We start from the raw sequence: 112242 nt of genomic DNA on the forward strand, positions 1-112242 counted from the left end.
GCAGCAGCTGTGTGTGAACTGAGGCAGGATCTGCGTCTCAGAATTTCACTTAAAACTAGCACCACAATACGTAATTACGCAGAACAGAGCTACCTCTGACTCTTACTGCTGGACATGTGAATCATGACCTTTTCAAGCAAATTATCAGAAAATCACTAGAGAATATATTGATGTCATTTTTCTAAGATCAGCTTTGGAAGGATGTTAGCACCTGGAAAATCAGTGACATTTCAAGGAAAAACTTCGATGGATGTTTAGAAAATATTAATTTTAATGGAGAGGACATTGTTGATTTGGCCAAGAGGCAGCAACCACAGATCCTGGTCAGGGTGAGAGTCACGTGGGGACGGGTAGGGGGGGCCTGGGCTCTGCTGGGGATGGGCCCCATCAGGTCACCCCAGAGGCAAACACAGAACAAAGCAGATGTAACTCACAGTTGTTTTCCTGAGAGATGAAGAAACATGTTTTTGATTAAAATATAAACGTTAGACAGGATCTGGAGTGGCATTGCCAGCGGGCAGGCGCTTTACCACCGTTAGAGATCCCTCTCTGTCTGTGTGGCTCTGTCCCCATGATGCCACCCACTGGCCGGGCCACTTTCTTGCGGTCAGTCACCTTGCAAATGCCCTCCCGCCCACTGTTGGTGCAGGCGGGCCAATCACCTGTCTCCACTTTGCATTTCTCACTTGACAGTAAATATGTCCTGGAGACCACAGCACATGGGTAAGTGGTGACGTTCCTCAGCCTTTTCGTAGCTGCATAGGCTCCCATGGACACCACCCTCCTTCCTGTGTTTGCAAGGTGCGCCTCACAGTCCGATGCTTTCCTTCCTTGAATGTGTTTCCCCCCTCAACTCTCCTAGTGCAGGAGGCCCAGGAGCAGGTCCTGTGCATGCTGGCCCAGAGCGCCTGTCACATGTATTCTGCACACAGGATTTGGGCACAGGTGACCAGGAGCAGGGGGGTCAGCCTCCCTCCGGAGGGTTCTGGTGGAGCTGGGGCTGGCTGGCTGGCTGCTGCGTTGGGTGTCTGTTAGGTGGCAACAGGACCCTCACCTGTTGGGGACAGAAAGCCTTCTCTCCCTCCTCTTGGTCTTAGCTTTGCTGTCACCTTGGGGGAGCTCAAGGGAAACTCTTAGCAGTCAGTATGCTGTGACCCTCTGATGCCCACTTCTCTGTTTAATAACCTACTTTATTACAGTTTCAGGGTGGGTGGAGAGTAGGAGGTGTGGGAACTCCTGCTCGTCCTCTGCCCTGAGGTGAAGGCACTGCCGTCGGGGTAGCCCTCGTTTGCGGGCCCCGGATTCGGGAAGGGCACCCTGTGCTTGACCACCTTTGGGTGCACGGTGGGGCTCTGGGAGTTCTGTCGCCCCTGTGAAGCTGGAAGTAAACTTTCTCTCCGCAGTGCGTTCTCCTGGAGAGTGGCTGGGCCGTGCGTGGTGCAGGGTGTCGTCAGCTCTGAAGGAGCTGGTGATCCAGCAGCACGCTCAGGGCCACTGCTTGGAACTTTGGGCTCTGGGGACACTGGTGCCGCCCCTTCCTGCTGCCTCCCGCCCTTTTTGCACAGGAAGTGCCTTCTTTCTGGTGTGCAGGGAGGGCTGTCAGACCGTAAATGCTGGAAAGCAAAGGCCATGTTCAAGGCTGGGTTCGTGTGTGTCCACATTAAAATTAGTCAAAAGTAAACTGAAAATTCAGTTCCTCAGCCACATTCCAAGGATTTGATCATCACCCGTGGCTGGCAGTACCTCGGAGGACAGCAGACAGAACATTTCCACTGGCCCCGAGACTCCATTAATTTTACGTTAAATGACAAAGATGTGCCTTGTTTTCAGCACTGATTTGTCCATTTTTGCTGTGAGATAAACTTCCTAATGCGACCTTCTCTCTCTTTGTTCTAATCTTGAGGAGTATGTGACCTGCCATATACAGTCTCCTTCCAGAATATCTTGCCAAGAGTCCACATGAAAGGTGACCAGGGTGGGGATGCACATCTGTGTGGCCAGAGGACTCATGGCCAATTTTGTTTGCGTTTAGGGCCTGCTCATTGGGGTAATTAGTAATTTAATATAGTTAAGTGAGTATGAATCATTTAAGTACTCAGGGCTGAAATGGTGTCTTGGATGTGCGTCAGAAAAGCTTGGGGAGGGGGAGAGGGTACAGCTCAGTGTTAGAGCGCATGCCTAGCCTGCACAAGGTCCTGGCTTCAGTCCCCAGTATCTCCATTAAAATAAATAAACCTAATTACCCCCCAACCCAGAATTGCTTAGGGGCAGGGATGTTGAGCATCTGTCCAACAAGAGTGGCAGGAGCTCGTGATCCCTGCAGCAGATGGGCACAGAGGGTTCACTGTCCTAAGCTCTGCTTTTGATTACTTTGGATTTTTCAATATATTGTTGGATTTGCATTTCTCTAATAACTAGTGAAATTGAGCATCCTTTCATATGCAGTTTAAAAAACAGTGACGATAGCAAATACTGGTGATGAAATAGGAAAGAACAAAGCTGAGTCCACCTTAGATTTGTTCCTTTTCCTTTAACCCTGTGCCCTGTTCTCCAGGCTTGGTCTTGCCAGCTGTGCTCCTTTTGTGAGACAATGTTGCCTGTAGCCTGAAATAGACAGGAGAGCCTGTTCTCAAGGCTCTGACCTTTAAGGATGGTAACACTTCTGCACTCCTATAAAAGTAACAAGCTGCAGAAGAGAAAATAACATTAGTTTTGTTGGAGGTTTTGCAGGAGCACCATGGCCTGACCCATGTGGACAGCTGCAGAAACAAACAATTCCTACAGCAAGAAGTTTGCAACAGCCAACCACACCCCCACCCTTTTTTGTTGTTGTTGTTGTATACAAGGAGCTTGTACTTTGACTGGGGGAGGATGGTTCTCCAAGAAATTAGTCTGCCACCCTCTAGGTCTGCCAGCTTTCCAAATAAAGTCACTACTCTTTGCCCCAACACCTTGTCTTTCGATTTATTGGCCTGTCATGCAGCGAGCAGAGTTTGGGACTCGGTAACAGTTTCAGATGTACAGCAAAGTGATTCAGTTACACATACAAATACATATATACTTCTCTTCAGATTTTTTCCCATTATATGTCATTACAAGAAGCTGAATATAGGTCCCTGTGCTCTACAGTAGGACCTTGTTGTTTGTATTTTATGTAGAGTCATGTGTATCTGTTAATCCCAAACTCCTAATTTATTCCTCCCCGCCCTGTGCCCTTTGGGAGCCATGTTTTGTTTTCTGTGTGCAGGAAGCATTTTTAGAAGCAGATTCCAGTGAGTTATAGGTGACGTACATTTAAAATCCTGGTAGATACTGCCAAATGGCTCTTCAAAAAAGACCGTACAACTTTACACACCCACCAACAGCAGTTGGTAAGAGTGTCTTGCCAACACTATACATTGTCAACCTTTTCCAGTTTGGACAATCTGAGAGGTCAGATTCTCACAGTTGCTTTAATTTGCCATCCTTTCATTAGGATTGAGGTTGGGAATCTCTCTGCCTCCCCCTCCCAGAACACAAACACATCCTCACTCACTGGAAAATACACATACAGAAAAAACAAATTTCTACTGTACAGCACAGGGAACTATATTCAACATTTTGTAGTAACCTATAATGAAAAAAACATGAAAAGGAATATACGTATGTACATGTATGACTGAAACACTAGGCTGTGCACCAGAAACTGACAACACTGTAAACTGGTTATACTTCAATTACAATTTTTTGATAAAAAAAAGAAAATACACATACAGAAAGGTGCACAAAGCTTTATTTTATGTGTGTGTATCTATTAATGAATAGATGCAAAGCAAACACTTGAGCAAGGTCAAGAAACAACATGGAATGTGACCAGCTCCCCAAAGCACACCCTGCCCCCAAGCTCCCCTCTGACCACAGCCCCTCCCTCCCACAGAGGTAACTGCTATCTTGTGATGAGAATTTCATGCTTTTCTTTATGGTTTTATCATCTGAATATGTACACCCAAATCATACAGTCTACTTTGGTCTATATTTGAATTTTCTATGGATGGAATCATATTACACACGTCCTTTGGGGCTGGACTTCTTTTGCCTCATGTTCTGTTTGTGAGATTCATGCCCTGTTGCATGGTGATCAGGTGTCATTTCACATGATTAAAAATCATTTCAAATTCTCTATACTGGGGGCTGGGGGTCTTCTCTCAGAGTCTCTCTCTCCCCCTTGAATGTTTCACCGGTATTATAAAATCTCCCCACGCTTCTAGGGAGAAAGGTCAAGAAGGTGGGAAGAGGTTTGGGAACTGGGAAGAAGCTGAGGCTCAGAGAAGCCACACAGCCAGCAGGCGCCAGCCCAGATTCACATCCACGACTGACACCAGAGTCCAGGCTCACTGCCCCATCCCAAGGAGATGAAGCAGCTCCACACAGACCAAGGGCGTCCAGGGCGACCCGGGCTCCGTACAGGGCGCACCTAGACAGCGAGGGCTGTAGCGATGCAGAATAGAGTTCATGGAAGGCTTCCTGGAGGGGGCAGCAGTTGACCTTTGCTCTGACCCTTCTTCCTCCCCAAGGCCCAGGGTGGGGGGCTCCAGATGCTCCCACCTCTGGGCACTGTCTTCTTGGAAATGACTTGTCTGCCTGGCCCCAGGTGGGTCCTAAGACAGGTTAGAAGGTGGAGGCCATGGGCCTGTGTTGGGTTCCTGGGAACCCCGTGGTGACTTACCCTCTGCCCTCCCCTTGCAGACACAGCCCTGGACTGTGACCTGAACTGTGAAGTCAAGCAGGACAGGGGCTTTGTGGACAAGGCAGGGGATCTCTGGCTGGGCCCAGAACGGGGGATGGAGCTTGGAGCTGCTCCAGGCTGGGTTAAGAGGGATGAGGCCCCTCAGGTGTCCCCCTGCCTCCCGGCTGATGCCGAGGTTGGGGGGGCCAAAGAGGAACCAGGCATGCCTGGGGGTCTTCCACTGGGAGAAAAATCCCCAAGAATTTTCAAGCACACAGGTGCCCAAACCTTCCTTTGAAGGGAAGAGTCCTTCTGGATTTTCAGTCTAGACTGGGGGTCGGCAAACACTTTCTCCAAGAGCAAGCTAGTGACTATTTGAGGCTTTGGAGCCATGCTGTCTCCGCTGCAGGTACTTGGTTCTGCCACTGTGGGATGAGAGCTGCAGGCAACACGGAAACAAAGGGATGTGACAGTGTCCCAATAAAACTTCACTTAGAAAAACAGGCAGTGGCTGAGCCAAATGTGGCCCTTGGCCAGTAGTATGTCAAGCCCCTAAACTTGGTGAAAAGGGAAATCTACCAAGGATGAAACTAAGAGCTTTGGGCTGGACTGTGGTGGCACTTAATGCACTGGGAGCTCAGAGAAGAAGGTCAAGATGGGCTTGTGAGCAAGAAGGACTTACTTAAGTCCACTTGAGCTGGGCTCCAGAGCGATGCCAGAAGGACAACATTCCAGGTGCGGGGACGGCAGGGGCCAACACCTGGAGGGAGGAATGGATCTTACAGTCAGGAAGCTGCCTAGGGAAAGAGGATGCTGGCTGGAGACATAACACGGACATCCATGAAAGACAGCCATGTAGTTAGACTTGACGGTGTGGGCACTAGGGAGCCATTTCCATTTCTTGAGCAGGAGTGGACCTGTCCTCAGAGGGTGGGGTGAAGATGAAGAGATGGGGTTTGGAGGCTGGCCAGGGGGACACGGGGGAGGGAGGTGCTGGTCTGTTCTGGGACCCCACCACCAGCTCTGCTTTGCCATTGGCAGCGGCAGTGGGTCTGGGGGCCTGGTGGGTAAAGCCATCCTGATGGTGAGCTGTGACAGGCACAATCTAAACTGTGATGACCAGGACAACTATGTCCACCATGTGCACTGCCTGCAAGGTGAGGGGGCAACGGGGCAGCTCATGTCCCTGGTTTCCAGGGTCACTGCTCAGCTATTCTGCAGAGATTCTGACCCACGCAAGCGGCTCTGAAGGCAGAGCTCGGGGCCAGAGTTTCAGCTCCTGATACCGTTATGTTCCTTCAAACCGGCCTCAGGCTGGCAGCTGGCCCTCCCCCACACCCCCAGTGCCAGCGGGCACACACATCAGGCAGAGCTCTGGACATGAGCCAACTCCCCTTTCTCACCCACTAGGGGAGTGGAGATGCCGACACGACTTAAGCACCTACCGTGAGCCGGGCCCTTTCCCAGAATTCTCTAATCCCCAAGCCGGAGGGCAGCATTTCCCCACTTCAGAGACGAGGATGCTGAGGCCCCTGGAAGCACTCAGCTAGTCTGCAGCAGATCCAAGCTTTCCTATTCCAACACCAAATCTGGCCTTCTCCCCGGGTGCTCTAAGTTCCTTGGCCCTAAGGATGACAGGGATCAAGGAGGGTGGTCAGAGGGTTCCCCAGTTCCCCTCCCCCCACTTTTGGTCAAGAAGCAGGTTATCGCCTGAGGCCCACAGCACTGCTGCGGCTTGAAACGGGGGGCTAATAACTGCAGGATTTAGGGGCTCCCGGGACTGAGGAGTGTGTGGCCCCTACAAGATCCTGAACCTTCTGGCTGAGATGAGGACATCAGAGCCAGAGAGCAAAGGGACCCACGCCAGAGGGGAATGTCCATGTAGAGGGCTGGGGGTCAAAGGGCTTTGATGCATCTGCCTGGAGCTGTTTTCTCACCACCCGCATCTTCAGCCTCACCTTTGGCAGATTTTGGGTGCCTGCTGCGGGCCAGGCACCGTGCCAGGCGTCCCACATGGTTCTGTCTTTCATCCTCATAGCCTGTAATCAGTCCTAGGGAACTGTTATCATCCCCAATCTACAGCTGAGGAAACTGAGGCCCAGCGAGAACAGTAGCTCTTCCAGGGATGTCCTCACCTGGTGGATTCTGAATCCCAGCCCAGGCTGCCTGACTCCTGAGCTCTGCACTAACTCCCTCTACTAACAGGAACTGGGAGTTCTTGGGCAGTTCCTATGGGATCTGTCTTTTACGTGGATTGTTTCAAAGCTGCACGACCACCCTCTGAGGTAGGGACCTGTGTGGTCCCCGTTTTGCAGGTGAGGAAACTGAGGCAGCTCAGAAAGGTGAAGGGCCTTGGCCAAGGTCACAGAACCCACATTTCCTGGGCTCAGGTTGAGGCTTATCTGAATCGCAGCTTGAAGAGAGAATCCCTAAAGCCTGCCCTGTCCAAACCCCTCATCTTACGGCTGGTGAAATGGAGACCCAAAGGGGAGCGGAGGCTCACCCAGACCCCACAGTGGTCATTGGCAGCAATGGGACGCAGGTCTCCACGGAGTCCCTTACATAGAGTTCCCATTTTACAGATGGGCCAATTGAGGCATGGAAAAATAAATGGCACAGAGAAGGCTAAAGGAAGAGCCAGGGTGGTAAACCCAACTTTAGCACACAGAGATTCGAGGTCTCCTCCCCTCCCTGCCAGATCCCCCAAGACCTGTTTGGGGGCTGGGCTCTTGGCTTCAGCCAGCTTGACCCTGGGCCCGTCTCTCTACAAGTTCAGATTTTCTGCCATTCCAGCCCTGAGCCCCTGCCCCTGGCCTGTGCGGTGCTCTACCTCACCTGCGTTGGGAAGCTGGGGGGTCTCGGCCAAGGGCGGTGTGAAATTGGTGCAGGGTTAAATATAGACCAAAGGAACAAATAGAGAACCAGGACCTAGACCCAGGCTCATGTGATTATCAGGTGACAATGAACTTGAAGCCCCACCTAACACCATACTCAAAAATAAATTTCTCTAGTGGTTCCCAGTGGGGGGAGGGAGGGAGGCAATGTAGGGGGAGGAGGTTAAGACGTACAAACTATTAGGTATAACATAAGCTTCAAGGATGTACAAAGAACTCTGTCTTGGCAATGGTTTGAGCATAAACTCACAACATGGCCCGGTCTCTGTGGCAAGCGCTGAGCACTGTGTTTTCAACGTGTGTTGCTGCTTTAAATGTGTACCTGTGTTCTACCAAGGAGCAGTGAAGGGGACCATGCCTCAGCCTGGGGTGCTGTCACAGTGACTCTTGGCCCAGAGCAGCGGGACCAGATGGAGGTGCCTCCCAGGTCTCCACCCCACCGTGGGATTCTAAGCCCTGAGCCTGAGCCCCAGTCAGCATCCCTGACAAGGCAGGAGGCAGAATGTTCAAAGCAGTGCTGTGTAAAATGCTTTAGACATAAACCAAGTTGAGAGCAAAGGCCCCTTGCTGACTCCATCGAAAGAGGGGCTCAGACCCTCTCCTAGCCCATCAGATAAGGTGTGGGACTCCAAGCACCACAGGTCCCCAGCCTGGGCTCTCAGATGAAGTGCTGGCTTCTGAAAGCTGGCCACAGAAATCAGAAAATCAGAGGGCCACAAAGACCCAGGCCTCCCCAGTCCTGGCCCCACTTGTTTTCGGTTTCTCCAGCTACTGCCTCCACAAGCCTTACTTTTGGCCTGGACGTAGAACACAGGATTGGTCCACAACCCATTGCCAGAGAGAGAGGTGGCCTGGATCCGGGCCGTGTAGCTCCCCTGGTGAGCCGGCTCAGCTTGGCCCCTGCACACTTCCTGTGCTCCTGTCTGGACACACATCCCCGCTGATCCTGGGGAAATAAAACACGTGTCAGTTTCCCACAAACATGTGAGGACCAGGCAACTTCCCACCTAACAGTGACCCCGATTTGCAGTAAAGGGGGAAAAGCCAAGCCTTACACCGTGGCAGCCCTCTAACTCAGCACACCTAAGTTAACCAAACGTCATTTTTTTAATCAAAAAGAGTTCCAGAAAGACTAAATCATTAAGCCGAATGTAATACAGACTGAAAAATCATTTTCTGCAACACAGGAGTGCCTTGAGGGCGAGAATAAGCCAGCTCCTGGCACACTCAGAATCCCTCAAGGAGCGAGGAACAGGTAGAAGGCTCTAATTCTCACGGACTTGCCTCCTTACTTTATTGTTTAAGGTCCTAATCTTGCCAGGAGGTGCTCCGTGTCACAGCCTAACTTCCGCTGTCGCCTGTGACGGAAACGCACCTGGACACGGGCCACTGCCCCGTCTCACCTCGAGTGTGGTCCACGTTTTATCTCATAGATTAGAATCGCTCCACAGGGATTCCCAGGTTCTGGCCACTTTAAAAAGATGGAGCTCTCAGACCTTGGCTCCCAGGTCACCGGTCCAGGAACGTCATCTGCTTCCTCTGTGCAACAACTGAAACAAGTGATAAAGCTGGATTCTGGTCCCCAGGGAGGGACAAAGAAACCCCGGGCTAACCTAAGAGTACCCCCTACACGCAGCACGCAGGACTGCGGACAGCCGCCGCGTCAACGCCTCCTGACTGGCCGCGTGCCCAAAGCCAAGCAGCATCGAAACGGTGCTGAGAGCAGGAGCAGCCGCCCCCGGCCGCCAGGCCGGGACACGGGCCCTCGCACTCCGCTCCGCACACGGCAGATGTGATTCCTGTGCAGGCACGAAGGACCGTCCATGAGCCCGCCTGCAGGAAGCTGCTGGGAAGCTGGTCCATCAGCCACTCCTCCAGCTGCCAGTGAGGCTGGGGTGCTGGCTCCCTTGCTTTTGCTGCTTAAACCAGGACTCCAAGTGGTGAGCAGAAGTCACTGCAAGTTCCAGCTGCGAAAGGCTCTGAGACATCAGCTGGGCTGCGTCTCCCCTGGGAGGGGAGGAGACGGAGGCCAGGGAGGCTGGCAACTCCACACAGGTGCTAGAGCCGTGCCCAGGAGGCCCCACTCCCAGGCTGCAGTCACTCTGTGCTCTGCATACCTGCCAACTCCACAGGGAAGCGGACGGGGCAGTTACCCATCCTTAAAGGTGGGTGGGTGGCTGGCTGAGCCACAGGCAGCTTCTAACTTACAAGGGGAAGGTGAAGACCAAACAAGGAGGACCAAAGGCTGCTCCAGGAGCTGACCTGGAGGATTGCTCTGATCATGCTAATCGAGACAGCTAACTGGGGACTCCGCTGCATCTCTGAGAACTCAGCAGGGACCCCGCAAACCCGCTGCGCACAAATGAGGGTAAGGGGCCGTGGGAATGTACAACGTGAACCAACCAGAAGGGAAAGAACTGACCCTGACTCGAGCTCCCTGCTCTTGGGTTCTCCGCGTGGAGAGAATGGGAGCGGGGAGAGGTGTCACCGTGAAAGAACGCTACCCCTCGGGCTGCTGGGCCACCAGGCTGCCTGCAGATGATCACCTGTTCTTTAATAAACATGACTGAGACTAAGGTGTCGGCCTCCATGTCTGTAACCCATGACCTTCTCCCCTTGATTGTAAGTGAGTTGGGAATGGTGCGAGCTGGATCACGCCATACCTGCAGGCACGGTTCTCTCAAAGACAAAGTTGGAGGCGCTGCAGCCCAGCTTCTCAGCCTCGTGGTTACAGCTGTGGGTATTGATGCGGTACAAAACGAAAGGCCAGAAGTTAGAGATTACAGTTCTCTCCTTGTACACTCTGCTTTCGAAGAAACAGTACTACGTCTCAAGCTCTTCCGGGTCTGCAGTGTTGTAGGTGTCCACCACCGCGGTGTTCCTGTTTCAGCTGGATATGGTGGTGCTGGCAGCCTGCATGGCTCCCTCTGCTTCCTTTTGGGTCTTTAAGGAAGAGAGAAACTTGGCTTATACGTGAGGGCCTCCCCCTCTTGTCTCTTCTATGACTTAGGTTAGAGTAAGAGAAAGAAAAGAAAAATCTTAACCTTGGAATAAAAGGAGCTATTCAGGTGCGTTGGATGAGAACCAACAAATAACACAGGGATTCCCTTCCTCGTTTTTTACTATGCTTTCTCTGCACTGCAAACCTCAGACTCGCCACGCACACTGCCTCCCGGCTGGCAGTGGTTTCTCAGTGGTTGCCGGAGGCAAACTAACGCCCCAGCCCCTGGCTCAGCAGCACCATGGCTGCTGCATCAGAATGTCAGCGCCATCTGCTGCACAGACCGATGGTGTGGGGTGCAGGCCCAGGGAGGTGGGCAGAGGGGGCTCATAGGCCTGTGGTGGTGGCTTTTCTGACCCCCTGCGACTGGGGAATAAAAGCAAGATGCCAGCAGCCAGCACTCACTTGGACCTCCAGGCCCCTCCTCCTCTGAGAGGGGTCTGTCTATGTTTGTCACAGCCCTGGAGGTCTTTTCCAGCCTGGCTCTGCCTCCCGCTCCGCGATGACCACCTGTGGCCTCCCCAAGGCCCTGCCCATGACAGGGGCAGCATCCCTGCCATGGGTCTCAGTAGGGCTTAGAAGGACAGGACAGAAAAGGGACTGCCTGGAATCACCAGGGCAAGAACATCTATACCCCAGATGCAGGTGAGGCGCCCAGGAAGCTGGGGCGTGGCTCTTCCAACGGCCGCTTCTGTGAGAGATGGCTCCCCCAGGAAACCTTAAAGCAGGCTCCTAGTGCTTACAGGGCCCAACAGAGACAGATCGTGAGGGTAATGAGCACCCAAAACTGGCCACGGGCCCCACTGTATCCGCCTTCCTGATGCTGGGGAAGGAAAGGCTGGAAAACGAGGCTGAGAGCTCCCCATCCTCACACTCGACAAACCAGCCTACCTTCCTGGAAGGGGAGGGCACAGGGAACCACACTTGTTGCTAGGAAGACCTTTTTTGACACCCACCAGAACAAATTTCCTGCCATCTCTTCAAAACCAACACAACACCCACTCGGGTCTACAAGTAGGAAGTTGCTTGGGTTTAACTCACCGCAAAATACTACTGGGTCAAAACCCCTCCCAGGGCCCAATCCCATTTACCTGGGATGACACCATGAGCTCACTCAGCAGTCTATTTACAAACACCACACTCCCAGAGGCTGCAGAGCCGTTGACAGGGGATGGGGAGGGAGGCCACACAGGACACCGCCAGGAAGGCAGGGGGCAGGCAGAATGCTGCATCCCCCATTCTCTGTAAGCAGCCTCGCCTCCCAACAGTGTGACTGACCAGTGGCAAACATCACCCCCAGCTTTCCCCACTCCCACCCACCGGACAGCTTACTCCGAGCGGAAAACCTTTTTGACTCTTCAACATCTGTTGACATTTCAGTCACTTAAGCCAAACCACCTGACTTAAGATACAAAGGCAGCGATCAGCGACAGCTATTCCCCCAGACACGGACGCGGGAGAGCAGCTCATGAGCCCCAGCTGCTGGCCTGCTTCAGGACACACGGGGCACGTCAGACAGCGCGTAACACACTAAACCTGACTTGACGGGCTTTAAGCTCCCAGACAAACTGTACTTAGAATGAACTGAAGGAAATAAAAATTGTCTTTGGACAATCTGGTTGTGAAACAGAAAACCTCCCTTTATGATTTTTTCAGTCATTCTGTTACCTGAACGCTCCTTCTACCTGAATTCTGTCGGAAACTGTGCGGACATCAGATGCAAGCCTCAGTAGGAGTCTTGAAAAACACACACATGAGGTTCTTATCAACTGCGGCACCTCACCATGGGCAAGCCACAGTATTACATCTGTCCTATGGGAAGAGACCAGGAAGTGGGACTAGATTTCAGAGAGAGGCCGCCAGCCCCGCAGGGTGGACACACGCACTGAGCAGGGGAACCCGGCACAGAGGAAACCTATCCTGAAATCAACATGAACATGAGGCATTCATAGTACCTGTGTCACCCACAGCTCTGCCCTCGCACCACCGGATCTTGTGGTCCACATCTGATGAGAAAACAGGCACTGCCTTGTAACCATAAGCAGAAAGGCACAGGGCTTTTTAGCAAAACCTTTCCAGAGCCCGGACTCACAACCTGAACCTCGGGCAGGTCGGGGGGACAAGACAGCAACATAACCAGCCGCCTCTGATGCAGAATAAACGGACCGCTCCTGCCCAGCCTGCCTGGGACACTCAAAACACATCCTCTTCTGTGCCCACAGGAAGTAACACCGGCCGAGCCTCCACTGGCATGGGGAGATGGACGGTGTTGAGAACCGATGCCGGGAAGGGAAAGAGCCCTGGAGTGTGGGAAAGGAGGGCCAAGCCCCAGGTGGATCATTAATGAATTCAGATGGTGGACAAGCCCCTGAACCTGGGCTCTAGTTTTGAAACATCTCTGAGCTCTTTTCCAGCCCTCAAACTTTCTGACTCTCAGAACCACACGTGACATACAGATATCTGGACTAACACATGAGCCACAGCCCTACCATCCCTCAGTGAACAGATGTCACCGGCGGGCTGCGCGGGGCTGGAGGGTCCGCGGTTTTACCTGTGGGGGAGGAGGGCGTGGGCAGAAGGGGGCTGAGCGACAAGAGCTTCATTCTGCAGAGGAAATAGTGCCTCTGGTTCTAAAAGGTCTTCATTTCCTGTTTTAATGATTTTTCAAAGCAAGATGTCTATCTTTGACTATTAAACAAATATCAGGAGGGTCACTTGACAGAAAAGAAAAAAATCTCTTTCAAAACCATTCGTTGCTCCAACCTCGGCTAGCGTTTAAGGGCAGAGCAACTGCAGACTAAGCAGAAGCTCGGGGCCACCGGTGCCCCCCGGGTCGGGGGCTGGAAGATGAGGGATCCCTGGAAAGCAGGCGGGCAGCGGGCTGGCAGATGGGGTGCCGTGGGGGGTTGGGGACACGGGCTCATAGAGACAAGGCTGGTATGAAATCCTGCTCCTCTGCCCAGATTTCAGGCATGAGGTTGTTTCAAAACTCTGCTCGATAATCTTTCAGGAAGAAAACGGAGCCAGCGGCCACCACTCCGTTTCCATCTCCTTCCCCAGACACCAATCACAAAGTCTCCCTGCTGAATGTCCCTCCACCTTTCTTTTTTTCCCACTAATTTTTGTTGCAGTAAAATAAAGTTTAAAAAAAAAACTAACAAAATTTGGTCATTTTAACTTCTTTTAGGTGCATAATTCACTGTCACTGATTATTCGTAATGCTGTGCAACCATCACCACCATTTCCAAAATGTTTCATCCCTCCAAACAGAAGTCCTACACACAGTAAGGAATAACTCCCGTGTCCCCTCCCCTAGCCCCGGTAACCACTAACTCACTTCCTGTTGCTATGAACTTGCCTGTTCTAGTTTCATGTCCATGGAATCATACGATACCTGGCTGCTTCGACTCGGCATGTTCTCAAGTTTCATCCAGGCTTCAGAATCTCGTTCCTTTTCTTGGTTAAATAATATTCCAGTGCCCAGAAAGGCCACACTTGTTCACCCGCTCAGCTGCTGGAGGACACGTGGGTTGCTCCCAGCTTTGGGTGGTCTGAATAATGCTGCCCTGCACATGGACCTCCCTCTGCAGCGGAGCAGACAGACGCTTGGGGCAGGGGCCGCTTGCTTTTAAAGGCTGTCTTTCATGCTGCTTCCGAAACCTGCTTGTCCAGGGTGCCCATGGCACCTGGCTATGCTTTGAAGTGGGGCTCCTTTCAAAACTGATTCTGATTTTTCTCACCCGGCTCCCTTCCTCCTCAGCCAGGCTGAGAGGCCACAGGAGGGGTGGGAAAGGCCTAAATCCTGGCTCCTCTGCTCACGGGTTTCTGCAAGTGTGGCCCAGTGGTTTCTGCTCTCTGAGCCCTTGGGCTCTCTGCACTGGGCTGAGGGTCAGCTGCACCTGTCACCTGTCACACAGCCAGCCTGCACCCCACCCCACCCCAGGGCAGGCTTCAGGCTCTGAGCCCCTTCCTTTGTGCAGAAATCCTACCCAGCCATGCCCACAGCCTCTATTTTGTCCCTCCTCCACGGCCACTGGGGCTCACCTTGAGGCTGCTGACCTACAAAGACCAGGGTGGTGAGACAGCACCAGACCCCGCCTGGAGTCATCCTCAGAGGGCAGGTACTGGGCATGAAGACGGCGTTGTGCAGGGAATTCTTGAAGATCTTGCAGCCCTCGGCCTCCTCTTTCTCGGCTTGCTTCTCAGCCTTGGTTTTGGGACAAGTGCAGCACAGCCCTTTCTCGCCACCACAGTTTGGTCTTGAGATTCTCCATCACCTCCTCGCCATTGATGATGCCATCGGCCTACTTCCTGATGGGGATTTTGTCTGCTTGGAAAAGAGGAGCCCAAGGAGAGCCAGGTTGCACAGGCTGGTGGGGAAAAGGAGGGGCTGTCTGCACTGGTAATCGCCACCGCTGCTGGGTCCCCGCCGAGGGCTGGCCTGCTCCCGGGAACAGGGACACGCGGAGCTGGGGCTGGGAGCTCACCTTTGGGGCAGCAGTTGTGCCGTGAAGGCAGCTGTCCTGAGGCAGGTGCCACCACTGCACGATGTAGGAACTCAGGCTGCTGCTGGGCAGAGAGGGCGGGTTCCACTTCACCATCAGCTGAGAGGAGGAGTTTGATGCTGAGAGAACATCCAGGGGAATGGAAGGACCTGGAAAGGGGAACACAGGGCATTTCAGAAAAGGGTCTTCCCGGCTGTCAGGTATGGGATGCAAACCCACGAGAAGCCAGAAGTTTGACCCAGACAGGAAAACAGCGGTGAACCCTGAAACACACAATGAACACTGAACTTTGTTTTGAGGTCTTATTAACCCCCCTTTACAATATCTGTTCTCACGTTACCTCTGTGGTAACGAACATCACTGAGCTGCAAATGGAACAAGGTGGTGGGGGCTCGGCCAGGGGTGGAAAGGCAGGCTTAGACACTACAGTTAATTCAAACACCGGCTTTTCCTCATGTATGACAACTGCCATCCTCCAAAACACTTAACTCCAGCAGTTTTAGCAAAAGGTAAAACTGACTGACTTGTATTTCATCTGAGATTTAGGAGTTTAAAGTATTAAAGCCAACATTCCAGTCCCAAAGGGTCAGCTGTCTAGAAACTGTAATGTAAAATTTCACACCACAGCTCTCATTTCCCCATCGTCTCCAAGTAGCCTATGTTAACTGACTGCGCAAATTCGATTGTAAGCAGCTCCCTCAGTCTTTGAAGGGCCCACATCCTGTCACTGGCAGCTGAAATTAGTGGACAGAGAGGGTCAGAGGATGAGCACGGTTCCCTCGGAGCAGGACAGACCTGGAAGCACACGTGCCGTTACCTAAGGCGCTCAGCTGCGCACAGGCCGCCAGAGATGCCGCCAGGCAGGGGATGGTGCTTCTGTTCGAGGCAAGGTTGAGCTGGAAGTCCGACAGACATGTCACCAAGTCCACCGATGGACAGGAGAGGACGCAGAGATTGGAAAGGAGGTCTTTAGGGCCTGAAGAAGGAGCATTATGCTGTACACCAAAAACTGACACAACATTGTAAACCGACTACACTTCAATAAAAATATACATATACAAAAAAAAAAAAAAAAGAAAAAGAAAAAGCACAATAAACGTCCCCCCGGTGGAGCAGGCGAAGGCTCCCTGACAAGGAGTCTCGCTCAGCCCAACCAACAAGGGGTGGACCCGTAGTCAGAGAGGGGTCCAGGGGCCTGTCACTGTCAAGGTCACATAGGTACGTTCTGTACACTGACATTTTACCTGAAAGTCAAACGGGTTAAGGAAGGCAACCAGCAAGAGCAGTGGAACACTGGGCGGGGAGGGGGGCTGACACCCTGGCCGCTGGACAGCGGAGGCGGCTCACTGCGGCTCGGACCCTCGCCGTGGTGGGGCCCTGGGCAGCGCTGGCTCCCCACACAACAGGAGAAGGCGGCCCGCGAGGCACTCGGTGAAAATGACGTGTGTCCACCCTGCGGGGTCAGCAAGCCCTGGCGGCTGGAGGCCGGGCCCCTCCTTACCCGTGGCCAGTGTGATGGGGTAGACGGTGAAGCGCCAGCCCCACCCGTTCACAGACCCATCGCTGATGAACGTCCACTTCAGCTCGTCCCCTGGGATGCGCAGCTCGCTGGACCAGTTGGACCACTCCTAGCCTGGGAGAGCGAACAACACTGGTGTGGGGTTCGCCCACCATCAGATCAACATCGACTTCTTTAGACCCAGAGTCATTTGCGCCCTGTCTGGAGCACAGCTGGCTCCTCCAGCCCACTCCTCACATGCGTTCACACTGTGCCCTCAACACACCCTGCGCCAAAAAGTGGGGAAGCAGGGAGCAGGCAGGCAACGCCCCAAGGGAGATACTCACATGCACCCATGATGCTGTGTGAGGGGCCTGCAGAGCCAGCCTCTGCCCACAGCCAGGTCAGGGGCCACGGGGAGGCTTCCTGGGGAAGGTCTGACATGACAGTGGTTCCCATGCAATGGATGAGAAAGCCCCAGCCTTTCCCAAAGAGGGTGCAAGTATGCAAAGGCCTGGGCACAGGGGCAGCTCAGCATGGAAGAGCCACCTTCAGGAGGATGGCGCAGCCCAGCCAGAGCCTGGGGAGCAGACAGACAGGGCTGCAGTGCGCCACCCCAACCAGGCTTCTACTTAGAAGGGCCACCAGGCAGCGGGCTGGGAGTGGCTCGGAAGGGATCCGGCTGGAAGCAGAGACACCAGGCACATCTCCCAACATGACTAAAACCACATTGACATTTGTCGAAATGCCGGAAAGAAAGCCATGCTCATCTGTGACCACATCCTTCATCCGAAGTAATGTCTTGCGAGGAAAATTTCACTGGGACACAGCCAGGCCAATCATTTATATTCAGGCTGCGGCTGCCTCTGCTACAAAGGCAGAGGGGCGCAGTTATGCCAGGAAACATTAGCAGACACTTGCTCCAGATGAAGGATAAAAATAGTCTGAAGAGATCGCACGCACATACAAATACCTGCACTGATGATTCTAAAAAGCCCCGTGAGAGAGCATTTAATAAGACCCGGTACAGAGGGACTCAACCCCTGCTCAGCCACGGGGAGCCTGTCAGCAGAGCAGGGAGAGGCCCGCAGGTGACCGCTCCCGTCTACCCCAGCGCTCTGTCCTCCCCACGCACAGAGCGCACACTCCGTGTGGAGCCCATGCCCTCACAGCATCAATTAAAAAACAAATCCCCTTAAGAAGCTCTGTAGCACGAGCCTGGCCCTCCCACACTCTTTCCAGCACCATCTCCACTGTCTGGGTAAGGCCGGCCTCCTGGACGGCCTGTGCCCCCAACAAGGACCTGCTCTCACACCGGTCACCCAGGAGTCCCACCCATCAGTGGTGAGTGAGGTACTAACATCCGTTGGATAATGATCTTACTGAAAGTACTGGCAGATAAAATCTGCTGTATTTTGTGGGTAATCACGTATTGTCCCTTCCTGAAATCTCACGTGAGAATGAAGTGGTAACACTCTGTTCAGTAATGGTCACTCTTCTGTTCTACAAAGGCACCTCAACCTCCCCTCCCACCTGACCGCATGGAGACGATCCGGTTGACGCCATCCATGACTGTGAGAGGGTCGTGGCGCCGGTCTGTTGAGCCCTGCCGGCCAGACTCCACCCTGAGGCCTTCTGCGCCTGGAAGACAAATGAACAGGAAGCACAAAGTGACTGCTCCCAACCAGCACACCACAGGCAAGGCCCAAAGTCATGACATACCGCACAGAAGCAGTGAGACTAAAACGCTGCCTGACAGCTAATGCAGAGTAGAAAGTCAGGAAGAACGAACCTCAAAAAATAAGAACTGAAGATTGACTCCGGCTCCCCCCAGCCCTGCCTCCCACAGAAGAGCCCCCGTGATGAGCACACCGGAAGACACTTGCACTGGGCCAGCTGGTCTGGGGGCCTCACTTCTGGGCAAGTTCTCATGCGGCAGCCCCAGCTGCAAGACCAAGTTCTATATCCTGCCCCCTCCATCTAAAGAGCTACGTGAGATCACACCCCTCAAGCATTTAGCATTAGGTCGAGTCTTCTGAGGGACAAGTTAGGCTACAAAAGCATCAATGAAGGGCCAGATCTGAGTTATGGTGGAGGGAAGAAGTTGGCAAATCCTCTCCCCACAAAACTATAAAACCATTCAGAATTGTAAGACACAGTGATTCCAGGGCTTGTCAAATCAATTAAGGGCAAACAACAAACTGAGAAACATTGCTGCACTCGGGCAGGGACAGGGGAGCCTGTGGTGTTCCCGCCTGGGGCTGGTCTCCACGAGCTGGAGCACAGCCCGGCCAGGACGGGCCCTGCCTCCAGGGGCGCTCGCTGGTGCAGAGCAGGGGCAGAGATCCTGGGAGTCAGAGGGCGCCAAGGGCAACAGAGAACATAAAGGAGAGCCTGCCTCACTGCTGGCCTGAGGAGTAGTGGGACTAGGCGAGTTTAGACCTGAGAACTAGCCAGGGATCTAACAGGAAGATCCTGGAAGTCAGGGAGCAGAGAAGGGCTCACTGAGGACATCGTGGCGGCCCGGGTGACCTGGGGCACATGAACTCAGGAAAGCGGGAAGTCGGGTACACACACAGGAAAACTGCTAGAATACTGACTTCCATGCACTCCCTGCCCCACCCACACAGAGATCCATCCACAGAAGGGAAAACTCAGCAGGCTTGGGCGCTATGCCAAGCAGATATGGAGCAAATCCTAGAGGTCAGGCTAGAAAACAAAAATGAAAATAGCAAAGTGAAGCCATGACATCAGTAGCTATGGGACATCGGTAGGGAGATTTCAAAGAGTCATTCCAGGCATGTTACAAAACAGTCAAAGAATTGTAGCAACATTTACAAATTAAAAAAAAAATAAAGGTCAGAGTCCACATGACACAACACAATCTAAAATGTCTAGTTTTCAATAAAAAATTGTGAGCTACACAAAAACACTGGGAAGTGTGAGCCGTACGCAGGAAGACAATCAGCGAACAGAAACTAACTCTGAGGGGCCAGGTGCTGGGTCTAGCGGACAACAACCTAACAGCAGCTGTGATAAATGCGTTCCAAGGGTTTGAGGAAACCAGAGAAAACATGATAGCCAAGGAAAATATGGTAACAATGATTTAATGAAAAGAAACACAAAAAGGAAGTTTTGAGGGTGGAAAGTACAATGACCAAAATGAACAATTCACCAGCTGGACAAAACAGCAGCTCTGAAATGGCAGAAAAAAAGAACCATACAACTTGAAGACTATACAACTTCTATTATTCTCTATCTGGAGAACAGGAGAAAAAAGACTGAGTAAAAATAAACAAAGTCTCAAATACCTGGGAGACAACATTAAATATACAAACATACGCATAATGGGAATTCTGCACCTCCCCCACAAAAAAAAAAGAGGGAAGAGAAAAAAGGGGCAGAAAAAGTACCTGAACAGATACAGGCCCAAACCCCAAATTGGATGAAAAACATTAATCGACAGCTCCAAGAACTAACAAACCCCAAGTAGGATAAACACAGAGATCCACACCCCAGACACATTAGACTGAAGCTGTTGAAAACCAAAGACAAGGGGAAAATCATGAAAGCCACAAGAGGGAAAAAGACACAAAATGCGATTATGACATCTCCTGAGAAACAATGAATGCGGGAAACCAGTGGGGGTGACAAATTTAAAGTGATAAGAGGAAAAAAGTTCTATCAACTAAGAATACTATATCCAGCAAAACTATCCTTCAAAAATGAAGGCAAAATAAAAACACCCCCAAATACACACATACTAAGAGATGTAAATCCAACCACGTCTACACTTACATTAAGTGTGAATGGCCTAGGCATCTCAACCAGAAGACAAACTCTAGCAGTTGGATTAAAGAAAGCAAGATCTAACTAAAAGGTGCATAACAAGAGACAAACTTTAGACTCAAAGACATAAAAGGTTGGGAGTAAAAGGATGGAAAAAGATCTACCAGGAAAACAGGAACCATTAAGAGAGCTGGAGTGGCTACACTAACATTACACAAAACAGACTCAAGAAATGTTAGTAGAGACAAAGAGAAACATTTCACAGTGAAAAATGGGTCAAACATCAGGAACATAAAACAATTACAAAGATATGCACACCTAATAACAAAGACCCAAAACACGTGAAGGAAAAATTGACAGAAATGTCAAAAGGAGACAAATCCACAATGACAGCTGGGATCTCAAAACCCAACTTGCAACAGGTGATAGAACAAGTAGACAGAAATCAGTAAAGATCCAGACGATTTCAACAAGACCACCTACCACCTTGACCTCACAGACGTTTACAGAACACCCTCCTGTGCACCTCTTCATCTGGCTATTCGTCTGTATCCTTTTTCATATACTTTACAATAAGCTAGTAATCAGCTGCCTTTTCCTTCCTGATCTAAGATTGCTTCATTGCTCTACCACCTGCTTTTACCTCCCCCTTCTTTTCTTGCCATAGATTTGAGTCTAGCCTGTCTTCAGTATCAACAGCCAGCACACATTCCTCTCCATTCATGGTACTGGCCATGGCAGACATGTGGGAAGGGGGTGCTGAGGAAGAGAATGAGGGACACTCCACCAGGGCGACCATGCCGGCTGGCATCAGGTCCCCAACCACGGCGTCTCTGTCAGGAGAGAGAGCCAGGCCTGGGAAGCTGCCCTTCACCACCGCGGGGCAGCAGGGTCGGGGCAGGACAAGCACTCACCACAGCACTCACTTTTATAGAATAAGTATGAAAGAGTTTTATTTTAAAAAAATGTTATTACTACGTAGCCCCTCGCTAAAAGCTAAAATATTCAGTCCTGATATTATTTATTGAATGACCAAAGTGATGACAGGAGAGAAACTGCCAACATAAAAATCCAAGCAGAGGGAAGGGACCAGGTGGAGCCCAGTGGTCTCTGTGGGCACAGGAGGCAGAGCTCAGAGCCGGGGAGCCTGACGTGGCCCAAGCTCACAGGACACGGGAAGAGAGAGTTGCCCAGAGAGCACCCTGGAAATGTGCAGGTGCCCCCTCACCCAGCTGAGGTGCAGCAGAAGCTGATGGGCGCCTGCATGAGAGGGCACTGCCCAGAGCCAAAGAAAGAACTGCAGGGAAGGACTGTGCTGGGCGCGCCAGCTGGGAGGGCACAGAGGGCCCGGCACGGTGCCTGCTCCCGTCAGCCAGGTGGGAAGACCTCACCGTTCACCAGGCACTGAGCAGAATACCCAGTGGTGCAGAACAACTAGCCCCAGACTGACATCAGGCCTGAATCCACTTAACAAATCCAAAGCCAAGACCCAAAAGGATCAAAGCACTTCAGAGTAACTTAGTTATATCTAAGCTCAAGAAAGTTTATAGACATACAAAGATCTCCAGGAACATTCAGAGTAAAATTTACAATGCACAGCATCTAACTACAAGTTACCAGGTAGGCAGGAAGGCAGCAAAGTATCTGTGATTCAGAAATAAGGAAAATCAATAAATCTAAACAATCCAGAACTGACACATATCTTACAATCAGCAGGCAAGTTAAAACACTTATTATATCTGTATTACATATGTTCAAGAAGAGAACCAGAGACATGGAATATAGAACACCCAAATCAAATTTCTAGAGGAGGATGGGGGTGACGGGTATAACTTAGTGGTAGAATGCATGCTTAAAATGCATGAGGTCCCAGGCTGAATTCTCAGGACCTCCATTGAAAAAATAAATAAATAAATAAATAAATAACAATTTAAAATAGTAATTTTTGACTAAACTTCAATAAAAACAAAGAGTTAATAGGTGACTGAATTTTAACTCTTAAAAAAAAAATCTCTAGAGAGGAAGCTACAATGTCTGAGACCAAAATAGTTTGGTAACATTAACAGCATATTAGAAAATGAAGAAAAGACTAGTTTATTTGAAGATGTGGCATAGAAACTATCCAAAATGAAATACAGAAAAAAAAGTTAAAAAATGAACAAAGCGTCAGTTATCTGTGGGATAACTTCAAGAGACCTAATATACATGAAACTAGACCTCCCAAAAGAGAGGAGAGAGAAAGGTACAGGAAAAAATTTTTTGAAGAAATGATGACTGAAAAATTTCCGAATTTGATAAAAATTATAAACCCAAAGATCCAAGAAGCATAATGAACTACAGGTACACAAACCATAAAGGTAAAAACCAGGAAAATCAAGAGAAAATCTGAAAAGTCATCTGAGATAAAAGACATGTTAGGTACAGAAGAGCAAAGATAAGAATGTCAGCAAATTCTCAATGAAAACAATGTCAACTCCAAATTTTATACCCAGCTAAAGGATACTGTGAACACAGAGCAAAATAATGACTCATTCAGATATAAAAAGCTGAAAGGATGCACCCCAGATCTGAACTACAACACATAATAAGGGAAGTCCTTCAATGAGAAGGAAAATGATGCCAGATGGAAGCAGGGTCTCCACAGAGGAATGAAGAACACCAGAAAAGGTAACCACATGAGCAAATGCAGAGACATTCTTTTCTTAACCTAATGTGCAAAAAAATACTATCAAGTTTACAACATACACAGAAATGTATAACAACAACAGCACAAAGAAATAGAAATATACTAGTGTGTGACTCGTTTACTTTACGTGAATATCACTAGGATAAGTCACATGCGCGTGATACACATTCTAAAGCAGTCAATAAAATAACACAAGTTAGAGCTCAAAGAAAACAAAGAAGAAAAAATAAAATCATAAAAAACAACTAATTCAAAGGAAGGCAGAAAAAGAAAGAGAACAATGAACAGCTAGAAGTAATAAAAAACAAATAGGGGCATACTGATAGAGACAAATAGGTTAAAAGTAAAAGAATGGAAAAGATACACAATAGTTCGCCATGGTATATGGAAGACCATGGCTTAAATACTATACAGCATTGATCAAAAGAAATGTTATTGTATCACATGATTTATATTAATATCAGACAAATATGATTTTAAAGCAAAAATTTTAAAGCAAAAATTTCAAAGCAAAGGGATAAAGAGAGTAATTGGTCAAGCAGTCAACTAATTAAGAAAAGTAACTGTCTACTTAGAAAAGTAGGAAGATCCTGAGCCAATGACCTAAGCGTCTTAGACAAAAAGAACTAATACACATCAGAGCAGAGATCAGTGAGACAGAAAACAGAAAAACAATGGAGAAAATCAAGGAAACCATAAGCTTGTCCTTTGAAAAAACTTAATAAAAAAACTGAATAAAAAAGAAAATACAGTATACCAAAACTGGAGACATGTAGCTAAAGCAGTTGTGAGAGGGAAATTCGTAGCACTGAAAGTTTACATTAGAAAAAAGGTCTCAAATCAATTATCTAAACTCTCATGTCAAAAAACTAGAAAAAGAATAGAAAATAAACAAAAAGCAAGGATAAAGATGAGACTATAAACCAATAAACTGAAAACAGATAAATAACAGAGAAAAATCAAAGAAACAAAAAGCAGCAAAACCAACTGGGGTCTGTTCAAAATATGGAAGACCAACTCAAGATGCTGTACACGAATATCCATAGCAGGTTTTATCTGTGATAGCCAAAAACTAGAAATAATCCAAATGTCCTTAAAAACAACAATTCTGTTTCTACACACTAGCAAGGAGCAACCTGAATATTTCTAGATTATAGCAAAGAATAAAACAAAATTTTAACACATATCTTACAATCAGCAGGCAAATTAAAACACTTATTATATCTGTATTACATATGTTCAAGACGAGAACCAGAGACATGGAATATAGAATACCCAAATAATTTATAACAGAAGCAATAAGAAATACTTAGGAATAAATATAACAAAAGATATGCAAGACCTGTGCACTGACACCGCAAAACACTGCTGAGAAATAGTAAAGATTTCAACAAACGGGGAGAAGTACTACATTCATGGGTTGGAAGATGCAATACTGTGAAGCTGTCCCAAACCGATCTACATTCAATGCAATCAAAATACCAAGTAGGCTACTTTGTAAAACTTGACAAGCTGATTCTAAAAGTTACATGGAAAATGCTAAGGGCCTAGAATGCCCAAAACATATTTTAAAAAGAACAAAGCTAAAGAATTAGCAACGCCCAAATTCAATCTTTAATCAAGCTGCAGTAATCAAGACCCTGTGGTATTGGCACCAAAACACAAAAATAAATCCATGAAACAGAACCGAGAATCCAGAAATAGATCCACACATACACAAAAACTGATTTTTGACAAAAGTGCACATTCTTTCAATAGAGAAGCAACGGTCTTTGTCAACAAGTGCAACTGAAACCACCGAGTATCCCTGCACCAAAAATAAATAAAATCCAACCCATTCCTCACACCATGTATGAAATGTAGCTCAAGTGCAAGCATACACCTAAATATCAAAAACTATAGAACTTTCACAGGAAAACACAGGAAAAGAATCTTAATGATCTTGAGTTAGGCGAAGGTTGTTTAGACACAACATCCAAAGTATGATCCATAAAAGATAAAAATGGATCAATTGGACTTTATCAAAATTGACATTTCTGCCCTTTAAAATTTACCTCAGAGAATGAAAAGACAAGCCACACTGGGAGAAAAAATGTGCAAATCATGTCTGATGAAAGACTTGTACTCAGAATACATAAAGAATGTTCAAAACTCAATAATAAAAAAACAAACAACCTAGGTTTAAATACAGGCAAAAGATATGAACAGACACTTCAACAGAAAACATATTTGGATGGTAAATAAGCAAGACGCTCAGCTTCATAAGTCATTAGGGAAACGCAAGGTAAAACCACAGTGAGACACCACTACACACCCACAAGAATGGCTACTAAAGACTGGCCATACCACGTACAGACAGAAATACGGAGCAGCTTTGGAGCAAGCCCTTTGCAAATCAGTTTGTAGGTCTCTTAAGAAGGTAAACATGCACCTCCCATGTGATCCAGGCATTCCTCTCCTAGGCCCTTACCCTAGAGGAGTGCAGGTGCGTGTCCCTGTGAGGCCTGTGCACAAACGTTCCCAGCCATTTTGTTTGTACAGCCCCCAAACTGGAAACAACCTGAGAGTCCGTCAACTGGCAAATGGAGGAACAGACCGCAGCGCACCCATAAATAAAATACTATTCAACAATTGAAAAGAATGAAATTTTGATGCAACGTGGATGAATCTCAAAATAATTATGGTGAGTGAAAAAAAGTGAGATTAAGAAAAGAGTACACACTATAATTTCATTTATGTAAAACTCTAAGAAGGCCAGCTGATCTACAGTGACAGGAAGGCAGTCAGTGGCTGTGGGATGCAGGGATGGGCCATGAGGCTGCACAAGGAAGCTCGACGTGGTGTGTGTGTTTGTTCATTATCCTGACCGTGTGCTGCTCTCACAGGTGCACACGTGTCACAGCTGGTGGCAATGACACTTTCAATACATGCGGCTTATTGCGTGTTGATTACACCTGAATAGAGCTGCTGAAAACACCACGCGACCCAGCACGGTGCCTACACTAAGTGCTTATTATAAAGCCTCCCCTGCTGGCCAAAGTGCACAGCATGGCCAGAGCCGGCCTGATCATAACACAAGAACCTGCATTCTAGCTCCTTCTCGAGTTTTCACCCCAGCAGGAATCCCAGCACAGCGCACCCTGACGAGTCTGCGGCTTTGGCTCAGCGTGCAGCCCACACAGCGCTAAAGCCTCTGACCCGGGAGTGCTGTTAAACGTTCTATCTGTGACACCGGTGCAGCGTACAGAAGGGTCTCGTATAAAACACAGATCTGTGTTACCTAAATAGGAAGCACCTAAGGGGTCCCTCGCAGTCTGGAAGAGGACGGGCTCGTGGACAGAGGGTGTTGCCACATTGACCGTCGTCCGTGCCACGCTGTGCGAAGACCCACAGGCCACTCGTGTGATCTTCTGGCCTTCTAAGCCTTGTGTGAGTGTGGCCTTTCTATTAACCATGGTTGTACCACTGCCCTGTCGCCCATGGTCACTGTCACGCCAAGCATATACCTGTTGGGGGAGGGGCAGAATTTTTCAACATTTCAGAAAATTTTCTTTATTTCAAAATTCTTGCCAATGACTACAGATGAGTTTTTACTTAATATTAACCCACTGAACTCATTCATCTATTTCGTTCTGTTACAGGAAGCAGGAAGGTTTTCCTCTTCAACTAAATGCAGTAACATTTTTTCCTTTATTTTGCAAAGAAAAATGATCAAAAATAATATGCTCACTTTTCAAGTAATGCACTTCTTGGCTTTACAGAATTAGAAAGTATATTCATTTTTAATTCATTCTGATTGAAGCACAGTGTGCTGATTCATTGTCAGAAATGAATTTAAGAATATGTCACCCACAAGCCTGTCTGCCTACAGCCTCCCATGGCAGAAGAATGAGGAACATTTGTCAAGGATAACTTTACTTCTGAAATTAAGTACATATATATATCTCCCCATAAGACACTCGAGTGGGACCTGTGTCAGTCAACACCTCCTTCCCGGGTGCCTCACTCACGCTGGCCCCTGGGCAGGTGTACACAGGAACACAATGGACCAAGCCCCCCCTCCTGGTTCAAGGACCAGGACTCATCTCCTTTCCTCACAAGCTGCACTTCTGAAACAACAAAGACTTGCCAAGATCTCGCTTACCTGCCCTGCATCAGTGACCGCCAGGCAGTGCAGGGCCCCGAAGGCCACGTGCACAATCTTCTTTCCGCTCAGCCCTTCCACCACCTGTGGCTTCCTCACGGGCACGTCAGAGCCACGGCCCGGCCTGAAGGAATCCCCCTTCCCCCTGCAAGGAGGTCAACAGATTTTAATTGATGGCTGCGGTCTGGCGACGGCCCACCAGAAGACACTCATTGCCACGGTGCTGGAGCAGCTCACTGACATCACACACAATACCCAAGGTCTTTGAAATCACGGTACAAAATAGGATACCATTCATTGAAATTAGTTCATTCATTCTGCTAGCAAGATCCTGAATGTGTGTTTTACAATATTGAAGCTCCTGGTGGAGGTTTCACACAGGTTGAAAACATGACGTCCAGCCTCAAATGGCTCTTAAAACACCTCTCTGCTCTAATTCTTTCTCAACCTGCTTCTGGCTCAAGACACTTAAGCTAAGGCCATTACACTGTCCTCGGTCAGCTGAAAAGTCCACTCCTTTCTGATTTAATAAAATCACCCTTCACTCAAAACACACCTGAACTCTTCCAGGGATCAAAGAAATCAGAAATCTGTTTCCCACCCATTTGACCACTAGGCTTCTTGCACAGCAAGAAAGCAGGAAGACCCATTACACACACCTCACCTAAACAAGACAAGCTAAATTTTTCGTGTTCTTACATAAATGACCCAGTTGTAATGGGAAATGTCTTCTGATAATATTGCTGCTAATCCCAACGCGACATAAATAAAAGGACAGAGACGCTTACCATGCCTTTCAAACACCAATACCACCATCCCTTCCATACAGCTGAGGGTGATGGATGCTGCATGAGCTGGAGGTCCCTCTTCCTGACAGGACTGCGTTTCCGTGACCAAGTGTGTTTGGAGGACTTAAAAAATCCAAATGTCCCACCCCCAACCTGAAACAAAACAAAAACAAAACAAAACTGGGAAGAAAAAAAAAGGAAAAACAAACAGGGGGAAAAAAAAACACCCTCTTGGGGCCCTTTATGCAAATTATATGCAGTGCCTTTTATTTTAAAATTAGTTGGCAAATGATCAACACCAACATCGGAACAGTAACTTTTGTGGAATAGAAAGATAAAAAAACCCCACTGGCAGGTTAAAATGAGGGAGGCAAAAAGAGGACACCTCTGAGCTATCCATGAAGATGGGTTTGGACATGGCTCTTTTAAAAACTTCATTGTCCCTTTGCAATCTTTCCAAGTTAAAAAAAAAAAAAAGTCAGCTTTGCCCTCTTGTAGCGGTTCAGTGTGTTAATCTCCTGATTCAAGCAGCTTTGCATTTTATTTTTTGGAAAAAAAAAACACCACTTCTATAAAAACACACAAGAAACAAACTCAAGTTTCAATTTAGTCATGAGCTAGCTACAGGACTCTGTTGCACACAAACTCCTGTCATGGGGGACTGTTCTCTGTCAGCCCCTTACCTCACTGTCCGATGTCCTTCAGTCAGGTAATGTGCAGGACCTGTATTAGCAGGAAACTGGTACACTGGATGTCCAGCTATGCCAGTCTCTTGGCGGGGATTGGAGTAGATGGTTAAATTAACGTCCATAGCTCCATTCTGTTCGAAGTCCAAGGTATTAGCAGCCACTGGGCGGTTCTGCTAGGTCTGACTGCCTTGATTGCCAGTAGAGGAGGAAGATGTGGAGGAAGAAGTAGTTGAGGAGGACAGGGATGTCATGGAGTGGTGACAATGGCCAACCTCCATAGAATCCTGGGTAGAGGAGCTATTTGTTGGAGAACTGTAGACCTTTGGCCTGGTCCGGTTACCCAAGGTTTGTTGTCCATGGTGGTGGTGGTGGTGATGGTGCTGGGAACTGTTTCCATGGTGATGATGCAATGCATTCTGTTGAGGGGCTACATGAAAGGCTGTTCCTTGAACGGGATGAGTTTCAACAGTGACTTGTGTGGGAGCTTCAGTGCCTGACCAACCAAGGGGAGCAGGAAATTGCTGACGCACCTGTAAGAACAGATTTTAAGAGGATTTATTCAGAGTACCGTTGCCAAGTTTCAATCTTCAATGAAAAGCTACAACACTAGCATTTACATTAATTAGAGGATTTTGAAACTTTAATGTGTTAGATAGTTCTGTAACACAAACTTCCAAATATGTTCAAGAGTGAAAAACATTTTACTATGAAATCTTCAGCAAGTTATACCCATAAACAGGCTCATATATTTTACTGGCCACCTTCTTTCCTTGGGAGCACTGCTTATGCCAGGCGTCAGCAAACATTTTCTGGAAAGGCCCATAGCGTAAATATTTCTGATGGGTCCCAAAGGAATTCTTCACTGTCCCCCTAAAGCCCCTCCCCCTCCATCTTTCCTGTTTTGATAAAAGCCCTACTACTCATCCAGCTGCACGACCATCCCTCCATTCAGACAGCCAGCGAGCACTACTGAAGCCACCTCCAAGCCAGAGCCCAGTCCGGCCTCTCTTCTCCATCTCCAAAACCTGACCCTAGATGAGGCCACTACCAATCTCTTGCCCAGACTAATACAACAGCCTCCTAAGTCAATCAACTCCCGTCTTCCATCCTTGCCTTTTTCCAAACCACTCGCCAAAGAATAGGAAGAATAATTCTTTTTTAAAAGCACAAATCCAAGTTAGGCAAGAAAAGGAAATAAAAGGCATCCAAATTGGAAATGAAGAAGTAAAATGGTCACTATTTGCAGATGACATGATATTATAAAGACTCCATCAAAAACCTGTTAGAACTAATAAATGAATTCAGTAAGGTTGTGGGGTACAAAATCAATAACAGAAATCTGCTGCATTTCTGTACACTACTAAGGAAATACCAAACAGAGAAATAAAGAACACAATCCCATTTACAATGGCATCAAAAAGAATAAAATACCTAGAAATAAATTTAACCAAGGAAGTGAAAGACCTGTATATTGAAAACAAGACACTAATAAAAGAAATAGAAGACAAAATAAGTGGAAAGATAGTTCATGCTCGCAGATGGCAAGAATCAATGTTGTTAAAATGTCCAAACCGCCCAAAGCAATCTACAGATTGAGTGCAATCCCTATGGCAAAATTCCAGTGGTCTTTTTCAAAAAAATAGAGAACAAATAATTCTAAAATTTGTAATCCACAAAAAAACCACTGAATAGCCAGAGCAATCTTGAGAAAGAACAACAAAGATGGAAGCATCATGCTCTGTGATTTCAAACTATAATACAGAGCTATAGGCACTAAAACAGTAGAGTATAGCATAAAAACAGACACACAGATCAATGGAACAGAACAGAGAACCGAGAAATAAACCCACGCATATATGGTCAATTAACTGATGACAAAGGAACCAAGAATATACAATGAAGAAAGGACAGTCTCTTCAACAAGCTGTGTTGCGAAAACTAGATAGCCATACAAAAGAATGAAACTCAACCACTATCTGGTACCAAACCCCAAAATTAACTCAAAATGGATTAAAGACTTGAACCTAAGACCTGAAATCATAAAACTCTCAGAAGAAAACATAGGTGGTAAGCTCTTTGACACAGGTCTTAGTGATGATGTTTTGAATCTGACACCAAAGCGAAAGCAACAATAGCGAAAATAAACAAATGGGACTACATCATACTAAAACACTACTGCACAGCAAAGGAACCAACAAGATGAAAAGGCAACCTACTGCCTCAGAGAAAACATTTGTAAATCGTGTCTCTGATAAGGGGCCGTATCCAAAATATATAAAGAGCTCTTAAAACTCAACTGCAAAAACCCAAACAATCCAATTAAAAAATGAGCAGATCTTAACAGACGTTTCAAAGAAGACACACAGATGGCCAACAGGTACAAGAACAGATGTTCAACGCCATCAATTATCAGGCAAATGCAAATCGAAACCATGACAGATATCCTCTCGCACCTGCTAGAATGGCTATTATCAAAAAGACAACAAATAACAAATGTTGGCAAGGATGTGGAGAAAAGGGAATCCCACTGTTGGTGGAATATTAACTGGGGCAGCCACTGTGGAAAATAGTATGGGGGTTCATCAAAAAATTAAAAACAAAATGACCATATCCAGCAACCCTCCTTTTAGGTATTTATCTGAAGAAAACAAAAATACTATCTTCAAAAGATACATGTACCCCCATGTTCACTACAGCATTATTTACAATAGCAAAAACATGGAAACAACCTAAGTGTCCACCAACGAATGAATGGATAAACAGAACAATCCCAAACCCATGTGCAACCTGCACAATCTGTACAATGCTCATCTCTCCAACCTTTCCCTCCAGCCACCTGGGCTCCAACTGTACAGGGTCTTCCTTCTATTCCTCCACCTGGTCAGAATCTTTCAAATCCCTCAGGATATTTGTCCTTACTGTTCCCTTCTGCCTACAATGCTCTGATTTCTAATTTCTGCTTGGATGCTTCTTCCACACCCTTTCAGTTTCAGAGTCTCCCCTCACCGCCACGGCTAATGCTGCCCCAACTTCTGCAGCAGAGGCTACTAGCTGTCCTCAAAAAACATATTCTTCTTCCTGAGCACATGACTGCACTCCATATACTAGCCTCCCCTGTACAAGACATGGCCATGTGACTGTTTTAGTCAAAGGAATATGAATGAAAGTCCCTATGTCATGGCCAGATCTGGCCCTTAAAATACCTCCCAGGTCCTTCGCCTGCTGGAGGCAGCAGACAACCAGGCCCTCGGGGATGGGCAGTCACAGGATGGTAGGGGAGAGCCACACCACTAACCTGAATACCCATGCAGGACTATTACATAAAAAAGAGTACTTTTATTCCTTTAGCTACCATATTTTGGGGGTCTACTGATCTGCTATCAGTTGGGCCTACTTGAATTAATATAGTCCACCCAAAAAACAGCTATTCTCTATTACATTAGGTTTTGTTTATTTACTGTGTCACTGTAAGCGCTAGGAAGGCAAAGACTGTGTCTTTAGCACCAGTAGCTAGCACGGATCATTAAGTATTTACTCAATGAAGGTGGTCTCAGAATCAAAATTTCAGAAATACTATTGAAAATAATCCAGTAGAAAAACAGAAAGTTCTCAGAAAACACTAATGGTTTTTAAATTATGAAGCTACTCACAGGGAAATATATACATGATCTTGGGGTGGCTCACAGTGAAAGAGAACGTAACAATGAATGCATATATACATAACTGAAAAATCGTGCTCTACACTGGAACTTGACGCAACATTGTAAAATGACTATATCTCAATTAAAAAAAAGTTAAAATAATTAATGAAGCTACTCAAAATTCATGCATAAGAAGAAATGAACAAAATATAACTATACTCTGTCCAGCACCACTTTTCATTTCAGACTTCGCCAAAGGTGATCGCACTGACTGTGTCTCCGAACTCTGTTACTGGGAAGCTAAACTGATAAAACTACATGGAGGGCAACTTGGCAACAACAAAATGACAAACCACATTATTCTTTGACCCAGCAATTTCACATCCAGGAATTTTTATCACAGACAAACTGCATGTGTGGATGATCTATATATAGGGTTATTTATTATGGCATTATTTGTGATAGTTAAAAAGACTGAAATAAGCTAATATGAGCTACTGATACGACTTACAGAATATCTAAACAATGGAATACTGTGACTTAAAAAAACAAGAAGAATGAAAAAGCTCTCTATGTAATGATACAGAAAGATCCATATATATATACATACATAAAAATTTTTTAAATATATGTGTAACATGTTAAAATAGAAAACCAGGTGTGAAACAGTGTGCATGGTACGCTGCCGTCTGTGTACAAACGTTAGGTGAAGAATATGTATTTGTATTTGCTTGCATGTGTATAAAATATCTCAAAAAGGATACATAAAGCTAGTAACATTAATTTAGAAATTGGGTGGCTAGAGGACATAGAAGGGAAGACTGTTCACTGAATCCTCTTTTATGTTTACTTTTAAACCATGTGAATGTATCAAGTATTCAAATATTAGATAAGAAAAGAGCTGACGCAAATAAGGCACAACACTGACATCTGTTACACACACGGGGGGGGGGGGGGGGCGCAGGTGGCTTGCGCTATGCCCAGGATGGTTTTGTGTGTTTGCAGCATTTACTATATTTAGAGGGAGAAAGGGAAGAAGGAAGGAAGGTTGTTCTAAAGAATCAGGGAAAGCCTGGCAGTGATATTTAAGACCTGCAGGATACACAGTAGTTACCAAGGCAAGGCCAGAGGAAAGGAGCACTCCAGGCTGATCTGCAGACGACGGGAGAAACGTGAGTGAGAACACACGTTTTATATTTTTTATTCCAAAAAGTGAAGAGCATCCAGTAAGACCAGAGAGGAGGATGAGCGGCCTGCGGAGGGGCTGGACCACCGGAGCCACGGTAACCTCCCTAAGGAGTCTAAACTCTTTTTCAGTACGAGAGAAGGCCAAGAACTGGCTGAAAGCAGGGGCAAGAGCTGGATCAGACTGCTTGACCGAACACTGACTCGGCTGCAGAGAAGAGAATGGGATAGACTGGTGAATGAAACTGGATGGTGGAGGACCAGTCAGAATAGTCTTTCTAATCAGATAAACTAGAGATGGTTGTCGCAAGGGGGTGAAGTGAGGTGGGGAGAATAAAAACACACACAGGCTATTCAGAACGCACGCTCTCCACCCTCTGATTTGCTGTAGGCGTGAGGGAGAGAGGAGTCCGGATTAACTCCCCAGGCGCCAGGTGTACGACCTGAGCAAAAGGGTGAGTTCAGGGCCATTTGCACCAAGAACAGGTAAGGGCAGGAGGGCGGCGGTGGACGTGGAAATGACGGCAGCAGTTCACGGGCCGCATCTGGAGTGTCATGTTGTGGAGCCTTTCAAAGCGATACTGACAGTAAATGATTAGAAGTAAAGGCATGAGGCTCAGGAGTGACATGTAGGGCAGCAATAAAGATGGAAGTGATGTGCCTCAGGACGGTTGCTGCGGTCACTGGCTGGAGCTGTGAGGTGACCAGGAAGTGTGTCAGGTGAGGGAGAGGGGCACAGGGTGGGAGCAAGAGGAGAATCCAGAAAGGAGACGGCGGGGGCGGGACGGGGTGGGACAAGGGACAAGTAAGACGGAGGAGAGTGCTTCGAAGAGCCAGTGTTGTCAATGTGAGCGAGGAACAGAGCGAAGTGACCGTGTGCCGTCTGGACACCTCGTGACCACCACTGGTGACCCTGCACGAGCAGCTCTTGGAGCCGGGAGGCAGCCCAGCTGGGGCGAGCTGAGGAGCTGGTAAGGGGGACAAGACAGAGCCCACAGGAAGCAGAAATGTGGGGCGAGAAAGACATGGGCCAGGGCAAGGTTTTGCTTCCGACGGGAGACCTGGGGACGAGCAGGGGCTGCAGACAAGGAGAGACATGGACAGGACAAACGGAGGCTGGTGACACACAGTGAGGAGTCCCTTTTGTAAGGCTGTTCCTTACACAGTGATGAGTGAGAGAGAACAGAGGAGGCAAGACCAAAGGTTTCTGAGAGGAGAAGAAGGGTTTGAAACCATTATTAAAGAGAATGGGAGAGAGATGATGGCTGGAGAACCAGGAAAGCTTGCCCAGGAAGGCCGGTGACTGTGAGCAGACAGCTGCACATGCAGATTTCTGCACCAGGGACAAGGGCTGGTGTTCATCAACTTCAGTTTTATTTCACTCATCAAATAATATACTGGCCTCTTGTTATAAAACACCGCTATGCAGTACTCAGCATGAATTAACTTATTATTTTACAAACGGTATTTAATGAATATTTTTACTACCACCATCTGCTTCACCCCTTAAAAAATTTACTTAACTAGATCCTCTTTAACAGCTTTAAAAAACAAAAAACCTCCAAAACAAAAAACGAAACAAAACAACATGGAGGTGAAAATCAAACCACAATTCAGAATCAGATTCTGATTCAGAATCTAGGCCTGTCCGTGATCAAAGGCCACGGGAGGCAGAGAGTGCAGTAATTAAGATGAGCCTCAGGAAGTTACTTAACCCATGAAGTCTCAGTTCCCAACGTAACATGAAAATCCACACTGTGTGAGGCTCAAAATGCTGCCGCAGTAAATGAATAAACATGGAAAAAACACTTGAAGCAATGGCTGGTATGCGCTTAATAAATGTTAGCTATTTCTAAACAAGGATGCGCATCTTCAGTCAGAAATAAATTAGAATACCTTATAAACGAGGAAGGTACGGCTCTGCAGAGTAAATGACACAATCATTCAGAAGTCACCTGGTGCCCTGTGCTGCCCCCACCCCCACCCCGGGCACGGCAGTCATGGGGTGAAGGGCGGCGCCAGGGCCCACCTGCGGGCTGTGCGTCTCGCAGTCCATGGCCTGGACAGCGGCGGTGAAGTGCCTGCCGCTGTGCCGCTGCTGCTGCGTCGGGTCCGACCTGGCTCTCCCACTGCTGCTCGTCCCCGACAATCCACCTGAAGTATCACAGCGCAACACACCTTGTGAGTTGAAAGTTAATTCTGTCCAAGTACATATCCTGCAACTGTAACATTAAAACTGGAACTGTGTCACCAAAAAAATTTCTGTTAACGCGAAAGTATACCAGGAAGGCATCCAATTCTCTGTGGCCTTTCACATCAACCACTGAACTAAAATATAACCGAGTTTGGTTACATCGGGAAAACTCAAGCATGTAGACCAAGTATTTCTATTTTAAAAACAATTTAAAATTTTGATTTTGTTCCCAAGCAGCATTTACTGACACATATAACTAAGTGTTGGAGCTTTAGGGGAGGTGACTTTTTTTTTTACTAGCCACAAAGAACAGATTTAGGGCAAATAGTTCTCCCCTACCCATTAACAAACCTTAAAAACACTTTAAAATAACCCCCACTTTGTAAAGAAAAGGGTAAACACATCAAAGCCTAATTAATCTCAAAAGAACCGACCTGAGCTTGAAGACGTACTAGAGGTGGTGCCCGAAGACTGCGACTGCTCCACGGTGGGGCTTGTGGACACGCTATTACTCGTGTTTGTATCTTCATCAGCTGTCTTCTTGAAAAAACTGTGCTGCAGGGCATAGTAAGGTTGAATTCGAGCTTTGGGGTCATAATCAAGCATCCTTAAAATGAGGTCTTTGGACTTCAAGCAGTCAGCTATGTATGACCCGATTCCCCAGCACGACGCCCACCAGGTCCTCCTGTTTCTGCTCCAAGAATATTATGAAGTTTACGGGTTCCCGGTGGTTTACACTCCTAAAAAGAAAGATGAAAAGACTTCCTTTAAATTTGATGGAATATGCAAAAGCCTACATAACATCAAATATGTTTACCTGTATGATATGTTGAGGCCTTTATTAAAAAGAATGCTTTATAGTTAGAGCCTCTGTATTTTCACACATTACTATTCTGAATGCACTGTAGTTCGGAGAAATTCAAAATAATTTTGAGACCAAAAACGACTATAAAGATCATCTAGCCCAGGGATCAGCAAACTACGTCCTGGCCCAGATTCTGTTTTTATACAGCTTCAGCTATGAACGGTTTTTTCATTTTTAAAGACTGTGAAAAACAAAGCCAAGTAACAATACGTAACAGAAGCCCACGAAGCCTAAAGCTTTACAACGGGGTCCTGTGCAAAGGCAGCGTGCCAGCCTCTGCCCCAGCCCGGGGTGGGGGGGGAGGCGAACCTCTTTTCTGCCCGACGCACCTGTGAACTCAGGTGTACTTCCTCAGTAACCGCGGCTCATTAAAGCTGTGGGGATCACTCCTAATAAAGAATCCCAGGTCTAACTCTCCCCGCTCCTATTCAGATAAGTTGAAAGCAAATTATTTATGCCTCCCTTTAGAAAATATGTTTAATAATAAATTGTCTTAACATGCACTGAGATTTTCTGGAAACTCATTTTTCAACAAATAACAATATAACCTTTAAAATCCCTAAGACTACTGAATTTACTCAGAATAGTATCAGTGGAGTTTTGTTTCTAAGAAGAATGTAGAAATTTGCAAGAGACCATAGCTCTTACTCTAAAAATCAAGAACAAGCCAGACAGGCAAACCACAAAATCACTGCTTTTTAAAAACCCATCAGAGAGCTAAGGACTAAAGAAACCACAGTTAACTAAATTCTAGAAAATGAAAAGCCTTTCCTAGGAGAGAAGAGACTTACGGTGGGAGAAGAGCAAACGCCACAGATCTGATGAAGGAGAACCTAGCCCAACTCCAAACCAACTTCTAACAGCTACGTGTGGCTAGGCTGAAGAGTGGGACAGGCAGAGACCCGGAGAGGATCCCCCAGGGCTCTGCAAAGCTGGGGCCGGAGCAGCCGGATGGGCACAGATGGCCCTGAAGCACAAGAAGTTAGGAATGGGCTGCTGGCTGGTCAACACGTATAAAAGATCGATCCAGTCTCCACAAACACTGCTTAAAACCTATGAAGACAGCGGAGAATAGAATCTAAGTCAAACAAACAAAACAAACAAAGCCCAGATTCAGCTAAACTACAAAAGAAATTGACTCAGTCTCTTCACACCCGTGGCCTGGAGAGTGAGAGGCACGCCTCTTTCTACAGGGAACCAGGATTCACCTCCACCTCAACTGTTCTTAAAGACACCAAGTCCAGCACACATTAAAAACAATTCCAGACATAAGAAACAAAAACTGGGTCCACAATCAAGTGAAAAAAACTGTAGAAAACCCACATAAATACATGACCCAAATGTTGAAACTGGCAGAAAGGCATTTAAAACCATGATAAGAAGAATTTAGTTCAAAAGGCAGATAACGTGTGTGGACAGTTGGGGAGTTTCAGAAGAGAAAATTAAAACTATTAAAAAAAAAAAGGTAAATAAAAATGTGAAAATTTCAGAACTAAAAAATACAGTATCAGAAATGAAGAATTCATTTAATGATTTTTAACAGCAGACTGGGTTCAGCAGAAGAAAAACAGAACTAGAAGACAGAGCAAAAAGAATCATCCAATACCCCCCACAACTAAACAAACAAAAATTAACCAAACCAACACACAAAAGGAAAACAAAAGGAGTAAACCGAACAGAGACCTCTGAGATAATACTGAGCACCATACATTTAATTGGAGAATTAGAAGAGAGAGTGAAACAGAACAAACATTTGAAAAGATAATGTCTGAGCTTTAATTTAAAAAAAAAAACTGATGAAAGAGATCAACGCACAGATCTAACAAACTTAGCAAAGTCCATGGAAAATAACTGTAAAGAAAACTATACAGAAGGACCTAATAGTCAGTTGCTGAAAACTCAAACATTAAAAAAAGAAAAGAAAAGAAAAACCTGCCAGGAAGAAGAGAAATATTTTATAAAGAGAACAAAGCTTAGAAAAACCAATGACTTCTCTTTAGAAATAATGTAATACAGAAAAAAACATCATTAACATCTTTAAACAATGTTATACCATCATCTCTTTTGCCAAAATGTAAGCCTAGAATTCTACATCCATTGAAATTTCCGTATCTATGGACAGTACTTTCCCCCAAATAAAAGTGAATAAACATATTTTCAGGCAAACAACTGGTGAGACAATTAATCAACAGAAGTTATTCATTGTAACACAAAAAGTTAAAGGAAGTTCTTCAGGCTGAAGGAACATAATACCAGAAGGGAATCAGGAACCGCAGAAAGAAATGAAGAACTAACTATATGGGTCAAAAGAAAGAACTTCTTATTATCTTTATTTTTCATGTCTTTTTAAATCTCCTTAAAAAGTTCTTTTTAACTTAAGCAGCTGATGTGTTGTGAGGATTATGACAAGCGCTACACGATGATAAGCGTGGAAGGGTCATATAGCAGCACACGATTATTACATGGTTTATCAAGTGATCTTGATAACAACACAACCTGTTAAGGTCAACTGACAAGTCAAAATGCACATAATAAGCAACATTAAAAATTACACAAAGAGGAATAGCTAAAAAGGCAGTAAGAGAAGATGAAATAAAATATGAAAAAGTACTCCACTCAAAAAAGAAGTCAGGAAAGAAGGAACAGGGAACAAAGAACAGGGAAGAAGAACAGAACACAAATAAGAGAACAGTCTAAAATCCAAACCTGTGAAATACTAAATGGGCCAAATATTCATTGTGAAAGAAAGATACTGATTGGGTTAGAAGGCATGACTCCACTACATGTTGTAGACAAGTCATACTTTATATAGAAAAGTATGAACAGGTTTAAAGTAAAGGGTAGAAAATATATACTATGAAAATGTTAAGAATTAGAAAGCTGGTACAGCTGCAGTAGTATCAGACAGAGTAGACTTAAAGACAAACCATCAGTAGAGATAGAGAGAAACACTTCATGGGGATAAAAGACTGAATTTATCACTAAGTCCTAATAATACTAAACAGATATACCTATTAAGAGAGCTTCAAAAAACAAACAGCAACTAAGATAAGATTAAGTCAAATCCAGAATTATTACTGAAGATTATGCACTCCTCTCAGTTATTGATACAACAAATATACAAAGATGCAAAGGATGTAAAGAAAAATATCAAACAACCTGACCTATACTGACATTTATAGACCACTACACCAAACAAATGTAAGTGTACATGAAACACACACCAAAACAGATTACATGCTATGTATAAAACAAGTCTCAATGGATTGTAAAGGAGTAAAATCATGTTTTCTGACCACAATGATACTCTATTAGAAATCAGTAAAAATAAGTTATCTTTAAAAATCATCGGACTTTTGAAATTACATAACATTCTAAATAATCAGCCAATAAAGAAATCACAAGAGAAATTAGAAACATTTCAAAATAAATGAGTTAAAACATAACATATCAAAAACTGTACGATGCAGCTAAAGCAGGGCTTAGAGGGAAATCTATACCATGAAAAGCTACAGAAAAAGAAGAAAGTTTTTCCACACTCAGAAGCTTGAAAAAACCAAAGTCAGTCTAAAGTAAGGAGAAAAAAGGAAATAACAGAGGGAAAATCAATGGGAAAGAAGTTAGACTAAGAGTATGAGAAAAATCGAAAGCCAGTACTTTGAAAAGATTAATAAACTCACAAGTCTGATAAACCCCAAGCAAGACTAATAGAGAAAAAAGGAAAGAAAACACAAATGACCAATATCAGGAATAAAAGACAGACTATCACTACCAGATCCTCCAGAAATTAAAGAGACAATTACAAAGTATTATGGGTAATTTTATAACAAACCCAACAACCTAGATGAGAAGGACAAGTTTCTTGAAATACGTAGCTACCCAAGTTGACTCAGAAGTAGCTATATATTTACAAAATATGTCAACTACAATCAATAAAGAACATCCCAGGCTGTGCTAAGTTCCACTAACTCCGTTAAACCTTTACAAAAGAAGTAACGCCTGTTTTATACAAATTCTTTCAGAAAAACCAGGAACGAATACTTCCCAATAGTTTTGAGACCAGCATGATCCTAAAATCAAAATGTAATGAAAATATTACAAAATTTTAGACAAAAATCCACTTAACTACAAAGAAACTAGTCTCCTATCAACAGACCAGCAAACTGAACCCAGCAACATGTAACACGATAGTATACCAAAAGTAAGTGTGGCTTACCACAACACAACCTGAATTATTACAAAAATTAATTAATGTACTTCACCACAAAACAGAAGAAAAATCATGACCAGTAGTAGAGTGCATGCTTAGCACATACAAGGTCCTGGGTTCCGTCCCCAGTACTTCCATTATAACCAAGCAAACAGCTTTCAAATCATGTCTACAGATACATGAAAGGCCATGTGACACCTTTCAAAACCCATTCATGATTTAAAAAAACAAATTAAAAAACACCTCTCAAAATATCAAACATAAAAAAAATCACTCCTTCAACTTGATAGAGGGCTATGAAAAATACACAACTAATGTCACTGATGTTGAATGACTTTTCTTTAAGGCTCAGTACATGGAAAAATGTCTGTTCTCATCATTACTATTCAATATATGGAGATCCTAAGTCAGTATAACAAAATAAAAAGAAATAAAGGCATACAGATTAAGAGAATGAAACTGTTCATTCACGAGGACTTAATTATTTAACAAAAGTCTGCAGAATCCCAAAAACAAACAAACAAAAACCCTAGAACAGGTGAATTTGGCAAGGTGTTAAGACACGAAGTCAATATACATAAATCTACTGTATTTCTACATATTAGCAATGAAAAATTAGAAATGGTATTTTAAAAATAATGACATTTAAAATACCCCTCAAAATTTAAAACTTAGAAATAAATTGAACAAATTTAGAGCCAGACTTCTGCACTAAATGCTACAAAATGCTAAGAGAAATTTAAGACCTAAATAAATGGATAAACCATGTTCATAGATTAGAAGAATAACTACTGTTAAGATGTCCATTCTCCTGAATGGAATCTCAGTGCAATCCTAATGAAACTTCCAGCAGGACTTTATATACAAATTTATAAGCTGATCCTAAACTTTACTATGTAAATAGAAAGGACCTAGAGGGGGAAAACCCCAACAATTTTGAAACAGATGAGAAGAGCTGGTGGGCTTATACCACTTGAATTAGAGACTTACCACAGAGCCACAGTAATCAGCAATGTGGCCCTGGTTCAAGGACAGACAGACCAATGAAACAGCAAAGTCCAAATAAAGATCCCCACACAAAAGATTGATTGCTTTTGGATAAATGTGCCAAATCAGATCAACAACTTAGTGCTAAGCATGTGAGCAAAATGAACTTCAACTCTTATATCCCCATCCCATACTCAAAAATGAATTCAAGATAGACCATGAACTCTGACCGTAAAAGCTAGAATCAAAACGAACGACCTTCAAAGGAGAGTCTCTTCACAAACTTGAGGAAGGTAAAGATTGTTCATAAAAAAGAGTTGACAAATTTTATTTTGTCAACATTAACATTTTCTGTTAATCAAAAACTACAACTAAGCAAATAAATGGGCAACTCACAGTCTGGGAAAAAATACTTGTCACATATATGTGACAAAGGCTTATATCCATTATATGTTAAAAAAAACCTCCTACAACTCAATAATTAAACATTCCTATAACAAACAGGCCAAAGACTGGACAGACTGTCACAAAAGAAGATATATGAATGGCTAATGAGCACAAGAAAAAGTGTCAACATTATTAGTTGCGAGGCAATGCAAATGAAAACTGATATATACCAATTAGAATGGCTAAAATAAAAAAAAACAAACAACCACATCAAATGGTGAGGATGTCATACAACTGAAGACTCACATGCAGGGGGGATAAGATGATAAGACTTTGGGGGACTATTTGGTATTTTCTTGTGAAGGTGAACACACATATACCCTAATGACCTGGTCACTCTGCTTCTAAGTAGTGACCCCAGAGGAATAAAAACATGTGCACAAAAGATTTATAAAAAATGTTCCCAGCAGCCTTATTTGTAATAGTCCTAAACTGGAAACAACCCAGCCAACCACTGAGAGGTAAATACAGATAAATTACGGTATTTCCATTCAGAGAAATACTATGATGCAATTAAAAGGAATAACCTCTTAGACACACAACAATATGGATGAATCTTCAAAAACAATGTCTGTTAAGTGAACAAAACAAAATAATAAATACTATAGATTCCATTGACATGAATTTTGCTTAAGAAATAGTTAAAACTAACTTATAATTACAGAAATCAGAGAGAGGGTGGGATGACAGAAAAGGGTCACAAGAGAACTTCTGAGGTGGCGGAAATAGTTTTTTAAGTAGTGGATACACTGCTGTATATAAGTTAAAACTCAACAAAGTGAACATTTAAAATAATGCGTATCTTACTGTATATAAATTATACTTCAATAAAACAGCATAATTTCCAGTCTTAATTCTTCATCCTCCTTCCCCACCAAAGGAAAAAAATACATAGTAAATATGAATTTCATTACTAGGAAGCAAAAATGGGCTCTTGAAACATAAAATGAGAAATTAGGAGTAAAAATAAAATCACTAAGGAAATAAACCACACAAACATACCCGCTGACAGTGCATGCACTTCTATTTATACTTACGGTTAGAACCCCTAGTGCATCCGTCACAACGTAATCGTTTGGTTATGGATTTGATTTTTTTGTTGTTAAAAATTTATTTCTGTTTAGAGAGAAATAATTATTTTACACTTTTAAAAATTAATTTTCTTAAGTCAGTTGCTAATTGCAGCTCAGGAAAATCTCATAAAATCTATAATTAGTATGTATTAAATGTAGGTTAAGATACTTTCAATTTTAAGAAGGGAAAAGATCTATCTACTCTTTTTTGAAATGCCCCCCAAAATAATTTAAAATAATAATTATTATAGCCCAGTTTTGGAGAAATGATAGGTTACAGCCCATAGTTAACTGTGGTTTTTCTAAAGCAGAGATTAGGGAAATGGAATGAGATGAATGTTTCATTTAGAAAAAGGGAAAAGCTAGCAGAAGTAGGCAAAAAACTTCAAATTGGAGAAAGAAGCAGAAGCCTGTATCACAGAGAGATAAACACATTAAAGAGGCCTCATATCCTCCACGCTAATTAAAATCAACTGGTAGGAGCTACTCTGAACGCTGGTGAAGCTAAGGAGGAGTCCCAGGCTGTGCTCTGGTTCAGTGGGAAAAGGGGCCATGACTGATAAGCTATGTGGACAAAGGCCAAAGGGCTCAGGATGTCTGCTTGGCATTTTCCATCCTTTCTTTATGTGGAGCAGGTATCATTTAGCTGCCGGATATTGCACTGCCTGAAACTTTAGACAATGAGGCAGAATGCAGTAAGTTACAAATCAGCTGTGAAAGATACAACTACATTTCTTTTTAATATTCTAAAAAAAATTGGTATTAAAAGTTAAGACTGCATAGCTGAAGGTGAAGTACAGCAAACAACATCACCTTCAGTTCACTGGAAATGACCCCTGGTGGCAGCATCGCTGAAATGCAAGGGCAAAATAAAAACTAGCGAAAATGCAACCTCTTAAGTGCTAAAAATGCAGAACTACAGTCACAGGGTGTCTGGTATACATATCACACACAATCATGTATTTATAGGTTATATCCATCTTATACTAGAAACAAACTAGATTACAAAACACACGATTATTTTCAGATACATAAAACAAGGAGGTAAATCAAGATGTAAAATTGTCATCATTTACTCCTTTAAACTGACACAGTTTTGGTATCTGAAAATTACTAAAACAAACCTGACATTTTAAAAGCCTCACTTCCAAAGATTTTGGAGATGTGAGACTCCTGCTATCCATGCCATCAAGCTGGGAATCTGAAATCTATCAAAGGACCATCCAGTCAGATCATATTCTTGTCACAAACGGCTTGAGTCAAAAATCCTTCTCTCTCATCTCAACTTAAAAAAATAAAAGCCATTTACTGCAATTGTGAGTTCTACTGTTCACAGCTGCACTACTGTGAACTGTGACTTCACTATACACCCAAACTATAAGACACAAAGGCCAAATCTACTGATTCTACCATTGAAACAAGGAAGGGTGATTTGATCAGCTGCCTCAAAAGGCAGAGACATACAGGTTTTTTTTCATTTTTTCAGTTTTATTAGGTAGAACTGTTACAATATGCACATAAACAACATATTGCATGTGGATACATATACACTATATACTGCACATTTAAAAAAAAAATATATATATATATATATACTGACATATAGTTTTCAAAATGAAGCCTTAAAGAGAACCCTGAGGATTAACCAAACACTGGTCTGTAACAGATAGTTTAGGTCAAACTATAAAAAATATATATACTTAAGTTACCAATGGAACCAATTAACTGTAACACTAATTTCAAGTAAAAAGTGTGCTTAAAGACAGTTCAGTAAAAAGAAATAAAGGCTCAAAAAAAAATTCCCTGTTTTACCCATTTTCCATCTTTGGTCTTCTTTAAGTTTCAAGTGCCATCTGGCAACTTCTCGAAGAACTTTCTTGCTTTTGGTGCTTGGTCAAGGATATGAGCAGGTGGAATACCCAGAACTTCCACTGTTTTATTCATCTGAGCTACCTGTGTTCAAAATAAAAACAAAAGCCCTGTCATTTCTACTGTAGTACATCCTACTTCTGCTCATCAATTCATTCATTCATTCATAAATTATAAATGCGGTGAGGGAGCAGGCGCACTTCAGGCCTGGCACAGGACGAGTGCAAGGGCCTGGCAGGGCCTGCGGCTAGACCAGACAGGAGGCCGTGTGCGGGGGCCGGTGGGAGAGAGGGAACGGGAGCAGAGGGAGCAAGGGACCTTCGAGCTGCTCAAAGGGCTTTGGCTTTTACCGTGAGTGCAGTGGAAGCCTCTGAAGTTTCAGGCAATCTCAGTATTGTTTAAGCCCATGGAAAAGGTACTATTACAGGGTGATGTTATTTATTATTAAAAGAAAAACAAATATACTCTATGGTAGTTACTGCCAAACAGGAGCTCACTAGCCACAGTGAAGTGACTTAAAAGGAAGGCAGAAGGGACAGGTTCCTGACACTATTGACAGCTGTATAACCCAGGACAAGTCATTACATTTCATTAGTCTTTCTTGTCTCATGTGTAAATGAGTGGACTGGTCATGATCTGCAACTTTTAATTTTTCTTTAAAAAACAAAGAAACACCAAAAAAAAAAAAAAAAACCCACAACCCAGAACCCCACAAGTGAATAGTTTGAAAAACCAATGAAGGCCCAGTTCCTCTGACTGTGAGGGAGCTTGGCCTCTCCCTCCCTTGCCCTCCCACCCCTCCCAGGCACTGCTTCTGACCTGCAACAATCTTCTAAGAACACAGACTGAAAGCCTGGGGACTAGAAGAATCACATTAGTCTGTAGCTCTAACTAGGTTCTCTAGTCCTAATTTGCCCTAAATTATTGAGATCAAATATCCATCAACCCTCCCTACTGGTCATCATTTACTTTAACTCCAAATCATACCCCCAAAATTTACAGTGACGTTCACACTGTTTTTAGGGTGGCCCTCAATTCTTCAATATCATCTTTTTCTGTTATTATACTTATTAACATTTCAGATTATTGGTTTGAAACTATGCTACAATTGAAAGTATCTGGGACACCATTGACATTTTACCATCAAGAGTAGCTTCTGCCACTATCAATATAATTTTTTATTCCCCGGGGACTGATATAGAAGTCACCCTTACACCTGGCCCCCTAGTGGTTCATTTTGAAAATACATGTATAATCCTTTCTTCCATTAGTCCCGGACCTACTCATTTCTCTGTAAATGATAAATAATAAAACACCATGACAGAAGTTAGTATGGAGCTATGTATGTAAGGTTTGAATTAGCACCGTGTAACCTCTACATCTTCCAGGGGTCACCTGATCAAATGCATCTTAGTCCCAGTCTGCTCTGCACAGCCTCCAACATTCCAATATCCAATACCCTTTCCACTGTTCCCTCAGGACCTCATTTTGTCAGCAGCAAATTTTCCAATGTCACATTCTCTTTGCATTTTTTCCTTTCTTTTTCTGACTGAAACCTGAGGACATGTAGTCCTCTTGGGTGGCTCTATTCATTTGTTGCCGTATCTACACCATTTCTCTTCTTCCGCCTCAAAAGCCTGTCCATGTTCATCGATGGCTATACCGTGGACCATTCTCTCTCGAGCTCTGTTTCTTTCTCCCAAGGTTCCTTTCAAGCATCTCCTCTCCTCTTAGATCCTGTCCATCCCCAGGCTTGTGTCCCTTTCTCTAACACTGTTGTCATCATTCTTCATGACGTCAGTATCTATCTTGCAAATCCACCCATCTTGGTTGCTTAAATCCTTTGACAATTATTTTATGATTTTTTCCCCTCCTCCCCCCAATTTTGGTCCATTTCCCATGGTCATGTCTATTAATCCATCATGACCCGTAATTACATGCCCTGTAACACCTTGATTTAAACGTTTACACTCTCTGATCATCACTTCATGTACTTCAAGCTCACTCAATCACATACACTAATATTGAAATTATGTATATTTTTCTACCACCAACAGGTACCTCTAATTATCTGATGGAACTTCCTCTCCTCTACTCATCACCCTCAGCAGGTCCCCATTTACCTTTTTACAAAGCATACCTGTATATTCATTTTCAAATTCTGTATTTCCCTTATTTCATGTTCTTGACCTGAAAATACCAAACGAGTTTAATCCTGCATCTAACCAGGTAAACCGGTTCCCATTTCCATACAAACCTGATGTGGCATCTCAAAATTCATATATTCCGAACTAATGGTTGATTTTTGCTTGGTTTTTTGTTTTTGGTGGTGGTGGTTTTTGTTTTTTTGTTCGTTTGCTTGTTTGTTTGTTTGTTTTTGGTGGGGGAGGTAATTAGGTTTGTTTATTTATTTTTAGAGGAGGTACTCAGGATGGAACCCAGGACTTTGTGTATGCTAAGCATTCGCTCTACCACTTGAGCTATACCTCCCCTGTGGTTGATTTTTAATCCCAGAATTAAACTTGCTTTTCTGTCAGTGTTCTTTATTTGATCCATGGTTTCTTTCATTTCTTTGTCTTTCAGCCTTCTTCTGGTATATCAGTAAATCTTTTAAGTTCCTCATAAATATGTATCATGCATATGAACATTTTTATCATTACAAAGTTGACTCTTTTGTTAAAACTACCAAAATTTCTCATCTGGAAATCTCATTAGCCTCCCATGTTCCTTCCCTGCTTTGACTCCCCATTCAAGTGTACGTAGAATGGCGAGTGAATGTCTCATTGAGAAAGCGAGTGTCTGGGCAGTGGTTTGAGTGAGGTGACCGGACACACCACTATCTCGAGTGTCCACAGCAGAGGGAGCACCCAATGCCAAATCCCTGGTCTATTCAGATCCTACTAATGAGGCTGGTGTTAACAGGTCAGGAGAAGACAAGGGGAAGCAGTGAGGATGGACAGGAAACTGGAGCTGGGGGCAGTTACTGACCATGAATGCCATTCTCAGGTCATTGACTTTTACCTTAAGGTGAATAGGAAGCATAGCAGTGTTGCTGGCAAGTGGGTGAGTTATTTTGCTTATACTTTAAAGTGATGCTTTGGCTGCCGTGTTGGAGAACAACTGTAGAGAAGGACAGACAGATGCGAAGAGCTCAGTTAAGAGCTAATGCAGTGATCTGGGCAGGAGAAGATAGCGATTCAAAGCAGGATGGGAGAGGGGACGTGTAAGAAGTGGCTAGATTCTGGATAGAGCTTTAAGGTGGACTTGATAGGATATTCCCTTATACTGGTTTGAGTTAAAAAGAGTATAATTAATGACTCTATAGTTTTCAGCTGAGCAATTAAAAGGCAGAATTGCCATCATTTGAATGGTGAGAGCTACAGATAAAGCAGAACTGAAATGTTTTTTCTTCCTTATCATCTCTTTCCTACACAAGAGACTGTATTTGTTTTAAAATCATGTTACTCCCCTGCCACTCTCCCTCACTGGGTTCCTGTAACATTTAAATAAAATCTAAACTACTTTAAATGCATATCGTACTGGCTGTATTTTGTCTCTGCCTTTCCCTCCACCATTACCTTCTACTACGATGCCTCTGATTACTCACTTTCTGCCCCTGTGGTCTACAAGAAGGTTCTTGAATACCTTAAGCATCTACTTCAAATCCCTGTAGGTGTTGGTTTTCTATCTATGGAACATTTTAACCAGAAATTATGGTTAATGTTTGGTACTCAATGTTCATTTCACTTAGAGTTTTACTCAAATATCATCTCCTCAAAGGTGTATTTCCAGTTGTGTTTAATAAACATTCCAAAAATAGCTCTTCTCAACTACTCTCTCTACTTTAACCTGTCCTTATTTTTTAAATTTTATTGCCCTTATCACAGTCTATCATTATGTTTTATGCATTTATGATTTTCTGTGCCACAGTCTAAGCACACAGTAAGCCAGAGACATTTCGGTTTCAATATTTTTAACACTGACTTTCTGTCTCCTGGGATTGAAGTCTATCATGCGCATTGAATGGCCAAAATCCAGAGCCTTGGTCTAATAAACTTATTTTAAGGTTTGAAGAACCTATGAAACATGACGCTTCTTGTCTTGCGATCTGGATAGTGACTCAGTTGTCCAGTTTATGCCAAAAAGATAAATTGATGAAATGAGTGATCTATTGTTATACATTTGTCTGTGCCCATAAGAGTCTCAGTCTGAGCATCCAGCAGTATTGCAAAGCTTCTGTTTTTAAGAATGTTTTTATTTACTTCAAACGCTTTTTCTAAGAAGTGGAACACGACAGTGTTGAAATTGATACACGTAACCCTGCATCAGAATCTTTGTTTATACATGATGAATCCAAAGATGACAAAAGTAAACACAATGCTCTATTTGAGACAAAAATTACAACTTACTTATAATAGAATGGTTCAGGTCCCAGAAAAAAGAATGTACCAAGAACCTCCTCCAAGTCCTCAAACAAGTGATAAGAATATTTCAAGATTACAGAATCAGAGAAAACAATTTTGAGTTACTTTACAACTATCTCCTTTCAATTTCCAGGAATAGTACTGAGTTTGAAAGAGCTATTTTAGCAGCTGGACACTTTTAAGCAAGAATATACTAAGTATCCAAAAGGGACCCTGTCTTTGCTGCATACTGTCTTTGAAGCAAGCTTGTTCAAAAAATCAAATAATATTTAATTTTCAAGTTTCTTTGTTTTGTTCTATGTTTTATGGTTACTTCATTAGTTAATGCAGTGCCTCAATAATTTTCTACCAGTCAGTTGTTATAATAGCACTACACATTGTTTTATTTTATGAAATTTATGATTTCCTTGATATTTTGAAAAAATGCCTATTCTAACAACTTGTATTTGAAATATATTAAATATTTACATTCACTGATTTTTTATTTCATTTTATGAATTCTCTACACTTAAAAAATAAGCAGCTGCAATTAATGGCAGGATTTCTGTGTTACTGAAGGATTTACCACAATGCCAGTGATGCCGTTTTGCTCTGGTGTTGCTGACACTATTCTGCTTTGCTGGATGCTGTGTCCCCAACATGGCCTGACACTTCTCATTAAAATGAGTAGCATGTATTCCATTGGTAATTGAACAAAGGAACAAAGTTTGGGGTACTCTGTCCAAGAAAGAGAGTAAAGCCTATTGTCCAGTAAGTATTGGCCTAACTGACAAAAATGCAACCTAATAATGGAGATGCATTTAAGGCAGTTATAGGAAATCATCTTGAGAAAAAAAAAATAGGGGGAGAAGATAAAGTTGTTTTCTTTCTTTTCTCCTAGCTTTTCCACTGAGATATTTTATTTTCATTGTCTATCTTTTCTTCCTTTTTTGTGTATCTTTGCAATTCCTCTCTACTTTTCCATATATTATCTCCCTTTTTATCACTGAAAATAATACCTTAAACCTATTCATTAAAATCATTTACATCCCACTTACCCTCTAGTCTCCCCAAAATATTTTTGTTTCCTAATACTTATGAAGGGGAAAAACCCACAAAGGGACCAGCAAGACCTCCCAGGCAGGGCCATTGCCTTCCCATTTTTGTGCTTCTGTAAAGCAGCTTGCTTCTAGGAAGATGAAACTTACCCCTAAAATTCCATTTGTTCTCAGTAGCTCACTCCTGATTGGCCCATTTCTAACACCTCATTTGCATATGGTACAAACTTAATCGAAAGCTAAAACCCTATAAAAGCCTGTGTAAACCTACAAATGGGGTCCAGAACTTGGAGTGTTAACTCCTTTGGGCCCGCAGGTGAAATAAACCTGAGTACTCCAACCCTCCAAGTGTTGCTTGGTCTCTCAACTATCCATTGGATATTCTAGAAAAATAACGATATGAAATGGGTTTCTTATTTCTCTCCTCATAATTAAAGCAACTGCCTTCTTTGACCAAAATGGTTGGTGGAAACCTTGTGTGACTAAAATGAGTTAGGTCTTAGCCTCTCTCAACAGAGCAATTTCTGCAGACTTTTCTGACTTTGTCAGCTAGGTAAGCATTTGTAAGTTAGTATGAGGAACAGTGGGACAATGACCAGAAGAGAGTGGCTACGTTATCAGTACACAATGACTAAGTGAGGGTGGGTCAGAATAAGTCTGCTTAGGTATTCTCCCTCTCTTTTGCCACAAAGGATCAACTCAGTTTTGAATTTAGGACAGAAGGGATAAAAATGAGTTAGAATAAAATGGATACAATTTGAAGGGGTTAGATTCTCTGGAGGAAAGAGAGGACAACTTAGATAACTATAGTTAAAATACGGAAAGAGTTTCAAAAGGAGAGCAAAGACATTACATGTACACAACCAGACTTCAGTTACAAACCATACTTTTCAATTAAACAGTTAATTTTAAACTTCAAAGGAAATAGTGACTCAAGTTACAGCAATCTAGAATGTTTCAATGGAAGAACTATTTTAAAGTGGAGTTAAAAATAAAGAGATGGGGATCTGCTTTGACCTCCAGGCTGTATACGTGACTCTTACTATAAATTTCTGCTGGGCTGATGGTAATTTGCCCATGAAGCTGTCATTGGCAAACTCTGGGAAAAAAGCAACTACCAGTGCTTCCTGTCCACTTTCATTTGCTTTATGTTTCTCTTGAAATACACCTAATTTTTATTTTCTGTCATCTCTCACTAAAAGATAAACCACATGAGGGAAAGGGATTTGTTCATCAAAATACGCACCTACCTGGAAGAATAACTATCTACAGCAGGAGCTCAAGGGTTATTTCTTGAAGAATTTAGTGGATAAATTAGCAATGACATGGTGAAGAAAGCTGAGTATCTGGGAGAATAGATTGAGCTGGTCTAACACTTGAATGATAGCAGCTCTAGAAAGAGTAAAAAGAACACATGGAGGAGAAGCAATAATTAATCAAATTGTAGAATATTTCTCTGAGCTGGAGAAAGGGCCTGCGTATTAACTCTCTAGCTAGATTGATCAAGCTAGATTGATGCATAGAGAAATAGGTGTCAAACTTCAAGACAGAAGTGACAGTTTACTTACAAAGGAAAAGTAATCAAAGTCTGCTGTAATCCACCTGCACCCACCTGGGCTCTCCCTTCCCCCCAGACCCCTCTCTCAGGCCAAATGCATCTGTCCAACCACTGTGTCCCCTTCTCACCTTGAGACTGACAGGTCCCTCACAGGACTGTGATCCTGCCACTCCCCACACCCCAGGAGGCAGCCCCGCCTTCCCTTGTTGCTGAGCCTAGACACCTGGGGTTTTGGGTGTCACACCCCCACTTTCCTTGTGCCATGGTGACTGTCAGCTCTTCCTCCCAAAATGCCAGGTGGTGTTTTGCAGAAATTGACAACCAATCTAAAATTGATGTGGAAAAGGCAAGGGGCTCAGAATAGATCAAGGAATCCTGAAAAAGAAGAACAAATTTGGAGGTATGGAAAGCCAGGTGGAACCCCATAGTTGGTATAAAGATACTTTAAGCTGAAGATACCTGAGATTTAGATGCAGAAAAAAGCCTTCTTGGAGCTCCCCTTATTTGAACACAAGCAGAAATTTCTGAGGAATGACTACAGCTATCAATTACCACGTCAGAGTGGCTTCTATTCCCAGGAGAGAGACCAAGAGTCAACCTACCATAAATCCCTTTGGTGGGATGTTTTAGGGCCCAGAAGAAGAGAAAAAGATCACTCATCCATGTACAGACACAGATTACGTGTGAAGACATAATAACATGGGTACAGGTCCATGTAGACAACAGATTATGCTTCCATCAAGCCATCAGCCACTTCAGCAGCCCCTTCCCAAAGGTGCACCCTGAGGGGAATTTAGGGTTTAAAAAAATAAGAAAAGCCAAGATACTGACCCTAGACAGTTTAGGTGCACATCAAAGGAATAATTTCAATGAGCCCAGATTATTGAATCTTCCCATACACAGACAAACACTAAAATCCTTAACCTGAAGTGTATGTTTTTCATTATTAGCAATAATATTGTAATGTCTGAATTCTTTTTTTTCAACAAAAACTCTTATATAACCTGGCTCCTCCCTTACCTCTTTGGAACAGTTCCTCAGAGCTACACGAGGAGCTGTTTCCAGGCTACAGTCCTCAGCCACATCCCCAAATAAAACGTAATTCTCAACTTTTAGGTTGTGCTTTTTTTCATTAGACATCTACAAGTGTGAAAGTATCAAATGGGGCCTGGGAGCCCCTTTCCAATACTTCCCAAACATGGTTCATAGAGCACACAAATGGAGAAGTATCGGCATCTGGACCATAATCAGTTTTCATTAACAGTAAGAAGTGAGCTGCACACACCTTTCCAGAGCTACATCTCCCTGAGCCAGCATCCCGGCCCCTATCGTACTTCTGTATTGCCCTGTTCCTTGTGCTCACATTCCAGAGCTAGTACAAGTCAGAGAAAGAGAGCAGTACTGAGTCATTCACACTTTTTTTTAATTGAAGGATAGTCCGTTTACAATGCTGTGTCAATCTCTGGTGCACAGCATAACAGTTCATTCATACATATACATACATATATTCCTTTGCATATTCTTTTCCTTTCTTACTACAGGATATTGAATATAGTACCCTGTGCTTTACAGTAGAACCTTATTGTTTTTTTGTCTATATAGCAGTTAGTATCTGCAAGTCTCAAACTCCCAATTTATCCCTTTCCACTCCCTTTCCCCGCTTCATTTCTATGAGTTTGTTTTCTACATCTGTATCTGTTTCTGTTTTGTAAATATGTTCATTTGTCTTTTTAAAAAATGTTCCACATATACGTGACATCATAGGGTATTTTTCTTTCTCTTTCTGGCTTACTTCACTTAAAATTATAGTCTCCAGGTCCGTCCATGTTGCTGCAAGTGGCATTGTTGCATTTTTTTTAATGGCTGAGAAGTATCCCATTGTATGAATACACCACAACTTCTTTAACCAGCCATCTGTTGATGGACATTTAGGCTGTTTCCATATCTTGGCTACTGTAAATAGTGCTGCTATGAACATTGGGGTGCAGGTGTCTTTTCAAATTAAAGTTCCCTCTGGATATATGCCCAGGAGTTGTTCACACTTTTATTGGTGCCTGTAATGCCTGGGCCTGTGTTAGGCAACAGGCAGCCAGAGTCAAATGTTAGATAATTTGTACGATAAAAGGGCAGATAATTTATACGATAAAGTAGACTATTGCTGCTACTTAACATTCTCTTCCCAAGTCTAAGGTGACTCAAAGGTAAATAAGGAAACAATTGAATGCTTTGGGAATGGAAGCAGAGAGCAAAACAGTATCTTTCTGTTGCTGTCTCTTCTTATGGCAAAAATTTTCACTTTAAAGATGAGGAAATTGAAGCCAGAGAGAAGAAAATCTGCATGTAAGGTCCAAAGCAGTGCCTTGAAATCTCTGATACAGCCAGCATGAGACTGGCCCATTACCATCAGCAACTAGAAAAGTGACCAAGCATATGAAGCAAGTGTTTTCAGAAACTGCACATCAGGTAGAAAGCACTGTGATCCTTGAGAAAAGAGATATAAAATGGTCCTGCTTGATGGTTTAAATAGGCCCACAAGTTCCTTGATCATTTCTTCAAGAGGGAGAGCCTAATTCCTCTACCTTTGAGTGTGGGCTGAATTTGGAGTTTTTCATTTAACAAAAAGTCATGTGACATAGCCAGAAACAGAAAGAAAAATGCTATATGATATTGCTTATATGTGAAATCTTAAAAAAAAAAAAAAAGGACACAAATGAACTTAATGACAAAACATTAACAGACTCACAGACATAGAGAACAAACTTATGATTACCAGGGGGTAAGCGGGGTGGGAAGGGATAAATCAGGAGTTCAAAATTTGCACTTCTTGGGGAGTGATGGAAACGTTAGCTATCTTTATTGTGGTGGTGGTTTCACGGGTGCACACATCTATCAAAATTCATCAGATTGTACACTTGAAATATGTGTAGTTTGCTGTACAGGAACCATACCACAGGCAAGGTGTTAAAAACGAAAACTAAAAATTTTAAAGCATGGGGTGTGTGGAACTCTGGAGAACAGGTATAAAGCACAGGCTATTCCTCCTTGCTGTCTCTCGCGGTTCAGACTCTGGGCGGTGCCTGGAGCCACACTCAAGCAAACACACGCAGGGAACCAGGAGGAACTGCCCTCCACCAGCAATAATGTACCAGGCAAAGGAGTAACACTCACCTTAGAGGCAGATCCTCCAGGACCAGACGGTAATGATGATGACTTGGCTGCAACCTCATGAGAGGTCATGAATCAGAACCACCAGCTAACCCCCTCCCAGATACTGAACCCACAGAAACTGTGGGAGAACGTAAGTGTTTCTAAGTTAACAAACTGCATGGTAATTTGTTAAGCGGCATTACATAATTCATACAGGTTTTGTTACGTATAGCAGTGGGTTGTCATAACAAAACCTAAAATGTGGGAGTAGCTTTGGTATCAGGCAGCGGGAGAAAGGGAAAAGAATTTCAGAAGTGTCAGTGAAAGCTTGACTCGGTGTGAACGTTCTATCAATAGAAGTCCATATTTTGAGGAGGCTGTTGGTGAGGACTTAAAGGGTAGAATCAAAAAATCTGACTACAAACTAGAGGAAAGAGGGTCTTTGTTATGTCGTGTCAGAAAGTTTAGTAAAAGTGTTCCTACAGTAATGTGGAAAATTCAAAATGAGCCCAAGCATTGGGTGAACTAGTTAAGATTTCCAGAAAGTCCTGAGTGTCTCCTGGCTGCTTCTTCCTTGCTGCTTAAACTAAATGGCAAAAAGGAGAGAGAGACAGCTAAAAGGACTATTAAACAAAAAGGGGCCAGGACTTGGGCAATTCCCTGTCTCTCCAGATAACATAAAATGCTAAAATTTAGAAACGGACTATAGGCACTTCTCGCTGAGAACCATCCTGTAAGAGAGCCCTCCTGGGAACGAATTGAGTTCACAGGCTGACACGCCACTGCAGAACTCGGGGTCAGCGCTGGCCAAGCCCCGGGTGGCTGTGGCTCCTTATTCATGTCAAAGCTGTCTGTGAATGCCCCGAATTTTACCCTCCAATTTGTTCCTCTAATTATACAGAATCCCATGAGGATGCTTGTGAGGATTATCCCACTCTGTATGAAAATGTTCAGGACTTTTTCAATCATCTTACAAACCATTTCATAGGTTTGGAAACTGAAACTGAATGGTTTGCAGACACTGTGAATGGCTGTGTTACAACAGATGATGTTTTGCAAGAACATGGAGAAGCCATGTATCAACAGGCCATGCCATGTCTATCTCAAATCCTCTTACATGGGACCTAGCAATTGGCAACTTTCAGAGAGTGGCAGTTTCCACTAATTCCTACTTTAAAGATACCAGAATTATTATGAAGTTAAGAAACAAGATGCAAAAAAAATGAAGTGACTTGAAAATGATTCCATGCATTTTTACTCTTATTGGAAGAAATTTATCTTAACCTGGAGATCAAGGGAACAAATGAACCAGGTTATGACAGCAGGTCCTCTTCAGGAGATGCTGGATGCCCTTTTTTCTAACCCTCTGGACAACAACTTAATTTGTGCAGTACTGTTACTGAAGTTGACAGGGTCACCTTGGAAGATACTGGAAGGAAAAAGGAAAGATTGGTATCCAAGAAATTATTTAAAGAATTGAAAGTGTCATCCTAGATGCAAATGGCCACAGAGATGTAAATCAGATGCTCAAGAATCTTGTAGAACTCTGCTCAGGAAACTGGGGTAGAACCCATGCAACCTCAATAGAGAAGCAGCACCTGAAGGTGAGACTATTTTATGAATGAACCAAAATCCTACACATCTGATGGCATTCTTTTCCCTGCAGTTGATTCAGATTATCAAGGGAAATATTGAGAATTACTTAAAAGAGAAGACTTTTTTTTTCCAGATTAAAAAGAAAATGGAACAGATTTATCAGGGGCTGGTGATCCACACTTGGATGATATTGATGAGATGGACTCAGAGATCAAAGAGACTTATGAAAAGTTTGGTTTGGCATCAGAGCATAAGCAAAAACAGTGAAGATGAAATTCAGCTTATCTGTTTAGCTTATGGTGATTTAACAGAATACAGGAAAGCAAGAAAATGTGTTACTCTTATACCAAGTTAAGGATGTTGAGTTATGTTGCTAATGTACATGATTTTAATTTTGTTTAACTGTATCTCCCAAAATAACCTTTATTACCTCCCCCTGGAAAAAAAAGGATTCTAAACAAAGATAAAATGCAGGGCATGGTCAGGGAAACATATGAGAGTGGAAAGTCCTTTGCTAAGACAGCAGAAATATCAAATGTCTTCTGGTACCTCAGAAGACGTTACACAATGCAATCAGACAAAAATCTCATTGTCTGAGATTTGTCCCACTTATATCAAATAAGGAGTTCTAAGTAGCTAGTGAATATTCCTAAAGACTGTAGACTCTCAAGTTTAATTTTAAAAACACATGCAATTTTGATTTTTTTTCAAAATCATACAACTTCAGAATTTTTCATACAACAGAAAAGGCACAAGATAGATCAAAATGTTGAAATATCACTCTTTTGCCCCAGGTTCATACCCCTGCCCCTTCCTTGAATGAAACCCAATTACTCTTAATCTATGTTTTAGGAGGAAGCTGCATTGAGAAAAACACAAAAACTTATTACAACCAACTAGGCCCAAGACTGCAGAAGATTTGACTTCCAGTCGACCTTGAGCCTTATTACATACTCACGGTAATATATTAGCATGATAAGTGACATACCCACCAGCACCATGACAGTTGACAATTGCCACGACAACAACCCAAAACTCCCATACAAGGATTGAAAAGGAGTTGCATCAATGCCAGGTCCAACCACATCCCTGTTAAGTCATTAATATTCCTCCCACTCTTTCCAATCCCCACCCACCCTATGCAGACCTTTCACTTCGACCCCCCTATATATTTGGTGTCTGCAACCGAGTTGGGTTGAGATGTTTTATTTGCGAGCTAGGTTGCCACTTTGCCAGTCTTTGGCCATTGAATAAAGCTTGTGCTCTTCCAGTCTCAGCATCTGTCTCATCTGTCTCAGCTGTGCGAATCTGATCGGAAAAAGAATCTACCTGGCCTGGGCAAGGGGTCCTGGCCCCGGCTCAACCAATTCAGTAACAATCAGGAGGGAGAAACAAGAGAGTGCTAAGCTGGAAAGGCCTTCCCACCAGACGGAAGCGGGTATGGCTCTCAAGCCCTAGGGCTGGCAGGGAAGTCACAGAGGTTCAAAGATTGGGCTGGGCAGAAACCTGGGGTTGAGACGCAGATGCCTCTGGTGCCAGGTGACCATCACTGGCATGAGAGCCCAATGGCAGGGGAGAGGACTCAGGGCCCCACAGGAGCACACAGAGATAAAGTCCAGCCGGCAGCAGGAGGAGTCCCCTGGCCTCAGTCCGCCCTGCATTAACCGGGAACAGGCCCATGGCACATGGTTTGCCCAGGCCACTGCAGGCCCATGCTCACGGGTCCTGGTTGCCCACCTTCAAGGGAAAAAATTAGAGCAGGAAACAGTGGCGCCAGACTGGCCACCAACCAGGTACGCTGGGATTTCTGGATGCTGTAGTCCAAGAATGGGGGCATGCCAAGGATTCTGGGTATGTAGTCCCCGGATGGGGACAGGGCATGCTGAGGATTCTGGGTACTGTAGTCCCAGGCCACACATGGGATTCTGGGTGCTGTGCTCCTGGACCCTTGGAGGCGCTTTAGTCGCCGTCCCTGTTCCCTGTCTGTCACACTGAGAAGCAGGACTCCCCACTCCTCTCTCCTGCGTGCTTTTCCCACGGGGAAGGAGGTCTGTGCAAGGCTGACCCTGTGGCTGTGTGGGCAAGGCCTGGTGGGGTGGGAAGCGCTTACAGGCCTCAGGCCCAGTATTTCTGCTGGGGGAGGGAGACGAGATTCCAAAAGCACTCCAGAGAAAGGCAATGGGGTGTGGCACCGCCGAGGAGCCCAGGTCAGAGTGCCACCCAGGCTCGATGCCTCCTGGCAGGGTGGAGGCGTGCAGCTGGGGCAGGCAGTGCTTGAGTTTTCTAGGCCTGCTGAGTAACTGAAGCCCTTAGTTTGTTGGGGTAGCAGCTTCTCCTCTGGTGGGGCAGAGGTGCCCAATAAACTTTTAGGGTCCATTGACTAGAGGTGGAGTGGACAAGGGCCAGAGCAGTATAAGAGGGAGAGGGCATTTCCGCCCCTGAGACCTCTTGCTCTGAAGCTGTATATTTTGTTGTGGGAGGAGGGGTTGTAACAGAGCAGGACCCTATGGTGCCTTCTGGGGACAGACCCCCTCCCCAACACCCTCTGCTTTCCCTCCGCTCTGAAGTACCCAGATAATAGTATCTGAGGCACATTCCTGAGTTGTTTTACAGATGCCAAAACCCCCACCAAATGGAAGAAATAAACTACTTGATGACCATAAGCATGTAGCTGCCAGATCTACTGGCACCCAAAGAGTGCTAATGTTAACCTCTGTGACACTGCCCTGTTACCTAACCATCAACCAATCAGAATTGTGCACAAGCTGATCACAAATGCTGGGACTCCTCTCCCTCACCTTGCCTTTAAAAATGCTTTGCTGAAACCCCTTGGGGAATTTGGTCATTTTGAGCATGAGCTGCCCTAGACTCCTTGTTTGGAGCCCTGCAATAAACGTTGCATTTTTCTTCCTCACAGCCCCAATGTCAGTCGACTGGCTTTCCTGTGCACTCACGTGGCCAGCAGACCCAAGTTTGGTCCAGTAACAGGGTCAGTGACTTCACTGGGGTGTTCTGGATGAGGGCTGGGCTCAGGGTTGGGTTGGGTCAGGCTCTCCTTGGGACAGTCAGTCTTCTTCATGTGGGGAGGTTGGGCCTGCCATGAGTCCTAGCAGGGGTTTTTGAGATGTGGATGGGGGGCTAAACTTGGGGCAGTCGTCCAAGGGAGGTTGGGTTGCTTAGGGAATGTGGGCTGCCTTTCCCCAGACCCCACACTGGTAGGACTCCCTTGGTTATTGGGGTGGGGGCAGTAGAGGGGCCAGGCAGTGTTTTTAATGCCCCTGGGGCTGTGGGATAATCACCAAATAACAGTGTAGCCAAGCAGGACCCTGTGGGGCCTTTCTGGGACAGACCCCTCTCCTAAATCCTCTGCTGTAGCTCCTCTCTGAAGATAACAGTATCTCGTGCATATTTCCTGACTTCTTCCAGTGCTAAAAACCACCATCAAATGGAAGAAATTAACTGCTGGGTGATCATGAGTACACAGCCCCCAGACCTTCTGGCACTGAAGGCCAGAGAACTGCACACAGCTGGTCACCCAGGGAGGCTTTAAAATTGCTCAGCTGAAACCCTTCAGGGAGTTCAGGGTTCTGGGTTCATGAGCTGCTGGTTCTCCTTGCTCGACCCAGCAATAAACCTTTCTTAACTTTTAAGCCCCTACTCCTGATCCTAACCCTAACCCCTAACCCCAACCCAGTGTATACTAGCAGGATCTATAATCCCAATCCTCAAACCCTATTCCAAGTCCAAGTGGAGCCCTGAGCCCAGACTCTAGCCACTAGCCCTTAACCCTGAGCCCTTGCCCAAACCTGAGACCTGAAATCAGAAACTGGAAACCATAAACCAGAACCAGAATCCATGACTATGACCGGATACCCAAAACTGGAAGCCATAACCAACACTATTAACAATGAATCATAACCATAGCCAAAAACCTTAACCCAGCCCCAGTTGCAGCACCAGGCCTGCCTCAGCCCTAGCCCTAAGCCTCTAAGCCACTGATACCAACCCCAATCTGATCAAATCACACAAACACATGTTAAGAAAACTACAGACCAGTATCCTTCCTAAATATACATGCAAGAATCCTCCACAGAATGATAGCAATATGAAACCAAAGGCACATTAAAAGAATTATGCACTACAAGCGTCTCTTCACCAAAATTCCAGGTTTTTCAACATAGTAAAACCAAGCAATGTAATACACCAGTCACTATGTGACGTAAAAAGACATGGTTATATCAACTGATGCAGAAAAAACTTTACACAAAATCCAGTGATGTTTCATGTTCATAAATATTCAAGAAAGTAAAAGGAAATGTGTTCAATATGATAAAGAGCATTATGCAAAACCCACAGCAAACATCATGCTCAATGTTGAAGAACTAAAAGATTTACTCCTGGAATCGACAATGCAGGTGGCCAGTGTATGTTAGAGATGCTTGACCTCTCAGGTGAGGGCTCAGGCAGATGTACACACTGTGGAGACAGCACTGGTCACATCACACTGGCAGGTCTTTAGTCTGGTGACAACCTGAGGAGGCAGAGGCCCCAGCAGATCCCCTGGAGGGAAGAGTGAACAGACACTCCTCTCTGGGAGAACAGGGTGCAGGACGCATTAAGTTTCCACAGGTGCATCCCTTTCCTAGCAGTGCTGATCCTTCGAGCTGACCCCACCAAAGTTCTTGCACAAGGTTTCAAAGATGTCTTTTCAAAGATGTTCATCACAGCACTGGCTGAAAGAACAGGGAATTGCAAGCAACACTAATGTTCATGAAGAAGGGATGGGATCCATCAGTTCTGGTCCATGTGGACGAATGAATGCTGCACAGCTGGAGAAGTGGGTGCAGGGTCTCTACATGATGTCAGGGGACCCCTCAGGGTGGAAGCACCTGAACCTACCGTCTGCATCGAGGGTCCCATCTGTATGACCCCGTACGTGTGAAATCAACATAGATGTAAATGAATCTGATTATGAGTGTGTGAGACAGAGACAGAAAGAGACAGAATGAGAGAGACACAGACTGAGAGATGTGCACCAAAACATTCATGACAGTCACCTCTGCAGGTGACATTTGCAAATCTCTTCTTTAGGTGATATTTCAATTTTTTATAATGTGTCTGTATTGCTCTACTAATTCTAAAAGGATTAAAATCATATGTTACATGTGATCCATTCATTATTCATCTATGGTACATTATTCATCTAAAGTACATTATTTTCATTTTTAAAAGATTTGTTACAAGAACAACAGGCATTTATGAGAGTAAAATGATAAATTCTAAAGAATTAAGAATCAAGTAAAGAACAAAACCTTTTGGTGACTGAGTCACAGGCCATCTAAGTTGCAGCACATGGCAGGGTAGGGGCAAGGTTCTCCAGGAGGTCGTGTACATTCTGAATCAGCATCTGATAGAGGCAAGGAAAAAAATACAAGTCTTGTACACTGAAAACTACAATAGCTTGTTGACAGAAATTAAGACCTAACTTCACAGAAAAATATTCCACATTCATGGAACAATGTCAAGGAGGCTAAAACGTCTTAACTACATTTATTGGTGTCTTTTGAATACCAGTTCATTAAAATCTTTGTTTCAAATTTCTTGCATTAATCCCCTGAAGGTTCCAGACCAGTTAAATACACAGTTGATTTCTATATTACATACTCAATATTTACAAATATGATATTTGTTTTGCACGTGTCTACATGGCTTTACTACTTTCAGGACAAAAGTCACATATAAAACTACAGACTACTAAAAACATAACAGTCAGTAGTTGTCTAGAATGTAGTTTACAATATAGAGCTTGCAGAAAACACAGACTATACATAATTCATTTGTTTGAAAACAGAAAGTAGCGTCTCATACCAAACTCTGGCGTAAGGTGCTTAAGCACAGGAAAATAATTTGTGATTCTCCTTTATGCATGTTTATAAGATAAACACCAAACTATTTCACATGTATTCTATCTATATACATATTTTAACAAATTCTGGTTTAAATAATCACAGACCAACAATATGTAAATACAAAATGTTATAAAAGATTTAACATACATAAGGGAAAACATGCTTTATGCATTGTAAAGAGTGTTTACAACCTAGCGTAAAGGCAAATGTGGTTTTTGAAAAATGAAATCCATATACAGTTATAGGACGATATTTAGCCAAGCCACCTAACGTAACAAAATTCACAAACATCATTTATTTAATATTATGTCCCCAAACATCCATATATTGCAGATGTCTCTTCAAGTCAATCAGAATAACATCAAGACCTGCAATTTGAAGTGTTAGCAGATAAATGGAACTCATGTTTTCCCTCTGAAAGAATCAAGCTTGACTGTCAAGTTAAAAGGCAGGTAAACACAACTATGAAGTAGTTTTTTACAACAGTTTTTTTTTACAACAGCTTAAATTTACCAATTTAGGGCAATATGCACATTTTTCCAACTAAGTAGCCACGTACTATTCTGTGATAAAATGACTCAGTTACTTAAAAAAAAAAAAAGCGTAAGAGGTAAAACAAGCAAACAAAAAACCCTCAGTTTAGCTAGCGAACCACAGAGACACTGAATCCCAGCAACACCCAAGAGGCTGAGATTAACCCTAAAGTCTGGACGACCTACCCTCCATCAGTGGTACCCAACTCAGGGCTGGGCACCTGCGCTCCGGACCACGGTCTAAACTCCAAGGCGGGGCGAGGCCTCAGTCCTCGCCCCCGCGCGGGCCGGGAAGGGCTTCTAAGAAATCTCGCGATCTGGAGGCTGTCGGGTTACGCCTCTGAGGTGGTGTGGGCCCGGTAGCAGGGTAAGGGGCGGTGCCAACGCGGGAGCCTCCTCGGAGGGGCGGAGCTAGTCTCCTACCGGATGACACAGAAGGCGGGGCGCGTTCAGAGCTGTCGTAAAAGGGGGCGGGGCGCCCCGCGCGGAAGACCGGCGTAAGGGGGCGCGCGCCGCTTCCGCGGCGGCTGGCGCGGCGCGGGCGCCATGGAGCGCTACGCGGGCGCCTTGGAGGAGGCGGTCGACGGGGCCCGGCAGCAGGAGAGGCACTACCAGCTGCTGTCGGCGCTGCAGGGCCTGGTCAAGGAGCTGCCCAGGTGCGCGGCCGCGGGGCGCGCGGGGCGCGCGGGGCGGGGCGGGGGCGGTCGGCCGAGGAGGCCCGGTCCCACCCGGCTCACCTCGCCCTCCGCTCGCAGCTCCTTCCAGCAGCGCCTGTCCTACACCACGCTCAGCGACCTGGCCCTGGCGCTCCTCGACGGCACCGTGTTCGAGATCGTGCAGGGGCTGCTGGAGATCCAGCATCTCACCGAGAAGAGCCTGTACAACCAGCGCCTGCGGCTGCAGAACGAGCACCGAGGTGCGCGGGAGCGGCGGGGCCGCAGAGCTCCTTCCGCGGGAGGTCGGCCTGCTCAGCGGCTCCCGGTCTCGGCGGGCCGAGCCCTTCCCCGGGTACCGCTCGGAAGAAGTCCCTGAAAATGACCAGATCAAGGGCTTGGAGCCTTTGGTGATAAATGGGTCAAGCCCGTTTTACTTTGTCAGTTGCACGGTCTTTTGTTAGCAGGACATCCAGAAACTCCTTGCTCGCGCTTCCCCTGCCCTCACCCCCTTCTAGGAAGGACGGCCCGAGGTCTCTGTGCTTGGTCAGCCCAGGGGCAGGTCATCGTGGCGGCGGCTGACCGCTAGCAGTGATGCCCCGCAGTGCTGACAACTGCGCAGCGCCCTTTACGGTCAGTTCCCTCTGCCGCGCGTCAAGTCCCATGCAGTGTTCCCTGTGGTACCCGCCGGGACGCGAAGACTTACCTATTTGAGACACGTTTGGCCAAAGCGTCGTGAGTCTTGTCCCCTCCCAGGCGTCCTTACTACGTGTCGGGGTGGGGGAGCCTCTGGAGCCCCGTCCTGTAAGATACGCTCAGCAGCTCTTCCTGCCCCCGCAGATTTCCCACCTTTGTTATTTTATTTTTCCCCAACTTTTTATTTATTAAAAAAAAGTTCAAACATTTAGGAAAGTTGGAAGTATAGTATGATACCTGCACGTTCCCCATCTACACTCGATAATTGAAGTTATGACACAGATCTTTATGTTGTAAGTAAGTATATGCAACACCGCAGGGCTTCATCGGGGTCTTCAGCTTTCCTCTTGTCCCGGGTTTTCAACAGCAGTACTGTTGATGTTGGTGGCTGGACAGATCTTAATGGTGAGACACTGTTCTGTGCATTGCAGGCTGTTTAACAGCATCCCTGCCTTCTAACTGCTGGATGACAGTGGCACCTTCCCCTAGTGGTGACAACCAAAAATGTCCCCAGGCGTCCTTGGTCCAGGATTGAGAACTAGTGCTCTGGATCCAGAACACGCTCCTTTGTAGCCACAACAATGGATAGAAATTAGTCATTCCAGGGTATGTTCTGATCTTTAGTCCATGGCCACATATTGGAAATTATCTCAAATTTTCTGTTGATTTATAAGGATCCGGTGTGTGGTTTTGCATTGCGGTTGGTCACTTTGGTCTCTCTGCCTCTGGAATAGTCCCCAGCATTTACTGTGGCACTGACTTGTTGAAGAGTCCGGGCCTTCTGCCGTGGGCCGTCCCCACTCTGGGTCTGTTGGATTGCTTCCTCGTGCTGACGTTTTGCCTTTCTCCACCCTCCGTGTTTCCTGTAAACTGAGCAGCAGGTGGAGACATGTGTTAAACTTATGTGGCAAAAATTCCTCCTAATGACGTGATAGACATCTGCCCCCGATTGCTGTCTCTATCGGGAATGGGTGTTGGGTTTAGTCAGATCCTTTTTCTGCATCCACTGAGATGATCAAGTGGCTTTTTGGCTACTATGGTGAATTACACTGGCTTTTTAAATTCCTGGGATAAACCCTACTTGGTCATGATGTACTGTCTTTTTTGTCTGTTGGATTTGATTTGCTGAAATCTTGTTAAGAATTTTTACCTCTGTGCTCACGGTGGACATTGGGCTGTCATTCTCTTGTAACATGTTTGTCTGGTTTAGGTAAGCAGGGTAGTGCTTGCTTCACAGAGCTGAGAAGTGTTCTCTTTGGTCTTCCAGATTCTTTAGAATTGCTACTGCTTCCTCCCTAACTGTTTGGGTGGCTGTCCTTGTACACATTTGTATGGAAGAGTAAGATGCATACTCACAGAGCCAAAGTACACAGCTCATTCCTTTTAATGCTCAAACTGGGCTACATTTGGCCAGTGGGAGAACAGTGGGCTGGCCTCTGTGTCCTTCTGATGTGCCCCCATCATTCTTGCAACACTTTCTGGTACAGGAAGGTGTTCAGGTTCGTCTGGCGTTCTTTCCCAGCCTCGGCCCCTCTTCTGTCAGCTGCCCCCAGCTCCCCACACCAGCAGCCTTCCATCAGGACTGGCCTTTCCCTACTGCCACCACAGATCTTTCCCACACCTCCTGCCTGTGATTGAGTCTCTGCCAAATGCATCTGCTCCCATTTTGGTGATCTGTGTTTCTCTCCAGAGGTTACTAGTTCAGGGAGCAAATAAAGCACTCAATAATTTTTTTTAAAGGGGGGAGGGGGCAAAGAGGAAACAAGCCACCTCTCCACAGAGCCCTGGTTCCTTTCAGTGGGGAGTTTTGATAGCTCTCCAGACACTTCGCTGCTTGTCCTTTGGAAGGTTCAGCAGCTTTGCTGTCAGCAGTGACTTTCTGCTTCGTTCTCTGGCTTAGCAGGTGGTGTTCGGCTGGTCATTGCTGAGGCCGGGCCTCTTTGGCCTGGGCAGTGGGTGCAGCTCTTTTTGCCTCTGGTTGCTCAGCCAGTGGAATCTAGAAGTTGACCTGGGATTTGTGGTGATGTGTGATAAATGGAGTGAAGCTGACATTTCCGTGCATTTGTCTGTTTGCTCACATCCTGCCTCCACGTGGTATAAACATAGCTAGGGAGTGTCTTTCTGTGTCTCTGTTCGTGGAAATGTCTTGAAGGCGGCTCTCAGCTTCAAACTCACTTGGTGTGATAAATGCCATGGTTGAGGTGTGCACACAGTGCCAGGAGACAGAGGTTGGCGGAGGCTCTGGGTGCAGCAGGGGCACCTTGGGGGCCCTGCGGAGAAGAGCTGTAACGTGAGGTCTCTGCCTGGGACAGAGTGGGCGCTGTTTTCTTACAGGGGAGACTAGCCATTGACACTTACTAGTCCAGGATTTGGGTTGAATGGCGTTGAGTGTTCTGTTTTGTGGCTGGCTTCTTTCCATCCTGTGCCGCCTTTTCCTCTGCCGAGGCCTGCACAGTTACTGGGGACCGTGGCGCTTTGCTCAGAGGCTGTGTTGGGCCCCTCTCAGAGCAACACAGACTCCCTGGCACACAGCCTCTGCCAGCTCCTCCCATCTGTCGAAAAAATAATCAGTAGTCAACCTAAGAAAGAAATGGAAAATTTTAGTCGAGCCAGCCTGAGAAGTATAACCCAGAGGCAGTTTTTCAGAAAGCTCTGAGGACAGTTCCACGAAGTAAGCGCGGAGGCCAGAATGTGTGATTTTGGCAAAGAGGGTGCGTGCAGTCGAGCACTCATCCTGGTTGAAGGTCACTGCTGTTCACGAAGAATAGATTGCTTAGTTAATGGTTTTAGTTTTCTATGTGCGAGGATGCAGGAAACTGGTTCGTAAAATTTTCTCCTGAAAATACCTATCTGAGGGCCAGTTCTGCCAGTTTTCCCAGAGCACAAAGTACCTCATCCCGATCTTCGCCCTGAATTCCCTCCCGGGTGGCTGTAGGTGCATGACTGCAGTGGGCGATGACCGGACTCTTGTAGGACCGGATGGTGGACAACGTTCTTTATCTGCAGTCCCCTTCCTTTCAGGCTTGGTTATGACCAAGGCGTGGGAGGCATTTCATGACCAGTTTGTTCCGGGGCTGCTCATTCCCAGGTCAGGTGAAGACCTGGCTGATAGGCCAGCCGCTCCGTGCGCTGTTCCCAGGCGAGGGCCTGGTCACTGACAGCAGCCAGCGCCTTGGGGCCGCCTGTCTCGCTGGCCTGTTAGTCCAGGACACGGCACCCTCCGTGGCTTCTTCCCACGTTCTGAGTCACTATTACAACCACTCATCTTGGAGGACGACAGATTTGGCCAGCTGTTTCAGGTCACCTAGTCATTATTTTTATCAGAGACTCAGCACACACTTGGCCATGCAGGAAACAGTAATCTTGTAAGATAGGCCACATACAAGTACTGTAGTGACATTAATAAGGTCAAAAGGAAGTATTGAAAATAAGAACTTCCATTAGGTGCGGCCCAGCATCTCCCCAGGTCGTCTGACCAATCTGTTCTGCACCAGTCACTGTCTTTGAGGGAAATGATACCTTGGCATCGTACATAAAGTCCACCAAAGAGTGTACGTATGTGGCGGGTCATCGTGAACCCTTACAGAACTGAGAAAAGAATGTTATCTTCTAAGGAGTTACGTGGCTGGTGCCGGAAGGAAAATTGACCTTTATTGTTGAGCAGGTGTTTCTGCCATTGTCTTAACACATGATTATAGCCGCACAGTGCACCTTGGAGGGAGGGAGGAGGCCCAGAGTGACAGTAGAGAGGTAGTTTTATGTTTAAATTTTTCTTGTCTTACATTAAATGTGGCTTTTATTTCATCACATCCTTGAGCCTCCCAGGGTCTGTGTGCACCCTACTCCCTCTGGGAGCTGTGGATAGGGTGGTGCAGGGTGGCTCTGCATGCCCCACCCCACCCCCGCCCCCAGTCCACCAGGGACAGCACTGAGAGGGAGCGACACTGCCACACCCCTGGGGGCAGAGGCCGCTCTCTTTGTCCTCCTTTTCCAGGCCTTTGCTTGCTTGGTCTCTTGGACATGCCAGTGGCTGTCCGTGGATGATGGGCAGTTCACACCAGACTCCTAGCCTGTAGCCATCTGAGCCTAGAAAGCCCCAGACCACAGTCTCCCCTCCTCCCATTAGTCTGCCGAGCCTAGGCTGCAGCCTTGGCCCCACCCGTATGCCGGCATGCCTGGTCTCACTCTCCTCTTGTGCCAGCACCTTCCGGAGTGCCCTGGAACCTTGCTGGAGAAAGGCCATACCCTGAGTGAGGGCAGGCCTGAGTGGCCTGGGGGCTGGGTGTCCCGGTGCAGGCCTTCATCACGTCCACACCTTTGCCTGCTGCCCTGTGGTGGGGGGGCAGCAGAGCAGGCACCAGGGTGGGAGATGTTCGGTGCCCCCCCCCGACCCACCCCCCCCCACCTACTGATGCTCTGGTCTCCTCCCCTCCCAGTGCTCAGGCAGGCGCTGCGGCAGAAACACCAGGAGGCCCAGCAGGCCTGCCGGCCCCACAACTTGCCTGTGCTCCAGGCGGCTCAGCAGCGTGAGCTAGAGGTAGGGTGTGGGCGGGGTGGGCACCACCTGTGCTCTGCTGGCGGGGCCAGGTGGAGGGGGCTCAGCCTGGGGAGGGCCACTGCAGGCCTGATGAGCCCTCGTGCTGCTCTTCACTGTGGGGGGCTGGGGTGTGCTCAGGCTGGGTGGAGAGCGTGTGACCCCCTGCTCCCTGCCACCTGCTCTGGAGACTCAGCTCCTTGTGGGCTGGGCCTGCGCAGGGCAGGTATGAGTGGGGGCCGTTGTGCCACGAGGCCTTGGAGATGCACAGGTGATGGTGGGATGAAGGAGCCAGCCCGCAGGGGTCCATTCTGGGAACAACCCACAGGCCCACACGTAAACAAGAAGACACGGCGGGTGGGGGAGCGGGCAGAGACATGTGCCCCAAGCCAGAGTGCAGGGAGGAGGTGCCAAGCTGGGGTCGGCCACAGCTCCAGTGCAGAAGAGACATACTCAAGGCCCAGAGACGGTGGCCAGCCTGATAGTCAGCAGAGGTGGAGCCGCATCCAGCCGGCTTATGGTGGTCCCGACCCAAGCTGTCAGGGCTGGGCGAGGCCTGGCACAGCAAAGCGGGGACGCTTGGCAGGGGCTGCAGCAGGAAAGGTGTTTGGGAAAGGGCATCTGAACCCATCTGCAGGGTTCTTTGTGGCCAAGAAGGGAGGGCCCTTCATGCAGTAAGGGCAGTATCCATGGTCTTGGAGCTGGAGCCTCTGGGGAGGGGAGAGGGACCAGAAGAGGCTGAGCCCATGAGCTGGCCCTCGCCGTGGCAGGCGGTGGAGCACCGGATCCGTGAAGAGCAGCGCGCAATGGACCAGAAGATCGTCCTGGAGCTGGACCGGAAGGTGGCGGACCAACAGAGCACACTGGAGAAGGCAGGGGTCGCTGGCTTCTATGTGACCACAAACCCCCAGGTCAGTGCTGCGGGCCTGCCCTGGCCCAGCACAGGGGATGCTGGTTCCCAGAGGCCAGATTCCATCTGGGGTTTTAGCTGGTCACTGGGGAGCCCAGGCCCGCGGAGGAGGGAAGCGGGTGGTGAGTTAGTGAGGCTCCCAGAAGGGTTTCTGCCCCGTACTTGGCACAGAGCCACAGGAGGGTAAGCCAGCTGACTGCAGGGCATCGCCCATCTTCCCCAGGCTTGCTGCACCACACAGGGCCCTTGTCTGCAGTTCCCCTGCATACACCTCCACTTACGTCAAGCCAGGGCGACTGCATGCCCTGCCGTGGGTGGAGTCCCGGCTTCTGCCCCTTTCTGGCAGGTGGCAGGCAGGCTTCCCTGGAAGCCAGCCCCGTGGACTCACTGCCTGGTGCTCTCTAGGCCTTGATATGTGCCCTGGGTCCCTGGGGAAAGGAGGCTGCTTCCTGGGGCCTTTGCCATGGCTAAAGGGGACCACGTGTCACTCTAGCCTCATAGTGGCCCCTCTGTACCCCAGGAGCTGACGCTACAGATGAACCTCCTGGAACTCATCCGGAAGCTGCAGCAGAGGGGCTGCCAGGCAGGGAAGGCGGCCCTGTGATCAGGCGGGACTCCTGCCAGTGACCAGCTGCCCACCGCGGCGGAGAAGACAGCCCTGTCTCAGTTGCCAGAGGCAGCGGAAAGCTGAGTGGTGCTCATCTTCCTGAAGTCTGACCCCCACCTTCCCAGCTGCTGCAGGAGGGGCTCCCGTGAGGAGAGGCTGTGTGGGCCTGGGCTGCACCTGCCACCCGCCCACCTCCATCTGGATTTTGTCCAAAGTAGGGTGGTCAGGTAAAAGGAACGGTGGGCCCAACCCTCAGCCGTCTGCCCCAGGCATCCTATTTGCTCTTGTCTCGGCCCCACCCCTGGCAACTACAGCCCCAGAGTGGGAAAGGCTCCCAAGTTGTATGTGACCCCCAAGAAATAAAGAGGGCCCAGTATGGCATGCACGTGGCTTGTGTGACACCTCTGTGGTGCCTGTCGTGAGCAAGGCCCACCCAGGCCTTCGTCTAGGAGCTCCGTGCCTTAGAGAGGAGTTGGCAGAACTTGCCCCACTCCTCATGTTACAGAGGCCCTTCCTGGGGTAAGTTCCAGGGTGCCAGGGCCACCTCCAGTCTGCTTCGTGGGGAATGGGGTGGCCAAGGGCCTGCCCCTGTCAGAGCCGCAGGAGCCTGGTGTGGAGCACTGGGGTCAGGACACGGAGTAGCAGGGAGAGTCAGGGAGGGAGAGACCGAGGGTAGGAAAGCACCAGGCCCCCCAGGAGTGTCTGCGTTGGTGTGAGCCTGGTTGTGGAGTTGGGGGTACACGGCTGGGTCTGCAGTACAGCCAGAAGGGAGGTGTTGGGATCCCTGCCGTGGTGTGCCGAGGCACGTGCTGCTGGAGAGGCAGTGCCTGATGGGGAGACTCCTCGGCCATCGGAACCCCTCCCTCTGTGCCACTGACCGCAGGTGAGGGCTCTGCGGGGAAAAGCATCGCAGGCATGAAGTTGAGGGCTCTCAGCTGCAAACACAGTGGTTTATTGACAGGCCAGTTCCTCCAGCTTGGCCACTGCCCAACGGTGGGGCTCGGCGCGAGTGGGTTGGACCCTGCAGAAGGCGGTTCTCCTGGGCCAAGGTCTGGGGGTGGGCAGAGATGCAGCCACGCTCACTCACTGAAGGGCAGGCCCTGACGGTTCCCAGTGGCCCTTGCAGGTATGGGGCTCAGCCCACACCCGAGTGCCCACATCCTGGGCGGGGCCAGCAGGGTCTCACCATTTGGGATGTAAAAGGTAAATCCGTGTGAGGCTGGGGTTGGCGGTGTAGCTGTAGTGTCGGTGTCCGCCTGGGGGCCACCCAGACACCCTAGACCCCTGCCCTAAGGGCCCCTGAGTCGCAGCCCAGGTGAGGCAGCATCTGGAGGTGGGGGCTGCGGTGCTAGGCTGGGCGGTGGCAGAGGCTGCCCGTGCGGAGCCTCCGCTTGAGCTCCTGCCACAGCAGCTGCCGCTCCCGCTGGGCACCCTTCATGACCCCGCTGTTCTCCAGGGCTCGGCGGGACAGGTAGGGCAGCACCTCCATCACGGGACCGTAGGGCACGTACTTGTACACGGGGAAGCCTGCCTGGCCTGCACACATGGGCGGCAGCGGTGAGTCCCGGCCCCGGCCGCCCCACCCCCACCCCCCAGGGGATGCCCGGCTCACCCAGCGGGAAGCTGATCTGGTCGCACATGCCCAGAAGCTGGCCAAAGTACACCTGGCGGTCGGCAGGGTGCAGGCCCAGCTCCTCCATCCTGTGAACAGGCAAGGTGGTGGGTGAGCCTCTCTCTCCCTCCCCCACTAGACCCCCAGCCTCCATCCCCTGCAGGGGGCAGTGCAGGTGTAGGCTCTGTCCTGCCTAGACCAGGCCTCCGCCCTGCTGCTCCTGACCGTGGCCCTTGGACACCAAGCTCTCTCCCTCCCCAGCCAGCCTCCCCTCCGGCTGTGCTTGCTCCCCTACGGCCCCTTCCCTGCCGCCCACCTCAACGCAGCGAGGGAGACCCACCCAGTGGCCGGCCCTTGGTGTGGCCCGGGGAAGCTCTCAGCCCTCCCCCAGCCCTTCCTCTAGCCCCTCAGTTCCACTGCCATGTTGCCAGCCCCCCGACCCCACCTCCAGCCTCTCACTCGCCCCTCGCTGGCTGCTCTGTCCTTAGGGCAGCCACTAGCCGCTGGCGGCCACCAAGCCTTCAGAGCCGCCAGTCTGAATCGAGATGGGCTGCAAGCATCAAACACACATGGGTTTTGAAGACTTAGTGTGAAAAAAGGGTGCAGAGTATCTCACTGTTCTTCTGAAAGCATGTTTAAGTGGCAATACCATGGATATACTGGGTAAATTAAAGTGTATTATTGAATTTCATCTTTTTTTAACGTGGCTGTTGAAACACTCAGAATTGATGGATACGGCTTGAATTTCTATAAGTGCTGCTTATACATTGGGGTGGGGGCCACCAGCTCTGTCCACACCCTCTCCTGTCCTCACACTGCCCCTCACAGAATCTTTAAAAAATTCCCAGGGTTTGAAATACATATTGACGATTCCCACGTTTCTATCTCTGGCTTCCTGTATGTGCAGATCGGACTCGCACGTCTGCACTGGCCCCCTGCAGCACCCAAACCCTTCCACCCTCCAAGGGCGTGTTCAGCCTGGGTCCTCCTCACACCCACCCAGGCTACAGGCTGGGCCTGTTCGTTCCTCTCCCCATCCCTGGGGCCCACCTCCCATCTCCTCACTGTCTCAGGGCCCTGACCCAGGCTCCTGGAGCACCGAGCGCATCTCTCCCTGGACCTCCACACGAGGGTCATCCCACAGACCCTTCCCCTCCTTCCCCCAAAGCTGGGCTCCAGTGTTGCGGCCCCAGTCTCCACCACACTGCCCTGGTATCCAGCTTCTGTGCTTCTGTCCCCCACTAGAACATGAACCACATGAGAGAAGGGTTGCCACCGAGTAGCTGCCTGGCAGTAGTGAGGACAGCTGTGTAACATCCTGCAGGGAACGACCGTTCCCCACTGCTGCTTCCTCCCCGGCCAGTGTCCACGCCCTCTGCCACGTGACTGCAGCCTCTCCCAGCACCGGGATGCAGCTCTCTCCATCCGGCCTGCCCGTATCTGGGCTGGGCACAACTTCCTTTGGCCAACAGAACAGTAGTGAATGTGACTTTGGCAAAGGCTTGCCCTCTTCAGGGCTTCTGGAAACCTGAGACCAACCTGGAGAAGCTTGAGCTGGCGCGCTGGGCACCAGACCTGCAATGCAGTGCCCTTTGCTGCCCCAGCCACAAATGAGTCTACTTAGGCCCAACCAGACCCCAGCTGACCACAGATGCAGATGGACCCCGGGCAAGACTGGCAGAAGCAGCCATGCTGCTGGTTCACGGACCACCTTGTGTTCAGGCCTCTGAATTTTGGGTTGGCTTGTTACTTGGCCAAACTAATACAGGCTGTCTGACTGCGGTCCCTGGTGTGTGGCATCAGGAAGAGGCCCACACTGCTTCCTCCAGGAAGTCCACCCAGGCTGTTCAGGGCTCTGCAGGGGCCGAACCTCCTCCAGGACAGCAGTGTTTGTGGAGCCTGGCACAGGCTGTGGAGGCTATGAGAGAAGGAGGGGGAGCGCTCAGCTGGCCCTCAAGACAGGGTAACAGTGTCCAGGGCAGGAGCCCACTGTGGCCAAGACAGAGAGGACAGACATGTTCCCAGTGGCAAGATCCAGAAACCAGGAGAAAGGCCGTTTTCTTTGTACCTTCCAAAGCTCCAATGTGCCCCGCCTGAGCGGACTGACCACTGCCTAAAACGTGAGTGGCAACCACAGGCAGCTGTGTTCATGACCGACACCCAAGGCGATGGCTGCTGGGCAGGCACAGGGGCTCCATGCACAGCCTCTGGTGAAGGACCTGGCGCCAGAGACTGGCCTCATCAAGGTTCAATCTCAGAATTGTGTTTTTAAGCCTAAGTCAAAGACAGCTTTTAAAATCTGCAACTCAACCCTGTCTGTACCTTTCGAAAGACAAAGAAACCAGAACTAATCTTCCCTGAGCACGAAAGGTGTTCCTGGCCATCCCACATCCAGGGACAGGATGGGGCGTCCAAGGTGGGACTAGTGCCTGCGGGAGGGGTGCAGGGACGGAGGGAAGAAGACAGAACAGTCCACCCAGCTGGGACGCCACTCGGACCCCTCCAGCCCCCACCCCACATGGAAGCAGCCTGACCCCAACCCAGCAGGCCTTACCCGGGCAGGGGGGAGCTCAAGAAGGACAAGCAGCATGTTACCCAGTGGCTCAGGACGACCTGGGTCAGCGCCCCAGGCAGCCCTGCCTGCCCGCTGTGGGCACGGAAGGCGAGAGCCAGTAAGGACGCTGCTGCCGGCTTCCTGTGGGGCCAAAACCCGCAGGAAGGTGGAGGCTGGGGAGAGGAGCTGGGGCCCCTGGTGTGGTCCGGTTTGGGTTAATGTATGAGATAAAAGAACGTGGTGATAATACTGGAATTTTTAGGAACTGACTTCATCCTGCCTCTCTGTCTGAGACCATATTAAATTCCAAACATAATTTAAAACGTTAAGAGGAATTGTTTACAAATGAGGTGACAAATCGGAGGCCTCCTAAGGGGACTCCAACATTTCACGCTATTTAAATGACCTAATGGATTTTATTTTTTAATTTGAAACTTCATTAAGTCAGGTATTAATGATAAAAACCAAAGAAGTAACTGCAAATAGCCTTTTTGCTACTGCAGCACGACGCCCAGCCAGGCACGGGGGGTTCTGGGGACCCTAAAGCCACAGCTCCAGCTCTTTCCACAGATGTCCCCTCAAAACCTACGGCCTGCACATGCTTCCAGGCAGCACTCACCCCAGCCCTGCCGACCACGGGGCGCCTGGCGGAGAGGCCGAGCCTACCTGCGCAGCGTGAAGCGCACCGTGTCCTCGTTGTGGGAGGCCACCATCACTGCAGCCCTGGCGTGCTTCAGCTCCTCCAGGACGTAGTTGAGGCACCTGGGGAGGGGAACACGTGAGCTGGGCCAGGACAGGGCAGAGGCCACGGGCAGGCCCAGGGCTTTCCCGTGAGCTGGCTCCCACCGTGGGTGCCCATGGCGAGGGGACCTCGGGGAGGACCACCTGCCCCCTCATCTGGGCTGCACGTTCAACAGGACTGAGGCACAGTACCCCGTGCACCCTGAGAGGTCACAGCTTCACTTCCAGGAAGGGGTCTGGAAGGAAATTAAAGGCCTGGGGGACCTCCCTGTCTCAGGGCATGAACAGGGCCACCATCTGGCAGTGAGGACAGTCAGCAGGGTGTGTGTGTTCTGACCCAAAACTCCATTTCCAGCAGCCCTGCCCGGGGGTACAAAAGATAGGGACACCGTACGCTGTGAGTCACCATTGTAACAGGAAGGCATCCCACCAGGAAGCTTGCAGAGCCTGGCATGTAAGCGTGGGCACCCTGCGCTGCCACGGGGGAACACGAGGGTCTGCGCGCTGCCACGGGAGGGTCCGCGCAGGAAGGTACATGGACAAGTGAGGGCAGAGGGCTGACCCACAGATGCACACAGCACGGACGACAGAGCCCCTGGAAGGAAGCAGGGTGTGGCCGGGGCGCGAGCCCATCGGGAGCACACGCGACCCCAGAAGAAGGAGGCGGTCTGTCCCCACTGTGGGACCCGATCCCCAAGATCAACAAGCAGAAGCAGGTGCAAAACGTGGGCAGTCCTGGCGTGGAATTAAAAGGCAAATCGGCCTCATGTGGTGGGTGGCGGGGGTGCTGCTGGGGCACAGCTCTCGTCCTCAGTGCCAACAGGAGCAGGCTGGGGCACCTGACAGTCTAGTCTGCTTCAGTAGACTTCCATATTTAACAAAACCCTTAATGCTTTGGGGAAACGTAAAAGCAGAAGAGGCATTGGTTCTGGCCCCAGGGCTGCTTCTGCTTTGACAGGGTCACAGGCCAGCTCGAGCCCCTCGCCTGTTTCCTTGCTCCCCTCCCCAGGAAGCCATAGGCTGCACGGGCCACAGGGGGTGGCACACCTGTGGTACATGGTGTTGGTGGCCTCGTATGTGGGGTTGATGGGGTCCTCGTAGCCAATCTCCAGGGCGCGGGCACGTTCCTGGGCCATGTAGGCGCCACGCACAAGCTTGGCCCCAAAACACCAGCCCTCTCGGCGAGCCAGCTCCACATCCAGGGTGACGTTGTCATAGGCATCCTGCGGGAGCCAGGGCTAAAAGTCGAGGACGACCAGGATGGGCTCCTCCAGCCTGGGTCCCCTGGGGCCTCCCCAGTGTGTAGTCCCCCGGGCAGCCAGCCAAGGTTTGTGCTCAAGGGTCCTGCCCTGAAGTGCCCCTGGGCTCCCCGAGGCACACACACAACTCTGGGGAGGGGCCCAGAGCCTTCATCAGATCCTTAGAGGGAACCAAGCTAGAAACAGTGGGAGAAAACCGTCACTCTCGCAGTCTGGGGCTTGAGGCACGTTAAGTGAACTCTCAAAAGTTCTTTCATCTTCCTCCAGCCCCTTCAATGCCCTATCTGGGGCCTGAGGCCCGGAGGCGGGGCCAGCTGGCAGCCGTCCTGGGAACCTTTCTCCCACCGGGCCCGGGCCGCCGGGAGGCGTGGGAGCACGGGCGGTGGGAGCACAGGCGGCGCACCTTGAGGTAGCACTGGTACGTGTTGAAGATGAGCGGCTTCTCCACGTTGAACCTGCGCTGCATCTCCAGTGTCAGGCGGCTGATGGCCGGCTGGAAGTAGGTCTGCTCAGCATCCACCATCAGCCGCACACCTGCCTCGCTGGCTTTCTGAGGATGCAGGGAGGGAGTGAGGTCTGTCTGGGGCTCGGGTGAAACAGGTGCCCCCACCCCCAGGCCTGTCCCAGAGTCCCCGACCTTGGCCAGGACATCCATCCTCTGCAGCATCCTTGTCATCTGCAGCTCTTCCTCCTTGGTGAACTGTGACAGCAAGGGCTCCAGCTGTCCCGTCTGAGGGGGCAGCGCAGTCAGGCCACAGCAGGGCTGCAGACCTGGGCTCTCGAAGCCAGCGTTCCCTCTGCCCATGGACACCCTCCCACCCCCAGGTGCTGGGCCAGGACCAGTGGGCCTCATCCCTGCCCCTCCCCTGCCCTGTCTGTGCATTAAGATCTGGCCGGCCACACAGTGTCCCAGAACCATGCTGCCTGCCAGCACACCCTTCCTCACAGGGCTGCTGCCCTAGGTCAGGCCTCTTCCCAAGGAGTCTGCTCCCAGGGACTCCCCAGGGTCCTCAGGATGGGTCCCCTTCTGCTCCCACACAAAGCTAAGGAAGAGACCCTGGACCCACCCAATCACCTGGAAGGCCTCAGCCCCCAGCAGGGAAAGGACCTGGAGGAGGAACCGTGGCTGCAGGCAGACGGGGTCAGCCGCAGCACAGACTCTCATGCAATAGGGGCACAGAGGCACCGTCTCCAGATGGTGGCCTTCAGGGGCTGGGAGGGTCAGCAGTGGGCTCCCACGCTGCTCACTCCACCTGCCCATGAACACCACCCAGGGCACTCCCAGCAAGGTCGCAGGCACCAGGACTGGAGTTTATGGAAGGTGGTGTCTGTGGGATGTTTCCCTGGCCCCTCTGCAGCTTCCTCATATCCTGGCTTGGAGTGGTTTCAAATCAGACCACAAACATCTGGCCACCCTCCCAGGGGCAGATGGAGTCTCATTCTCCACCCCTGAACACAGGCCGGTCTAGCAACTCTCTTTTGACAAACAGGACTGGGCAGAAGTGACAGCATAAGACTTCTGAGGCTAGACTAGAAAAGGTGATGGTGTCTGCCTGCTTGGTGAGGACACTTGTGCTGGGGACCCAGTGCCACTCTGCAGAAGCCCTGGCCGTGTGAGTGGGGACCCTCCGTGACCACCCTGAGAGAACAGTGAGGTTGGGGGTACTGGACGCACACGGACGGGTGGTGTGGGTGGCATCACCTGCATGTTAGGGACCACGAGGTGCTTGGAGAGCTCAGTCTTGCTGTCGATGAGGCTGTCCCAGTCAAGCAGGTCCAGGGTGCTGCAGGGAAGGCGTATCAGGTCACAGGCACCAGAGCCTCCCCAAAGGACCCGCGGCCACGGGTCTGCTGCAGGCCCAGCCCCAGACCAGCCCCTTCCCTAAAGGAGCACCTGCAACCCAACCCCCATAAAGCCTGCCTCAGTGCTCAGCTTGGAAAGACAGATAAAATGTAAACACTATCTTCTGTTTAAAAAATGGAAACCAAAACACAAACATTCTTTTGTCAGGGCGGCAACAGCAGTAAGAACCCGGGGCACACACCGAGGCCACCACCGGCCACGTCAGGCTTGGGCAGCAGCCAAACATGGGAGACCAAGAAGGAGGGGACGGCATGTAGCCGCCAGCCCCCAGCCCCTCACGCTGCGGCGTGGGGCTCTCCGGTTTCAGCCACCCTCCCCCTTCGCCTTCCCCTGCCTACTGGGTGGGTCCCAGAACGGCTGGGTGTGGCACCCTCACTTCAGAACCCAAATAATCCCATAAGGAGCCCTGCAGTTTGGGGGGCCCTGCCCAGCAGCAGAGCCTCCCCGCAGGACAGCCAGCTCTGTCACCTCCCACTGTGCGTCTCGGGTGGTGGGGGCGGGGAGGGCGGCAGGTCCCTCAGCACCATCATCCCAAGGCCCACGCCCTGGACAAGGGTGGCAAGGATGCAGAGAAGACTCCGGAAATCTCAGTCCCAGCGTGGGGGCCTACTCTTACCCGGACACGCCCAGGGTCTCCGCAGTGAACCAGTTCTCAATCTCTGTCCTGGACGCGATGCCCATCTTCACCACGCTTTCCTTCAGGAGTGAGAAGGTGTCAGTCCAGCCCCATTCACGAACATCTCCTGCCCCCGCCCACTGGTCTGTGATGCTGTACTGAGACCAGGCTACAGTTCTGCCTTGGGTTCTGCCCCACAGATGGGTCTATCCCGCACCCCCCACAATGCACCTGCCCACCCCTGCAGCTCCACAAGGCTCTGCTACCTGCAGGGCAGGTCCTCCTCCAACCCTCCCACCCAGGACATCCTCAGCCTCTGCTCAGACCCCCTCCCAGACGACCCAGCAGCTGTGGGCTGGGCTGCAGGCCCTGAAGCAGCTCTGGGAACCCAGGCCAGCCAGTTCCATCTGAGCAGGGCTCCCCCTCACCCGCCCACTCACATCCACCGGGCAAGGGCGGCCCCACCTGCAGTGCAGCCACCTCCAGCTTCGTGTCCACGGCAGCCAGCCCAGCCTTGCCCTGCTCTGCAGCCATTTGGTGGAAGAACCGTCTCCACTTGGTCAGCACATCTGAGAACTGCAGCTGCAGACGCACATCGCAGGTGCACACCCCGCCCCCTACCCCCAGGACCTCCGTGTAGCCCCCGAGGCTTCCTCATCCCGCCTGTGGGCCCAGCACCCAGTGCCAAGGCACTGACTGGCACACGAGCTTCCCTTCATGCTCACAGCAGCCCAAGTCCTTACAAACACTCTGCAGGTGGAAGATGCTCAGAATTACCAGAAACTGGGGTCTCCCCAGTGCGCTGAGCTTGATGGCTGAGAAGCCGTCCTCGCTGGCACCACCTGTGAGAAGCCACAGGAAGAGCTGTCAGGGCTGGGAGTTGTGGGGGGCCAGGAGCCCATGCCCAGAATCTGTGCCACTCAAGAGTGAGGGCACGCTGCTGCCGTGAGACAGACTGCAGGGCTGGTGGTGGCCGATCTGCCTGTTAGTTCCCTACAACACACAGCACTGGGCCACCTTACTGATGGGCCCTGAGGCCACCAAGGAGCTCCAATGATCCAGTCACTAAAACTGAGACGGTGCAGTGGCACCAGCAGATCTGTCCCCCTCCCCAGCCAGGCCCACCCCCACAGGGCAGGCCTTCGGCTCCCAGGAGCCACTCGGGTGGCTGCTTAGCAAACTCAGGCTGAGGTAGATGGCAACAGGAGGGGAAAGCCCGCCGCAGACCCAGGCCTCAGGGCTGGCTGACCACCTACTGGCAGGGGGACAGTGATCCTGCTTTGCCTGTAAATGCCCTGCACATGGCCGCTCGCCAGGGGGACGGGCACTGTGGCCGGGTGTGCATCTGCCACGTGGGTCCAGGCAGTGGGCGAGGGAGCTGGAGAGACCTGCCCACCCTCTCCCAGCCTGTTTCCTCTCCAATGCCGTTGGCATCTGGCTGCCCCGGGGGTTCGTGGGCCACAGAAACGCCAGCAGAGCACAGGCTGGAGGCAGAAGGAACTCATCCTCCACACCCATGTCTCTCCTCTGGCTTCTGGAAGCCCACAACGCACATCTCTGCTCTTGTGTGGCCCTCCCATCTGTGTACCCCCAGGCAGAGCAGGTAGGGAACCAAGAAGATGCCCCTGGCAGGGACGCTGGGCAGCTGAGTGTCTGCCTGACCACCCAGGGTGCCCCAGCACTGCTCCTAGGGGCTGCTTCCAGGCGTCACTCACTCTCATTCCTTTCAGAGGGCAGCAGGAGGGCTGCTGGGGACCTGCTGGGTGACCAGTGAGGAGAGTCCAGCCCCTGCCTGGGACTGGGGGCCACTCAGCCCACTGACGGGTCCACATCTGGGCACCTGGTGCCAGCAAGGGGAAGGCACCCTCCTGGGACAGCCGGGCTCCACAGGAAGGGTCTGGACTCAGGGTGACCCCAGACTGACGCTCCTGCTTGTCACCCAGGTCATGCTCACAACCCTCTGGGCCACCCAGATGGGGACGAAGCCCTGGGCGAACACTCCGGCCACAGCCTCACATCTGCCCACCAGCACCTCCATGAGGCTGGGCCCAGCGGGGGTCAGCCGGCAGCGAGCAGGGCCCACCTGAAGCCTCGATGCAGCGCAGGAACGTCTCCATGTGGCTGTCACACTTGGCCTCGCTGGCGTAGAAGTAGGTGCGCGCGCTGACGACACCGCCCCGGCGGTCTCCAAATGCCCGGTGGGCCTGGAACTGCTTCTCCCTCTTACTGGTGCCTGGAGAGGCGGGCAGGGCCCTGAGCAGGCTCCCAGCTCTGCGCTGCGTTCCGGCTCCAACCCCATGCCAGGCACCCAGGCCCTGCCGACCCTGGCCCCCACACTGTGCTGCTCCCTGCTCCCCAAATCCACCTGCCTGACATCTGCTGTCCCTTCTTCCTAGCCAAGCCCTAGTCATATGGAAACCCTGGCCAGGAAGGCAGAACTCAGACCCACTGAGGGTAGAGTCGACTGGGTCCCCGGGAGAGGCTGTGAGGACAGGGCAGCCACTCAGAATGACAGGCGGGGTGCCCGGGGACACAAGGAGGAGCCACAGCATCACCCCCAGCCCCAGGCTTGCGCGTGCCTCTGACACCAGGTCTCCCGAGCCAGGGCTGTGGGGGTAGGAGAGTGTCTGTTCCTGAATGGCTGCCCCTCACTCACCACGGCTGTCCCTCTCCACCGCCGAGGTACAAGACCTGCGGGAAGGAAGACGAGGGCGAGGGTCAGGGTCATGCCACCTCCAGCACAAGTGACAAGCGTGTCCCACTGAAGAGGTACAGGGGGAGGAAGCTAGAGGTGGAGCCCTGATCCTGACCAAGGAGCGGAGTGTCACCTGGGCAGGTGAGAGTGACTGACCCCACACCACTACCCGGCCTCCAGGGTAACCCCCTCTGAGCCTCGCAGACAGGACCCAGCCAACCAGCCAAGCCCTGTGCCCCGAAAAGCCCTGGGTCTCCCCGTGCGTGGAGCCCCCCACAGAGAGTGAGGAGGAGGGAGAGCAACACAGAGCCAGGAAGTGGGTGGGTCCTTGAAGCTGGCATCCCTTCCCATGAGGAAAAGGTGGGGCCACGTGCCAGGCAGGGCCAAGGAGGATGACGAGGACTAGGGAGACAGGGAAGCCACCAGCGGAAACGACCCCAGAGTCGAGGAGAGGGGAGCGAGGCCGCGCTCTGCCCTCCCCACTACCCCGCCCGCCTCTCAGGGTTGTTTTCAAACCAGCAACCAAAACTTTTCCTTTAAAATGCAAGCTCTTCCTTGGCCATCACACCTGAATAACCCCGAGTCCTCTTGCAGACAGGACACTGAGGCCACCCTGGGAGTGGGCACCTGTAAGAGCAGACCGAGGTCCCCCCACTGTGGCCCCCAGGTGGTGGCATGACCTGGCACCACCATCTGCACCCAGGCAGGGGCCTCATCCCAAGGTGGTGTCTGTCGGGGACTCAGGACTACACCATCATCACACAGCCCACAACCTGTGGGTATCTGCCTTCTAGGAGAGGACACCATTATCCAGGGGCTCCCAAGGGCCTGCGGCCATGTGACAGTCCCAGTCAGCATTTCCACCGCTGGCCCATCTACCCTCTGAGCCCCAGCCAGTCTCCAAAAGCACAGAGGAGCCAGTTGGCCACACAGCCACACGGTCAGTCTCCGAACAGATGACACTCATCAGGAACGGGGCTGCACTCTGGACGAGGCCAGGCGAGGAGTGGGTCACAGGGAGACAAAGATGGCAGTTACCAGACTGGGGGGTGGGGGGGTGTCGTATCACCACGGAGAGAAGGAGGAGCATGCTCTGTGCGCGCATACACGTGCACACACACGTGCACACATGCTCACAGACACACGCACAACCCAGGATGTGGAGAAGGGAACAGAGCAAGAGAGGATAGCAGGAGTGACCCATGGGCTTGCAGAAGTGGCAGGAAGACCCCAGCCATCCCCTCGGCCACCTCCAAGCTCACCTCTGCATCAGGTGACTTGTTGGCTGGGTGCCTTTTAGAAAAAAAGCAGAAAGTGAGGGGAAACCACGCTGGCTGCCCTCACAAGAGCTCTCCCTGGTCAAATGCAGGAGGAGACAAGCGCCCCCGGGCCCTGGCTCCGGGCAGCACCCAAGACACTACACACGCCGGTCCCGAGGGAGCGGCTGCTGCCCTGGGGAGCAAGGCCGGGCCCCGCCTCCAGCCAGCCCTGGGACTGCACGGCCAGACAGACACACCTGCCTTCCACACTGTCCCTGGCAGTCCTCATCACAGCCGGTCATCAGGAGGAGCCCCAGCCCCACGGCTCTCAGCCTGCAGGGGCCACCTTGGGGGGCTTCTCTCCTAGACTTAGGGCCTGGGCCTCTGCCTTCTAACAAGTGTTCCAGGAAACACCATCCCACTCCCTCCTGCTCCCTACCCTGGGGAAGCCCTCCTGGGCCCCCTCCTCCCAGGGCCACCAGGCCTCCTCACGTCCTCAGGATGCCCGCTGGGCCTCCTGCACACTCAGGTGCCTCAATCTTTTCCATGCCTCTTACAGTAGGTGCCTGGGGCAGGCCCCCCACCACCTGCACTCTCCCTCCCCCACCCCACTCCTGTGGGGCATGTGGCCTCTGCATCATTCCCTAGAGCAGGGCCTAGGGGCCTGTGAGAAATCTGTTCCCTACACAGGGGTCCTGATGGAGAACACACAGCGAGCTGGGCAGGCCCCTCGATGGCGTGGATGTTTAACCAGCACCTTTGAGCCTGGTTGTGCCCCTTCGGCCAGACCCCCACCAAATACACAGGGCTGCCTGGCAGCAGACCTTCCTCGACACCTGTCACTGGCATTGGGCGGTGGCCACCGTGTTAGGACAGGAAGGGACTGGTACTCATGCCCCAAAGCCACCAAGCAGGGCTCTTGCAGCACAAGGGGCACCAACAGCAGGGGAGCCCAGGGTCACAGGCTGCACTGCCCAGAGCAGGGAGAGGCCGCCCACCTCTCAAAGCTCCCCTTCAGGGCAGGGAGGAAGCCAAGACGATTGCCCTGGGAGAGAGGTCTCTTCGTACCAGAGAGAGAAAACCCCATTGTGAAACCACCAGCCTTCACCCAGACCCAGTGGGGACACAGCCCACTAGTTATTCAAAAGGCAGCCTCAGTGAGGACTGCAGGCCCAGCCCACAGCCCCACCAGGAACACAGGGGTGCCAAGCTGGAGAACCCCGCCTTCACGACAGCGAATTGCAAGGCAGGGGCTCGGCCCCCCGGCCCAATCCACCAGCAGCTCAGCTGGCTAGGACATTCTGTTCCCAAGCCAGAAGCCTCATGTGACGCCTTCCCCTCCTCTCCCTCCCTTCCCCTCCTCTCCCAGGCCACAGCAAACACCAGAGCTTGAGTCAGGGCAGGTCAGGACTCAGGGGCCCAGAGGCAAGCGAAGGCCAGCCTGGAGGGGTGCAGGCACCAGCCCAGAACCAGGTGTTCTGCACAGAAAGGGCTGGTCCTGCCTGGATCTCCCATGAGGCTGCTATTCCGGGAAGCAGAGGGTGACCTCGTCCTCAAATGTGGTCCTATGGCCCATCTAGGAGCGTGGGTCAGGGAGGTGCCCATCTGTCCCCATACTCACTGTCCAAAGAACGGGCCTTGCAGCTAGTCAGTGACTGGGGCTGGCCTGCCACACCCCTCCTGGCAGCACACTCCTTTCTCTTTGGAGAAAGGCGCCAGGCCTGGCAGACTCCACATCCACCAGGCAGAGCCAGTCTGCTGATTGTGCCTGCTGGTTAGGAAATCGTCTCAGGGACCAGGCACAGGTGGGGCAGTGGGACCCATCCAGGGGGACAGGAATCCCCGAAGAGAAGCTTCGCAGAGCAAGAGGCTAGAGAACCTCTGACACCAGAGGGGGCAGATGTATTTTGCAAACTGCTGGGTAGCACCTATGCTCAGCCTTGGGGGCCATATGGCACCTGCCATGGCCACTTCACTCTGCCCCTGTATGGCTAAAGCAATTTGAATACCATATAATTTTCACATGTCACAAAACATTATTCTTGCTTCATCTCAACCATTTAAAAATACAGCAATGATTCTTTGTTTGCAGACTGTACAAAACCAGGTGGATCAGACTGGGGACCATAGTTTGCCGACCCCTGTCCTTGCCCCTCCTCCAGCCTCGTGCACACAAGGCCTTCAGTGAAAGCCCAGAGCTGTCATCCTCACAGGGCAAAAACACAACCCCAGGCAGACCCCAGAAGGCGGCCGGCAGTCCGGCAGTCAGGCAGACCCAGCTCTCCCAGCCAGGCCTCGGCCCAGCTCCGCTGTGGCAGGACTGCCAGGCAGGCCTTACTCCATCTCCTTGCGCTCAGCCTCCTCGGGGGTGAGGTCCTCCTCCACGCTGTAGTCCAGGATGGAGCCCACGCCGAAGGCCCTGTTGTGCTGGATCAGGGGCCGGATGGACTCCTGGTCCTCGCCGGCCACGAACTGCCCATAGAAGGTCATCTTCATCAGTCTGTCAAACAACCTTTGCCCCAGAAGTCTCCTGGTGAGATGCAGCAGCTTAAAGGCAAAGGGAAGTGACTGTCCTGGGCCACCCGGCACCCCCGGTCTCCAGCAGGACACCCCTGCTTCCCCACCCATCACAAAGCCTTGACACACTCTCCCCAGGCCCAAATTCTGCTCATGGCCTTGGTTTTGTGGTGACACAACCCGAAGCTGCTTGCTTCTCCACTCACAGTAACTGCCCATCACACACTCCTCAGGCAGGGCGGCTGGTCCCAAGCACTGCCCTTGCCTCCCTACCCTGCACACTCATGGGTGACCCCAGCAGCACCCAGCGGTCTCCCGACCACCGCTTGGTGGATAAAGAAGTGAATGGAGGTCTCTCTGAGAACAGCAGTGGGCGTGTTCATAACATTCTCTGTATCCGCACCTCTGCGGGTTACGTGGGGAAGAGGAGGTTTTGGTGTGACTTTGTAGAAGGTGAGCACCCAGGTTTTTCAATGTTTTATTCTAAGCCCTAAAACAGTACCTGGCAAGGGCCAGCCCTCCAGTGGTTGTTGAACAGATGAACACATGCAGACTCAGAATGAGTGTGAGTCTGCTGGAGGAAGGCTAGGCTAATAGGCAGCCAGGTGACCATCCATAACATCTGAGATGAGTGCCCACCTGAGACCAGCGGGGACTCAGCACAGTCACCCAGAGCCACTGCAGACCAGCAGCTCAGCAGACATGCCTCTAAGGAAGACAGCCGCCCTCAACCCCTCAGCTTTCTCCTCCAATCACATTTCACCAAACCCCAAACTTCTGCATCATTCATTCAAGTGTCCCAAGCAGCTTCCTCCTGCCTGGCACAATTCTAGGCTAAACAAAACAGACGAGGAGCTCACATCCTAGTTGCAGGGAGACCCAGAAGGAGGGAAGTGCAAGGTACCTACACAGAGTGATTCGGAATGGGGAGTGAGGGGGTGCCGGCCAGGGCAGGGGCAGGAGGCGCTGGCTATCTTAGATCCAGGGCAGGGGGCTTGCCAGGAAAGGAGGTGACATGGAGCTCCTGCACTGGGGACTGCCAAGGCAGGAAGGAATGAGGACAAGGAGGCCCCTGGGGCCAGGGGATGACCACTGGGAGGACAAACCCACCACCTGTCTGGGAATTCCTGCATGTCCACTACCCCACCTCCAGCTCCAAGACAGGAAAAGCCTAAGGTTTCTCAAACCCTACGGATAGCACAAGTCCACTTTTTGGGGGGAACATTTCTTGGGATCAGGGCTTCAGGAAACAATCTAGCCTAAGCAAAAGCATGAGTGAGTCACACACTTTCATCCCGGTACCAGTCCCAAACAGCCTACTCCACCCAAATGTAGACACACTTAACTACGGCTGGGGCTCAGACAGAGACGCTTAGGAGTCACACCTGCAGAAGCCTCGAGGGGGAAGTCTCCCAGGCCATCGCGTCTGCCTCGCTGCAGCCTCTCTGCAGGGCCTGACTTTATTGAATCTCATTACTTTAAAAAAAGAAGATTAGAAATGGAAAGTGAAAGTTCCAACCAGGACACGGGCAGGCCTCCTCCACCTCAGAGGAGACCTGGCCAGAGCAGCCCCGCAGGAGGAAAAGCCGAGTCCTGGACATATCAAAGCTCACCCCAGAGGCGGCAGGGCAGAATCTGGGACCTGAACACCATCATTCAGCTATGGAAAACCCCTGACATCATATAAGCTAGTTCTGAGGACTGTCAGAAACACACCTTGTGTGGAAGTGGGCCAACTGTCTGCTCTTGTTCTGGCAAACTGTCCCACCAAGGGTAAATAATTTAGGCTGTGCGGGCCACACAGTCTCTGCCATAACTACCCAACTAGCATGAAAGGCGCCCCAGCCAATGCTCATTGAAGGGACAGAAACAAGGCTGATGCTGGGATACGGTCCAGGGGTCGTAAGCTGGTGACCTCCTGTTCCCCAAGGGGAGGCAGGGCTCAGAAGGAACAACCAACAGTGAAGACCACCCAGGTACCCAGAGCCAGTCACTCAACCTCTCACCCTGGCAAAGGGGAGGCCAGCCTGTCAAGGGGACGACGGATGCACATGGGGCAGGTCTGGCGGTTCTAAGCCAACTCCAAAGCAAAGTGGCCCCTTTAAAACCACCCTGGCGTCAGGTGTGCCCCAGGGTGATGAGGATAGCCCCACCTCTTCCCTAGGTAGGAGCACCCTTTGTGGACTTAGAAACTTGCACCAGTAACACTCACTCATTTTCACCGTGAAAGACTCAAACAGGCCACATGCTGAGCAAGGACGGGTAAAGCTGGTTCTCTCCTCCCTGCCCTTCCTCCCATGAGGGGCCTTGTCAGTCCCATCCTCTCTCTCACACTCTCCTGTGATGGCTCACACCCAAGCACAGAGAAGACCTGGATTTTCTAAACTCTTCTCAAAAAGGCCTGCCTTCCGGCAAGTGCAGGCCCCCCGCTGCGTCCTAAGCCAATGCTGCAGCTCACACTGGGCTCCTGCAGGCTTTCACTCCCGGGGGGCAGGAGCTGCACAGACCTGCACTGGCTCCGCAGGAGGAATTTTTGCTGCAGGCTAGAGCACGTGGAAGAACCAGGTTCTGGTGAGCAGCCCACAACTCTGCAGCATGGCCTCTGCCCCATTTCCTCCAGCAACAGGAGCCAAGGCCACTGTCTCCAGTGGGACCACCAGCAACGACAACAGTGGAACAGGTGCCGCGGAGGGCACACAGAGCACCTCACACAGTTACTGGGCTACTTAAGGATGTCCCCAGGACACAGGGAGAACAGGAGGAGAGCCCGGGAGAAGTCTTCCTGCTCCTCCAGGCACCCACAGTACAGTCCCAGCATAATGACACTTCCCCCAGGCAGGCACTCGAGAGACAGTGGAGCTGACATGACCCCCCCCAACCTGTCACCCACAGTACTCCAGAGCCCACAGCTATGCTGGCTTCTCTGCTGGTTTTGAACCGTGCCTGTCAGAGCCACGCAACTCTAACTTAGTGGGCCTCTGCCCTCACCTTCCACCCACAGTGGCCTCACTTCACCTATGCCCAAGGTGTGGCTTGCGCTCCTCCTAGGTCCAGACACCCCAGCCTCTCCCTGGGGCCAAGGGAGCCAGCACAGTACCCTGAGCACAGTCTCATCTGAGAAATCAACACCACCTGCATTGAAAGCCGTCCAGACCCTTGGCACCAACTGGACCCTTGCTTTTAAACTGTTTCCAGGATCACCTTGACTGACAGTGGCTAAGACACTTCTGCTTTTTACTTTCCCAGAGCCCTCACACTTTTCAAAGTTACTGTGTTAAAGTTTCAAAAGTTGGATATTTGAGCAGCTTCCCATTTTCCCTCAACACTGTCTGTTCAGAGAGGTCATGTCTGGGGAGCCCCTGGGTCACAGCTTCCAAGAACTCTGGGGACCCAGGCTATGAGCCATTGAATACTGCCAGGCTTCCCTTTGGGCAACAAGGGTGACGCTCAGTTTTAAACTTCAGGTAAAACTATGTATTACTGCAAGTAGTATACAGCTTAGAAATTAAACTGGTCTTCGTCTTTAGTTGCTAGTAACTGACATGTAGTAAAGTTCACGGACCCGAAAGGGAGTGCAGGAAACCCCTCCCTCCCGGCTACAGGCGCTGCTCCAGAGCTCCACTTTGCACTTGGAAACCATAACGGCTCCCAGCACCCGCAGAAGACCCCGCGGGGCCCTGGCCGCGCGCCCCTCTGCATCCCTGCAGCCCCCGCGCACCTGCTCGTGGCGCGCCAGCAGCGCGGGCGAGGCGCAAAGGCGAAGCACCAGCAGGCTGCGCGCCAGCTCCCAACTGTACCGGCTCCGGTACGCCTCCTGTGTGTTGCCGAAGTCCACGGCGGGCACTGGCGACCGCACGGCCTCGGCAGCCCCGCGTCCCGGGCCCGCGGCCGGCAGCTCGCTGGTCGCCTGCGCCGTGGACTGCGTGGCGCGGCGAGAGACTCCGGAGCGCAGAACGAAGAAGATGCGTTTCAGATACATGGCCGGGGGCGCGCGCCGGCCGGGGCCAATTAAGTACTTGACGCCGGCCCCGCCCCGCCGGCCCGCGACCCTCTCCCGGCCACGCCTTCTCCCCTGGAGGCCCCGCCCCGCTCCCTGCCCAGCCCGCGCTCGTCGGCACCTAGTGCTTAGGGCCACGCCCTTTTCCCAGAAGGCCCCGCCCCTAATCCTAACCCTAACCCCGAGCCACACCCTCTCCTCCGGAGGCTCCGCCCCGCGCGTTCCCGAAGGGTGCGCGTCCCCCAGCAGGCCCCGCCCACCGAGCCTCGCCACGTGCACCTGCACCTAAACCCCACTTCTCGGCTGGGGCCCGTACCCCCGAGGAGACCCTGCCTCCTTGGCTGACCACGCTAGCTCTTCCTGCTCCGCTGGTGTCCCATCCTCCCCTCCACCCCTTCTCCCGACTAGGCTCGGTGTCCTGGGGCCTTGCCTGCAACCAGGGGTGTGATTTCCCAGGTCCTCAAGCTGGCCAGGGGGGTTCAGAGCCAGCCGTCAGCCCCATCGCACACCTGCACACCTGGGCGCCTCCCTGGTTGAGCTGAAGGAACTCAGCTGAGGCCTGGCCTGCGGAGACTCCAGGAAGGCCCAAGGCATTGCCGTTTGTCCGCTCCTGTAAAGGGGCTTTGAGAAGCCCTCCGTCCTCTCCCCGGCCTAAGGCTCCACAGTGGGCAGGAGTCTCCTTAGCGGCTTGCCAACTCCATTTTCTCCCGTCTTTCCGGTCCCACCGCCCACCCAGTGAGCAAGTGCAGACCACCAGTCTCCCGTTGCAAGCCCTGCAGCCCCAATGGTTCCAACACCTTGTTTCTCCCCTACAGGCCCCACCCTCAGTACTGCCCTTCCGTCTGACAGCAAAGCCCCTTCACTCCTAAGGACTTTAGGGCCTTCCCACCTCTGTCCCTCTGCCTGGGGATTCCCTTCCTTCCAATGTCAGGCTCTGCCTGCTCTCCCAGCCCCAGATATCATCTCCTGGGGGGGACCCGTCTACACGGCCCACCCTAGCGCCCCCCTCCCCATCACTCCCTCTCCTGCTTCTTCTCAGGATGCTTCTGCACCCCCACGGGTGCTGGGTCTGACTGCAGGTGGCAGCCTCACTTCCCACCTTGCCCGCCTGTTTCACTTGGCTCACTGGGTTCCCCATGCATCTTGGTGCGCTGGACGCCCTGACCTGTTCAGCACTGGAGACTGAGTAACTGTGGGGCCTCCTGTGCACTGCATCCCAGGCTTCTACCTGCCAGATGCCTGTAGCTCCCTTCCCTCAGCCCTGCCAATGTCCCCAAGGGACACAATCGCCACCATCTACACTGAGGGAGGCTTCTTGACAATGCCACGGGTTTCCTGCCCACCTCCTCCCACTGCAGTTGAAGAGAAAAAGGGAGAGACATGGGACAGGTGAGTCAAGGACCAGGGGCAGGAACTTGGGGAGTGTCCCTCCAGCAGCTCAGAAACTTAGGTCACCAAGAGTAGATCAGCCTTGGTCACTGGCCGTGGCCACCAGACTCCCCCATTTTCCTTTCACAGATGAACTTCCCCCTCCCACAAGCCCTCAGGGACTCATGGCTGCCATCTGGACAAGGCTGCAGGGCTCAGCCTCGCTCACACACACCTACATCTCACCCTGCTGGTCAACCTGCTGAGCCCTCCTCTGCACTCCAGGCCATCCGCAAGTGCTCTCAGGCACCTGCCCCCCACCCCCACCCCCGTGCGTTAGCCCCTTGTCTCGTCCCTCTCAGGGTCTGCTTGGTGGGCGCATCCCCAGCTGGGTGGTGACCTTGGTGCCGTGTCCCGGCCATCTGCTGTGTCCCTCCCCAACTGCCTCCTGATGTGTCTTTACTGAATGAAGGAAAGAAGGGGCAGTGGAATGTGGGAAGTTTCACGCCAGGCTCTAGGCTGGTGACTGGTTGAAGACTCATCCTCCAGGTCCTGCCCTGAGCCCCGAGTCTCCGGGGATCACACCCACCCCTCGCCCAGCACCCTGGCTCCTGCTTTCCATGGAGACACCCCTTTGATGCCATGTCTCTCCTCTGCCAGGCACACCAACCTGGCCTGGACAGCACTCCCCCAAGAGCATCTGCACCCAGTTACCAGGACTGGACCCCGGTCCCCAGTCCTCAGCACCTGCCCAGGCAAATGTGTCAGCACAAAGTGCCGCTGAGCAGTTCTGTGGGCACTTGGTGGAGCACACACCAGTCGGTGTCGGTGTGCGCTCCCTGCCGACATTCACATTCGGGGCTGGAGAAGGTGGGAGGAGCTGCCTCTAAGCCCGCCTCTCCCCACCAGAAGCTGGTGCTGTGCTTTGCCCATCTTCAGATAATCTTGTTGATCTTATCCGCCCCTGCCAGCGACCTCCCTCTACCACACTCTGTTAGGGGCCAGGCTGGGTGTACTGGGGCACCACCAGCTGGGCCTCCGCTCCTGCACTGATAATGGAGGAGGCTGATGACCATCCGCATCACACACGTTCTTGGCAAAATGACTGCGCACGTGAAATGCCAAGTCCACCCGTGGGCCGAACTTCCCATGCACCTCTCCTCTAACGACCTATTCCTGCTCTGACTCAGGGACTAAGGGGATGGAGTCTAAGCCAAAATACAGCTGCAGGGTCCAGGCAAATCTCCCAGACAAGGCAGCACAGTCATGTGGGGGTCAGTGCATCCTGGCCACACAGGACAGTCCCCAGGAGCCTGTTCAGCCCTGCCTCATGCGTGGGAGGTCACGCTGGGTTCCTCACCTCACATCAGGGCTGGACTCCTGTCCTGTCCTCCTGAGAGATCTGAGAGGGTCGGATCTCAGGGGAATTGGTCATGTGGCAGTCACCTGCTGGCCACCCCCTGACGAGGGCTAGTCAGCAAGGCCTGGGGCTCCAAAGAGGAAGCACCAGACCCTAGTGGGCAGCCAGCCCAGCCACCTCAGCACACTTACCGACCCCTTGTGCCACAGTTGTGTGACACAGCTCCTTGCCGAGAGCCTCCCTTTGAGTTCCTCCTGCGCCCCATCTCCTACAGGTGCCCAGGGAAGTGTCTGTTTCCACTTCATCCTTAAATGTGGCATTGGAACTCTGTCAAAGTCATGATTTTCCCCCCATTCCTCTTATGGGTATTTCCTGAAATATTTGCCCGAACCATGGCTCTGCATCGGAACTCATTCTGATTTAGTACAGTTTACTGCTTTCTCTGTACACATTTTTACTGATAAATTTGCTGTCTGCACGCAGAGGAATTCATTCACATTTGTTTAATTTTAGGCTTGTCTTTCTGTTATCGACCTGCACCAAACACAGGCCAGTATTGACTCCCCCAGAGTGCAGACTCCCTCATCAGCACAGTATCCCCTCATCCACTCCCTGCTGGCTGTCACAGATTCTGCCCCAGCTCTGTTTAACTCTGTGATTTTAGTTATTTTTTCAGAGCTAGTCAAATATGATTGCATTTTCTGACAATGCGATGGTCTGCTGGATCCCAGACCACGCTACTGTGCCTACATGAATGCCGTCCCCTCACCGGCCACTTCATGTGCTGACTTTCACTACATGTGAGGAAAGGCATTCAGATATCCCCCCAGATTCTTTCCCTGTAAAATCAAAGTGTCCTCTATGTGCTGATGAGCGTGGCACAACCTTCCCCACAGGAGCTATGATGCTGCCCCATTTTGTGCGGGGAAAATTGAGGCTCAGAGGGGAGGAAGGTCCTGCCCAAGGGCCCAAGGCAGGATTTGAAGCCAGGGGCAGGGTCCCCAGAGCCTTCTTCACCTTTTCCAGTTATCAGGCGTGTGCAAGGTCCATGGAACACCTGACCCATCGGGGATGCACCCGGCTGGCACCGGGCTGGGGGCCTGGGGGCCAGGGAGGCAGGAGTGTGGGAGCCTTGACGGGGGGCCAATCCGGAGGGACCTGCAGCCATGGCGTCGGAAGGGAGGGCGTGGCAGCAGATCAAGGCAGGGTAAGCTTGGAGTCTGAGGTCAGTGAGGTGGAATCCTGCATGTGAAGAGGGCAGTAGGTGCAGGGCTGAAGACACCTTTAACGGGACGGAGCTGGCGTGTGCCCTGGGAAGGCTGGAGTAACTTGACAGCAGTTCTCGTGTGTCCGTGGCTCAGCCTGTGCTGAGAAGCACAGGGACTCAGAGCAAGGCTCTGGGCCAGAGAGAGTTTGGGACTCCCTCTGCGGGGAAATGAGAATAGTAGTGATACCCTCCTCGGGGTTGCTGCCAAGATGCAGTGGGCACCGAAGGCGTTTGGCCTAAGCCCCGGCACCCACTAAACACCTGACAAGCCAGATCTGTGCTCTCACCACCTACTCAGGGCACCTGAGAGGTGCAGGATCTCCCCAGGCTGGGAGGGAGCCCCAGGGGATGGCAGGGCAGGGCTTGAAGATGAGCAGGTTATAGGCAGGGGATCCCGTGCGAAAGGGGCTACCCCACTGGCATCAGTCCTGGGACAGGGACGTGGCAGTGCCCCCCACCCAGAGCTACCTGCATGATGGTGGTTCCCCTGGGGGTGGTGGCAGGTCACCAGGGACCTGCACCTTGTGGATGGCCAATGGGTCCTGGACGGAGTCTCAGAGGCAAGGCCATCCTCGGTCTCCCTGCCTGCAGTCCTCCCTGGGTTACCCCACACACCCTGTGAGTCTGGGCGGAAGGTGAGAGACATGCCACGTGGTCCTCTGGGGTCAACCAGAAACCAGGACCCTTGGTAGCACTGGGCCAGCCATGCCTTCTCCACTCCAGCCTGGTGATGGTGACACCCCAGCTTGAGGGAAGGGGAGCAGGACCCAGCTGCCCCACGTGGCTCCTCCAGGCGCCCCACCTGGCCTCTCCCCCAGGCCACGGGGCAGGACGAGGATGGCGCCTGTGACAAGCTGCCCCGCTGATCCACGTATGCCCCGGGCCCAGCAGGGTCTCCCGGGTGGGGTGCAGTGGGGCAAATACTGTCACTCGTTACCCTGCACACTGTCTGCCTGGGGCTTTTTGTCCCAAAAAACCTGTGCGACTTCTGTGATTAAATATGTATATATATATATGTTTTTTGAAGCGTATAAATAATATCCATGGAAAGAAAAGGCAAAACAGCGGCTCTGGCTGAAGTCCTGGGCATTCGTGAGGGGCTGGCCTGAGTCAGGGCTTCATGACTGGCCTTTCACGGCTTTGGACACAGGTAGAAACAGCCCTGGCCCTGCCGGGTGCCTTGCACGGGCCAGGCCTGCACAGCTCCCTATCCGCAGCAGTCTTTCCCCCAGGATGGAAGGCCCCAGGGTGCAGGGATGAGCTTGTGCGGAGTCCCCAGCTCCTGGCCTGGCTGTGTGCACCCAGCCAGCCGCCGGCAATGGCCTCAGAGCTGGCTGTGCTTCCTGGGCCCCCGCACAGTGACCAGGAGGCTTCCTGGAGGAGGTGACAGCTGAGTTGAGATAAGGAGGACCCTGGCTTGGCTAGGGAGAGACTTGGCCCAAGGTAGGAGGCTGGCAGCCGTCCTCTAACAGTTGGACGTCCCCTGAGCACCGTCCAGCCAGTGGAGTGTCCTGGGGGTGGGGCTTGCAGCCTCTGCTTCTGATTTCTGGCCCGTGACCATGGTGCCCCCGTGCCCCCTTTTCCCCTCCAGCAGGACTGGGATGAGCCCAGCTCTCCCTGAGCTGCCATCAGCCCCAGCTCCCAAATTAGGGGTGCTAAATCACAGCCTTTCCTGGGGGTCTGGGCATGGGGGAGGTCGAGGGCTCCCTGACCTGCCTGCCCCCCAATAATAGGTACATCAGAACTTGCACCAGGGTCCCCGAGATGGCGTCCCTTGGGTAGGGGTGGGGAGCAGACATCATGACTGGCGCACTGGGTCCTGGCTGGGGAGGATATTGGGCTGGGGCTTCTTCCTGAGCCCCCTGACAAGGAAGGTTCAGGACATCCTTCAGTGTCACCACAGGGCTGGACGGGCTGGGAGCACCTCGGGGCATCCATCTGACGATAAATCAGCCACATGGGCACATGTCCGCAGTACACCGGGGTGCGGAGTGCCTGCACAGCGAAGCCTTGAGCCCACAAAGGCCACGGAAAGGGCGGAAGTGCAGCAGGGACCCGGGAACCAAGGGAGGCGGGGCTGGTGACTTGTTCCTTATGGTGATGTTCTTGTATTGATTGCTCTTTTACGAAGGGTTGCCATCATTTTCTACAAAAGTAATAATGTTATACAACAGCCCTACAGCTTATTTTGTGAAGTGTAATAATCAGGGCCAGTGGGAGAGGGAGCCTCGGGCCCCAGGCCCACCCCTCGCCAATGCCCTTCAACACAGGCTCTCCAGGACATTTGGAGACTGGTTGAGCTGCTTGCCTGGCACTGCCCGGAGTGCCTCGGGATTGCTGTTCGAGGCCCTCGGCTCCTCTCCAGGACTCTCCCCAGCACAGTCAGCAGATCTGCCTGAGCCAGGCGAAGGACCCCACCACCTCCAGGGAGTGTCCTGGTCCCTTTCCCAGGTTCCCACGGGAAGTGGAAAGGTGCAGGGACCCCCAGCTCTGTCTCCACCCATGCCCCCCCGCCCTGCACCTGTGCAGCTGCGGCTGCACGGAGTCCCTCAGCCCAGCATTGATTTTCCTTCCTTGCTCCGGCCACACTTTGAAGTTGGCACTTGCTGTTCTTCCAGGTGCTCAGCGATGCTGACCTTGGCCTCCCTGCCCCTAGAAGAGCACGTGGCTGTTGTCTTCCTGTGCATCCTGCCACCCTCCTGGAGAGGCACCAAGGCAGGAACCACCTGGCCTCTGGCCATCCATGTTAGTCACCGTTACTGCAGAGAGCAGTGCAGACGAGCCTCCCACTCCTCTGATTAACGTTTAAACACACAGGGGGCCCGGGGATGGGGACGTGGCAGAGGGCAGAGGGGCCACGGAGGAGGAGAGCTACATCCTCTGTCCACCCAGATGCTGTCACTGTGAGGCTCTGTGCCTGCTCTGGGGGCTGAGCCTGGGGCATGAGGGTACCCACCGCAGGTGAGCCCCAGCGAGTTTCCTGGGGGCCTGGAGTGGGTCTGGAAGGACTAGGTTGGGCGCCCTGGAGTAGGGCAGGCTGTGGATCATGGTGGGAAGGTCCCATCTCCAGGCCACAAAGACATCAGCCAGGAGGGGACTGGTGGAGACTGCGGGCCCAGAGGTGAGCCACTGTCCCACAGAGTCCACCAGGACCTCCTGGCCAGGATGAGTCACGGGGTCAACACAGGCTCCCAGCTGTCTCAGATTTCAGTAGTTTGACCCCATGCCTGCCCTTGGCACCGCCTGGCCTGGTCTCCCGGGGTCCAGGCCCTTGTAGGTACTGGGAAGCAGAGGGGCTGGGCCCACAGTGACGGCTGGCCGGCAGAGGGCAGCAGAGGCCATGCAGCCACCCTGCGGAGCACCCCCACACACACACAACACCCCATGGGGCTTTGTCCTGCCTCTAGGACACCCAGCCCCGGACCCGAGGCTGCAGAGGGTGGTCAGGTTTCACTGCACCCCCTCCTCCACCCTAGGCCAGCAGCTGGCCTGGGGGCCACCTCCCCTTGAACCCCCAAGCACAGAGCTCTCCCTCCCATCCTCACCAGCCCCTATGTGGGGTCACCCCTGGACACCGTCCTGGCCCATCTCAGAGCCCAGCATCTCGAGGGCTGCAAGGTCTTGTTGCCTCTGCGGACGTCCTCCAGTGATGGGGAGCTTGCCCCTTCAAGGCTGCTGGGTCCAGAGCCCCCATGGCTCCTTCCCATAAGCCCAGGCTTGGGATTATCAGCGTCCTTGGCCTCACAGGCAGTGTTCTGAATTTGCCCTCAAGACCCTCCAGTCCTCCTGCTCCTCCTGCTCCTCCTCCTCCCTGCCCCCCTGCCGGTCCAGGCCTGGGTCCTGGGCCCCTCCCTTCGATGTCCGTCTCCTTTCTCTGGTGAGTGCATTGGTGCCTTGGCTGGAACTACGGTGCCACTGAAACTGGTGGTCCTCTCTCCAGCCCAGCCACTCACGGACCCACCCCTGTGCCCAGTCGGCTCCTCGCACCTGACCCTTCCAAAACGAGCCCGCCCCATCCCCTCATCCACCAAATGGCACCACTGGCCCCAGGGACAGACCTCGCACCCCGTTCTCCTTCTCTCGCTCCAGCCTCCATCTCCCTCTCCCTCCTTCCCCACCCCGCGTAGTTTGCCCTCATCCAGGACAGAAGCTCCTAACTGCCCCCCCCGCCCCCAGCCGTGCCTGAGAAACGCCCAGCGCTGATCAATGCACTTAGGGTCGGTCTGCGCTGCCTCCCCCACCCCTCCCCCAGCTACACTGGCACGAGTCCCACCCCACCTGCAGCCGCTGCGACCTGACCGGGCCCAGCCCATTCCCACTGTGAGGACTGGGGCCTGGCTGGCTCAGATCATCAGCACAGACTTACCCCTGCCTCAAGGCGGAACTGAACCAGGCAGAACCGAAGCCAGCCAGGACACTGTGCCTTGCCCTGGGCATGGTGCTGGTGCAGTGAGGGAGGAGCCCAGGGCGGCTACTGGACAGCTGGGGTAAGAAGTGCCCTGCGGGCTTCAAGGAAAGTAAGGCAGGTACACAGGGCAGTGTGGCTGGGGGAACCTCCAGGAGCAGAGTGAGCCCTGATCAAGCAGCCCCTGAAGCCTACCCTGCTGCAGATCTTCCCGGTTACACAAGCCTATGAGTTCCTTCACCATCCAGCCCAGTTTGCAGTGGGTGTTCTGTTCCTTGGAGCCAAAGGCTCGCTGTGGGTGTGTCCTCACTGCCTACCCCACCTCACCCCTACCCTAGCCCACAGCTTCTCCCACTGTGCAGCGAGCTGGGCAGGCAGCACGTTTGCCCTTCACTGCTGCCTGGCGTGTGCCTTCTCCATGGGCGTGCGGCTCCACGCCCTCTCCCGCACCCCCACGCCCAGGTCCTTTGCTGAGTGCTGCTCACTCGTTATTCATCCCTCACACCTGCCTCAAGTTGGGTGCAGCCAAGTCGACTTTGATGTTCAGTCAGCAGGCTGGGGTGGAGGTACCGAGCTGGGTCCCTGTGACTCACAGCCTCCCCAGGGGGCTCTGTGAGAAGGACACGGAGCTGTCCCAGGAGAGCCATGCCCTCCAGGAGGAAGGGCGTGGTGGGGGCACTGTGCCCCCAGCGTGGAGCCCCTGGGTTTGCAGTCAGAGGTTCTCGAGTGTTCTGTTCCACCACCCACGCCCACAGGCGAGCATGGAACACGGGGCTCACACCTGCTGGTCCTCTCTCTTCCATGGGGCTTGTGGGTGTTGTGACAATTCAGGGGATTGTGTTAGGGACCAGGTTAGGAGGCCTACCCCTGTTTTAATGGGAAACTTGGTTTTGGTTTTCCTTTTCCGCCGCCCAACTAGGAGTGAGGATGCCTGGGCTGGGGGACGTGGCTGCTGCCCTCCAGCCTGCAGGGCAGAATGCAAACACCTCCTCGGAGAAGGGGCTGTGCTAGGCACAACAAGCTTGAGTTCAAAGACTCTTGTGGTTTTCTGAGGAAGAAAAGAGAGGAGGTAGCAAAGGAGGCTGGGCAGGCACCAATTCCACTTCCAGGATCCCCAGGTGTCAGCTCAGCCACACCTCAGTTTCCAAGCAAATGACACCTCCTCCAGCCGATGACAGTGCCCAGGGGCTCTGGGTTAGCCGTGGGGCATGGCGGGCCTGAGTCCTGGTGCAGGCTACACCCCGCAGCACTCCGCTTCCCGCGCTCACCTTGCTGGAAGCCTGTCCTCCCAGTTCTTTCTGGCCAGCTCGCTGGGGATGGCTGGGTCCCTGCAGCCCCTCTCCAGGCCCTCTGCCTCCAGAGGAAGCGGCGAGGAGCTGGCTGGGTGGCGCTGGCCCCAGAGCAGTCACACTGTCCCACAGCAAGCCCCAGAGAGACAGAGACACCCCGGTGACCCCCAAGGGCCCAGGGCCAGCCAACCCGGATCCCCATCTGGAGGGACAGACGGGGGGAGGATGTGCTTCCACAGGTCACGACGCCCAGGAGGACAATGCCCCCAACCCCAACACTCCGGGCTGGACTCTGGAGGCCATCTCCCCACCCCACCCCATCACCCCTGGGCCTGCAGCACCCCCAAACCCCACACAGGTCCACACACAAGGTCTCCTACCCCAGCTGTGCCCACTGCCCCACCAGTTCCCACTCTCACCCTCCAGGGCCTGCAGTCTCATGGCACCCTTCGTCCAGCCCCCTAGCCTACACCAAAAGTTCCCAGCCTCCTGTCTGACACTGGGAGCACCAGGAGGACCAGGTCTGGCCTGACACGCCCCATGCGCAGTGCCGGACGTGCAGCCAGGTGTGTCACCGGGGCTGTGGCCTTGGCCGGGTGAGAAGCTGGGAGACCTCTGAGCTCCCTCTGGGAAAGGGACAGACTCCAAACTTGCATCCCTCCCCTCCTCAGGGTGTCGGGTGTGCACTCAGGTGCTGAGTGACAGCCCAACCAGCAAATGAGACTTGAGGTGCATTTCGGGGGCCCAGCCCGGGGCCGGGGTCCTGGCGACCGCAGGCCTCGTGTCAGGCAGTGTGGAGTCCCAATTCCGGCAGCTTTCCCAGGGGGCAGCCCCAGGGGCAGGGCCGGGTGGGGTGGGTTTCTCAAGCCCACTTCACCGAGGGCACATGTGAACCTGCTTCTGCTTCCTCCTCCTGAAGCACGGTGTCTTCAAGGACAGGGCATTTTGTAATGAAAGGGTTTGATGATGAATGCAAGCAACTTCTCATCCACAAAAAACTGAACAAAGCCACTGCCACAGGCTGCAGGACACTGCCCCTCCCCACGCAGAACAGAGGCCCCGTGCTGGCCTGGCTCTCTGGCCGGGTAAGGACTCTGATGCCGCCCCAGTTGGCTATGTGTCCCCGCTGCTACCAGTGCCCGCCTCAGACCTCCTGTCCTTTCGCTGGGTTTCCTGGGCGTCTTCACGTCCACTGCTCCCAGGACTGGCCCTGGCTGTGCCCACTGATTCAGGCTGCCAAGGGGACCTGCGGTCTCCAGCGGGTGCAGCCTCGTGCCCCTTCTCAGCCAGGTGCGGGGCAGTGGCCCCTGCTCCCAGTCTCTGAGGGAGGAGGGGAGGGAAGAGCTGGGGGGTTGGTGGGAAGAGGCTGAGCCAGGGGAGAGTCAGGGCACACAAAGGCTGGCAGGGCTGTAGCAGGCCCCAGGTGGCACTGACGGTGCCCCAGGCCAACGGTTCCACTGGCCTGAGCCCTGTCTCCCCCTCTCCCAAACCTCACTTTCCTGCCCCGACCTCTACGTGGAGCTGAGGTGGAGACGTGTCTGGTGAGAGGAGTCCCCAGCGGGGTCAGAGAGGGTGGACGGGAACTGGGGGAGCAGGTGCAGCCCATCAGGAGGAGCTGGGGCTTGTCTGGGCTGAGCCCCACGGCGCTGGGCAGCGGCTGCGGCCAGAATGTGCCATTTGTTGCCCCTGACGACTTGGTCTTGGTTGGGGGTGGGGTGGGGGACACTGTCATGCAGGCTCCCTGAGCTGGAGGGTCCATCTTCGGCGTGGGGGCCCTGGGGCCATTCCAGACATGGTACCTCAGGGAGAATGAACCGCCTGCCCCAGCTGGGCCGCCTTTTCCCCACTGCATGGGTCTTTCTGCTGGCCCAGCCCTTGTCCCTTCCCTTTTGCCTAGGTCCTGAATGGTTCCCACCTTGGAGCTCAGACCCTAAAGCTGAACTTGGGGGAGACCAAACGGACCTAGACGCCACCGGGAGGGAGGCAGCCTGGCTCGGGGCAGGGGTGGGTACGCGGGGTGTTGTCTCCAGAGGCGATGGAAGCAGCAGCCCCAACCGCCTGAAATTGCCCTGAGGCTGGAGCACAGGGGGCCAGGAGCTGGGGAACTAGTGAGGGGACAGAAGCTCAGATGGGCCACGTGGGTTTCGGAAGCCAGGCTCTCCAGCTCCCCAGAGGGCTTGCAGCTTCCACACCAGCCCGGGTCTCAGCAGGAGGGGGCAGGATGTGGCGTTTGCCACAAGCCCCTCTCAGCCCTGGGATATGGCTTCTCATTAAAATCTGAGGACCGTGTGTGGGGTGTGCCCCTCCAACATCCTTCTCTCGCCTCAAACAGAGGACGTGTGTGCAGCTCATTGTACATGCTGGTTTTGAATTTCCAATTTCACAGAATATTGCCCCAATCGACATTCACAGGGAAAGGAGATGGGATGCACTGCCGGGAGGATGGGGTGTGGGTCTGGGGGAGGCAACCAAGGGGCTATGACACTCACCTCCATCTCTCTCTCTCCTCAACCTGGCTCAGATCTTTCAAAAAGGGAAATAAAATCTCTGCTTCACAATGGTGGTTTCTGCACTGCTGTCGGTCTCGGGGTCAGAGTCCCGCCTCATGTGCCCTGGGTGCAGTTTCCTGCTTGGGGGGCTCTGGGAACAGGGTGAGGAGCTTGGGGAACGACGAGGCTGGCAGCTGGAAGCCATAAGTGGACGGCATGCCTGAGGCAGGCAGGACCCATGATGCCTGGTGGCCAAGAAGCCTGAGGTTGGAGGCAAGGCGCCCGTGGCCAGGTGGGGCAGGGGAAGAGGCTGTCCTGGGCCAGACGGTCCCCTTGGGCTCCTGGCTTCCGGTTCTGCCTTCACACTGTGGTTCTTTACGCCCAGGCCTGGCTCCTTCTGGTCTCTCTGAGAGGCCCTTTCGCAGCACCTACTAAAGCAGCCCCACTGAAGCTCTATTTCTGCAGCGCCTGGTTCAGTCCCATCTCCCCCCGCCTGCACCTGCTCTCGCACCTGGCACGCACCTGTCTCACTGCGTTTGCCGTGTAGACAAGGGCACAGTGAGGCAAGAGGCTCCCTCTCCCCCGGGGGGGGGGCTCTGGGTGTATGTTGGACTCTCTTTCCAGCCCTGCCCTCGATTTACCCACACTCCGTCCTTCTGGACAGGCCGGGTGGCTCACTGGTATGTCAGGCGGGTGCTGGCCCAGGGGCCCAGCTTCAAGCAGAGGGCACAGCCTCAAGACCTCGGTCTGGCCACAGCCATGGGTGCGGCCCAGCTCGCTGATGTTCCCTCCCCATAAATAAAAGATTCTTCTCCTCCTTCCAGCCTTTCGCAGCCTCCGCCGCCTGCTCAGGCCCAGCCCTTTGTGCCCACGTGTTGCCATGGAGACGGCGATTCAAAGGCCTGGCACTTCAAGGCTTCCCTCCTCTCCTGGAGGGCCCAGGCTGGGGTAGCTGGGATGGTGGGCTGCAGGTGCCCCCCCGCCCCCGCCTCCATCCAGCTAAATGCCAGGCTCGGCCAGTGGGGGTGTTCACACCCTCTGCCTCTCACTCTGGTGTGGGCTCCTCTGGGCCCACCCAGGAACAGGTGCACTTTACAGAAATCTTATTCAAAATTGGACATAATGAGGGAAACTGAGGCATGATGGTCCCTGGATCCCCAGGTCTCTCTACAGCCCAGCGTGGTTCTTGGCACATGAGGGCTGCAGCCCACCACATGGAGACCACAAGACTCTGGACGTGCCCTCCCCGCTCCCCAGCCAAAATCGCCATCAGTGCAGTGGGCCGTTCCCTGCCTGGGTGCCCACAGGGTCCCCAAGGCTCTGGGACCCAGGCCTGGGGAGATGCTGCCCCCAGGATCAGACGGCCCAAGGCTAGCAGGCAGGGCACAGGGGCTCCTGATCCAGGGCCTGGCCCTGGTCCTGGCCCTCTGTGCCTCTGTGTTCACTGTGTTGTGTCTGTGTCTGAGTCACCCCATCAGGGGTGCCGCGGGGTCTTTGAGGCTCTTCTGCTCTCATTACGTCCTGTGCACCACTCACACATTTCATCTCCCCATAATCCACCCTTTAATCATCTCCTCAGACTCATGCAACTGAAAAAGTCTACAGCAGAATTTCCTGGTTGCAGCCACTCCCCTCCCACCCACTCTGGTGTGGCAGAGGAGAGGTGGCCATGGGGGATTGTCACCCCCTCACTGTGGCCCCCGGGCACATCTGGGACAACTTCGAGCCTCAGTGTCCCCTCCTGTGTAATGGAGGGGCCATCCACCCTTTGACAAATGTCCGCAGATGCCAGGGGGCAGGGCTCTATGCTGGGCCTGGGGACAGGACAGCTCCTGTCTTTAGGGAACACTTCATCCCCTTGTTCCAACCCAGGAACTCATGAGGGCGACCGCTCTCGGACCTCACTCCCCTGTCCACACCCCAGAGCCACTGGGCCAGTGAGGGACCTCCTGGGGAGCTCACAGAGGGAGGAACAGGTGCAGAGCTGGCTGTACCCGAGGCTGGCCCTGCGGGGCCCAGGGTTTGCAGCCACTTCCCCTGGCCTGGACCCCTTCCCACCTGAGCAGCTTGGCCCAGGGCAGGACCCACCCTCACAGGCTGCACAGATGGTGCCATGATCCTGGTCCCGGGAGCCAGCAAGGGGTGTGGACACGAAGAAAGGGGGTGCAGGCGAGGACCGCATGGCAGGGCACAGCAGGGGCTGGGCGGTGTCTAGGTGCTGGCCCAGCACAGTGCCTCGGGGGCCCTCCGCGTTTTACATTAGACTCTCGGGAGCAGGTGCTCCCTTCTAGAAAGATGCTGGGGTTGGCTGTGTCCCTTTTCAGTAGAGAGGTACCCTCTGACCAAGCAGGGCTGTCCCACCCCATGAGAAGCTATGAAATGCAAGTTCATGGGGTCCGGTGACATATCTGGCCCAACTGTCCCAGAGAAGGGGCCACAGCTGCCTCTAGCTGCCGCCCACTAGTGCACTGGGTCCCCAAACAGGAGGTTTTAGTGGACATGTGTAGCCCTGGGTAAGTCTTCCAGGTGTATAAGGAGAAAGAGGGAGGAGGCCAGGACTGCCTGGAGCCTCTGGCATGGTGGGGCCTGGGGCCTGGCCCCCAGCAGGTCGCTAACAGAGCCGGGCCCTCACCCCACACCCACCCCAACCCCTCGTCACTCCTGCAGATGAGCTCGCAGACATTACCTAATTGGGGCAAATCTGGGCTCCCTGGCCAGTAGAGGAGAGCCCTACCATGGGCAGAACTCTACTTGGCCCCTGCTTGGGTGGGCACAGTCAGCTGAGCACCACTGTCCACATGCCACCTCCCCTGAGCTTAGCGGGAGGGAACAGGTGTTTGTTCTACCAGGGGAGCCCCCAGCCCGGGGAGCCCCCAGCCCAGAGCAGCAAGGTCGCTCACTAAGGAGGGTTAAGGCTATAGTGTTGGGAGAGGGTTGAACACTACCCCCATGACCCTCAGGATTGGGCACCCCCCACCGAACTCTGATTTCTGCAGAAATGGAAGGAGGCCAGAGAGGAAGGGAGACTCAGCCACAGCCTCCCAGGAGAGACCAGCTGGGTCTGAGCCCACTGACCCCACCCCCTTCTGGTGGCTCAGATGGGACCACCCCTTATCCCACCAGGAGAGGAGGCAGGGCCAGGTGCTCGGTGCAGGGATACCCTCTGCAGACTGAGAGTCAGCCTCACTCAGAAGCCAGCGCCGTGTCGGGTTGTAGGATTGCACCCACTGGGCTCCCACCACCAGGAAGGGCGGTTCAGAGGATGAGGGGGTGGGGCTGGTGTCAGCGACGGAGAGCAGGGGAGAGCAGCACAGGCCTGGGCCCCACGGGGTGAAAACCGGCATGCACTGCCGGGGTCGCTCCTGGAGGCAAGGTGTTTTCCCATTTCGTTCTGTATATTCCAGGCTTTCACTGACAAAACCACCTCTTCTTTTTTTTAAACTAAACTTTTGAATTTTAGAACAGTTTTATATTTACGGAAAAATCGAGAGGGTAACACAGGGAGCTCCCATACATCACATACCTAGTTTCCCCCATTGTTGACATCTCACTTAGTGTGTATTCTAGATGAACCAATATTGATACATTATTATCAATTGAAGCCCAGCTTTATTCCTTTTTCCTTAGTTTTTATCTGATGTCCTGTTTTTGTTGCAAGATCTGCTTTTCAGTCATTGAAACTCCCCAAGAACAAAGGGACACATAGGTGTGGTTTGTCAGCTGGGCTGGGGGGCTTCCTGGGGCCTGGACATGGTGGAGACAGTGACCCACCACACATCTGGTGTGGCCCTTCCCCGCTCCCCACCTCCTGTGCACCATGGAAACTATCCTGGGCCTCAGTCTCTGCCCCAACCACACCGTGCTCAGCACCCAACAGGCACTCGGCAGAGCCTCCTTCCTGCTCTTGGCCGTGGCCAGGTGCTCCTGGGGCTGGACTCCCTGCTCCCAAGAGCCTGGGTCCCCCAGACAGAGTATCCCCGTCCCAGGGCCTGCTCCCCGAGGGGCACACAGGAGGCATTCCTGACCCTGCAGTTGGAGTGGCTTCTGGAGTTGCCTCCCCCCATTCTCACTCCCAGTCTCACCCCCGTTCCCCACTCTCCTCCATCCTCCCACCTCAGCTGAAATGGTGACCTTTCAGGCAGAGAAAGTCCTGCCAAGACCAGACAAGCTGGTAAGTTATTGTGGGTGGGGCTGGGGGGGGGCAGTCCACAAGCTCTGCTTCTGGGAGGGCAGCTCCTGACTCATTCTGCGCTATGAAGCTCAGCTGGTCAAGCAACCCCTCGTTGGTCACGGGCGTAGGGGGCAGGCAAAACTAGGCAGGTAGGTCCTTGAGGAATCAGCCTTGGCCACCCTGGCCCAGCACTCGGGACCAGCTCTCTGGCTCCTCCTGGCAGCCCTCCTGGATTACTCACCTCTTCTCCAAATGACTGTTGTGTCTGTACCCCCCAGATAGTCATCCCTAGGAAGGACCTGCCAACTTAGGGACCCCCGACCCACTCTGGGACACCCTCAGGGATGCTACCCCCCCCCCCACATCCCACCCCCCCTGCCTTCCCCATTCTTGTTAGTTCTCCATCCTATGAAGTAGGAAACTGAGGCTAGGAGGGAAGAGGCTGTCCAGGGTCACGTGGCCAGCCTGCGGGACACCCACGATTTGCTGGCCACTCGTGACAAGTGGGGACAGCTGGGATGTGCTAGAGCAACGTGGGCGAAGCCTGGACCCATGAGGAGGGCAGTGGAGCACGTGGTGCGAGCTGCAGTGGGGGCTTGTGGAGCAGGGCCCCCATGCTCCCCTGTTAGTCTGGCACTGCTGCCGACAGCAGGACAGCAGGACCACAGACGAATTCCAGCAGGTCTTGCTGGCACAGCGCCAGTGAAGGCAAGAGGGAGCAGGCCCTTCCTCACAGCTGGGACACCAGGAAAGCTCCTGCCTGCTGCCTTGTCCTGGTGGCAACTGGGAGGGGATGGGGTCATTTGTTTTATTTTAAAATAATGCTTTATTTCCTGTTTTGACTGGATCCCCAACCTGTGATGAGGAATAAAAGCGGCACAAGAAAGTGTCTCCCTCTTATCCCATCTTCAGCCATCTGTGGGTGTCCCCCTACCCACGGCCCTACCTGGGGGTGTCTCCTCCACTCCCAGCCCTCTGTGGGGGTGTCCCCCCTCACCACCAGCTCTACCTGGGGGTGTCCCTCCTACCCCCAGCCCTACTTAGGGGTATCCCCCCACCCTCCAGCCATACCTGCCAGTGTCCCCTACCCCACTGCAGTTCCTCGGGGGTGCCCCCTCTCTTGTAGAGGGGGTACCTCACCTTAATAAACTTTGCCACCCTGACAGGGGGTGGGGGGACAGCATCTCACTGTAATTTAAATTCACATCCTTCTCATTTTGAGTGAAGTTGAGCCTTTTGACGGATTCACTTCATATTTTGGTCATTTTTCTCTTGGGTTGTTGGTCTTTTTCTTACCAATTTGCAGGGATTTGTTATATATAACAGAAAGTGTCCTTTCATGAGATGAGTTGCCAATATTCCCACAGTATGCTGTTTATCTTTTTATTTTGTGTCCTCCCCCACCCCTGCCCTGCCATGCATCTGCCTTTTATTTTTATGAGGTTGAATATATCCATCTCGTACTTTATGGTTTCTGGTTTTTGTATAATTCTTAGAATGATTTAAGGTTATAGGGGTTTTTTTTTTAAATTATTCTGGTAGTTTTATGGTTTCTTTTCCATTTTTTAAAGGTTTGGTCCATTTGGAACTTATTTTAGTATCAAGGAGTGAGGTAGGGAATCAAAAATTTCCCCCACATGTCTGTTTAGTTGTCCTAAGATGATATATTTGTTATATATTTTGAATTATGTATTGAACAATCCATTTTTCCCTCCCAGATTTCATCTGCTCCTTTCTCATATTTGCATTGGAGTCTCCTTCTGAGTTTTCTCTCCCATCATCTGACTGTCCACGGGCTGTGTTAATTATTGTGGTTCTAGAATATATTTTAGGATCCCACATGGCCCGTCTCTCTCAGTATGCTTATTTTAAAATTTTCCCTGGGTTTCTTGCTTGCTTATTCTTTCACGTGAACCTCAATTACTTTGGCAGGGTCTCAGAAAACAACCAGTCAGAGCCCCAGCGAGGCCGAGGGCGCAGGGCCGGATCCACCTCCACCGACCTGCGCCCCCGCCCCCGCCCGGCCAGCCCCCGTCCCGGTACGGGCGGAGTGCGCAGGCGCAGTGCTGTCCGGCGTGCTGGACTGTGTTTCTCCCCCACCCCACTCCTACCCAGGCCCTGGAAGGGGAGAGTGCCAAGGGAGTGGCCCAGGGGCAGGACCTTCTCTCTGGGTGCCCTCACTTGTCTAAGGGAAGGGAGGTGGTCCTGGCCGAGCCAGGATGCTCTGCAGGCCCAGGTGTGGGCCCTTCTGCTCACATGCTCCTGAGCTGAGCCAGCCCACCCTGTGGGACAGGCTGAAGAGACCCAGTGACCAGAGCAGGTGGGCAGCACTGGGCAGGATGTCCGGGAGAGGAGCTAGGCCCGGGCAGGTGGCTGTGGCCACTTTGCTGACCACTAATTCCAGAGGAGGCAGCAGCCAGTGGGCCCTCAGGCCAAACTTGCACATCCTTAGCCCCGACCCTGGAGCCGAGGCCAGAGCCCAAAGCCTGAGTATTGACTGGAGCCTCCCAGAAACCCAACCCTCAGGCCAGTCAGGGGTGGTGGCTGGGATCCAAAGATCCAGGACAAAGGCGGTCCACGGCTCTGCGCCTGGGTCCCCCCCTCACCTGTTCTCAGCTGTACCCCCAGGGTCCAGACTCAGTTCCCAGAGTGTCTGGCCTGGGAGAGCCTCCCCTGGGAAGAACCAGCTACCTGACAGGGAAGGGCTGCAGCTGGATGGGCTGATGGACCGTGGGCACTCAGCAGAGGCTGGGATGGGCTGGGTGGCAGACCCTAGATGTCCTGACGCAGGGTGGGAGAAGCGCCTTTGTGGCTGGCATCAAACCTTGGCCAGCCTGGCCTGTCAGCAGGAATCCTAGCTAAAAATACCCCAGTCTCAGAGGCCCGCCTGCTGCTGCAGCTGCCGTAGAGCCCCTTCCTCACTCCAGGCGCTGCAAACATCCCCTCCAACCCCCATGGAAGAGGCAGGCAAGGGGGCCCATTGAACAGATAAGAAAACTCAGAACCTGCACCCAGTGAAGCCAGGGCCCATCTCCAGGCCTGGCCACAGAGACCTCTGTCTCACCTGAAGGCCAGTCTGGTCCCTGCCTTGTTCTCGGCCTGAGACCCTGGGCAGGGGTCAGGGCGAGGCTCAGTCTAGGATAAGCTGGGGCACGCGATGAAGGCTCTGCTGACCCACCCTGTGCATGGCTCTCTGTCCCGTGGCTCTTGGGGTGCAGAGCCACTTGCTGGGGGGGCAGAGCCTCAAGACCTTGGGCTGAGTCACCCCAACAGAACGCATGGCACCAGGTGAGTGCTAAGTGGGCTCTGTCCCAATTGGCTGCCCTATTAGTGCATCAGTCCCAGCAGGCTTCTGGGTGACCACATGACATGGGCACAGCTTTTGTTTGGGGTTCATTAGCTGAGTGACTCAGGACAAGCTGTCCTCCCTGGGGCTCAGTCCCCCCCCCCCACCGTACCCTGTGAGGGTGAGGGGAGTGGAGTCCAAAGAGGTATAAGGGTATCTGGAATTGGCCTCCCAGTGTGTTTGTTGAATGACTAAATGACTGAGGAAGAGAGTGGATGAAGGCATTGAGGAGGGGAGGGCCGGGGGTCCCCCATGGCGCCCTTTGAGTGGGATCTCTGAGCTCCAAGTTGGACTGGCCCTTCTCTGCCCTCAGCCTCTCCATCTGGAAAATGAAGCAAATCTTCATGCTCCATGGATCACAGCAGCTCGGAAAGGGTCTCGGGCCCAAGAGACCTGGGAAAAGCAAGACTGTGCACTAAGCCTGAGTCGGTTCAGTAGGACCCGCTTCACTGGGATCCCAGAAGGGCTCTGCAATGCCCACCCTGCCCTCCACTCCTATCTACACCAGCTGGCAGCCAGGGCCATGCCTAGGGCTGCCTTCCCACCCCAACGGGCAATCTTAGGTCCTCTCACCAGGTGTCCCCCCTCCCCCGACCTGGTTTTGACTGCCCGCAGGGCTCCCGGTGTGAACAGCGGCTCCCAATTTAGCTGTCACTGCCGGGTGGGTGGCTCTGGAAGGATCCGCATTCCCTGCAGGGGTGGGGGAGGGGCATGAATCCAGCATTGATGCCTTGGGCACAGCCTGGGGACCCTGCCTTCCGGAGCTCTGCCCCTGCACCTCACTTTGGGCCCTCAGGGACCAGAAGCGTCTGAGCCCCAGCCCCAGCTGGTATGCAGACAGAGGCCAGCAGCCTTCACTCATGGAGAGAGGACACTAAGCCCCTCTACCAGCGACCACTAGGGAGACCTGGGGACTCACCACCCTCATCCCAGGAGTCAGCAAAGGGGCAGATCCAGCCTTGGGGGTGAGGTATCAGTGCTGCACATCCCACTCAACCTGAGTCACCTCCCCTTTCCAGGCTCTGGCTCCCATTCTGGAAACCGGCCACAGGAATCAGAGGTAGGGGGCGAGGTGAGGCCCACCACTGTGTAATACACAGGCCCATGCACATGCTTCATTGACCATCCCCAGCAGCCTCAGGGAGGTGGGAGGTACAGGTGTCCCCACAAGGGGCACATCCAACATGGTGGAATCCAGGAGGCCATCCTGTGGGAGGGAACCTCTGTTTGATGTGGAGGTTGGAGGCATTTGGAGATGGGCAGGCCCAGTGGGATTCTTGGAGATGCTGCCGGGGACTGGGATGTCGGCCCCTCCCTGCGCTGGCCCCTGTTGCTGCTGTGTGCAGCTTTGATGAATAAGAGATGAGGAAGCAGATTAATTATGGCCTAATGCGTACCGAAGCTGGGCAGAGGGGCTCCTCGGGGGTGCAGGGCTGGTGACAGAAGGTCAAGACACCCTCTGCAGCCCGGAGGGTGGTGGGGGCTTCTGGGTGAAGTAATGGCTGTGGGCAAAGGTCATCCTGCGAGGGGCTGCCAGATGTGGGTTGCCCTGGGTGCCCCTGACCTCCGTTTTCCTGTCTATGAAATGGGTAGTGGTGGTGATGTCTACACCACAGGACAGAATGGGATGATGCACTTAGCAGGCCTGGCACAGAGTCCTGTTGGGCCTTGGACAGGCAGCTGCCCTCCGTGGAGAGAGCAGATGGCAGGCTGGTGCCCCCCCAGCTCCCTGGCATTAGGACCACATTCCCAGCCACCCACCAGAGTGCCAGGAAGGGTCACATTGGAGCAGCACCCGGGCCAGAGCAGATTTGCTGCACGTCCTCTGGGCTTCCTAACAGGATCTCCCCTGCACTGCCCGGGGATGTCCCAAAGTGTGTGTGACAGAGACCGTGCCCTTCGTTCCCCGCCCTCCCCGGGAGGGTGTGGAGGAGCTGCGTGCCCGTGGGCACCGCTCCAGCTGCAAAAGCAAAGCCACCACAGGCGCATCTCTCCAGGCTGGAAACGAGCCCTCCTGGAGCTTCTGGGCAGGTTGAGCCCTGTCCTGTCACCCAGCACCACCACAGCGGCAGGGGCCCCTCGTCGAAGCTGGATTCTACCAGACCTGGAGGTTTGAGGGAGAATTCCACAGGGCCCTCTTAGGGCCCTGTGCTGGCCTCTCAGGGAATAGGAGAGGTGGACAAAGGAGGGAAGCTGACTAGCTGACACAGCCCAGGAGGCGACAGTGTCTGCCTCATCCACAAGCTGCCTCAAATTCAGAGAGGCCAAGGGGATGGGCTGAGGTCACACAGCTGGGAGGGCCCTCTCATGCCTGACAGGCTGACCTCACAGGCTAGTCCCCAGGACCAGGGGGGTGAGGCAGCCCTGCACGTGGCCTCACTGGAGGGATGTGGTGGGTGAGCTGACAGAAGGCCCTGGCCTATGTGTGGTGGGTCTGAGGGGGGGCAATTCAGGCAGAATCCCAGGTGACAAGTTTGTTCAGCCCCAGGAGCAGAGCTCCAGTCTCCAGTCCATGTTCACTCCTAATCTCGAGGGCCAAGTGTCCAGAAACCCTGGGGAACTCAGATTGGCAAGGCCCAAATGGCCTGTCATCTCTCCACCCATGCTGGGTGTTCCAGGAAATGGTCAGCAATGGAGCCAGGCTCTTCCCATGGGGTCT

The 112242-nt window shown here is 51.0% G+C and overlaps 3 protein-coding genes and 1 pseudogene across 8 annotated transcripts; 2 read left to right on the plus strand and 2 right to left on the minus strand.

Moving 5' to 3' along the window:
- Positions 1 to 3768: 3768 nt before the first annotated feature.
- LOC105095648 (E3 ubiquitin-protein ligase HERC2-like) lies at positions 3769 to 63862 on the minus strand. 6 transcript variants are annotated; one of them, XR_010378531.1, is made up of 20 exons: positions 63561 to 63862; positions 62245 to 62339; positions 45114 to 45254; positions 43266 to 43344; positions 36154 to 36459; positions 35555 to 35679; positions 28694 to 29229; positions 28011 to 28163; positions 27223 to 27367; positions 26359 to 26584; positions 16607 to 18244; positions 15923 to 16081; positions 15088 to 15254; positions 14645 to 14927; positions 10263 to 10542; positions 9003 to 9149; positions 8390 to 8545; positions 6151 to 6330; positions 5388 to 5465; positions 3769 to 5144 (listed from the first exon to the last, which is right to left on the minus strand). XR_010378531.1 is itself a non-coding variant. In XM_064480955.1 (19 exons), the coding sequence occupies exons 6-10, from the start codon at positions 28819 to 28821 to the stop codon at positions 16734 to 16736; spliced, it is 612 nt and encodes a 203-aa protein (XP_064337025.1). In that variant the 5' UTR covers positions 28822 to 29229; positions 35555 to 35679; positions 36154 to 36459; positions 45114 to 45254; positions 62245 to 62339; positions 63561 to 63862; the 3' UTR covers positions 3769 to 5144; positions 5388 to 5465; positions 6151 to 6330; positions 8390 to 8545; positions 9003 to 9149; positions 10263 to 10542; positions 14645 to 14927; positions 15088 to 15254; positions 15923 to 16081; positions 16607 to 16733. The 6 variants fall into 6 exon arrangements, 2 of the variants coding, with proteins under 2 accessions (XP_064337025.1, XP_064337024.1); XR_010378530.1 differs by lacking the exon at positions 43266 to 43344; XR_010378533.1 differs by lacking the exon at positions 43266 to 43344 and having other exon boundaries at positions 14645 to 14930.
- Positions 55425 to 57199, plus strand: LOC105095650 (polyadenylate-binding protein-interacting protein 1-like; annotated as a pseudogene).
- A 12-nt stretch (positions 63863 to 63874) lies between the features above and the next one.
- DGCR6L (DiGeorge syndrome critical region gene 6 like) lies at positions 63875 to 71163 on the plus strand. Its single transcript, XM_031443273.2, has 5 exons — positions 63875 to 64030; positions 64130 to 64290; positions 69160 to 69260; positions 70028 to 70168; positions 70688 to 71163. Exons 1-5 carry the CDS (start codon positions 63921 to 63923, stop codon positions 70769 to 70771), a joined length of 597 nt encoding a protein of 198 aa, XP_031299133.2. The 5' UTR covers positions 63875 to 63920; the 3' UTR covers positions 70772 to 71163.
- Positions 71164 to 71705: 542 nt separating this feature from the next.
- PRODH (proline dehydrogenase 1) lies at positions 71706 to 89861 on the minus strand. Its single transcript, XM_010987828.3, has 14 exons — positions 89610 to 89861; positions 85713 to 85921; positions 82077 to 82111; positions 81504 to 81653; positions 80198 to 80262; positions 79886 to 80002; positions 79421 to 79500; positions 78643 to 78724; positions 77578 to 77670; positions 77344 to 77490; positions 76729 to 76904; positions 75607 to 75702; positions 72387 to 72475; positions 71706 to 72310 (listed from the first exon to the last, which is right to left on the minus strand). The coding sequence occupies exons 2-14, from the start codon at positions 85868 to 85870 to the stop codon at positions 72123 to 72125; spliced, it is 1476 nt and encodes a 491-aa protein (XP_010986130.2). The 5' UTR covers positions 85871 to 85921; positions 89610 to 89861; the 3' UTR covers positions 71706 to 72122.
- Between the last annotated feature and the right edge of the window lie 22381 nt (positions 89862 to 112242).

The sequence above is a fragment of the Camelus dromedarius genome, chromosome 31 (assembly GCF_036321535.1).
Source record: "Camelus dromedarius isolate mCamDro1 chromosome 31, mCamDro1.pat, whole genome shotgun sequence".
Taxonomy (NCBI): Eukaryota; Metazoa; Chordata; class Mammalia; order Artiodactyla; family Camelidae; genus Camelus; species Camelus dromedarius.

Excerpts from the sequence above, each read along its gene's own strand:
- LOC105095648 (XM_064480954.1), bottom strand. The coding sequence starts at position 28,821 with ATGGACGTTAATTTAACCATCTACTCCAATCCCCGCCAAGAGACTGGC. Across the intron at positions 27,368-28,693 it reads GAAGGACATCGGACAGTGAG|GGGGAAGGGGGATTCCTTCA; the intron begins GTAAGGGGCTGA and ends ACCTCCTTGCAG. Across the intron at positions 18,245-26,358 it reads CTTAGGTGCTTCCTATTTAG|GCGCAGAAGGCCTCAGGGTG; the intron begins GTAACACAGATC and ends TTTGTCTTCCAG.
- DGCR6L (XM_031443273.2), top strand. The coding sequence starts at position 63,921 with ATGGAGCGCTACGCGGGCGCCTTGGAGGAGGCGGTCGACGGGGCCCGG. Across the intron at positions 64,291-69,159 it reads GCTGCAGAACGAGCACCGAG|TGCTCAGGCAGGCGCTGCGG; the intron begins GTGCGCGGGAGC and ends CTCCCCTCCCAG. Across the intron at positions 70,169-70,687 it reads ATGTGACCACAAACCCCCAG|GAGCTGACGCTACAGATGAA; the intron begins GTCAGTGCTGCG and ends TCTGTACCCCAG.
- PRODH (XM_010987828.3), bottom strand. The coding sequence starts at position 85,870 with ATGAAGATGACCTTCTATGGGCAGTTCGTGGCCGGCGAGGACCAGGAG. Across the intron at positions 77,671-78,642 it reads TCGTGGTCCCTAACATGCAG|ACGGGACAGCTGGAGCCCTT; the intron begins GTGATGCCACCC and ends CTGCCCCCTCAG. Across the intron at positions 76,905-77,343 it reads CGTACCAGTGCTACCTCAAG|GATGCCTATGACAACGTCAC; the intron begins GTGCGCCGCCTG and ends TGGCTCCCGCAG.